The sequence below is a fragment of the Talpa europaea genome (assembly GCF_964194135.1).
Source record: "Talpa europaea genome assembly, chromosome: 2".
NCBI lineage: Eukaryota > Metazoa > Chordata > Mammalia > Eulipotyphla > Talpidae > Talpa > Talpa europaea.
This window is the reverse complement of record NC_140068.1, coordinates 42,971,298-43,115,476: the sequence shown is the minus strand read 5'-3', so window position 1 is coordinate 43,115,476 and position 144,179 is coordinate 42,971,298. Positions and strand designations below refer to the sequence as shown.

The window sequence follows — 144,179 nt, the reverse complement described above, 5'->3', positions numbered from 1 at the left end:
TGCTGAAGTAAACAACACTGATTAGTTTGCTTAGAAATCTGATTCCCAGTTTCCTGGATTAACTGTCGTCTTTGTCTTTGGCATCATTCTGCCTTGTTATGATGCTATTGAATGAGGCTAGACCTACAGAAGAGGAAAACCCAGGGACTTTGAAGGTCATCTTATTCAGCCTCCTTCCTTTGAGCCAGGATAGTGCCAGAAATAATAATCCTGTGTGGGGAGACTTCAGGAGGCAGCCACAGGCCCTTAGCTGCCTGTAACTCTGACGATTGAAAAGCATTTTATTAGAATCAATGTAAAGGTTTTCCTGCTGCAGAAAATTCTTAGAGAATGCATAATTAGTTCCCACTTGAATGGAACTGGTGGCGGGGCTCAGTCATCTCGGTACCCCTAGCACCCAGCTCTTTGCCAGCCCATAAGACTAGTGTGATAAACATATGTTGAACTGAAATGAACTGATGTAAGGGTGAGACATGAGTAAATATGAGTCATCATGAATGATGTCAAGTAAGTGAAAATGAGAAGAAATCCAGATGCTTCTTATAAGAGAGTGGACATTAACATGAGGAGACTTGCTGCCGGGTGGATCCCATTACCATCTTCCTAGCGGAGATACTGCTTTTAAAAAACATGTAATTTTTTTAAAAAAGATTTATTTATTTATGCAAGAGCTGGGGTACAGGCCAGAGGTACGGGAGGGTGAGAGGATTCACCAGAGACAGAGCGGAGAGCAGAACAGGCAGATGGACCAAAGGCACTGCTGAGGGGAGCAGCAGGGAAGACAGGAGAGGTCCGCTGCACCATGTGGGTCTCTCCCTGGCCTGCCAGGAATCAAACCCACGCTACAGAGGCTGTGGACAGCTTCATAGTACTGTGCTCTCAACCCACTGTGCCACCGGGGAGGCCCGCATGTAATGTTTTTATTATTTATTTTTTTAAAAGCCAGGTTTCCTGAGCTGTCTGGACCTTCCTCTTTCTTTCTTTCTTTTTTTTTTTAAGATTTATTTATTTATTTATACAAGCACTGGGTACAGTCAGAAGCGCGGGAGGGTGAGAGAATTCACCAGAGCCAGAGCAGGGAGCAGAGCAGGCAGAAGGGGCGAAGTACACTGCTGAGGGGAGCAGCGGGCGGCAGGAGAGGTCTGCGCACCATGTGGGACCCTCCTCCGGTGGCTGGGGAGCAGCCGGGGATCGAACCGGCGCCGCACAGGCTGCGGGGGAGGCCCTGTTTTTAAAACATTGAAAAAAATATACAGCTGACAGCCTCCCCGGTGGCACAGCGGTTGAGCGCTGGGTTGCGAAGCTGCCCGCAGCCTCTGCAGCGCCGGTTCGATCCCCGGCTGCTCCCCGGCCACCGGTGAGGGTCCCACATGACCCGCAGACCTCTCCTGCCGCCCGCTGCTCCCCTCAGCAGTGTACTTCGGTCCTTCTGCCTGCTCTGCTCCCTGCTCTGGCTCTGGTGAATTCTGTCACCCTCCTGTGCTTCTGACTGTACCCAGTGCTTGTATAAATAAATAAAAATAAATCTAAAAATATATATATACAGCTGAATATATTTGTCAAAGTTTATCATTTGTATACCTCAAAAGGGTGAAATTTACTATATATAAATGATACTTCACTAAGTCTGACTTTAAAAATAAAACACACACAGAAGAAAATAGCAATTACCCTTACCCTACAATGAAGAATTAAATACTGTTAACATTTTGACATATTTGCTTCCAGTCTTTTAATCAGTACCTACATCCTCACCATCCTTGCTAATTTCTTGGAAATTGTGACTTAAGCCAAACTACCATATAGTGAAATCAGTTTTACCAGAGGTTAATTGCTATAAACAAGAGCTAAGTTGCTATGACATATTTGTGGTCATAAAATTATCACCAAATTCATAATACAGACCCCAAATGCTAATCACCCAAACACTAACATTAAGTAATCATTTATATTCATTTCTTCTCCAACCCAATTATTCCTCAGGGTCTCTGGTGGCCAGAACATGTCTCAGCAGCTCAGGATGCAAAATGAGAACTCATCCAAGGCAGGGTGCCTTGGATGGCACCCTGCCACACCCCGCCAAGAGGAGGACACAGACACGCCCGTAAACCTCGGTGCTCACATCTGGGAGGTGGGAGGCACCCAGGAGCCTGGAGAAATCCCGTGAAGACGGGTAGAATGCACAAGCTCCACACAGACAGGCCCTGGACGGAATGATCATTTTTTTCCCTTTCTCTTCAACACTATAAAGAAACAATGTTGAACAGAAGGACTTTATTTGAGGACCTGCTGTACTGTTTTTAAAACCTACATTAGTACAAGTATGCGGTGGAAGCTGAGTGCACATGCGTGCACACTGGGTAGTCATGCTCAGCATTTCTGCCTTTTGCTTGCTCTTCCCCAGAGTCTGTTGGAAGGTGCTGTGGTACAGACTGCTGGGGCCATCAAGGAAGAGTGGAGCCCTGACTTTGCCTAATGTACAGAACACACACTACATTGTACAGCAGTGTACGGTTGTAAAGTTGAAAGCAATCCAGCAAACAGGAAAAAATTCTAACACAACACTTCTGGCCTTCAGTCCTTTGGGTTTTTATTTTTTTTCCCCCGCTAAATGCATCGGCATTGCCAATTCCCTGTGAATGTTTCCAGAAATATTATTTGCATATACAAACCTATATTTTGTTTTCTACACAGATGGCAGCATACTACGTATATGTTTTGTAATTAAGCATAGGGTTTTGAAAATTTTGGAAGTGCTTCTTAATCATAAGCTTCCTTCTTTTTTTAATTTCAGTTTTATAACTGACATAAAAACAGTAGTCATGCTGCAGGTTAGCAATCACATGTTCCTTCTTACTTGATCTGAAACCATGAACTTGGATGGTCAGAGGATATTCTCCACTCCTTAGACAGATACCTCCATATCACAAACTCCCACGTCAGTGCTACAGTTCGCTCTTCTATCAGGTTGGACTTACTTAAGAGCCAACAAGCCAACCTTCATGTATTTTGTAACTAACCCAAAATCCTGCAGCACACAATAAAACCAAACAGGGAAATTGGGGGCTCATCATAAAATACAGCTGGGCAAGCCTACACTTAGTTACTGGAATAACAACTAGCTGAGAGGGCTAAATTTAGCTTGGAACCTAAAATAGGGTCAGTACTAATATCGACAACCCCCACACAGAACTGGTCCCCATCTCTGAAGCCTGGGAGACAAAAAGGAACAATAGTGTCCAAAACGCTGACTTAGTGAAAAACAACCTTGTGCATTGGTGTGATTTCATAGGCCAAAAAAGGTTTGATTTCCAGCCGATCAATAGGCAAACAGTGTGATTTGCTGGGGGATTGCAGAGCACAGGGACTAGGTTGATGCCACATGGGGGTGGGGGTAGGGGAGGTTAATTAACATTGTAAAGTTTGTTTTAAATTTTAATAAAAATAACACCAAATTAGAGCTGTAAGTGGCTCCCACTCAGGGCTGGCCTCAAGGAAAATGAAAGTGGGCAGGGTTGGTTCCTGACACAGGCCTCCTGGAGGCTTCCACTCACACATTCACACCCTGTACCATGCCAGGGAGGGCTGTAAAAGGCAGGGGGCCTCCAACACAGGCGCAGGTCTCTACTTGATGATCTGGTTAGCATCAGTTTCCTGGTTTGCTCGGGGGTGGGGGAGGGGTGGGGGGTGGGGTGAGTCTTGCTCAGGTTGGACTGGGTGACCTCTGAGCCCCCAATTCTCAAGCCTGGTATTCTGGATGTTTTAGGTCTCCTACAGCTAGCTGTCGGCACCCTGGGGCTGCTGTATGCCCTCTACCCCAGCTCTCTAGAAACCCAAGTGGTGAGTAAACACCAGGCCCGAGTGCCTCAAGATGAGACCACATTTTGAAAATATAACTCGATCTGGGAGGAACATAAGGATCCTGAGAAAGCCTGGCATGCACCCCGATCCTGAAGATGGCTCCAAGGGAGGCCTGACAGCCACACGGCATCACAGATGTCAGCTGGGCCTCCTTTAGGAGAGGCATGTGATGTAGCTTATGGAAAATAAACAGGGTGAGGTTGCCAAGGGTAGCCTAGGTGGTGCCCAGGGAACAATTGCAATGAATAGCAGAACTTCTGATGTACTTGCTGCACTCAGATAGCAAAGAAAATGTCTGCTCCTCTTTTCAGAAGGCCCCTACACGCTGATGGTGACAAAGAGAAGCCAGATTGTGTCTGACCAGATTAAGACCTAGTCAGACACAAAGACTTAAATACTGTATCTTTGGTTGCTCAGTCTTCTAGGCTCCCCCCACCACCTCTGCACACCACCCCCCCCCCCCGGCGCCCTCTAGGGTGTCTAGTGTAGGGTGGCAGGAGTGGCTTTGCAGGGTAGCTTGGTGATTGTGGTTGGGAAGGTGTGACTGACCTCAGTCTGTCTGTCTGTCTGAACAATCTCTGTGACCCCAAGTTATGGTTGGATGGGTTTGGTGTTTTCTGGTCTCAATTGCCCATGAACTCCTGCGTGTTGCCACCCTTCCCTGTAGATCTAGTTTCCTCTGTCACCAGGCACCTCTCAGCCCCTGCTGTTCTCTTCCTCTGGTCCCTGGCCAGGTGCCACCCATAGCTGTGGCTGGCAGACCTTCTAGTTCATGGAGAAAAAGGATGCTCAAGATGAAGGTTAGACAATGAACATGACCCTAGATATCCTTGGGGAAGGGTGCAGGGGGCAGACTCTCCCAGACACTGTGAGACCAGGAGGCTGTGCTGCCTCCTCAGGCCTGCAGGGAGCAGGGGATACCCCGGGGTGTGCCCTGTGGTCAGTGGTGTGGGTTCCACAGTCTCACAGCCTGGCTGCATCCCCAGTGTTGTACCTAGCAGTGGCGTGGCTGCAGTCCAGGCCCTGACCACTGCCTGATGAGAACATACACCCCCTGGGGGTGTGGGGTGATAATCAATGAGATTTTCTATAAAGCTCACAGTTTCTGCTTGGAGGCGAGAAAGCTGGTATATGAAAGAAAGCGGTAACCTTTGCTAGCATGAAAGGGTAGTAGAATTGCCTCCTAAGATTTCTCATCTGGAAACTGCCCCTGCCCCCATATAGTACCCTAAATTGGGCATGTGTTCAGTTTCTGCTCTTTCTGAGTTTGTTACTGTTTCAATGAGTGAAACATTGCTCTTGGATGTGGTCAATATTTTATGTTGCTTAAACTAGAGTCTCCTGGGGAGGAAGTCAATACATATAGTGATTGATCAACATTGTCACCAAGAAGTTCACTTCTCCAGGCTGAGAGGCAACTTGTGGAGATGTGGCCCAGTCACCTCGGCCAGAATTGCCCACAAATACCCTATGGGTTATGGCTCCATTCTCGGGAAGATGGTGGAGGAAATTGAAATCAGTGCACTTTCTTTTTCTGTGGCAAAACCAAAGCGCAGAGACCAGCTGTGGGGCTCTGGCATGGGGTTCCTGCATAAAACAGCACACACGAGGCCTGGACCCAAACCTCAGCTCTTAGGGCCACATCAGCCAGCAGATGACTCTGAAGATGCAATTGAAAGACCTGAAGCAGCTCTGCCTTTGGCACATCACTAGCAAGAAAAGGGAATCATGTGACCTACCCCACCTTCCTGGTCCACTCCAGGGCTGAGCTTGTTCTTTCTTGGGTTCACCAAAGGTAACAGGGTGAACTCCCCAAAGTTGTGAGAGTCACAGACTCTCCTTTTCCCACCCACCCCCTTTCTTTCTGGATATGTAACAGGGTGGTCCCCAGGAAAGGGGGAGGTTCCAGGTGTCCTGCCCCACCCAAGCTGGAGCTGAGCAGGGAGGGAAGAAGCTGCAGAGGAGACTGAGGAAGGAAGGAGGCAGGATGGAGCCAGAAGGAGACCTGGAGGAGGCACATGGAGCAGAGAGACACGGGAAGAAACTGCGCTTGCCTTTTGGTCGTGGACTGGGTGACACAGATGTGGGTGAGACCCGTGGGGAGGTGACCATGGCAGTTTTTATCTTGATGTTGATTTTGCTCTTCCAGACTTGTCTGGTTGTTTCTTTTTTCTTTTTTTTTAAGTATTTAAATATTAATTTTTATTAATCACTATTAACTAGATGGCTAAAATGGTAAAGAAATTCAAATCAGTGGATGTCTTATTAACAAGGTACTATGCAAAACAGTTTTATTATTCATTTTTTAAAATTTTTTTAGAGGTTATTTTTTTTATTTAAGTATTTTATATAATTCTTACATCCTTTTTCATCTTTGCACAATGTATGCATTTTCATTTTGGTTATATTCCCCATACAATTGCACCCCCCCCTTATTTTGACTCTAGTCCTTCCTTTCCCCGCCACTCCCTCTCCCCCCACACCCGTAGTGTGTCTCTGGTTTATAGTTGCTTGTTGATTTTTACTTTGTATTGATTAGTCTTTTTCCTGGTCTCTTATTTAGGTTTTCTAAATTTCTGCTATGAGTGAGACTATCCAGTATTTTTCTTTTTCTTTCTGACTTATTTCGCTGAGCATGATCCTTTCTAGTTCCATCCATGTTGCTGCAAACTGCATGCGTTTATCTTTTTTGATTGCTGAGTAATATTCCATGGTATATATGTACCACATCTTCTTGATCAGTCATGTATTTTTGGGCATTTGGGTTGTTTCCAAAGCTTAGCTATTGTAAATAGTGCTGATATAAACATAGGGGTGCAGGTGCCCTTTGTAATTACTGTTTCTGTGTCCTTTGGATAAATACCTAGGAGTGGAATTGCTGGATCATATGGAAGCTCTATGTTTAGTAGGTCAAGAAATCTCCACACAGCTTTCCATAGTGGTTGGACCAGTTTGCACTCCCACCAACAGTGCGGGAGAGTTCCTTTTTCTCCACAACTTCACCAACATTTGTTGTTGCTAATTTTTTAATATGTGCCATTCTCACTGGTGTAAGATGGTATCTCATGGTAGTTTTGATTTGCATTTCCCTGATTACAAGTGATGTTGAACATTTTTTCATATGCCTGTTGGCCATTTGCATTTCCTCTTCAGAGAAGTTTCTTTTTAGCTCTTCTGCCCATTTTTTGACTGGATTATTTTCTTTGTTTTTGTTGAGTCTCATCAGCTCTTTGCAGATTTTTGTGATCAGTCCTTTATCATTAGTGTTGGGTGCAAAAATGTTCTCCCAGTCGGTGGGGTTTCTCTTTGTTTTTGTTATTGTCTCTTTTGCTGTGCAGAAGCTCTTTAATTTGATGTAGTCCCAGCTGTTTATCTTTGCCTTCACTATCACTGCTTTGGGTGATGTGTCTGTAAAGATGTCTTTGATGTGCATGCTATGTAGTGTTTCGCCTGTATTGTCTTCTATGTATTTCATGGTTTCAGGTCTTAGGTCTAGTACTTTAATCCATTGTCTGTTTGTTTCTGATCCTTTTTGTGGGTCCCCACTGGAAGATGCTTTAGACTTGTAGCAGGCTTTGGGGCCTTGTTCTGGGCCAATCGTGCTTGAGTGGACTTTTACCCATGAGGGGATGGGTAACTTTGGGTACTTGACTTAAACTAGATTCTTTGCCTTTCCTGTATTGTTTCCTAATTGTATTAAAGTTCCTTCCCATTAAAGTCTCACATGTTTTGTTTTGATGCAGCGGATGGCAGAACCCATTTAGAGCAGGCAGGTTTGCGGGGTCTGGGGTGCCCCTCTCCCAGCCCTGTAACAGATTTGGCACCCAACATGATTTAGGACCAAGCCATCCGTGGTTAGTCAGCCCCATGGGGAAATTGGGCTTCCCTATGGCACTGGGGGTACCCCTCTCCCTGCCCTGTAACAGATAGACCACAGGTGAGTCTCCAGTTTCCTGAGGCTGCCTTTGGCTGTAGAGAAGATAAAACTGCCAGCTTATTCATAAAAAAGTGTTATCCTCCAAGTCCCTCAGGGGTAGCATTTTATATCTTGAGCCTTCTATCATTAACTGGAATGAAAGGCTTTTTCTGTCCTTGAAGGGCTTTTAGGTGTCAGTATGTACGTAGGGGAGATGTTCCACTGCCAGGGCAATGGCCTGCATCAGTAAGCGCTCCTGGAATTTTCCTGAGCCTGGCCCTTTGGGAACCTTGGTGTCGGGAGCCAAAGGCTGACAGTCTTCTGCTTCTTCTAAAAGAGGAGACCCAGCAGGATGGGGTCTGGTCCCAAGAGAGCCCATGAGAGGAGGAAACCATGTCTCTTTTTTGCCAACCTCTCATTTTCCCTTCCCTTTCTTATGTCTCCTAACGAGGGCCCATCTTGCCTGGCTTTTACCCCGAGACTCCTAAATGTATTCATTATCAAACCAGGGGTAGCATTTCAGATCATATTTAATGATTTCTTTGCCCTAACTTCCTGCCCTTTTCCGCTATATCTTACCTCCCCTTTACCCTTATGCTATTTTTCTCTTTCCTAATCATGTCTGCCAAGGAACTGTCACTGAAATTATCCTTTTTGTTAATAGAGGTATTATTTGATAGGAAAGCCACACAGGCATTTTGGGGGCATAAAATGCCACATCAATAACATAACTAGGACAGAAGGTTTGACTCAAGGATAAGAGCCCAGAAGAAAAATGACAAACAAACTGTTGCCTTAACTTTAAAGGCTGGAGAAGGGAAGGAAGCAATGTGAAGGCTATTTCTGACAGGGAATTCAGTTGGTTGTGTCAGGAAAGCAGCAAGTTAGAAGAAAAATTCACTAAGATCAAAGCTTGTTGTGTAACAACACTGTTAAAATGTCAGTACTCTTCTCAGAGGTGGACCCTGGCAATTCAAATGAAAGCAGGAAGGTTAAAATGTCACATTGCTTAGCTAACGGGAACTGCCCTCCCAAACATGCTATTTGACTTCTGGTTACTTCTTTCCATGATTCAAGTTATTTATGTACTGTGTAGAATCAAAACAAGGCTATGATAGCTCAAAAATAGACTGGTTCATTATCAGTTTGCAGGAGTGTAAGTCGGGACTTAAACTTTTCATTCCACTTTTAAAAAAAAAGAAGTTTTATGATTTTGTGATAAGACACCATAAAACCTAATGGTGATATATAATGTCTAAATAAAATGAAACAAAATTTTCTTTGCAGTCAAAGGAAATAGTGCTCTCCAAGTCCCTCAGTGTCCATGTCCCCACACCACCCCTCACCCCCCCCACCTCTGAAAGACCCGCCCACACTGCAAAATAGAGAATTCACGTCTTTATCAAGGGGGGTGGGTCTCTATAGTGAATCAAGGGTCTCTATAGTGGGGTTTAATGGGCCTCACTGGTTTTTTCTTTTTTTTTGACTGTTCTCCACATGGAAATGACAACTTCCTTCCATGAAGCCAGCACTTGGTTTCATTTAGCCAAACCAGACCTTCTCCTCTTCTGAACTTACAAATACTTGTCCCTCTCTGTGGCATTTGTGATATTGTGATTTATAAGAAATATGTTTTAGTTCCTCAGATGGCCAAAATATGTTTCTTATACATAGGTGCTCTTCATCCATAATTCCTGGGTCATGTGTCCCAAATGCCTAGGAGTTCCCTAAGTATTGAGAGTATTGTCTCTAGTTATGTTAAGAAAGGCAAATTTTAGAAAATTCCCCAAAGAGAAAACTGGTTGCCAGGGAAACCAAATTGACTTGAAGGTGGGACTGATCTCCTGTAAGGGAGAGGGGCTAGAGGTTTAGTTCAGTTGCCAATAACCAATGATTTAATCAAGCATGCCTGTGTAGTGAAGTAGCTATAAAAAACCAAAAGGAGGGATGTCAGAGAACTTCCAGTTAGTGAACATGTGCACATGTGAGAAGAAAGGGTCACTGGAGGGAGGATGGAAACTCCACCTTTCCCATCCCTTGCCCTATGCATCTCTCCCATTTGTCTGTTCCTGAGTTCTAACCTTTGTAATCAATCGGTGATCTAGTGAGTAAAAGGGTTCCCTGAATTCTGTGAGCCTTGCTGACAAACTAATTGAACCTAGAAGGCTGTCCTGATTGAAAACTGGTTGGACATCAATCAGGGTATCTGATTGATAACCAGTTGGACAGAAGCAGCGTAATAATCTAGGCTTTGTGAGGGGCACTCAGAAGCCTGAGGAGGGGCTTGTGAGGATCTCCAAATTGTAGCCAATTGGCCAGAAGCGTGGTAATAGCCTGGGCTGGCAATTGGCTTCTAAAGTGAGGGGCAGTCTGAACAGACTGAGTCCTTTACCTATGAAATCTGATGCTATCTCTTGTTAGATATTGTCAGAATTGAGATACCTGCTGGTGTCCAAGAAATGCTTGCTGGTGTGGGGAAGCCTCCACATACTAACACAGGGATTGGGTCTGGGAACTTACACAGCATCTCCCTAAGGGTTCTTGCAATATAAGTATTTACTTACCCTTCTGTCTCCCTGTCTACACTCACACCTTCCAACTCCCACACTGCAGGCACTCAGAGGGTAAGAACTAGGGTTACTTATCTTTGTAATCCCTTGAGTGCTGAGAGTAATATCTTGGATAAAGCTGCTATTTGATAAATATTGGTTGATGGTGCTGGATCAGAATTTTTTCATAAGGGCATTGCCAAGGGAGTTGGGCCTATGAAAGTAGTCTGTGTTAATTGCTTAAGCCGTGTGGGAGATGAAGTCCATAACCTACCAGATAATTCTACTTTTAAACATAGTTATTTCTCAGAACAAAGCTTTCATTAATTTGGCAAACTTGAACATAATGTTTCTGCAATTTTTATTTCCCCTTATTTTGACCTCCATAGAGTTAGAGAGAAACTACTTGGTACTCTTCCTAAGCTTGGAAAGACTTTAAATTAGAATAATAAGACTAGTAGAACAATTTGTTCTGGATAGGAAGGAATAAAAACAAACAAACAAACAAAACACAATCCAAGGGAAACTCAGCTTTGAGAGGCATAGGAAAAAATTTGGCCTATCTAAAAATTGTTTTCCTATTCAAAAGCAAGGCTTATACCTCACTCCATCACTCACTCATAAAAGTACCAACCAACTCTAGTTCTTCATGCCATATAATGCTGCATAACCAAGACTCTTAAAAGACAGTCTAGACAGGCCTTATTTATTTACTCCACCTTATTCCCAAAAGGATTTAAATTGAATATATAAAAATATAATAAACTAAAAACAAATAGTCATGGGGCAAAAGGAAAACAAATGTAGAAAGATATCATAAAATAATAAGGATGAAGTTCAAAGGCAGAAAAGTATACCTGACATTCTTGAACTTCTGAGTTTGGATATAAGTTTCTTGGGGACCAAAGTAAAGAAAGAAACACAACTGACTACAAATTTCACAGTGTATCTAAAATCAGAACTAGTTCCACAGTGTTTGTGTGCCAGATACTGCACCCCACCTCTCATGGCTCTCTGGATTTAGGGGAAGTGACTCTTGTGCTTTTCTCAGTGAGCCACAATGTGTGAAACCATCATGTAGAGGGTGCTCTTTGCTTAGCCTGTGGTCCAGCTGTCTGTAAGCACAATGCCCATTCTTTCCACGAGTCAACCCAATGAGGCTAGGTTTGTGAGAAAGACAAATCAGGAGAAAAACTTTTCTCCAAAGTTGCATCACATGTGGAATTTTAAGCAATGCTCATAGCACAGTGGCCATAGTGTTCAGTTGCCACCACTAGGAAGTCCAAAGGAGGCAAAGAAAAGTCCAAAGAAGCAAAAGTCTTTAACAGAGTCTTGACAATTGACATCTTTACTCTTTCTGCCCTCTAGAAACTACCATACTCTCTGTTTCCTAAAATCACACTCTTCTTCCCCTAGAGCCTATATCAAGTGTCCCCAGATATGCAATTGTCTCTCTTCCCTTTCCAAAGGAACAAATAGATGACACATTTCTCCCTCAGATAGCCATTTGGAAGAAAGCCATGTAAGTAAAATGATTAATACAATGATGTGCATGATTAATATATGAGCCTTCTAGGAATAGATTTTGTTTTAAGAGTGGCTTTTTAACCCACTTAAAACTAATTAACTGGCTGGAGGATTGATTGATTAGTAGATTGAGCATGTGTATAGAGAAGAGTTAGAGATATTAAAACAATGGCACCTTCTCTGTGACTCTAGTTTTACTTTAGTAAACACATTATCATCCATCAAAGGCAAAGGCTTTAGACCTCTAACTTCCAACAATTTACAACTGTTCCCCAACAATTTACAACTGTTGCCCTAGTGATATGTAAAACATATTGGAATCACTTAAGCCAGTTACATCAATAAGCCTCAATCTTAATTTATAAAGGAGAATAATGAAACAACGATAGACATTCTTTATGAAAATTGGACATGAAAGAAATGGGATTGCTTTCTTTTCTCTCTTTTCCTATCACTCACACTCTCTGGGAATGGTCCATATGAAAAAGAACAGAAATAGCAAGTGTTGGAAAGGTATGGGGAAAAAATGAACCCTCACGTACGGGGGAATGTGGACTGGTCCAACCTCCATGGAACACAGTATGGGGGGTTCTCAAAATATTAAAAACAGATCTACGATATGATCCAAAAATCCCACTCCTAAGTATCTACCCAAAGAATACAAAAACACTGATTCAAAGGGATATATGCACTCCTATGTTCACTGCAGCACTATTGACAGTAACCAAGTTCTGGAAACAACCTGGGAGGCCAATAACAGATGAGTAGATTAAGAAGATGTGGTGTTTATATACAATAGAATGCTAAAAAAGTTATTAAAAGAATAAATAAATAAAATCAAAGGAAAGACAAACACAATGGCAAATACAGATGTTAACATATCAATATTAACTCTAAATGTAAATGGACTAAACTCTTCAATAAAAAGACACAGAGTTGCAGCCTGGATTAAGAAACAAAACCCAACCTTTTGCTGTCTCCAGGAAACACATTTAGCTACAAAAGATAAAAATAGGCTCAAAGTTAAAGGATGGAAAACAATCCTACAAGCAAATGGACCAAAAAAGAAAGCAGGAACAGCTATACTTATATCAGATAAAACAGATTTCAAACTCAAAAAGATAAAAAGAGACCCCAATGGTCACTACATTATGATCAAGGGGACAATACTTCAAGAAGACATAACACTCATTAACATATACTCACCAAACGAAGGAGCACCAAAATATATCAGACAACTGTTGTCCTCTCTGAAAACAGACATCAGAGAAAACACATACGTAGTGGGAGACTTCAACACACCACTATCAACAATGGATAGATCAACAAGACAAAAAATAAGTAAAGAAACCAAAGCTCTAAATAAAGACCTAGAGCAATTGGGCTTAACAGACATCTATAGAACACTAAACCCCAAAAAAACGGAGTACACATTTTTCTCAAGCGCACACGGATCATTCTCCAGGATCGATCACATACTGGGGCACAAGACAAACATCAACAGATACACCAAGATTGAAATCATATCAACCATCTTTTCTGACCATGAAGGCATCAAACTAGAAATAAACCATAAAAAGAAGGCAAGGAACTTTCCTACCTCATGGAGATTAAAAACCACACTACTGGAAGACCATTGGACTAATGAGGAGATCAAAGAAGAAATTAAAAAATTTTTTGAATTGAACGACAAGGAGGACACCAATATCCTAAATGTATGGGATGCAGCAAAAGCAGTAATAAGAGGAAAATATATAGCAATAGAAGCTCACATCAAGAAACAAGAAAGAACGCAAAGAAACAACCTAATCTCGAAGCTCAAAGATCTAGAAAAAGAACAACAAGAAAACCCCAAAACCAGTAGAAGAAAAGAAATAATAAAAACCAAAGCAGAAATAAATGAAATTGAAACTAAAAAAACAATCCAAAAGATCAATGAAACCAAGAGCTGGTTCTTTGAAAAAATCAATAAAATAGACAAACCCCTAGCCAGGCTCACAAAGGAAAAAAGGGAGAAAGCACAAATAAACAGGATCATCAATGAAAGAGGAGAAATCACAACGGACACAGCAGAAATCAAAAGAATAATCAGTAACTACTATGAACAGTTATATGGAAACAAGTTTAACAATCTAGAGGAGATGGACAAATTCCTACAACTCTACAATCACCCAAAGCTAGATAAAGAAGAAATAGAACACCTAAACAGACCAATTACAATTAGCGAAATTGAAATGGTAATCAAAAACCTCCCGAAAAACAAAAGCCCAGGACCTGATGGATTTACAAATGAATTCTACCAAACATTCAGAGACGAATTAGTGCCTATCCTTCACAAACTCTTCCAAAAAATTGAGAAGGAAGGGACAATACCAAACACGTTCTATGAAGCCAACATTACACTAATACCAAAACCGAACAAGGACAACACAAAAAAGGAAAACTACAGGCCAATCTCCCTAATGAACACTGATGCAAAAATCCTGAATAAAATTTTAGCTATCAGAATCCAACAATGTATCCATAAGATAATTCACCACGACCAAGTTGGATTCATTCCAGGGGCACAAGGATGGTTTAACATCCGAAAATCAATCAACGTTATCCAACACATCAACAAAAAGAAATATAAAAACCATATGATAATATCAATAGATGCTGAGAAAGCTTTCGACAAAGTGCAACACCCATTCATGATAAAAGCCCTTGAAATTCTTGGGATACAAGGAACATACCTCAACATCATAAAGGCCATCTATGACAAGCCAACAGCCAGTATCATTCTCAATGGTGAAAAGCTGAAAGCAATTCCATTAAGATCTGGAACAAGACAAGGATGTCCACTCTCACCATTGCTTTTCAATATAATACTGGAAGTCCTAGCCAGGGCAATAAGACAAGAGAAAGACATCCAAGGAATCCAAATAGGAAAAGAAGAAGTCAAACTATCACTATTTGCAGACGATATGATATTATACATAGAGAACCCCAAAAACTCCACAGAAAAGCTAATTCAACTCATCAATCAGTTCAGTAAAGTGGCAGGATACAAAATCAACACGCAAAAGTCAGTAGCCTTCCTATACACAAACAATAAATCTGAAGAAGAAGAAATCAAAAAGACCATCCCTTTTGTTATTGAAACAAAAAAAATCAAATATTTGGGAATAAATCTAACAAAAGAGGTAAAGGACCTATACAAAGAAAACTATAAAACACTGTTAAAAGAAATAGAAGAAGACACAAAGAAATGGAGAGACATCCCCTGCTCATGGATTGGAAGAATAAACATTATTAAAATGGCCATCCTTCCAAAAGCAATATACAGATTCAATGCTATTCCAATCAAAATTTCAATGTCATTCTTCAAAGAAATAGAACAATTATTGATGAAATTCATATGGAATCACAAAAAACCCCGAATAGCCAAAGCTCTCCTGAAAAAAAAAGAAGGGAATGGAGGCATCAGACTCCCAGACTTCAAACTATACTACAAAGCCATAATCATCAAAACTGCATGGTATTGGAACAAGAACAGACATACAGACCAATGGAATCGAATAGAAAATCCAGAAATAAACCCACAGATTTATGGTCAACTAATCTTTGACAAAGGAGCAAAGACTATGCATTGGAGCAAAGAAAGTTTGTTCAATAAATGGTGCTGGGAAAACTGGGTCGCTACATGCAAAAGAATGAAGCTTGACCACCACCTCACACCATACACAAAAATCAACTCAAAATGGATTAAAGAACTAGACATAAGACCTGAAACCATAAAATATATAGAAGGAAATATAGGTGAAACACTACGTGATTTGCACATCAAAGACATCTTTACAGACACATCACCCAAAGCAGTGATAGTGAAGGCAAAGATAAACAGCTGGGACTATATCAAATTAAAGAGCTTTTGCACAGCAAAAGAGACAATAACAAAAACAAAGAGAAACCCCACCAACTGGGAGAACATTTTTGCACCCAACACTAATGATAAAGGACTGATCACAAAAATCTGCAAAGAGCTGATGAGACTCAACAACAACAAAGAAAATAATCCAGTCAAAAAATGGGCAGAAGAGCTTAAAAGAAACTTCTCTGAAGAGGAAATGCAAATGGCCAACAGGCATATGAAAAAATGTTCAACATCACTTGTCATCAGGGAAATGCAAATCAAAACTACCATGAGATACCATCTTACACCAGTGAGAATGGCACATATTAAAAAAACTAGCAACAACAAATGTTGGCGAGGGTGTGGAGAAAAAGGAACTCTTCTGCACTGTTGGTGGGAGTGCAAACTGGTCCAACCACTGTGGAAAGCTGTGTGGAGATTTCTGGACCTACTAAACATAGAGCTTCCATATGACCCAGCAATTCCACTCCTAGGTATTTACCCAAAGGACACAGAAACATCAATTCCAAAGAACACCTGCACCCCTATGTTTATAGCAGCACTGTTTACAATAGCTAAGCTTTGGAAACAACCCAAATGCCCAAAAATAGATGACTGGATCAAGAAGATGTGGTACATATATACCATGGAATATTACTCAGCATTCAAAAAAGATAAACACATGCAATTTGCTGCAACATGGATGGCGCTGGAAGGGATCATGCTCAGCGAAATAAGCCAAAAAGAAAAAGAAAAATACCGGATGGTCTCACTCATAGCAGGAATCTAGAAAACTTAAATAAGGGACCAGGAAAATGAATAACTATAAGAAAGTGAAAATCAAAATCAACAAAAAACTATGAACCAGAGACACTTTTAGGGGGGCGGGGGCGGGAGGGGAGGGATTGGGGTCAGAATGGGGGGCTGCAATTGTATGGGGAATATAACAATAAAATTTATAAAAAAAAAAAAATATATACAATAGAATGCTATGCAGCTGTAAAAATGATGAAATTTTGATATTTGCAACAACATGAATGGGCCTGGAGATTATGTTGTGCAAAATAAGTTAGTTGGAGAAACACAAATACTGGGCTGCTTCATTCATATGTAGAGTACAGAGGAACAGAAAACTAAACCAAAACAAACGTTGAATTCTGACTCTAGAATTGAGGCTACCAGGGGGTGGAGCATGGGAAATGCAAAGTGGGGAGGGACCCAAAACTTTGGTAGAGGATTACTTTGGTAGATGCTTTGGGGGGTGGGCATGCTGTGTAGCATACAAGAGGTGTGAGCCTAAACCTTTAAATCATGTAAAGCGCTATAAACCAACATTATCTCAGTAAAAAATAATACAATTTAAGAAAAAGAAAATGAACAGAGAAAGTAAAAGCTGAAAAGTATTCACAAAACTTGTATCTGTCAAAGTTTTTATATCAGAACATGTGAAAATACTTTACAACTCCATAATAAAAAAATGAATGATTCAATTTTTTAAAAAGGGCAAATATTTGAACAACTCTTTTACCAGTGAAGATATACATCTAACCAATAATATGAAAAAGCACCCGGCCTCATTAGTCATTGGGAAATGCAAACTGAAACCACAACATTATACCACTGTTCCTCCAAATGGCTAAACTTTTAAAAATTATAAAACTAAATGTTCTCAAGGATGTGGAGTAACTGGAATTGTCATATTTTGATGGATAATGTTGTATTTATACGTCGGTCTATAAAATGGTACAACCACATTGGCAAATGACTTGACATTGGATTAAACATAGATCTATACTGTGATGTAATAACCCCATTCCTAGGTACTTATCTAAGAGATAATTATTTTATAATTAAAAAGAGATAATCATTTTATAATTAAAAAGCTCCAAAATTTGGGAAAATTACATACATAGCAAACACTTATACAAGGATGTTTATGACAGCTTTTCTCACAGTGACCAAAAGCTGGAAGTAACTCAATGTCTATCAACCAGATGGTAAGAACCATCTTCCATGTTTCTTGTACTGTCAGAACCAGCATCCTCACCATAGAATGCTACACAGCAATAATAAAGAACTTACTAAGTGATATCATGAACCCCACAAACATGCTGAGCAAAAGAAGGCAGATTCAAAGGAGTATGGCTTCACTTACATGATGTTCTAGAATAGGCAAAATAATCAAAAGTGAGAAATCAAGACAGTGGCTGTTTCTGAATGGGGAATGATGGTGAGAAGATAGAAGAGAACTTTGTGGGGAAAGGGAAATGTTCTATATTATGATGGTGGTTTAGGTTACAAGGGAGTATTCATTTGTCAAAATTGCAGTTTTGATTTGTGTGTTTTAATATGTAAAAGTTACCTGAAAGAGCTACCAGTAAAAATTACAATAATTGGCTCTGTGTGTGTCTGTGGGGGCGAGGGGAATAGGGGTTGAGGAGGAGATCAAACAATTATGGCAGAATACAAATTGTTGAGGTTGGGGCTTGGGTACATTGGGATTCATGATACTGTTCTTTTTACTGTGAATATATTGGAAAATTTCCACAAACTTTTTTTTAATTTAAATTTTATTTTTATATTCCCCATACAATTACAACTCCCTTATTTTGACCCCAATCCCTCCTTTCCCCACCCCCCACCCCCTATAGAGTGTCTCTGGTTCATAGTTGTTTGTTGATTTTGATATTTTCTTTCTTACAGTTATTCTTTTTCCTGGTCCCTTATTTGAGTTTTCTAGATTCCTGCTATGAGTGAGATCATCCAGTAATTTTCTTTTTCTTCTGGCTTTTTTGCTGAGCATGATCCCTTCCAGCGCCATCCTTGTTGCTGCAAATGGCATTATCTTTTTTGAATGCTGAGTAATATTCCTTGGTGTATATATACCACATCTTCTTGATCCAGTCGTCTATTTTTGGGCATTTGGGTTGTTTCCAAAGCTTAGCTATTGTAAACAGTGCTGCTATAAACATAGAGGTGCAGGTGCTCTTTGGAATTGATGTTTCTGTGTCCTTTGGGTAAATACCTAGGAGTGGAATTGCTGGATCATATGGAAGCTCTATGTTTAGTAGGTCAAGAAATCTCCACACAGCTCTCCACAGTGGTTGGACCAGTTTGCACTCCCACCAGCAGTGCAGGAGCGTTCCTTTTTCTCCACAACCTCGCCAACATTTGTTGTTGCTAGTTTTTTTAATATGTTCCATTCTCACTGGTGTGAGATGGTATCTCATGGTAGTTTTGATTTGCATTTCCCTGATTACAAGTGATGTTGAACATTTTTTCATATGCCTGTTGGCCATTTGCATTTGCTCTTCAGAGAAGTTCCTTTTTAGCTCTTCTGCCCATTTTTTGACTGGATTATTTTCTTGTTTTTGTTGAGTCTCATCAACTCTTTGTAGATTTTTGTGATCAGTCCTTTATCATTAGTGTTGGGTGCAAAAATGTTCTCCCAGGTGGTTGGGTTTTTCTTTGTTTTGATGATTGTCTCTCTTGCTGTGCAGAAGCTCTTTAATTTGATGTAGTCCCAGCTGTTTATCTTTGCCTTCACTATCACTGCTTTGGGTGATGTGTCTGTAAAGATGTCTTTGATGTGCATATCATGTAGTGTTTCATCTATATTTCCTTCTATGTATTTTATGGTTTCAGGTCTTATGTCTAGTTCTTTAATCCATTTTGAGTTGGTTTTTATGAATGGTGTTAGATAGTAGTCAAGCTTCATTCTTTTGCATGTAGTGACCCAGTTTTTCCAGCACCATTTATTGAACAAACTTTCTTTGCTCCAGTGCATATTCTTTGCTCCTTTGTCAAAGATTAGTTGACCATAAAGCTGTGGGTTTATTTCTGGACTTTCGATTCTATTGGTCTGTGTGCCTGTTCTTGTTCTAATACCATGCAGTTTTGATGAAAATTTCCACAAACATTTTAAGGATATAACAGTTGATCTATAATTTCTTGTGACTACAGTAAGATGTACTGAACATTATCTGTTATGCGTAATTACCTGAAGGTTTACAGTGAGAAGTTAAGTGATTTGCATCATGAATGTATTTCTCTTTATTTGTTGGATCATTTTTATTTGTTTCAATGTTCAAAATCAGAAGAGAGGTCAATGCTATAATGTGGTTTCAGTACAGAGCTTTAGAACATTTCCTGAGGACAGAACAAAGAATTTTGGTTTTACTTGAAAATTCACAAGTTCTTATGTTAGCAAATAGTATGCAAATATATTTAATAACCCCCCAAACATTAAATTGGCTAATGTTTCTTTAAAAATTCCACTGAACTATAACTTTAAAATAGTTAAGATGATTATTATTAATATTGTGCTTGACCACAATATTAAAAGTTTATGTAAGTTTTTAAAAGTTTCAGTGAAAAAAATGAAATGGTTTTATTTATCCTTTTTGCCTTTGGATGTCATATAATACTCATTATTACAGTTCCTAGAAATAAAATACTTTAAAAAATAGTTCATATAATTGTTCTCAAATTCCCAGCAAGCAGAGGTCTGGGACACCAATATTCCCTGAAATTTATAAACATAAATTATTTGTGAGCAGTTGATTCATCTGTAAATTTTTCTGGATGAGCTTGTTTGATTTTAGCAGTTTGATTTTTATCACTTATTTTGTAATTAAAAAGCTCCAAAATTTGGGAATAAGAGGCAAGAATAAGAACTAGGCTAGATTTCATGTATAAAGAGCACTTCAGTTTAAAAGGATTGCCCTGAAGCAATCCTTACAGAAAGAGGTGGAACTGTAGAACTGATTTTTCATAAGGTTCTAATTTGGATTTTCTTCAAGTGTGTAAGCTCTCATACTGGAATGTCTCTGGCTGGGCTATTGGAGGAAGTTTTGAAATCTCTGTTTCCTGGGAATTTGGTGGTTTTAGAAACAGAACAGATATTCCTCCAGGGCAGTTTTGGGCAACCAGACAGCAGGACAAAACAGCAGTCCCAGCCAGGTACCGGGGCTGGAGTGGGACTTTCTGGAATGAATCAACACCCACTGCTATTTTCTGTCCTTGAGTCACTTGGTTGGAGATATAAAGTTTTAAGGAAAAGAATCTGATAGAGCTTAGGTCTTGAGTTAGCCCCTGGAAGTTCCAGAGGGTAACAGGAAGCTCCTGCTAGTAAGAACCTCCAGGAATTGGGGCCTCCCTGGTGGTGCGGCACAGGGGTTAAACACAGCACTATCAAGCTATAGCCAGCCACTGCAACAAGAGTTTGATCCCTGGCCAGGGAGCAATCCACACATGGTGCAGCAGACGTCTCCTGACTCATCCCTTGCTCCCCTCAGCAGTGTATTTCAGTAGATCGGCCTATTCTGCTCCCCACTCTCTCTAGTGAGTCCTCTCATCCCTGCACCTCTGGCTTACACCCCAGCTCTGTATGCAAAATATATGTCTTTAAATTTTTTTTTTTAAGAACCTCTAGGAATTCCCTCATCCTTCTAGGTGATAGGGCAGGGGGTCTCCAATTACTAAACATAATAGGGGAGTGGAATTCAACAAAAGGAAATAGGGCACTGTTACAGAAGGGGTGTGCATGTGAGCATGTCAGTTCCACTGAAAGGAAAAACTGTTCAGACTGACTTTGGTAACTTGGACACACTTTACCCACTCGTTTTAATTTCTTCAGGCCAAGGAGATGACCAAGCCCTAAGTTTCTGTGATTGCAATCATCCTTACCACACTGAACACAGAGAGGGTAGATCGAAGTGCTTTGAGCTGCAGTAAAACCTCAACTCAAACTGGCTCCAACAATAGGAAGAATATTAATTCACAAAAACATTCTGAGATGAGATGGACACAGGCTAGTTGAGTCAAGAACTAAGTAATGTTACAAAGAATCAAGATTAATTCCATCTTTCTGCTCTGCTATTTTAAGTGTCAGTCCCTAGATGGACTGCAGCAGTTCTGGACTTTTAACCCCCATGCCCCACGATCCAGAGGCAGAACAGAGATTCCTGTGTCCTTGTATCTCTTTTTAAGACTGAAAAAACCCTCTCATAAAAGTCCCTCAGCAGGTGTCTCTTCGAGCTTGTTGGTCAGAATTTGATCACGTGTCTTTTTTGCCAGTTACCATCGCTGGAAAGGGAATGTCTACAACTGGTTTATTCAAGATAATGAGGGTTGGAGGCTTTCCCAAAGCTCATGGCCACAAAGAGTAATATGGGCAATTAGATAAAGCATGGTAAAGAGTTCTTATTTGTCATATTTATGGTTCCAGATATTTGAGAAATGTCCCCTTTATGAGACCTGCCAGCCTTCATTGGCAGGTATGTTTGGGTGCAGGTATTCTACCTGGAGGCCACTAATTGGGCATACCTTCATAACATTTGAATTCAGAGCCAGGCAAAGTGAAGGATTAGGTGCCAGGGAGAATTAATTTTCATTTTTTAAAAGAAATTTTTTTAATTAAAAAATTTTAATTTGGGGGCTACATTTTTGCTCTTTCATGTGTGCACAGAATTCATTTTCCAGTGAAGGCAGGATAGACTATTATTAGAGAGTCTAGTTTTCAGAGATAGCTGAGCATCGACAGCATCTGTATTATAGGCAGCAGTGGCCACATGTCTCCACTGGAGCAGTTTGGTGGTATAATTTAAGTATTATCCCAAGTTACATAGACTTTAAGCCTGATTTTCCAGCCCTTCTGGATTCTGTGAGCTCCCTATATCCCTAAATAAATTCTTTTCCAGCTTTAAATTAGCTCGAATGGGTTCTGTTACTCATTAGCAGGAACTCTGCAAGGAAGATGTGAAAAATGACTTGGGTAGGCACAACTGTGTCCTCAACAATAGGGGATCATTAGGCCTTGGCATTGCAAAACATCAGGCAGTGTGTTCTATGGGATGCACCCCATTTACAGAGAATAAAATGTGAGTGATGTCCTGGAAGTTGTGCTGCTGCTGAATCCATCTTCCCTGGGATAGCTCAAGGACATTTACCTTTCTCTGGAAATGCTCTTACTCTCTCCTTCAGCATGTCTACCTAATGGCTTCATACCCTGAGAATTTTCCTCCCTGGCCTAATGGGAGAAAATACTTAATACTATGTGGAAGAAATCACAGACTGGTCTAGTCTTGTCAAGCCAAGCATAAAAGCGTTTTAAAAAATGAGGTGCTGTTTAAGTTTGATTTTGCACTCTTACAAAAAACTAAAAGTTAATATACTCTCCCTGAAATTACTTACCTTTTTTATTAAACAACAATAAAAAACATTTTGACAACATTAATGATATTTTCACTACTCAATGGAAATCTGCACTTAAAGACCTGCCCCTCCCACTCCCTTGACAGACCTCCTTGTGCCCCTTGTCATTGTGTCACATGCATACCTCAATGCCTCTACAGTGTCCCTAGGTTCATTAAGCGGGCACAAGGCATTTTACCACCAACCCCATTAGATATTGAGAGACTTTCAGCTTACAAATGTTCTTACATTAATTTCATTTTAACAGGCATAAAACATTGCCTTTCCTTTGGATAATGCAAATCATGGAATCGTCTACAAATTTCGAATGGTGTTGCCTGGCATTACCAATGCTGCTTTGCATTGCCATTAGCAATGTACATGTGGACCAGTTTCACTGCACTGTAGCCAGCAGTGGGTATATTTCAAACATTTTATCAATTGAAGACAAACAAAATGGAACCCTATTGCCGTTTTGTGTTGTATATTTTAATCATTATAGATTTTTCCTGAGGATTCTGATTGTGAAGGTTCCCTCCTCTAGCTCTTTCATGTCATCACCAGCTCATAAATTGTAAATGTAATAAAGATGTGCACATTATCAAGAAGATTTCAGAAAGTGCCATGTGGTTTTCTTCAGGATCTGGTTTTAGGCAGAATTAATCCTTTTAGAGGTTATTATATTGGATTGTCCTAGTTCTGTCAAAGGATGGCCTGGGGGAGGGGATTTCTTCATTTGTCTGAATATTGTTGAACATTTAATTTCAAATTTTCTGCTTAGTGTATAATGAAAAATGTTCACTGAATTTGTGGCAGTTAATGTAAACTGAATTTTTGACATTTGAAAATATGAAATAAATTAATATTATAGAACTACATTGGTTCTCTGTGGCATGCCATCCCCAAAATAAAGCTGCTATTTTTCAGATAAATTAATCCTCCCTTTTCCTCTTATTTTCTGTGCTACAAACATAAGCAGTCACTTTTTAAAAAATTAGCCATTGAAAGACATTTACGTTTTGGCAAACATGGCTTAATTTTGAATGCTAGTATAGAATTTCTCACAGAAAGCCTGGATCCTGGAAAACAGAATGTTCCTTTTTGAATAGCATTTTGGAAAGGAAAATTAATTGTAACTCATGCCTTTCCAGGCCATGCCTTCATGGGGGAGACCAAGCAAAAAAGTAACAAAAATAATTTTTGGCTCCAAGTGCCCACCAATAGAAATGCTGAACCACATGCCCTTAAGGTCCTTTCTTCCCTCTGGAGAAAACCTGCGCCACAGTGGTCGTGGAATGTGCACCCACTCAGTACTCCTCAACTCAGGCGAGCATTGCTGCTACCTCCACATAATTTGACCTTTTCATTGCCCAAAAGCCACCTCTCCTGCATCCCTACCCTGCCCCCATCACGCCAGCCCCAGATGTCTGCTCAACTCTTCTGCTGAGGAGAGATGTTTCCTCTGTGCTTTATGGCAACAGTCGTTCATCTGCTGACAAGTTTACATGGTCAGGATCTTATAGCCCCCTTTGCTGAAAAGCTCTTCAGGTTCTTCTGCCCCTGGATCAAAAAACAACACAATGTATTGTTGCCTGAAAAACATCTCTCTCATCTTCAACAGCTGGGGCAGCTGGATAGCCACATGCAAAAGAATGAGATTTGACCATCACTTACGCCATATACAGCAATTAACTGAGAATGGATCAAAGACTTCTAAGTGTAAGACTAACACTATAAAACTCTTAGAAGAAAACAGGAGGAAATCGTGACATTGGATCTGGCAATGGATTCTTAGATATGACACCAAAAGCACAAACCACCAAAGAAATGTCTGGTCTAGGAATCTGACCAGCTTTCAGGTATAACAGGAAAGAACTGAATCTGCTCTTCCACCCATAAAAGCTCTTGGGACCTAAGAGGTGACCCCACCCTAAGAGGAATCTTTCCCTCTGTACTTGCCACATAGCTGTTTTCTTCCCCATGCCTACAGGAGAGCCCCTAGACACCTCCTGGATAACCCTTATTTCCCCATTCCATGCCTTTCTTGTGCTTCTTGTCTTCACTTTCTTCTCAAACACCTCATTGCCCCAGAGGCTGCTAGGACCCACTTTATGTCACAGATCCTGAGATGGAGGTCCAAGGAGCTCCCCTGGTATTTGAGGGAGCAATGTGAAGTTTGCCCTTAAACTCTAGGCCCTGAGCACAGGCTGTTTGTTTCTGGATTGTTCATACTAAGACCAGTTGACCTTATTTTTGTTTAAGATGTATTTATGCATACAAGAACTGGGGTACAGGCCAGAGGTGTGGGAGGTGAGATGATTCACCAGAGGCAGGATGGGGAACAGAACAAGCAGGCTGACTGTAATACACTGCTGAGGGGAGCAGCAGGTGAGTCAGGAGAGGTCTGCTGCGCCATGTGGGTTGCTCCCTGGCCGGGAATCAAACTTGTGCTGCAGAGGCTGTGGATAGGTTGCATCTTAACCCCTTGTGCCACCAGTGGGGCCCTAAGACCAGCTGACTTTAGATCTGGGAAGTTGGTGGTCCTGAAGATACCTGTTTGCGGGGTTGATTTGCAGAATTTTGGGCTTGCATGATGGAAAAGGAGGAGTTTGTTGGTGCCAGGAAATGGAGAGACAAAAAGTGAGAGGGATAGAGGAGGGTCTGACCTTTAGTTAGGTCTTTGGACTGGTCCAGCGCCCATGGGCCAGGTGAGAAGCCCAGGGCACAAAGCCAGGCAGCAGCAGAGTTGACTTAGGTGCAGAGACAAGAATCAGAACAGCTTGCCCCGTCATTCTCACCCTGGGGTGGCAGCAGAAGGGAGGATGGAAGAAATATGTTCTCCCTTAAAGGAAGGCCTCCCAAAGCTGGGGTAACAAGGACCTTTGAGATGGGAGTTGGGGTGAGCAGATTTGTTTTCTTAGCACAAGTGAGATGGCACAGCTGTGGGCACCACCAGAATTAACTAGCAGGAGACTAGGGGTGATTAATGGAAAGACATCTGGGGATGCATGAGGGTTACATATGATGACATCATGACCCTCAGTATCATGAAGCCTGCATTTGTCCACTTATTTAACAAATATGTAGTGAGCATCTATTTATGTTGGCATTACTGTTCTTGAATTGAGGATATCCAAGGGTGAGCAGGGGAGACAAGATCTGTGCTCTCTGTTGCTTACCATTCCACTTAGTTTAGCATTTCTAGTCTCTTCTGTAATCCAAATAAACAAGTATAACAATAATGGGGGAAAAAAGCGAAAAAGAGATGGTTTGGGGCATCTTTAAAAACTGTCCTTAAAAACATTTTTTCTTTCTTCTTGCTACATTCTTGAATGCAAGGACTGTATCTCAGTGCAGGACTCTTGTGCCAAGTGCTTGGGGAACATAAAATGATGCTGTTCCACTCAGGATGAGCTTTCCCCCCAGATAAGCACAACTTCGGGTGTGTTCTGGATAGAGAGCTGCAGTACCTCTGTCTGGAGCAGCCCAGCTGGTACAAGATGCAAGCACATGGCTTCTTAAGAACATAAGCCACTTAGCACAGACTCTGGCAAAGCTTTAATGTTGGGTGCAAGTCCTCAGTGGGAGGAGGTGCATCCAGTGAGCAGTAGTAGGCTCAGGGCTTGGCCCCTGCAGCTTAATTAGAGGGCGGGGGAGGTAGGACTAGTGGGGGCTTGGAGCAGCTGTAGCCAATGGGCAGAGCTCGCAGCTGTGGTCTGAAGTCAGGGGATCTCCACTCCTGAGAGAAAATGAGCTGCATGAACTCTACCACCTCTGCCAAGAATTCCTTGTCTTAATTTGAGTTTGAGCTCTCAAACTGAAATGATTTGACAATTGAATGGTGCTGTTTTATTTCTATACCCTAATAAGAAACATAACACTGAATTTAAAAAGACATAAAGAACCCTGATCGGCACATTGTTCATTTAACAATCTCTGAGTGTAAATTTAGAAATAGCCTAGGGCAAATAATTTCTCTGAGATTTTCGGGCAGAAATTCACTTTTCTTGTTCAGTTAAGACCACTTCATTGGTTTTCAAGTTTTAGGCAGAATTGTTTTATCCAGCCTACGTCAATGGATACCCATCCTATTTACTTCTGATTTTATATATCCTCAGTTTGCCTCATAACTTTTCATTTGTGATCTTAGTAAAGATGAAATAGAAAGTGAGAGTGAAGTGGTTTATTTTAAACATTTTACTTTGAAACCATTGTATATTCACATGTAGTTGTAAGAAACAATATTGAGAGGTCCTAAGAGGTCTCACAAACCCTTTGCTCAGTTTCCTCAATGGCAACATCTTCCAGAACAAAAGTAATGTCACAAACAGGATATTGACATTGATACAGTCCATCATCGTAGTCATCATATTTTCCTGTTTCACGGATACATGTGTCTGCATGCTCTCAGGAGTGTGTGTATTTAATTTGGTGAAATGTGAAGTGATTTGAGATCTGACCAAAAAAAGGTGCTTTGTAAGTGCACAAGTCATCATTACATGATTTTAAATTTTTATGGCTATTTTACTTTGTGGTAGACAGTATCAGATACCCTACATATGTAATAACCTTTTATCTGAATAGCATGAAGAATTGTATGACTAGTTTCATCTCAGTGATCGTGTGTTTAATATCTTTAGCTCTTAATGATGATTGTCTTTGGAAGTCCAGATATTTTTAGTTATTCGGGGGCTCCTAGGATTCCATCTGTCTGAATACTTAAACCTGTGACTAGACTCTACACTTCTTGATCACCCGAATTCCCTGTTAAAACAGAACTTTCTTTCCTCTATTTAAATTTTCCTTCTTGTCATATTATCAAAATAAATTGCTCTTGGGCTATACCTCAACAGTACTTAAGTACATTGTTAAAAAAAAAAAATACAACTGTAGAGGCAGGACAGGCCACTGAGCAGGTTTTCTGATCCAGCAGACCGGGTAAAGGAGGAGAGAGTCCTGGAGCCCTCAGTGGGTTTTGCAGGTCTTTTATTTAGATTTACCAGGCATATGGCAGGCAGGGGTGCTGGGAGTCCGGGAGGCTGGCAGTGCTCCCAGCCCCCAGCAAATCCTCACTCTGTCTGGGCTCTCTCTGGTGATCTCTCTGCTTCTCTTCTTCTCTCGGCTTCTGCTGGCGTCCCCGTGATGCCGCCCTTAAAAGCCCAGTCTTAGCCCAGGTGAATCCCATCTACATATGCCCACACCCTACTCCAGGTGCCCGCCATCAGGCATGCATTCGGGACCACAGGGTTCCATCATCCATCCTAATGGCGGGAGGGCAGAAAAGCCTGATACTTTTTACCTTACCCTACACCAGCTTCAGAGCCCCCAAGAAGTGGCAAAGTTTGTGTCCTGAGTGACTCCCGTTATGGTCACAGGTGTTCAGACTAGCTAGGGATTCCTGCTCAGGGCAACTCACTGCTCTTATCACCCATGAGAACTGGGAGGCCTATCTCACCTAGAGCCTCAGCTCTGGTGGTCACAGCCCTCTGGGGCTGCCAGCTTCTATGGAGTGGCACACGGCGGGCACCCATGCAGTTAGTGTAGCTGCAAGAGGCTGGAGGAGCAAACTACTGATACATTAGATTTGTTTCTCCCTCTGTCTCTTCTCTGTCATTGCCTCTTCTGACTTCCTTGGGCTTTTGAGGCCTGACCAGCCTGGCCAAACCTTGGACTTCATTATCTGGCCCTCACAACAGCCTCCTTCAAATCCTCTAGCCCTCAGCCCTCTCTGGCCATACCCTGAGATGGTCGCTGAAGAGCTCCAGGTGATTCTAATGGCAGCAGTAAGACCAGTGAACTAGGCATTGCCTCAGGAGTTAGAACCAGAGTAAATGACAAGGCAGGTGCTGCAAAGGCTGCGGACAGCTTCACGGCGCTGCGCTCAACAGCCTGTGCCACCAGGGGACTTTCAAGTGAAGTTTGAAGCATTTGCTTATATCTTGCACCCAACATTTAAATTTTGGAATAAAGTTGCAATTAAGACTTAGTTACCACAGGAATATCAGTGATCTACAAAAGAGCAGAAAATACAAGGTCTTTCCATCCAGGCACAGGGGAAGACAACCAACACTGAATATATTTTAAAATGGCAATGAGAGATTAAAAAAAAATGTTGCATTTTGATTGTAAATTGTGAATTCAAAATGCTACTTATTTTATATTAAGTGGGCAAAGATTCCATAATGGAGTCCAATACCCAATAAAAGGGACTTGGTGATAGGATAATTAATGTTGAGTCACAGGGAAAGATTTTGATGCTGAAAGAGGTACTTTTTTTTTTTTTATAGAGGCATGCTTTATTTATTTGTTTGCTGGTTTGTTTGCTTGTTTTGTTTATACATGCACTGGGTACAGTCAGAAGTGTGGGAGGGAGGGTGAGAGAATTCACCAGAGCGGGGAGCAGAGCAGGCAGAAGGACCGAAGTACACTGCTGAGGGGAGCAGCGGGCGGCAGGAGAGGACTGCGCGCCATGTGGGACCCTCCTCCGGTGGCCGGGGAGCAGCCGGGGATCGAACCGGTGCCGCAGAGGCTGCGCGCAGCTTCGCAACCCAGCGCTCAACCGCTGTGCCACCGGGGAGGCCCTGAAAGAGGTACTTTGTTTTAGTCCACAAAATTATCAAATCAACTTATAAGTATTTATTGCCAGTTTAGTGTACAGTCTTGTGGGGCACTCTGAAGAATACTTACATGCCCTTTGTTCTGGTTAGTATCATTTCCCATCTGACATGATACCCTCCACATTGTATGAACTCAAAAATATTTTAAATTTAATTATTCGTTTCAAGACACTTAGCACCAAGGAATGTGGCATTTTCCCAATGCTCACAACACTTCAGTTGAAAAATCCTCATATTTATAAATCATGGTGCAAACCTTGAAAGGAGAGTGATTATGGTCTCACTTGTATTTAACACTGTAAAGTGTTGCTGAATGGTTTAGTAGAACAGAATTTAAACCAGAAACATATAAGGGGGGTTGTTTTTAACCAAGTGACGACATATTAAAGCCAAAAAATGATTGAATCTAGTTCTGTCACTTACTAGACTGAGCCACTTTTTCCTTTGCTGTGAAGGAGAACGCCACTACCTCAGAGGTGCTGGAAAGTGCAAAACAATACTTCTACTAATACACATGAAAGAACCTTTGTAAACTCAAATATTGCTCAAACGCAAGGGCTTAATAACAGACAACTGTTTAACAATTATTTATTGGGACGTGTGCTTTATATCTATTTTCTCAATCTTCAGCACTACAAGACCTGGCTGGGTATTAGGTTGCCTTCCATTTTACAAATGAGTAAACAGAAAAATTAAGAACAAGTTCAAGGTTATGCACAGCTGCAACTTGACCCCGTATGTCCTGATTCACCCTGTGCTTTGAGCTACCTGCTTATGGATATTAAAAAGAGGCCCTGAAATCTCATTAGGGCTCAAGAGATGTGAGCTGGTAAACTGCTAATTTAAAAGTAAATCCACCCCCACACACCCCCACCCTCACCTCTTAACCCCCCAGTCCCCTCCGCGCTGTGTCTTCCATGCACATCCCTGGCCCCAGCCTTTTCTCCCCCAGACCCGCTCCCAGCAGGCCAGCTCCCGCCCAGGCTCCTGCCACCCGCGCCCGGGGCGGCGCCCAGCGCCCTGCTGTCCACGCCTGCGTCCCGGGGCCGCGCAGGCCCAGTGGCGGAGCGGCTCCCGGGGGCTCCTGACCCGGCCGCGCCTGGCCCCGCCCTCCTCGGCCCCGCCCCACCTGCTCCACCGCCGCAGCCGCTGCCTCGGGAAAGCTGCAAGATGAGCTGAAGCTCCGCCGCCGTTACTGTGTCCAGCGCTGCGCACAGGTGCTTTGGGTCTGGTCGGACGCCCCTTTTCTGCTCCCACTCCCAATTCATCACCTGGCCCTGTCCACCCGCCCGGCAGCGACCTGGCTCTGCAGGCGGGCATCTCGGGCGGCCGGGGTAGGTAGTTTGTGTACAGTTACCATGGAGACGCGGGCCGGCCTGGCGGGGCGGGCGGGCGGGCGGGCAGCCTGGGGGAAGATGCTGCTGCGCTCTGCCCTGGCCTGGACCCTTGGAGGAGCCGGCTCTCCCGGGAGTGGGGGAGCCGCAGTCCGCGCGGGAGGCGAGGTGTCCCCCACCGCTTCACCGGGGACTCCTCCTGTAGCTGCCCCTCTGTCCCCAGGCGGGGGAGAGGCCATGACAGCGCCCTGTGCATACTCTAGGGCTGGGCCCTGCTTGTCTTTATTTCTTATAGATTTAGCTAAGGGCGTGGGGTTAATAGAAAAATAATTGTTGAATGAGAGTGGTCGAGATGGAGCTTTGTCTAGGCAGTGACCTGGCTAAGGTCACGCACATTGTATCTTTGCTCTACTAGGCAACATCCAGAGCCTCACATAAATAAGCTTATGTGTAACAATATACATTAAAATATATTACATATAATACATTTTATCATCCATTCCACAGGAATCACAGCAGGTCTTCCATTTCAGCCTCTTTAGAATTATTCTAACTTAGTAGAAAAGCAGTTAGCAGTTGTGTCCTATTTTGTGAATCTATAAAATTTGCATTATTTGCTGATATGGATAACTGATATTCAATGGAATAGCTTAATAAAATTGTTTGTTTTCATAAAGGAACCCTCCCATTTAAACTTAAAATGCATGAAAACATCCCCTTTCTTCTTGCAATTTCTTTTTTTAAATGCAGCTTTTTCATTCATCGATGACATTTTTATTGTATGCTTTTATCAGTTTGAGCTTGAGCAGTAGTTAATACTTTTTAGGGCCAGGTAGCATGCTAAAGTACTTTATTTTTTTAATAATTAAATTTTTTAATATTTTACATCAGTGTTCATTTATTATTATTATTATTTATTTATTTATTTATACAAGCACTGGTAAGGGTCTTGAGTATTTGATCTGCAGGCCAAGAGTATAGAAATGCAGATATCCTGATAGTGCAGTGATGCATTTGGCAAGAAGGCTCTGGTTCAGGTGACTGTTACCAAAAATGAAGATACATCCTTATAATTAGGCATAAACTTTTATAAATGCAATTCCAGTTCATCCTCTAGAGGCCTGTGGACATCATAAACTCAGGACAGTCATATAAGACAGAACTCTTCTTCCCTTTCAAACTCTGCATCCCCTATTTTCTTTTAAAAGTCCCCTTCTCCTCCAGCCACTCTGCTTTTCACACCCAGTGTCACCCTTTCTGTCCTCAGATGCCAAATCTCCTTGGTTCTTCTGTTCCAAGTGAACCTCACTTGTTATCTCTCTTCTTTCCTCTATTTTTTTTCCCTTTTTCTTTCTTAACTGTAGGGCTGCAAAACCCTTTATTCTTTCTTTCTGTCTGTCTATCTATCTATCTATCTATCTATCTATCTATCTATCTATCTATCTATCTATCTATCTATCTTCTATCTGAGGTAACATTGGTTTACAGCATTGTCTGTGTTTTAGAGGGATAGGATCTCCCCCTTCAGGTGTTGCTACTACACCACACGCACCACCGAAGCATCCACAGCCCATCCCGAGTCCACTTATTTTATTTCTCCTTCACGCCTATATCTCAGACTCTCAGTGTCTTACTCACTGATTCCAACATTTATCAACTCTTAATCCTTGCCAGGCAACTCAGAGTAAAGGCAAGAAAGGTAAAGGGGGCTGATTAGATCAGGAATCATGCCATTTGAAGAAAAATCCAATATGTTTACCTGATCTACTGTGACAGATGCCTCCAATTAAAAAAACCATGCTGCCTTCATTTCATCAGGAGCTCAGTGCCTTTGCAGGTGTTGACCTTCAGTCACGCCTCACCTGAAGACCTGGGGCTCTGAGTCTGGGGCAGCACGCACTTCTAACTTGGTAGGAGAGTGTCATGACAGAGGCCGACTGGGAACCCTGTGGCTTCTGGAGGAGTGACATCTAACTGAGGCTAGACAGAGGGACAGGCATGTCCAGGAAAGTTCCTTGAGGCCTTTCAAGAGTTAGCTGCTTATTTTGTCCCTTGTAGTTTTTTCCTTTTCCAGCCTGCTCGCCCCTACCAGATCATAGCAGGCTTCAAAATCTTTCAGTTGCTCATCAGCTTTTATTTAATATCTTGACCTGCCATTCATTCTCTCTTTGATCCAATGCCTGTCTTCATGTCTAGCATTCCTGGTATCCAGCACACACACCTTATGTTTTTGACACTTTGCCTTGGCTCACTCATTGAACTAGCTGGGAAATCCTTCTCTATTCCAATTCCAGTACCAGCCATTGCCACGTGCTCAAATTTGGCTTATTTCCTAGAGTCCAACTCAAGTATCACCTCTTCCAGGAAGTCTACTTCATACCTCCCAATCCAAAATTCCTTCTTTTGTAATCATATGGAAGTTTCTCTCAATCCTCTCTTTCTTTCTCATCAGTTTCTATCTTGTATTAAATTCATTTGGATAAAAAAGGACTGATACTCAGCTAGCACTAAGAAAGCTGTTCCAGTTGTGAAATATTGACATGTCTCTATATTGATGGTGTAAATAGCTCTACCCCAAGATATCTGAATGCCCCACCTCCTATCACTCATGGAGTAAATAATAGTTTACTGTTATTTACTAATATCATCTCTGGGCAAACATAGCTGTTTTTGCTATTGCTTAAGACTATCCACCTCAGGGCCTCCCCGGTGGCGCAGCGGTTGAGTGCTGGGTTGCGAAGCTGCCCGCGGCCTCTGCAGCGCTGGTTCGATCCCCGGCTGCTCCCTGGCCACCGGAGGAGGATCCCACATGGCGCGCCGACCTCTCCTGCCGCCCGCTGCTCCCCTCAGCAGTGTACCTTGGTCCTTCTGCCTGCTCTGCTCCCCGCTCTGGCTCTGGTGAATTCTCTCACCCTCCCGCGCTTCTGACTGTACCCAGTGCTTGTATAAATAAATAAAAACAAATCTTTATTAAAAAAAAAAAGACTATCCACCTCATAAAATTGTAGGGACTAATTTAGATGAGGTACTCAAGTCTCCTTAGTTTACAGTAGTCAGAATACAGGTAAATGTTTAATTAATCTTAGTTAGTTTTCCTTCTTGCCTGAGAGTAGAGACAGTGCTTGTTCTTAGCTAAGTTTCTAAATATCAAGCAGAGGACTTACACTTAGGAAATAGTACTAGCTGAATGGAATCGATCCAGTTGTCAGGAGAATTTTGGTAAAGTGAAAATTTGTTATACTATTGTATTATCATTCAGGTATACTTTCCCTGATAAATAGATGAAATACCTTAATAGACAAACTTTATTATAAGTTCATTAATAAGAATTTGTAATTTAATAAATATAAAGAAAGCTTCACTTCTAATTCATTTAACTTGAATTGTCAAATCTTTCCATGTTTGATTTAGTTAGAAATAGTATTAATAACATTAATTGTGCAGATCTCACATTATTGAAATAGTTTCTCATGCTATGACTGTTAAGTAAGATGATGTGGGAGGAAGAAAAAGGAAGGGGAAAGTTGAGTTTGTGGTAAAAATTTATAGACAGATTTCAAAGCCCATTATGTACATTGTTCCATAAGTATTTGATCAGTCTAGTTCCTGGATGACCAAATAATTTACAGAATTTTTAGCATTTGACCTGAATAAATGTTCTTGCTTTGTTACTCTATGAAAGAGTACAATTTTCAGTGCAAACTAAGATATAGTCTGGGAGAACCTTAGCCAGGAATGATAGTCTATTATTGCTTGCCCAAAGCACTGTCTCTCATCTTTATTAGGTTTGCCAGATCACCTTCAGACTTTGCTAGACTTATTAGTGCCACATGAGGCCAAAGAAGTCACAAACCTGATTTTGTCTCCGAAAGAAGCCAGTTCTTTTTATAGAAACTTTTTCTCACTAAGTGGGATAATTTCTTAATTCGATGGGCATTTTTAAAAAAATAAGTGTAATTGGCATGGCCACTTAAGTAAGATGTTATTGGATTGAATTTATATTATAATGAATCCTAAAATAATTATGTACATATGTATAACGCTTTATCCATGTTTTCAATAGTTAGCTGGTAATCTCTTTTTAAGTAGTCAGTCATATCAGAAGCATTAGAAGTAAAGTGTGTTGTCTGCCAGTTTTTGTTAGTTGAATTAAATCAGTTCGTAATTCTGGACACTTTGCTTCAATTTAAAATCTTATATCAAAAATCCCTAGAACAGTATTGCTTATCTAGTAATATTTGTACTGTTATGTCTCAACACCTGGTCATTCCCTATGAAAGGAAGTGTCATATTGTTTGCAGTTTACATTCATACTCTTTTCCTCCGAAATTCTTGGGGGTGGGGCCTGGGTAAAAGGAAACAAATGTTCTTGTTGTCTGTTGTTATGTAACAACTTAATGTGTAGAATCATAATGTAGTAAATCCTCTTTATTTTTCTGAGCAATCATCTGTTGATTCTACTTATGGAAATGAAGTCTTTTTCCGTTCCTTGGGCTTATGTCAACCAAAAAATTTCTTTTTGTAGAAGTGATTCTGTCTCCCTATAGATATAGCGTTTTCAAGTAATTAGGGTTTTGTTTGTAAGTGAATACCTAATATCATATACTAATTAGAATTAGGTTTTTAAATCTCGACTTTTTTTTAAGGTTGAGAGCTGTCAGAGGTGTCTTTCCAAGTTAGCCAGGCCTCCATGGGACACACGAGCATTTAAGAAGGAGCTTCGATCTCATGGCCTGCACATGACTTAAATTACTAATCAAGGGAGGCAACTTGGGAAAGGACAGGTTGATGTTAATACTTGCTCTTTATTCCTCTAGGACAGTATCTCAAAATTGAAGGTGATTTGACTTGATATATTCCAGTGTATCATGGGCAAATGTATGGTTGAACGTTCCTGCGAGTTTACAAACTGCATTTATGAAAGCAAATGAAACTTGGAAATAGACTCAATCGCTCTAAATTTGGCCGTATACTAGCATTTTATATGGAGAGCAATGGGAAAGGAAATTTTGGTAAAATGTTTTAAGAAAAACTCCCCCACTCCAGTGTTTTCCTATAGATTGGACAATATGGGATAAATTTCCTAGCCTGTCACCTTTCATGAGATAGCCTCTTTCTCTCCAGGATTAGCTTTTACTCTAGGTCTCCTCCCGCACATCTTAGCTTTCCCTCCATCATGTATACTCCCATCAGCATAACTGGGGGTTTCTGAGAGCTGTTCTCCCATCTGTAACTGACTGGTAGGTTTTTTTTTTTTAAATAGAGGCATGTTTTATTTATTTATTTGTTTGTTTGGTTGGTTTTTTTTTGTTTGTTTGTTTATACATGCACTGGGTACAGTCAGAAGCGCGGGAGGGTGAGAGAATTCACCAGAGCCAGAGCGGGGAGCAGAGCAGGCAGAAGCACCGAAGTACACTGCTGAGGGGAGCAGCGGGCGGCAGGAGAGGTCTGCGCGCCATGTGAGACCCTCCTCCGGTGGCCGGGGAGCAGCCGGGGATCGAACCAGAGCTGCGGAGGCCTCTGGCAGCTTTGCAACCCAGCGCTCAACCGCTGTGCCACCGGGGAGGCCCTGACTGGTAGATTTTTTTAATGAAGATTTGTTTTTGTTTTGTTTTTCAAGTTTAGCATTAGAAGAATGTTTGAAGCGCATTATGGAGGGGTTTAAGCACTCCTCTGTAAACTACTGGATAAAAATCGTTTTTATTTTGTACCATATATTTGCAGGGTGTGGTGTCTACCTAAAGAACACTTACTTTAAAAGAAAAGATGCTGTCTCCAAGTGATAAAAAGTTAGAAAAGCTGGATCCGTTTTATCGACTTTCAGTGTCCAAACAGAAGACCAGTGCAGAAATCATAAGTGAAGCACGAAATTCTTTAAGAACAGTTAGGACTCAAAGACCATTTACCCCACAAGAAGACCAAAGAAAACTGTTTGGATCTTCATCTTCAAGAACACCAGAAAATAGACCTCCTTCTTCCTTCAGGTAAATGACATTGCTCTTTCCTGTACCTTCAGATATTTAAGCTACTAAGATGACATTTTTTCCTTAATTCTGGTTATGAATAGTTACATTTTAAGTTTCACTTATGCTAATTACATCACTTGTGTCTGTCCTAAAGATAATTCCAGAGCTTGAGCCCAAGAAGTTGCTTCAGCATGAAATGGTTAATAGTGATTGTCATACCAACTTACAAAGTGATATTAACAAAGCTTATTTTAAAAATCACCATGTGTACTTTTCATTATTCACTATGTTTTAATCCTCCTAGAAAGAAATGAAAGGATTTCTTAATATTTTAAGTACCGTATTTTTAAAATTGCTTCTTCCTCAAGGCTGAACTGAACACTTTTGTTTGTTTTTGGGGCTAGTGGTAATTCTTCACAAACTAATACCTCGGCTCCCTCTCCTGTTCTAGCCTCCATGCATCCAGTTTTGAGTCATCCGATTCCAGGCCCATCTCTGGCGCACGTCTCAGTCCACTAGAACTTGTGAGTACATAATATTTCCACCAGAGCCTGTGAAGTGGGATTCCAAATACTTGGAATCATCACTTAATATGATAAAGACGAGATCACATAGACCTGAATGTACTAATAATTGAAAGAAAGTTCTTTTATATTCTTCAAAGTATACTTTGAAGTATACTTCTATTACTTACCAATAGCTTGATAATAAGAATTTTAGAAATGTGTAGTAACCTAATAAATAGACTGTTTGACAATTTTTCTGTATTTTTAAACAGTTATACAGATACATTATTTTAGCAGCTATATATGTAAATTATATATACATGTACGTAGAGTCCAAGATTCGTTACCAATGAAAAAAAATTCCAGCAGTCTCTTGTCCTCTTGTTCTTCATTCTTTCCTCCCTAGTGGTATCACTTTAAATGTTTTTGGCACAATATTTTGGTATTTAGATCCAAATTCCTAAATAACACATTGTCTTGATAAATTACCTAACGACTAAGGAAAAGGAAGATTTAACTCTTGCCTGTTCTCCCAGGCCCTCTCATGTCCTTGTCATCTTCTCTGTTCTTGCTACTCCCAGTGCAGAGATACCATAATTTTAGTTAATCTCTTTTTTCTGATTATATATTGATTATAGCAACACAGCTGAACCTTAAATGATGAAAAATGCTGATTACTCCTTCTCTGCACCAGCTTTTATTTTCCCAACTATTAACAATTGCCTTGTTTTTAAAGTTTTTTTTTATTTATTATTGCTGTTTCCGTCTTGTATTCTCTCCATTAATCTCCTTGGAGAACCCACTCCTCTCCCTTCATCCTCGACTTGGTTTACAGCTTGCTCCTCCCTCTGCCACTGGCTTTCCTGTTCCTCTGTCTCAGGCCCTTCTCTTTCTTGATCTACTCTTGTTTTGGTGGAACACTCCCTCCAGTAGTTTCTTGGAAAAGGGTGTGTAGGAAGCAAATTATTTGACAACTTGACTCCTGCTTTTTCTCTCTGGAAGTCTATAGAATTTTTCTTTGTTCCCAGTGTTTTGAGATTTCACAATAGGCCTTTGTGTAAATGCATTTTTATCCATTATGCTGAGCGCTTTCTATGTAGGATTTCTTGTCTTTCAGCCTGAGAAATGTCCTTGACTTATCTTGATGTGTCTGTTTGCTCTTTCTGATATTTCTATTCAGATGTAGGATCCCCTGGTCCTTCAATTTTCTTATTTTCCCTACCTTTTTTTTTTGGAAGAAACTTTATTTTCTGATCTCTTTATTGAGTTCTCTTTATGTACGCTACTTATAATTTCCAAGAATTCTTTTTTTCCCCTCCAAATTATCTTTTCTTAATATATATGGTATTCTATTTTTTCTTAATGTTTGTAATATCTTATCTGAGTTTACTAATAATAGCTTTGATTTTTAAAGTTTTCTTTTCCCTTTGAAATCACTGTTAGCTTTGTGCATGTGCATAAACAATGGGAATTTATTTTCTCACACTTCTGGAGATAAGAGATCTGAGATCAAGGCAGGGTTGATTTTCTGCTGTGGCCTCTCTCCTTGACTTGTGGAGGGCTGACTGTTCTCTGTGATTTCCTATGGTCTTCCCTCTGTGTCTCTGTAGCATTTGGGTTTGTTTCAGTCTTTGTTTTTCATATTAGAGTCTCTCCTTCTGATAGTTCAAGCCATTTGTTCTGCTCTTATTTAAGAGTGGGAGCATGTGGATGGGGTTGGTCAACCCATTGGTGATGCCTACCGACACCTATATTTAAGGGGATCTGGCTGGGCCCTATTGTTGGTGAAAGTCCTACTTCCCCCACCCAGTGGCCATATCTTTATGGCTTTCCTTGTGTACTAGTTGATCCTCTATAGAAGTATCTTCCAAGCTCTTTTCTGAAGGATAAAGACTGGTTTCTGAAGGATAAACTTTCTGGAGCCAGGTGGAGGAAGAAGGTAGGCATGCCTAGCATTCAATATATAAATGTTCAGTTTGCATCTGTGTTTATAGTCCCTGACCCTCAACCGTGCCTACTTACTCATTCAGAGACCCTCTGTTTTATGCTTTCTAGAGAACAAATGTCCCATCTACTGCTGGGTTCAGTAGCCTGATTACGTGGAGTGGGGAAAGAGGGAGTTACACAGACTTTCAGCTAATCCTCCTTATTTAAGCACCTTTTCTCTTATGCCTTTACTCCCACAGGTATCTGATGATTTCAGATCCCCTGGTATCAATCACCTTTGGTGATTTCATGGAATTGGAGTGTCAATCAATCTGCTCCTCATTTTTTATTACTGTATAGGTGGTATGCGTGCTTTTGTTAAGTTTGTTTTTGGTGAACTATTTGAAACTAGCTGCAGATATAAAACTCTGTCATAAAAAATTAACTGCACATCTCACGTGAACAAAGATAGTCTCCCATATAACCATTACACTGTCATCGCAGGCCAGTATATCATTTAATGTATAGTCCTTGTGCAAATGGACAAGGTCTTAGGTGTGTTTCATTTTAAACAAAAATGTACCTTTTATGGGCCTCCTTGGTGGCACAGGGTTAAGCACAGCACTGTGAAGCTGTCCTCAGCCTCTGCAGCACGAGTTCAATTACCTGCCAGCCCGGGAGCTGCCCACATGGCATAGCAGACCTTTCCTGACTTGCTTGCTGCTCCCCTTAGCAGTGTATTTCAGTCTGCCTGCCTGTTCTGTTCTGGTTTCTGGTGAATCCTTTCACCCTCTGCACCTCTCCCCTGTACCCCAGTTCTTGCATGCATAAATAAATAAATCTTTAAACAGACAAAAAACAAAAATGTGCCTTTTATTCTTAAAGTGCTTATCAGAATGCCTTTGTGAGGAAGATTATACTTGTCCTTATATTGCAGATGATAAAAAATGAGATCCCGAAATAGCAATACTAAGCATGAACCAATATGAAAAAAAAATACCTTGCCAGCCATTGTTGACAGGTGGCTGTTGCATTTACAGCCTTGGAAGTCACAGTGTTTTTTTTTTTTAAGATTTATTTATTTGTACAAGCACTGGGTACAGTCAGAAGTGCGGGAGGGTGAGAGAATTCACCAGAGCCAGAGCAGGGAAGAGAACAGGCAGACTGAAGAAGTACACTGCTGAGGGGAACAGCAGGCGGCAGGAGAGGTCTGCGTGCCATGTGGGACCCTCGCCTGTGGCCAGGGATCCAACCAGCACTGCAGAGGCTGCGGGCAGCTTTGCAGCCCAGCGCTCAACCACTGCGCCACCAGGGGAGGCCCGGAAGTCACAGTGTTTTGCACCAGCCACAGCAAGAGGGGCCTGGATTTGTCAGCTCAGCAGGCCTACCTTGTTGGAGGGTGGCTGTTCACAAAGCTGTCGTGGGACTCCTGTGATGGTTTCTAGTATTGCTGTCATTTGGGGAGAACTCACTCAAATCAGGCTTACTCCTTCCTAAAAAATCTCTATTTCTAGAGTAAACCTGGTCTTTGTCAAATTGGTACAGTTTTGGGGCTGCAGGGTTAGGTGTTAGGCACAGATAATGTTGGCATTCACCCCTGTTTAGAGTCATTGAAATTGAATTTCTTTTCTGAAGAGTGGTTGTTTGCTATGTACAAGGTAAAAATAGGCTCAGAACTCCTCATATTAAGTAAAATATCTTTTTTTAGTTTGAATTTTCCTTTGTTATAGTGGATTATATAAAGGTCATAAGTATATTTCAGTTTTGCACAAGAGTTAAAGTTGGGGGTTCTCCTTAAAAATTTCTGCAAGTGGCCTCATACTATCTCATGTTACCTTCTACCTTCCACCTCCCTCCTTCCTTCCACTTCACCTTAAAGAACGCTTTGCCTCTGGTCATAGTTCAATTCCTACAAGGATGAGATCAGAGGAAATAGGCGTGAAGGGGGAAGGGAGCAGGGATAAAAAGAAAAGGAGGGTAGGTATTCATATTTAGGGGACACGCTTGCTGAGAGTCTGTGTTGTCCTAACTAATTAAATTTCAGCACTTTTTGGGTTTAAGACACTTTTCCAGATAAGTTTGCCTTTAAATAATTCTTCAACCAGCAATCAGTCAGGGAAGAGGAGCCCAGAAAGCAGCCCAATCCAGCTCCCACATTTAATAAATCAGTCCATCTCTGATGCCTATATGCTGCCCTTCTCCCTTCCCCATCAGGCTGCCTCCTTCCCTCTCCCCACAGCTGCCTACACTCAAGAATGCCCTGGGCTTCCCAGAATGATGGACAATGGTGGTAGGCCTGACAGGCTCACCAGATTCTAATTATCTGCTGCCTCCCATTGACATTCATATCTGCCTGCTCCATAGGCATGCCCATGCCTGGCCAGCCTTGTCTTCACAGCTCCCCTCCCCATGACAGGTCTGAGATGGGGGTGCTGTGGGGTGGTAGTTATTTCTATTTTCACTCTGCTGTTCTGGGTAACCAGTGTTTGGATTTATATACACAGGAACAGCTACTCTCATTGGATTAGAAAGTAGGAAAAGAGTTGTGAATAGGAAATTTTGCCTCCCATCATTATCGTTATCAAAACAGAAACCTTCCCATTTTTCCTAAACTTTCAAAGCCTCCTCATTTAAGCTCCAAGCATTTTTATTATTTTTTTGACAAATGGAACAGCCGCAGGTCATAAAAGTACAGCTTAATAAGTTTATTCTAACTCAAAGCATTTACTAATCAGCATTCAAAAAGAAAAAAACAGGCCCTTATCAGTACCCAGAAACCATCCCCCAGGGAGCTACTGTCCTGACTCGACCAGGAGCTGTTTTTTATCTTTTATTGGAACTGAGCTACAATTAAAACAAAATTTAATATATTTTTAAAAAGAAAGGGACTTAGACTCTCATAAAGACCTTTGGGACAGGGGAGGTCCAAGGTGAGAAAGCAGAGTAAGAATGTCAAAGCAGTGTTTTTTCTTTCCCTCTTTCCTAAAGGAATGGTGACATTAAGCTGTGAGTCACCTGCTGAGAATGACAGGGAGCCCAGGGTACCTGTGGAGAAAATCATAGCAATAGATGCATATACAATCACCACATCCAAGGATGTGGGCTTGGGGGAATTTTTAATATTTACTTTCTAACTTCAAAGAGGTTTTTGGTGCATGTGCAAACACAGTGTGTGCCCAGGGTGTCTATTGCATTGCTTTATCAATTAAATGGTGACTTCTTTCTGAGGTGGAATGTCATGGACTCCCGCTTCTAGCTCCATGTAGAATGGGGGAGACCCTGGCCTTCCCATCTGGTAACCACAGGAGGTTGTCAGAAACTGATCAAGGGCAGGCATGCTGGGATGAGAGTTGAGGCCAATCAGATCCCTTAATTGTTCTACAAATTTTGTCTTCCTTGATCAAATTGTTTTATTAAAATAATCTTTCTGTCTTCAACTGACTTTCCCAGTTTTATCAACCAGAAAAAAATTTAAACCTGACTTTCCCAGTGTCCTGGATTGCACTCAAGTTATTGCTCAATGTCGGTGACACAAAGCGTGAGAGAGGTAGGGTTCTCTGGTGAAGATTTGAACCTGCTTGCAACATTCTTTGAATTCTAAAATGAAGTAAATGTTATTGTTTTGCTTCATAAAAACCATGTTGTTCCACAAAGTGGAATAACATTTGTAGAAACTGGCAAGATAGAAACCAATGGCTTGGTTAGTAATTTTCCCTGGAAGAATTAAAAATCCTTCTTCCCTTATACCACTTTATATTTTAAATAGTCCAGTGAGATATGTCTTTAAGGGGGATAAATCATGTATGAAAGGTCAGTAGTAAAAGGGAACTAATTTTTCATTATGCAAACAATGACTAATTTAGTATTTGGAGGAAAATGCATTTTACCAAGGTGCCGTTAAGGGGCTTTTTTTTTTTTTTTTTAAATTCTATTTTTTTTTTTTTAAGATTTATTTATTTATTTATACAAGCACTGGATACAGTCAGAAGCACGGGAGGGTGAGAGAATTCACCAGAGCCAGAGCGGGGAGCAGAGCAGGCAGAAGCACCGAAGTACACTGCTGAGGGGAGCAGCGGGCGGCAGGAGAGGTCTGCGCGCCATGTGGGACCCTCCTCCGGTGGCCGGGGAGCAGCTGGGGATCGAACCGGTGCTACAGAGGCTGCGGGCAGCTTCGCAACCCAGCGCTCAACCGTTGCGCCACCAGGGAGGCCCCGTTAAGGGGCTTTTTCTTGCTGTCCAGAGAGAATTCAGTTATTCTCTTCTAGGTAGAAATTAGTTTTAGCAAAGTCATGTACTCTCTTTTTATAAGATCTTTTATATAGTATCTGAAACATTTGTAATAGTTAAGGCATCTGTAAAAGAGCCATTTGCCTTATCTGTATTATTATTATTTTATTTGGCAGACTTCTTTTGCTTTGTCCCAGATTCAAGGTACTGGCAGAATACGGGCATTTTGAGATAAGAAAATCTCTTATCTGCATTCAAGGTGGAGATTATCCTTATGAGTTCCCTCTTTTATAATTATTTCTAAAGCATTTATTTTCCTGTATTATAAAATTCTTAGCTTTTGGGGCTACTATTGGTTTCATGGCCTAATCACGATCTTATGCATATTATATTATGTAAGAAATTCAGGAAACTGAAAAGCATATTAAACAGATATAGCATAATTTTTATAGATAAATGAATGCTGTCTCCTTTAGAATAAACCCCTCTGAATCCAGCAAGTATGTGTTAGAGGCTAGGGTTTGCACTTTTAAGACATAAAAGTAACTTTGAGCCATATCTAGTAAATAAATAGTGAGCCTCTAACTTAGGGAAGGAAGCTTTCAGGCATTTCTTGAGCCTACCTAGTATATGTACGTATGTCAGTGTTCCTACAAGGAGGGAACTGCTATCCCCTATTTGATAGCTGGGCAAGTTCCAAGAAATGGCCTGCCCAAGCTCACAGAACTATAAAGTGGATTTCACTCAGATCACGTCAACCCCAAAGTCATTCATTCTTTCTCCATATTGTGCTAATTATTTTTGTTATTATTTTTCTAACTGTGTTTAGAAAAAAACGTTGTCTCTAAAATCATGAAGCTACTTTTTGGGTCTGGTTTATGAATTGATTTTAGATGCAAATGAACAAAGGAATATTTAAAATTTAAAAAAAAAACAGACACAAAAGAAATTAAAAAATATTTTGATTGGGGTCAAAATAAAGGGGTTGCAATTATATGGGGAATATAAAAATAAAATTAAAAAAAGAAAATCAAATTTTGAAAAATGTCATCATTGAAATAAGCAGTTTCTTGAAAGGAGAACTCTAATATAGATGTCTATGTTCTATCAGTGTGTAGAGAAAATGTGTTTGAAATTATACGTCCTATGTGATAGATGGCCTCACCCATTTTTCCAAATTATCTGACTTGAGTTTCACTCTGGGTTTTAAAAGATTTTGTTGATAAACCTGTTGGATAGTCACTCATTTCACATGTTATGAAAGTGACTTTAGACTTCAACTCGATTATTTTTGATTAGAGGGCTGTACCCACTTGCTGCCGTTAGCTTGTTCTAACATAGACAAGGCTGCTAAAGTAGGAGAGAAGAATGGACCCCCCCACCCCCGGGACCCTGAAAGCAAAAGTGGGAGCTTCAGCCTGGGTGAGATTCTGGCCCTGGGTCAGAAGCCACTGCCATCTGGAGTGCAGACTAGAGAGAGCTCTGGGTGGCATAATACTTGGTGCAGAAATTTTGTTGTTATTTTAAATTGAAATATAATTGACATATAACGTATTAGTTTCAGGTGTGCAGCACAATGATTCTACATATGTATACACTGTGAAATGATCACCACACAAAGTCACAAGATTTTTTTTTTTCTTGTCATGAGAACTTTTTAAGGTTTACTCTCTCAGCAGCTTTCAAATATGCAATACAATATTATTGCCCATACTCACCATGCTGTACATTACATCCCCATGACTTATTTATTTTATAACTACAACTTTTTACCTCTTGTCCCTTCACCCATTTCCTCCTCTGGCAAACACTAATCTGTTCTCTGTGTGCGTTTTGTTTTTTAGGTTCCATATAAATTGATGTTATATGGTCTTTGTCTCTTACCAGAATACTGTCAGGGCCCCTCCATGTTGTTCTAAATGGCAAGATTCCATTCTGGTTTATTTATTTATTTATTTATTTTTAAGTCAATTTGTTTCTTTTTTTTTTAAGATTTATTTATTTATTTATACAAGCACTGGGTACAGTCAGAAGTGCGGGAGGGTGAGAGAATTCACCAGAGCCAGAGCGGGGAACAGAACAGGCAGATTGACGAAGTACACTGCTGAGGGAAGCAGCGGGCATGCAGGAGAGGTCTGCGTGCCATGTGGGACCCTCGCCTGATGGCCGGGGATCGAACCAGCGCTGCAGAGGTGGGCAGCTTCGCAACCCAGCGCTCAACCGCTGCACCACTGGGGAGGCCCCTTTTCTGGTTTTTTTTTTTTGACTGAATATTCCATTTTATACACACATATTCACAAACACACATACACACACCATCTCTTTATCCACTTATTCATTAGTGTATACTTGGGTTGTTTCCATCCCTTCGCTGTTATAAATAATGCTATAATGAGCACAGGGGTGCATATATCTTTTTGAATTAGTATTTCTTGTTTTCTTTGAATAAATGTCCAGAAAAGGAATGGTAGTTTTATTGCTAGTAAGTGAATTCTTATAATAGTTCCTTTTTTAACTTTTTGAGGAACCTCCATATAGTTATTCTTAGAGGCTGCACCAATTTACATTCCCGCCAACAGTGTATGAGAATTCCCTGTTCTCCATAACCTTGCCAGCACTTGTTACGTGTTGTCTTGTTGATACTGGTGTGATGTGATATCTGATAGTGGTTTTGATTTGTATTTTCCCTGGTGATTAATGATGTTGGTACATCCTTTCATATGCCTATCGGTGATCTGTATGTCTTCGGGGGGGCGGGGGGAATGTCTCTTCAGAGCCTTTGTCCATTTTTAAATTGGATTGTTTGTTTTTTTGCTAGTGAGTTGTATGACTTCTTTAAATATATTGGACATTAGCCCCTTGGGAGGGATGTATGATTTGCAAATATTTTCTTCCATTCTGTAAGCTGCCTTTTCATTTTATTGATCGTTTCCTTTGCTGTGAAGAGACTATAATTTGATGTAACCTCACTTGCTTATTTTTTTCCTGTATTGCCTTTTCTTTTGAAGTTGGATCCAAAAAAATCATAACCAAGTCTGATGTCAGATGTATGTTTTCTTCTAGGAGTTTTATGGTTTCAAGTCCCTAATCCATTATAAGTTAATTTTTGTTTATGTTGTAAGATAATGTTTCATTCTTTCACTTGTGGATAACAATTTTTTCCAAAACAATTTATTGAAAAAGCTGTCCCTTTCCAATTGAATAGTCTTGCCTCCATTGTGATAATTTAATTGACAAATATATGTGTGCATTTTCTCTGGGCTCTGTTCTCTGTTCCATTGATATATGTTTGTTTTTATGCCAGTACCATTTTGTTTTGATTACAGTAACTTGATAATATAGTTTGAAATCAAGGAGTGTGATGCCTCCATTTTGTTCTTCTTTTTCATGATTTCTTTGCCTACTCAGGATCTTTGGTGGTTCGATACATATTTTAAGATTGCTTTATTTCTTTGAAAAATGTCATTGGAATTTTCTAGGAATTGCATTGAATCTGCAAATTGCTTTGGGTAATGTAGATATTGTAGCAGTATTAATTCTTTCAATCATCAGCATGGAATATCTCTACATTTACTTGTCTTCGATTTCTTTCATCAGTGTCTTAAAATTTTTAGTGTACAGGTCTTTCACATCCTTAAATTTATTTCTAGGTATTTATTATTTTTTGATAAATCTGTAAATGGGATGGTTTTCTTAATTTTTCTTTCTGATAATTCTTTGTTAGTGTTTTTTTTTCTTGGTGATCCTACCTGAAGTTCTGACAATTTGGTTTGTCTTTTCAAAGAACCAGCTTATTTTCATTGATCTTTTCTTTTTGTTTTTTTGTATTCTCTATTTGTTATCGCTTTCCTTCTGCTAGTTTTGGTTTTTGTTTTTGTTTTTTAATTTTTTCCAGATCATTAGCTGCAATGTCAAATTGTTTATTTGAAATTTTTCTTGTTCCTTGAGGTAGATCCATATTGTTATGAACTTTGCTGTTAGAACTGTTCTTGCTGTCTCCTTTGATTTTGTATGTTGTATTTCTTTTGTTTCAAGGTATTTTTTGATTTATCCTTTGCTCTCTTTGTTGACCTATGGGTTGCTAGGTAGCAGGCTATTTAATCTTTGCATATTCATATTTCACTTTTCTTCTTATAATTATTTCTAGTTTCTGAAAATATGTATGATATGATTTCACTTTTTTCAAATTTATTGAGACTTGTCTTGTGGCCTAAGATAGATCCATCCTGGAGAATGTTCCATATGCACTTGAGAAGAATATGTATTCTGCTGCTTTTGAATAGAATGTTCTGTATATATCTATTAAATCCATCTGGGCCAGGTGAATTATTTTTAAAACTCTTTAAAGAATTGGAATTTTGCCAGTGGTGTTCCTTTTCTAAAAGGTACCAGTATAGAATTCTTGAGACATATATAGCAAAACATTTTTATGTCATAAGTCCAGGACAAATATTTGCTCTTATGTTTTGTGACTTAATAATCTTAATTACTAATTTTCTCTATCATTAAAAAATGCTTTTGTGGAACCCAACATGTAAAGGTAGTATTTATATTCCACATAGCTCTAGATCCATGTGGGTGCCCAATGAATATTTTCTGAGCTGAGTTGAACACAAAAATTTTCAAAGTATGTTTAATCCATATGTGATCTTATAATCTTGTATGCAGATATCTGTCTGCAAGCATGGGTTAAACTTTTTTCAAGTACACTAGCAGGATATCAAAGTTTTTAATAGAATATAATTGACAAAAAGCCAATAGAGTATTATATTTATAACACATTAAGTAATATGGGCCAGCAAGAAATGGAATTGTGGTGTGAAACCAAGCAGAAAGACCTGTGCTCCCTGGAAGTGTCAGGGCCAGATCCAGGGTGCTGAGTCTTATGTGAGACATAGAAACTCATGCCAATCATTTGAAAAATCTCTTTCCAGAAACCGAAAGCTCCAGCATCTCCCACCACAGAGGAGGGGCCCTGCCCTTCCTTTCCTAAACCCCCGGTGGACCCTGTGAAGATTAGAAAAATAAGCAGTGCCCGGGCACGCTTATTCAGGGCGGCTTCCCAGGGGACTCTTCTGCCGGACAGGACCCTTCCTCCTCCTGAACGTAAGGCTGCATAACATCCTTTAAAACCTGGGACAGTCATATTTCTTGAATTTGCACACAAAAGCTATTTCTATATAAATTTTGCTAGCCCTACACGATTGTAACAGTGACTCAGACTAGTTAATATTATGGAAAAATCTGAGTATGAAACATTGTTTTGATATTTTTCTGGTTGTTTATAAAGAAACATAAATATTATAGTTTTTAAAAAAGCATTCCTTAGTAGGAAAGAGTATTTGCACAAGTATTTTCTAATGAATGGGTTCATATATGTTGGAAATAAATAATGTTTAAATTAGAACTCAAAAGTTATTAATTTCATTAGGTATATTTAAGATTCATATAATGTACACTAAGCTTAGGTGTTTGAAGATGTCTTTCTGATCCCATGTTAATTGGGGTCAAATAAACAAAAGTTAATTGGGGCTTTCCTACTGCCATAGAATTCTAGCAGGGATCTAAACCTAGGTACAGAGAGGTTAAAAATCTGAAATTCCAAGTCCAGTGCATGCTAAGGTTTTCAAACTGTAGAAAATAGCCCATCAGTGGGATGATACTCAAGTCAGTGGATCACATCAGCATTTAAAAAGAATGAAGTGGGGTAGAATGGGTAATATCAGAGTCCATTGTAGGCAGTAAGGGTTAAATATTGCTTCAGTCATGTAGTTGTGTGTTCAAGGTCACATTATAAGTTTCTTATTGTATGTAGCCCAAAAAGTTGAAAAACTACCTCACTGACAGAACTGACCTTTCTTTAACCAACAAGAATTGATGAAGAGGGGTAGGTTTATAGTGACAGAAAGGAGATCGTCTGAAGATGGATCCTAAGGTTACAAGCTGCCACCTGAGGATCCTACTTGTTTGGCATGCAAGCATTTTCTTTTAATTAGTTGCCAACATTTACATGTAGAAGTTCTCATGGAAGAATCCAGATTTATGACTTGAAAGATCTGGCTGCACCAGACCCCATTCTGTATAGTTGCTTATGGGATGAAAGGAGCCGAATAATCTGAGTAGAACTCACTCCCAATGGCCCTGGTGTGATCTACAGCTCCCTCTGCCTCCCCAGCCCATATCACTCATTTTCCTTTCTGATCCCTGTGGTCCCTCATAAAGATAAAGAGGTAGAATCAAGGAGAAAGGAAAAGGCACAGAGTCAGTACAGGGTATGCATGTCACATGTTAGGCCATGTATGTTTAATCAACTTACTTTACCTCCATGCCCCAATGTGTATCTTTTCAGTCATTTATTCATTCATTCATTCATTCAGTCAGTCAGTCAGTCACCACAAGGCTGTTCAGGGCTGAGGCTAAGGGGAACAGGCCTGAGCATGGTGTGCTTGTTCTTTCTCGCCCTGGTTTGTTCTCTGGGAGGTGCTGAGTGTCATTTCCTAGCACCAGGGCCCTGTTCACATGTCAAGTTGCGCTGAAGCATGTCTTTGTTACAGTTCTTTTATCCACCCTGTTTGCATTTTTCCCACATCACCGTTCTCATCATCCCTGAGGTCTGTGTCAGCACTCAGGTCATAATGGCAGTAAAAGTCATTGCCATTTTAAAAACACATCACCCAATTAAACAAATATAAATTTTAGCATGCCAGCTTTAAAATCATTGTCATCAGTACCAGCAACTCCCTGGTACATTTCATTGTCCCTATTGTTTAGAAAAGGTACCCTTTGTTAGGTAACTGAGGTGGTAAAGGCAGCTGTGCTTGGAGACAGAGGGCCCGTCCCTGCCTTTGGTGTGAAGTCATTTGTGACCAACACAGCCGCAGGCAGAACTAAGGATGTGGTGGCACTTTTGAAATTCCTGATGTAAGGAAATGGCAGGGAAGCACTGTAGTCACCCTCCTAGGGCTGGCAGTTTACTTGCTGTGTGATCAAATAGGGGTTTTGCTGGAGGTGACAGTGTTGCTAATATGTCCCCAGTTATTTAAGCCAGACAGAGACCAGTGCAGTCTCAACCTCCTCCCAGACCCTTGACATTCCTGCCATCGTGGAGGCCTCCAGGTGCTCTCTTGGGTCTGCATTCTCTTTTCCTGACACTGTCTCACAGTCATCACCTTTTGCCTTGTCCGGGTCTTCCAGCTCTCCTGTCCTGCTCTGTCCTCAGCCCCCTGGGGGTACACAAGGACCCTCAGTCCTCAAAGCAGTGAGCAGTGCTTGGGGAAGCCAAGCTCCCAGCTAGACATGGCTGTGAACAGCAGCCTCCTTCCCTTATTCCCGTACACCATGAAAAACAATCATTTTCTGTGTATGCCATAAGGGTCAGAGGTCAGGGCACACAAAAAAATCTTGCTTAAAAACCTCTCAGAGATCCCCCTGGGCCTAGAAGAGTATTTGCCAAACTGAGTTGCAGGGAACACTTTTGGCAAACTATTAATAGCTTTTCCTTGGAAAAAGAGTTCAGTGCTCAAATAAGTCTGTCCACTCCCTGTCCCTCTTCCACATTCACGGAGCACAAGGGCACAGAAAAGCCGTCTGTCTGGTAAAGAAACCTGCTTAATTTTAATTCCATCCAGTATTTCACAACCTACTTGACTGTGAAATCGGTTTGGGAAATACTGACCTAGCACAGAAGTCAGCAAACTTTTTCTATAAAGGGCCAGAGTGAATATCTTAGACTTGCTGGGCCATATAGTTTCTGTTCAACCTTCTCAATTCTGCTGTTGTAGTGGGAAAATAACTGGAGACTGATTTATGGCCAGTGAAATTTGAATTTCATGTCATTTTCACATGTTATGTTTTCCCCCCAACCATTTAAAAATATAAACTCTGGGCCTCCCTGGTGGCGCAGACGGTTGAGCGCAGCGCTGTGAAGCTGTCCACAGCCTCTACAGCACCGGTTTGATCCTGGCCGGCTGAGGGGATACCCACATGGTGCAGCAGACCTCTTCTGTCTAGCCCACTGCTCCCCCCAGCAGTGTATTTCAGTTGGTCTGCCTGTTCTGTTCCCCACTCTGCCTCTGGTGAATCTTCTCACCCTCCTGCACATCTGGCCTGTACCCCAATTCTTGTATGAATAAATAAATCTTTAAAAAATAAAAATATAAACTCCATTCTTAGCATGGGTCTGTGTGCACAAAGGCAGGAGGCAGATCCAATTGGGTGGAGCTGTGGTTTTCTGACCCCTGGCCCAGGGGATTCAGTCCCTACTTGGCATGCACAGCCCTCTGGCAACTGGCCCCCAGCCTGATATTCTAGGCCTTTCTCTCACCTCTCCTTTGCCCATTCTCTCCCTCCCTGTCACCCCTCCCACTCTGTCTAGGCCCCAGCAATATGGAACTCCTTCCAGTTCCCCACACACCCTGCTCTGTCAAGCCTCATGCAGGACCCACTTTATAACAATGTCTGAGTTTTGAGTGTGCATGCTAGCACCACGTAAGTCACTTCACTAGGCCTTATCACTTAATTCTCACCACACCTCTAAGAGGTGAGGGCCCCTGAGCAAGGTGAGCAAAGAGTGGCGTGGCCTTGCCAAATCACATGGCTGCTGCCCTGGGAGCCTGTGCTTGAGCCCAAGTCTGATGCAGTGCAAAGGCCATGCATGCTCTTTCCACCACACCGTCCTGGCTCTCCCTGAACTTGCTCTGTGACCTCAGACTGGTCACTTAATCTTTTGGGTTCTCCATTTCTCTAAAAAATGAAGGCCAAGAAAGTTATAAATAAACAAGGAAAAGAATTTAAAAATATCAAATATGAGTTAGACTCGCCAATCTCTAAGGTTTCTTTCAGCTTTAAAAGTCAGTGTTTGAAAAGCAAGGAGCTTGTTTAGAGGTATAGAGGGGGTGGTTTTGTTGTTGATTTTTTTCTTGCTATGTTGTTCAAGTGCAATCAGGGAACTCTGAGTTGGAAGAGCTTGCAAAGCAGTATTTTTCTGTATGAAGCTCATTCTCCTTTCCCCTTGGCAAAATATTTTATCTTAGATGAGAGTGTAGTAGCAGCTTTGTGGACATACTAATCTTGACACTGATAAAGCAATGGATTATAAGTCCAAGAATCTGCAGTCATAAATACAATAGACGTTTGAGTTCAGAGACTGCTTGCCTTTTTGCAATTCCATCTCATTCCTCTTTAGAAGACCTCATCAGTGTTCTAGTGCCCTCCTCTGTCTGCTAGTGAGGGGCTCTGCCCCCTGCCCCTCGCCTTCTACTTCCCTCCTCTCCTCCCCTCACCACTATACTTCTGCCATTTCTTGAGCACACCAGGCACATTCCTGCCTTAGGACCACCACACCAGCTGTTCCCGCTGCTGGAAATACTGTTCCTTGTCACCTGCTGGTTAGATGCCTCACCTCCATTAACCTATTCAACATTGTCACCTGCCCTCATTCCCATTTTCTTTTGTGCATCTCTGCTGTTCTGATTTTGTAATTTTTTCATTGCCTTTGTTATCCTATATACCTCTTTTTTATGATACATTACTTATTATCTGTTTATACCCATTAAAAAATAATTCCTATGAGGTCAGGGATATTTGTTTTGTCACTGATGCACCCCCAAGTGCCTAGGACAGTGCCTGACATTGGTGAGAGTCTCAATGAGTATTTTTGACTGAAAAATTACTGATGTAATCAAATTCAGGAAGAGTAGTCATTTATATGGACTAACCCTATGGGTTAGTTCACTGTTGGTAATGTCCCAGAAGTGTTCAGAAACCTAAATTTGAGTGTTTGCCTTCAGATAGAGAGCACAAAGATGATCAACTTACAGTCCTTTTCATTTTTACCTACTGAGTTGATGATGCTAAGCCCCAAATTATGGGAGGCCTTGTATATGTTCTGGGAGGTTTTGGCCATACACTCTCAGACTTGACAATCAGTAACAGTACTTTCAAATTGTACAAATTCCTAGGTTGAAAAGAGGACTGAAAGATTATGGTTCCTAACATAAATGCTTTGACCAAACATTTCCTTGGTTATTACAGCAAAGAAGACATTGGAATCCAAAGATACTGTCATGATGGGGGACTCTATGGTGAAAATAAGTGGGAGTTACTTAACAGAACCACATGCCACTGGCCGCTTAAAGAATCACCCACTTCAGCTAACTTATGATGGCAGCTTCAGTGAAATCAAGGAACAAGAAATGTTCAGAGGGGCAACATCCTTGCCATCTCATCTCAGAAGTGGAGGGTCAGTATTTTTAAATTTAACTTTCTGCTCAGGATACCATGTCATTTATGAGTTTGTTCTTATGTGGATCATTTCCCCCTTTTACAAACAAATTTTAAGTTCATGAAGTGTGGTAGGAGATAACTCTTCTCATAGCTGAATGGAGTTGATTTTACATTATTCCCTGTTTAGTTCTCAGGAAAATGTTTATTCCTACCTGCCAAACCACTGCTTTTCTAGGACTTTCAGCACCAAGCCTGTGCTTTTTTGATGGGTGACTGTGGCCGACCCTTGAGTGAGGGCTGGTCATTCTGTGAGTATGTGCTGTTTGGGATTCCTGTCGGCCTAGAATCTCCAGTTACCTCTCTATGGGTTAATTCATGTTTGTTAACTTCACAAAAGAGTGGACACTGAATTAACTTTATTCTCCTATCTGAATTAAAAACTCTGCTTTGCAAACTAATAGATAAAACAGGAGAGACCTATGATTTTTTTCTTATTTATGATATTCCTGCACTAAGGTGAATGATTGGGAATTACTTTAGTTTATGCCATGTTCCTAGATAGGGCTTCCTTGAGAAGCAGTTTTCCCACTACACTATGGATTTGTAGAGAAATGTTCGTTGCTGTGGACCATGTGAATTCTTCCCCTTGTGCTTTCCTCAATAAGCCTGAATAGCCAACCGCTGGGGGCCGGGGTGGAACAGCAAGAGTGGGCTCTGTTTTCCAGGCTCAGCCAGTGGTAATGCTAAGAAGGCAGAGGTCTTGGACTAGACAGGGTCACTCAGTCAAGGATATTTTTCTACAAGTTTCCATTTGATCATTATGGACAACTGCCCAGTATGAATTTGCTTAACGAGATTAAATTCCAAGGGCCATTTTAAGACCAAGTACTTGTTACCCTTACTTTAGATCTTGAGTCTGACTTTGGCTTGTACACATAAAGCATGCTGAAAACTTCTCTGAACTGACTACTTGGCAGCTCTGAGTTTAGCTGAACTGACCTTGTCTGTTAACACAGCCTGAAGAGTGTCGCACACGCAGAATTTATATTAGGCAACCTCCCGGTCCTTGTAATATTGCTTTGCATTCAGAACATTTTTCAAATTAAAGGAAAAATGAAATGTCTCCTTAAGTGGAAGAGAATGACTTCAGATTGGGACTTTGGGAGTTGAGCACAAAACATCAAACTGGCCACTGCGACAAATCTTTTCCAGTTGGTGAATAAGAATAGGCTGCAGACCTCAGAGCCTAAACATAAAAGGCAGCAGGAGAACTGGTGTTTCTCTCAGCACTGAAGTGAAAAGGAAACATTTATCTTGCTGTACCCATACTTACTGTAATTAAAGTTGACTAGGGAAAACCAGACACAAGAGCTGTCTTATTTTATTATTATTGTTATTTGTATTTATTTATTTTTTTGCAAACCTTCAGAGCTTGCAAAATAATCTGGCAAGCCAGGGTTCATTATGTCTTCCTTAGTCTGGGACAGCAAAGGTATTTCTAGTTATATGTTTTATCCCACAAACAGCAAAGGAGAAATCAATTAGGGACTGGAGGCACTTCTGACTGTCCAAAATTACGAGGCGTTGGCAGCAACACTAATTGTTTTCTCTTTGTTTTGTTAGGATGGCTTTTGTATTGTCTAATGATCGTGTCTGAGTTGGGTTTGCAATACACCCTGGCAAGTTTGACTCCCAATAACATTTTTGCAGTGTGAATCTTTACCTCCTTTAATCACTGGATGGGATTTTGTTGAAGTGGTGCCAGAAAATAGAAGTTTATACAGTAGAATTAAAACAAACCAGAAAATGGAAACTATTAGCAAGTCTTTCATTAATTATATTTGTGAATCAGTCTGGGACACTTGATAATTGTTTCTTGTAAACATTAAGTGAATAATTCCAAGAAATGATCTTTGCTATGCAGTGGAGTATTCCCAGTTTTGATGCTGAAGCCCTACCCTCAATTAACATTTTTTCATCTCTAGACAATAAAGTGGAAAGTGAGGACTTATCAGTGAGCTGGGAGGCAGGGTAATGAATGCAAGACTAGAAAAGAAGGCATGAGATGACAAAGGGTTGAGGAGGAGACTGTGTGAAGGGGGCAGAAGAAGTGGGGACACGTTCCCCACACATACTGTGTAGTGAGAGGGCAGCCAACTCACATTGAGGGCCTCTCTGCCTAGCTGCGGAAAGCCTAGTCCCGAGTCACTTAAAAACATTCTGAGAAAAGTGTCATTTGGCAATTTTTTGGCATTGTATAAACATCACGTGTAATTATGCAAACCTGGATGATGTAGCCTCTGTACATGTAGGCACGATGGTGCAGGCTATTGGGGCAACCCTCATATATGTTCCATCGTTAGCCAAACACTTGTTAAGTGACCCATCTCTGATAGTTGATTTCAGTGAAGCCAAACTCATTTGTATGCCATTCCTTTAGCATATGGGTAACTCAGACATGGGATGGACTGGAGTTTAACTCTGCTGGTTGTGGTGGGAAAATAATTTGCTGAGCAATATATCATTATCAATATGCTCTTGGGGGAGGGAGAAACTATGTAACTTTCCAAAAGGTAACACATTCTGAAGCACTTATCAGAGGAACATCTTCCAAATATGTGCCAGTTACAAATAGTCTCTGTGTATCCACTTAAGCATTTATTTAAGGTTTGGCAGGTCTTCCCCTTAGCAGCACTCCATTTTCTCTTACTTTGTGTTCCCATATGGATTGAAAACAGCTTCCATTAAAATATATATGTGTTTTTATCTCCATTCCTCTATCTAGTGGTTCAATATGATGAATCCCTTTATGTATCTGTTTAAAATCCTTCTAAGACTTTCTGGAAAAAAAGTTTAAATTAAAAAAAATAAGGCAAATATTGTTCAAACCATTGTGGTTTGGAAACGTGATCTTTAGGAAGAAAGCCCAAGAGTAGTCAATTGTAGAGCCAGAATCCCTAGGCTTAGGTTTGGGTTTTTTTTTTTTTTCCCCAGCCATTTGATTTAGAAATGATATTTGAGAAGTCTCAATATTTTCAGAGATTGAATTTTTTATTCTGTAAAATGAAAATAACCATACTCCTTCTTTCCTCTCTCCTCCCAGCCCATACTATAGGGTGTGGATGCAATAATAAGGTTTTAAAGCCTTATTTGTAAGCTTCATGTGCTATTAGTATTGTTGGAATGAAAAATAGCCAAGAGGGTTTCTGATTAAAGGTGGTAAAGTAAAGGCATTCTGCAGCAACCATGATAGAAATGTAAAATAGTGTAGCCATTTTTGAAAGCTGTCTGGATCTTTCTTAAAAAAATCTAAAACTTGGGAAGACTGTACAATTTAGCAATCCCACTTCTGGGTATTTGTCCAAAGAACACAAGATCATCCATTTGAAAAATTATATGTTCCATAGTATAAATTATATGTTCCATAGTGTTTATTATTATTATTTACAATAGCTAAGACATGGAAGCAACTTGAATGCCCACTGATAGAGGAATGAATTAAGAAGGATATATAGTATATCCACATAATGGAATACCTTTCTACTATAAGGAAAGATGAAATTTTGCCATTTGCAGCAAGATAGAAGGACCTTGAAGGGATTATGCAAAGCAAAATCAGCCAGAAATATTGGATGACTTTACATATATGGGGAATATAAGAAAGCTGAGTGGATGAACTGAGAAAGCAAAATAAGCTAGAAGACATTGATGACTGAATTGAGGTTATAAAGGTGCAAAGGAGGGGTATGGGAAAAAGAGTGAAGGGGGCATAAGGGGTGGTAGTGGGTAATTTGATGTTGCCATTCTAATTGCTTTTTTAAAAATGTTTCCTTCAAAAATTAAAAAGCAACACAAAGCAGCAAAGAAGGAAAAATAGACAAATGTCATCAGTAAAACAGAAAAATGGCTTCAACCCCAAACTACAAAACATGAAACAAACTTTACACTGTAGTATGAGCTTGGCCTTTGCTTTTTGGGTTTTTCTTTTCTTCCTTATCTAGCATACGAGTGTGTGGAGTATAAGTCCTCTCCAACTGTATAATGAGCCATGATCAGTCCATGTTTGGAGGAGGGCTAACTCTCTCCCCTAGTCCTCTCCCTAGGGGGTTGTTTGACCCAGGGATGGCTGGTCAGAGTTTTCCAGTCCACCTGCCACAGCAGTTGGTTCAGTAGCAGGCACATGATCCAAGCCAGGCCTCTTGAGTTCCTCCCTGGGATTTTTGCCAGAGTCTTTGGGGATAGTGTTCTTCCTCCAAGTTCATAAGATGTGGAGGAGCTGACAGTAGCTATATCATTGCCTTGTGGAGAGTTACCCTGCCAGAGAAGTTTATAAACCAACAGGACAAATGACTGAAGTTAGTAACCAAGCTCAAGAATGATATATAACCCCCTGGATCCAGCTGTGCCTGAGGCCACTGCATCCATGCTATGCATTGCTCTGTTTCATGAACTAATATATGTTCCTTTTTCTTTTGCTCTTCCTTCCTTTCCCTTTCTCTTCTTACCTCTCTTTTTTTTTTTTGAATTTTTTTTTTTATAAATTTTATTGTTATATTCCCCATACAATTGCAGCCCCCCATTCTGACCCCAATCCCTCCCCTCCTGCCCCCGCCCCCCTAAAAGTGTCTCTGGTTCATAGTTTTTTGTTGATTTTGATTTTCACTTTCTTATAGTTATTCATTTTCCTGGTCCCTTATTTAAGTTTTCTAGATTCCTGCTATGAGTGAGACCATCCGGTATTTTTCTTTTTCTTTTTGGCTTATTTCGCTGAGCATGATCCCTTCCAGCGCCATCCATGTTGCTGCAAATTGCATGTGTTTATCTTTTTTGAATGCTGAGTAATATTCCATGGTGTATATGTACCACATCTTCTTGATCCAGTCATCTATTTTTGGGCATTTGGGTTGTTTCCAAAGCTTAGCTATTGTAAACAGTGCTGCTATAAACATAGGGGTGCAGGTGTTCTTTGGAATTGATGTTTCTGTGTCCTTTGGGTAAATACCTAGGAGTGGAATTGCTGGATCATATGGAAGCTCTATGTTTAGTAGGTCCAGAAATCTCCACACACTCTTCTTACCTCTCTTACCTTTTCTTTCTTTCTTTCTTCTTTCCTACATATGTATATACATATATTTGATAAGGACAGCTCATAGTATACTGGATTAGACTTTTGTCACTTGGAATATTATAACTAAAAGAATCTAGTTTACTGTCCCAGACTCCGAAAACAAGGGCTAATTTGAAAACAGACTTATCTCCTCAGACCTTGAGCAAGAAACACATTTCATGAAAAGCAAGCCCATTAGCTCTGAAAGGTAGATCAAATCACCTTTTCAAAGAGACAAGACCTAAGGATGTGGAAAGGCCACAGGGGAAATGAAAACCCTATTCAGGATTCATACGGTGAAGTGCTTGGGGAATGACGCCCAGGCTGACACTCTCCTCCTCTCCTGGGAGCCAGCTGGTTTCTGTGTACCTGTGGGGCAAGCAGTTTGCAGGATTAGAAGCCCAGGAGCCTGAGAAGTAGACACCACACGCTGTCCACAGCAAGGGCACACGCTCCATGTGGAAAGAAAGAACAGACTTCGTGAGCAGATGTTTGAGAAAACTAAAGTTGAAACTACAGCATCCCCTGGACCTCTCCTTCTAAGGATTCTTTTCATTCTTCAACAAATAATTGTCTCTGCCTCAAGATAAAATGCATTGGAACAAGCGTGCTAACATGGGATGGAGCATAGATATGTAAAGAAAATAACACAGGTGAAGACAATGAAGCACAAAAGGAATTACCCTCCAAAAACAAGCAAAGAGTTAAAACAGTTTTTTATGGTGTCAAAGAAATTATAATGTGATGGTTCTTTATAAAATGGAAAAAAAGATTATGCTAAATAAAATAAGTCAGAAGGAGAAAGACAAATGCCAGATGATTTCACTCATGTGGTATATAGAGAAACAAAGGAACAGTCAAATCTATACCCAAACAAACCCTAGAAATCTCAGTGCAGGATTGAGAGGAGAAGCACAGAGGGTGTGTGTGTGGGGTGGGGGGGGGGCGCATCTAAGGGTCTATGGTAGAGGACTGTAGGTGCTTTCAGGGTGGCATGGTGTGCTGACATACATCTGAAAAGGTGTGAAACTTTACTTTTTTTAAGATTTATTTTTTATACAAGAGCTGGGGTACAGGGCAGAGGCGCTGGAGGGTGAGAGGATTCACCAGAGACAGAGCGGGGAGCAGAACAGGCAGATGACCGAAATACAGGAGAGGTCTACCACCCCATGTGGGAATCTCCCTGGCTGGCCAGGAATCGAACCTGTGCTGCAGAGGCTGCGGACAGCTTTACAGAGCTGCGTTCAACCCGCTACACTGCCAGGGAGGCCCTGGGTGTGAAACTTTTGCCTTAAATCATGTACAGTGTTGTAAACCAACAAAAATAAGGAAATCACCTCTTCTTTGGTTTATAAGAATTCAAATTATAGGGGCCTCCTTGGTGGCTCAAGGGGTAAGTCTCAGCGCTATGATGGTATCAGCAGCCACTCTAGCAAGAGTTTGATCCCTGGCCGAGGACCTTACCCAGGGAGCTGTATGGTGCAGCAGACCTTTCCTGTCTCACCCACTGCTCCCCTCAGCATTGTATTTCAGTCAGTCTGCCTGTACTGCTCCCCACTCTGTCTCTGGTGAATCCTCTCACCCCCCCCCCCACACCTCTGGCCTGTACCTCAGTTCTTGTATGCATCAACAAATAGATCTTTAAAAAAATTAGGACAGAATAGAAAACAACTTTCAAATAAATATTTGAATCTGAAGCCAAAATGGATGCATCATGTCCCAACAAAATATGTGGAATAATCCATGCTGAAACACTTTCATTCACGCAGCACTAGAACACTACCATTATATGGTCCACACCCAAGTAGTAATTGTTGATTGGGTGGATAAATGAAAGAAAGTATCCTAAGGTCCACCAGGCTGAAAAAAGAAGTCTGTGAAGTCTGAAGCATAAAGGGATAATAAAAAGGCAACAGGCAGACATTTTCAAATGTGAATGAATTTGGAGAATATGCACTTTCTAGAAAACTCTTAGACAACAAAATAATGAGTCAGAATTCAAAATGCAGAAATGAAGAAGCTATGGTAAAAAACTGGTGGTGAGTATTTGTTTTCATACTGAGTTAAAACTAAACAACTCTGAAAATGATGGTTATGGAACAGAAACCTTGACAATGTAATAGTGATATAAATAACCCAAACTGGTACTTGAGGGGGTGTGTGAGTACTAATTACTTTGCTTCATAGTAGCGAATGGATTTGTCAGTAGCTACAGTCTGAAACTGAAATATATAGTTTAAAAAAGGATAATTTCAGCATCCTAATGTTTTGTTATTATTTTTTCCTTAACTTTAGAGAGATCTTTTAGAAACTAATATCTCTTGTGAAGACCCATTCATCTGAAGTTCTACAATTCCTTCAATTTCACCTCCATTTATTTCTCTGTTAAATTCAAGTAAAATTTATACTTAATACTTTTTGATTACAGTAACATGTATGGTATGATCCCATGTACATGTATCCATTTATCTGCCATTCTTCCAAGTCTTTTATTCTTTTATCTTTTAATCTGTACATTTGCAAACTATGTCTGGAATGATGTTTACCACATACTACAATATTTCCTGGTGGTGGGATCTTGGATGATTTTTTTAAAATGTTGTACTTATATTGCCTGGCCATCAATGATAACAATAAATATATCATTTTTTCAAAATTAGTGAAGTCATTATTCTTTCAAGAAATTAAGGATAATGTAGCTCAGAAACTTTCTATTTGGAAAATACAGACATTGGCCAGACTGATTCTGTAGAGTCCCACCTTATCAGACAGTTTTGATTTGATACGCATTTCGTGGTAAACAAAACCCTGGTTTGGGAGGTCAGGAGGTAGAGGAATGGACTCATCTACCACTGCTTATAAACGTGTCAGGCTTTGCTGCTCCCCTGTGGTCCCTGAAATAGCAGCATCAGCGTCACATGGGAGCTGTCAGGAATGCAACCTCAGGACCCTCCCTAGAACTGTTAGAATCTGCATTTTTATAAGATACCCAGGTAATTTGAATGCACACACAAGTCTTAGAAGCACTGTTGAGTGATAACTCTGTTGCTGGAGGGATGAATGGAGCCCTAAAAGAAAGCATCCTGCAAAGTTAGAGATGAGTACACCTATTCTGACCGGAAGGTCAGGGAAGGTTTCCTGGAATATATGGGGTATGGGGTGCCTCTCAAAGTTTCATTTTCAATAGGGTGGAGGCCTACTGTGTTCTTTGCTAAAGGAGTAGTGTAAATAGCTGAGACTTAATGTGGCAAGTTCAAACCAAGGCAGGTGGCCTGGTGTAGTGGAAACGTAGTTCCTGAGGCTTTAGACTATCAGGAGTCACTGAAGGGTTTTCAGCAGAGGACGTTAACCCTGGCAGCAGTGTGAGAGGTGATTGGAGAAGGGAGAGTTGGGCAGAGGAGACAGAGGAAAGCAGCTACCGCAATTGTGGTGGAGAATGATGGCATGTGAGCTGGGGCACCCTGTTAGGACATTAGAGCTGGAAAGCAGAGACTGGAAATCTGCATGGCATCAGTTTTCACAGTGACATGCTCTGGCAGGGGCAGCAACACCCCTTTTGTTGAAGCAGTGAAAAGCTGAAGCAGTGAAAAGTTCCTAGGGCTTTGCACATGAAGTGCCTTGAAACTGGGGCCTTGAAGGTTAAAGGAAACATGAAACTATGGGCCTTTACTTAGCAGAAGCCATGTCTGACCAAGTTTGCACATATGGAAATGGAATAATAACCAGTGTACAATTATTGAAAAAGGTCCTAAAATTATTTGTATAATCTTTATATATTTGTATATATGCATAGAGATATAGACTTATAAATACATATGTATTGTTTAATTTTGGACAACAATCCAATGCTATAGCTACCTTGGAGGACTTTCTTAGATTTTTGATCTTATGAATGTTCCTTGAAAATCATTCTTTCAGTTTCATCATGTTTGTATGTAAGTGTTTAAGCAGAATTTCATTTTTAATAGTTATTAAGAAAGAGTGTTAACCTGTCTGGAAACTATGTATCTGGAGCTTCAGGCTACAAAGACATGATGCAGGACACACCCTTTGCAGCCCCATTCTCAGACTGCAGTTAAAGAATCAGAGACTAATGCAGTCAGCCAACTAGCGCCCACCAGTCAGGTTCAGCCTACTGCCTGTTTTTGCAAATAATGTTTTACTGGATCGCAGTCACACCCATCATTTACCTATTGTCTGTGGCTGCTATGGTCGCACTATAGCAACACAAGGGAGTAGCTGTGACAGAGACTGTGTGGTGCCAAAGCCTAAATTATTTGCTACCTGCCTTAAATCTGTACAACTTGAGTCTAATTCTACAACTAAAGTGTCATTTTCTTAGTGAAAGGAAAAATTTAGCTCAAAATCCGCTCGATTTTCTTTTTATCATAAGCATCTGTTAAGAAAACCTTTCTTTTTTCTTACCTGTAATTTTTTCCCAAATGGAAATAAATGCATTTTTTTTCTAACTCCAAACCCTCCCATTTAGTCTACTTCCCTATATCTTTTTAGTTGTTTAGTTGAGCTTAGCTAACCACAATTTGAGAGCTGAAGCTGGTCTTTACAGCCTTGAGCTAAGAATGGTTTATGCATTTTTAAATCATTGCATTTTAAATGGTTACAAAAGTACCCACATAATAGCCTCAGATTTGCCATTTGGCCCACAAAGTGTGAAATATATACTGTCTGACTCTTTAAAAGAAGGTTTGCTGATCCCCGAATAAAGCACATGAGTCATAGTAATTGGAAGAATTATCAGAATTATAGCAAAGTGTGAAGAATGTTAGAAGAAATACACTTTTATTTCTTCGGTATATATCTGGCTATATATGTTGCATCTACTTCTTCCATGTGACCGATGCCCTGGATGGAAAGCAGCAACTCTGTGTGTGGCACTGTCTTGGCTACAGAAGGAGATGTGGCTACTACTGTCTTGGTTCTTGGTGGTCCACAGTCCAATATAGGACTCTTGTCAATGATTGTGAAGAGAAGACCTTGCTTTTGCTCTGAAACATGTGGGCTGCAGATGAAAGACCTGGGAATGCTGCACTATCTTGCTTTTCTCAGTTCTCCAACCTAATTGCTGATGGACCTGAAGGAAGGCCAGAGCTGAGAGAAGTGCCGAAGGATGGAGCGAAAGCCCTGATCACATCATATCTAAAACCCACCAAGTATTGACTTTCAAAGAGCCAATAAATTCCATTTGTTTAAGTCTGTTAGAATTAGGCTTTTGTTATTTGTAGATGAAGATATCTTACTAATAAGATGGAGTGTTATTCGGCCTCTAAGAAGAATTTCACAGAAGTGCTTTAAGGATTAATTTCTGGAATTGTTTTATATTGGGTACATCAAAAATCATTGTAAAAAATTTAATTATAGTCTTTAATAACATGGAACAGGAAGCTAGGACAAAGAACAATTATACTGGATGACTGAATCAAGATATAAAAACATATGATAGGCAGGAATCCTCTGCCAAATATAACACTGTGAAATTTAATAAGAATGAATGCAACATGGATGGAGCAATCTGCCTTATCTGCTGGTATGAGAAGAGGCAAGAGTTAACAAGACTATTATGAACCAAAACCACCCATGCAGTTTCAGGCTGTGTTATTTAGAACATCTCCTCTTTGTTCTTTAGGGCATACTTTTAGCTCATTTCAAGGTTTCAGACTTTAAAAGGGATCCAGACAAACAGAAACTCAGTAGCAAAACAGGCTTAGGAAGACATCTGAAACTGTATCACATGAGGAACAGTTAAAGGGAAGGGAGACATTTGTGATTGACATTAATGCTGCCAGCCAGCATAATGGTAAGCACTAATGGAGAACCATGACTAAGCAATTACACATCACTCCATGTAATCCTCACAACCACTTACATGGAGAGATACTATTACCAGCCTCTCACATGCAGATAAGGAAACCAAAGCTCTAGCAAATAACTTACCTGAGGTCACAAGTTATTATGTGGTAAAACCATGGAGTTTCAAACACAGGAGATGATTTTAAGTGATGAGCAAGACATCTTTAAGATTTCAAGGATCATCAGGAGGAATAAAGAGAAAGATTTGTGTCGGTAGCTCTGGTTAGTAGAAACAAGACCTCTGAGAGAAGTTACCAGGACACAGATTTCCGATGAGCTACAAGGCCGTCTGTTCTCTCTTTAGCATTTTGTTGATGTTTCTACCCTCACTCATGCTGCAGGACTTCAGCTGAATTGCCCCCATAGAAATCCTGTTAAACTTACCCTGGCAGGACAAGCAGTTCTTGCTCAGTCCTTGCCTTCTTTGACCTGCTTATTGTGCCTGCTTGTTTAACAAGCCCAACACGCTTGGGCTGCACGGGAGCACATTCTGTTTCTCCTCCTCCTCTGGGCTGCTTTCTCCCATCTGTCCTGGACCCTGAGTGTCTGACAAGGTCCTGAGGTCCTGATCTTTGACCCACTCTTCTGGTGATTCCAGCCCCTGAGTCCAGCTTTGGTCTTTTTTTTTTTTTTTTTATCACTTTTTTTTTTTAATAGAGGCATTTTTTTTTTATTTATTTATTTGTTTGTTTTGTTTACACATGCACTGGGTACAGTCAGAAGCGGGAGGGTGAGAGAATTCACCAGAGCCAGAGCGGGGAGCAGAGCAGACAGAAGGACCGAGGTACACTGCTGAGGGGAGCAGCGGGCGGCAGGAGAGGTCTGCGCGCCATGTGGGACCCTCGTCCGGTGGCCGGGGAGCAGCCGGGGATCGAACCGGCGCCGCAGAGGCCGCGGGCAGCTTCGCAACCCAGCGCTCAACCACTGCGCCACTGGAGAGGCCCCAGCTTTGGTCTTTAACAGAGCTTTCATCCTCATTTCCATCTCCTTTGCCAATGATCCATTTCTCATCAGAAACTCATCATGGCCACCAAAACCAGATTTGATTTGTTAAGGCCTATTCCCTAACCTCCCTCATTTCTTTTGATGTCAACCCTGCTGTCCTGGTTCTCCAGGTCTACCTTCTTTCTTCCTCCTGCCCGAAAGCCACTTGCTGATCCTATCAATTTTTCATTTATAGGCTCTCTTGAATTTGTACTGACTTCTCCGGTTTCACTGCCACCTTCATAGGATTAGTCCTTGTTATTTGTCTCCAAGTTTCTAAAAACTCTTGTTCCTGTGTAAATCGAATCTCATCATTTCTTGTATAAGAATCTATGACAGTTCCTTATTACCCATCAAACTGCATCCATTGAATCAACCCAGAGTTTCTGGCAACTCTTGCCAATAACACTTAGGAGGAGCCTAGTCCCATCTTGTGGCAATTTTGTGGGCAATTTTCCCCTGCCCAGAGTTCCAGCCTTCTCATGCTTCTCTTCAGCCCTTTACTCCCCTCCTAAGAACAGTGTTACTTGCTGATTCAACTTTTATTCTTCTAGGGCCTGCTTTGTGGCTCACTTCTCCCTTTCAGTAATCACTTCCTCTGCAGCATCCCTTTACTTCTAGTGCCCTGCTGAATTTCACATTCTAGTACTGATTAGAGACTCTGTTCTAATTTCCCATTTAAAAAAGCTTCCTTAGTTCCTTAAAGTAGATTTTAGATTCAGGGCAACACTTTATATGTACCTTGTCATAATAATATCCAGTGCCGCACTGGTCAGAGAGGTGCCTGTTGACTTAGAATGAAAGAGAAAAAATAATGTTGACAATTTATTAAATTATTCAAATGTACCAATCTCGGTACTAAATAGAATCATGGGCCTTATTTTGAGATAAAGAAACCAAGGTCAAGAGGGTAAACCATTTTCCCAAGGTCACATGGCTGATAAGGCTTGGACCCAGGGTTTGAACCTAGGTAACTTGGTCTGCATGCTCACCACTGTACCATGTGGGTCATAGAGGACATTAGTCAGTCCCAGTCCTGTGCTCTTCTTGAGAACTGGTAGAATCCAGCATTGTCATACGTGATCAGAAGTACCCTGTGTTCCCTTCTCCCCCACAAGTGGGGATGCATGGATGTGATATTTAAGGAGGCAACCTCATCATTGGCCATAACCTCAGGGAAGGTGGACCAGTGACTTTGAAAGGTCATTAATTGAAAGTATCTTGCTTGATATCAATAGTTTTAAGATAATAATGAAAAGAAGGCCTTGCCTCTTCGGTTCTCTGACTTTATTGGAATTTATAAGAGTGATTCAGATGGGGTTTTACAACCCGCTGAACATTTGGTATTTTATGCTTTCATAGACAGATTTTCTTTATTTCTGTTTTCTCTGAGACCTGCTCCATTTGAAGCTCAACTATGGAGAATGTTGACAAAGCGCATCTATCTCACTCTTCTTTGGCCAAGGAAATCTGGCTAACTGATCTATGATTTTACTATGTATAAAAAATAAAGTCATTGTTTCAGAGTATTAAATAATTAGATAATTTTTGGAAGATTAGCTTGATCTTTATTGCACGGCAAAAAGGAGTGTTAAATCAAGTGGTTTTTTTTTTTTTTTTTAAGACATGTTTGTAGAAAAATGACACTTGGAGAAGTTAATCCTTAGGGCAGTAGCAAAAGCTAAAGGCCAAGAATCTTAACTGACCAGTCACTGGGGTCTTACTGCCCAGGAAGCAGAAGCAATAGACATACATATGGATGTGCAGAGGTGACCCTGGCTGAGTGTGTCTATACATCCTTAGTGGGTTTTGGAGCAAATATTTGATGACAAAAATGAAAATTTGTTGTAGAAGTTGCACTATTATTTTCTCAGTGTCTTTGTAATTTTATACAGATATTTACTGTAAATTTATACAGATATTTACCTTTAAGTCCTTTTAAGTATCAGCTCTAATTAAAGAGAAGTTGTATCTTTCGTAAATTGCCTCTACATTAAAGATAACCTGTGTTTTAAAAAATGGCATATAATTCTCCTATTGGTCATCCGAAAGAGAGTGAGAGAGAGAGAGAGAGAGAGAGAGAGAGAGAGAGAGAGAGAGAGAGTCTCTCCGAGCTGTTAAAACACTAGTCTTTTGTGATTCCCGCAAGCTGGAGTTTTTTCTTATTGAAATAGTGACCTCTTGTGGTGGATATCCTTAATCAGTGTTCTCATTTGCAAAGTAAACTGGCTTTTTTTCTTGTTTCTAGCAACTATATTTCATACTGTAAAGCAAATCTTACTTGTTTAAAACAGAATTCTTAGTTGGAAATCAGATATTGATTAAAATGGGAGGTGGAGCACCAGACCCCATTCTATACATGATTCTCTGTGGCTTCTTCAGAAATGGTATATAGAGAAAGAGAAATGCTTTGGTGTTTGTGCTGAGTGCTGTGTCTTTCTCTTCCTCCTAGGGACCAGGGAGGCAGGCGCACAAGGGCCTCCTCCTGCCCGGGCAGCTCTGACCTGAGCAGGCAGAAACCCAAAGAAGGTGAGACATTGCGTTCTTCAGACACCCTCCCCCCAAACAGCCTCTCCATTCAGTGGAAAAACATTCGCACTGAAGATATCTAATGTTGGCACAGTGAAAATTTCAGGAACTTTGTCCACCTTGCTCACACATTAACATTTATTTTTATAAGTTTTCATTGTTTTCACAGCAGTCTTACCATTATCCAGCTCTAGTGCCTCTCCAGGGCACTGTCTCAAAGACCACTCAGCTCATTTTGTGATAGGCATCTGGAAAGGTGCAGGACTTAACATCAACCTAGTTCTTGACTTTAGAACTTGAGTTCAAAATCTTCCCTCACTTAAATGAAACTAGATGAACTATATGAAGACAGCCCTTTGGGGCTTTAAACTGTTGTCCTGAGAAATGTGTATCAATATCAGTCCCAGGCTAGAAATGATACAAGTTGTTTCTTATAAAGGAATGTAACATAATGCTGAATGACGTGAATACAAACATGACTTACAGGGAAAAAATTTAGTTGCGAAGGCAATGATGTATGTTTTTTATGGCTATAGGTCTATGTGGCAAACATGTAAAATCAAGCTTGCTACAAATGCCCACCCAATTTTGAATGGTGGCTACCCTTGGAAGGGGAGGGAGTGGGGAGCTGAATAGAAGGAGGCACACAGAGGGCATCAGCTGCATCTATAATATTTAGAATAAGGAGGATGGTGAAAATACGGTTAATATTTGACCATACTACTTGTGGGTATACACAGGTGCTTGTTCTAGTCTTCCAACTTTCTTTGTACACATAAAATTTTATGGAACCAAATTAATATTAGGCTCAAAGATATTATCTTCAAAACTATTTTCTTATCAATAAGGGAACTTTTGTAGCCAATGGGAATTTCTATAGCACTGAGGAAAACCTTCAGATACACAGATTTCCAAGTCAGCGTTGTTGCTAAGGGCTGTACATTTACATGCTAAAAACATCAGCCAATAAACATTGTGTGAAGGTTTTGTGTCCAGAACTCAGAGCTGTGGTTAAGAACTATAACCACTGAGACAGCAAAATGTTCAAAAACATGCTGAAATTTCTGCTCGACTTACCCAGCTTCCTGTTGAATCATAATTTTTATATTTAGCAAACTGAACCTAGATGAAAGTGCTCACTAAAATATCAGGTGGCTACCCCAGACTGAGACAAACTTTATTCACTTATTTTCTCTGCATCTTAAAAAGAAATCATATGATCCTCTGCTTCCGTTTCCAAAGCTGCTTGGGATTAGCGTAAAATGGGATTTTTGTGGGGAGCAGAAATGGGGAAGTTTGTGGGGTATACAGATGTGAAAGAGTCCTAGCCAGACACAGCCAGACACAGCTGCTCCCCAGGGGTTCCTGGGAGGGCACTGAGAGCACTGAGTCAGTCAGTGTCTGACTGACTTCTGTTCAGAGAAGAAACACACCTTAGAAACAGGCAAAAGTATTCTATGATTTCTATCTCTAAGTCAGTTCTTCTGGGGTGGACACACAATCAGTTTCATCTGTCCTGAGAAGTAAGTTAATAAGCATAGTTTCTCAGAGAGCTGATCTATGAGAAAGCACATTTCATAGAAGGGCCACATGCTGACTCTAACTTTTTGCACTTGACGTCTGTGTTTCTAGTAAAGTGAAGTGTCATGAACATATGTGATTAAGTTGTCAAGTTTATTCTGACTTTTCACTTGATGTATGTTAATTTTATTTGCATACTTTGGACTTTGGATAGGTCAGATACCTAGGAATATGAGCAGCTATGTTTTTTATTTTGCTGCTTGACCATTTGTGCTTACTCTTAGAATCCATATCCCTAATTCATCAAAATTAGAACAGACTCATAAAAGTAGTAATTCAAAAGATAGACTTGGTGGTCCACAATCCTGCAGTTCTAAATCCCAAAACTCTGGCTCACGTAGTGACATGGCCTGACTGGAAGATGGGTACCAGTGATAGTCTCTGCTTCCTTGGTGTGAATATTCCCATATTTCCCTACAGGGTGCTGTCTAGAGGACGCTACTGGGGTGGTCTGTAATCCAGTGTATGTTCCATATCACCTCAATAGAATTCAAACCTTTCTGAATCCCAAACTACATTTGGCCTCACAGTCTGTGGATAAGGGCTGTGAGCTATACTGATACAGACTGACTTGGTCCTAAAGACAATTCAGCTGTGTGTTTCATGGTGCATTCTTACTGATGGGGTAGAAACCTTGAAAAAAAATAAAACTACTGACAGCACCCACAGTGTATATTGGTCATCTGTTGGCAACACCTATTTATGCACAATATATTTCTATTTCTAAATAGAAAGTGGTCTTGATGCTCACTATGCATCAGCCCCTCCCAGTACTAGGATTTGGATAAAAGACAAGTCTAAACTCTCTGCCCAGCTTGGAGCACTTTAGGGGAAGGCCTAGTATTAGGAGGGTAGGTGGATTGTATTGCTTTCCCTCTTCTCACTTCATCACTGCCTTCTGGGAAAATTTACTAGGTGTTGTGTATTTTTTTCCCGCTCCAAGAGTAACATAAGTATATTAGTGGTTTCAGAGAATACAGAAGAGCACATAAAAGAAACAAACAACCCATAATCCCAATACTTAAAGATGGCCACCATTACCCCATTAACAGAGGAAAAGCAAAGCAGCCCACTAGTAGGGGCCAGAGCTGGAGTTCAAAGTCAGACAGTCTCTCCAGAACCTGTGCTCTTAATAGGCCTCCCCAGCCAGCTTGTCCCTTTTTTTAAGTTAAAATAATCTATTGATAAAAATGTATGGGGCACACACCTGTACACTGTTCTCTTCTGTGTCTTTGTCCCCCTCCACCCCCTGTATCTTCTCATTGCCCCGACGATTTCTAACTCTTCATGTGACACTTTTTGGGTCCCGGCACCCCATGTGTGGACACCTAATGGGTACTGTTCCACTCTGAGGGGACATGGGCTCCCTTCATCAATGTGGAGTAGGTGCCTCAAGGAGTGGACTTGAGAGAAGAGAGGCGGAGGGGTATTTGTCTAGCACAGCTAGTGAGTGCCCTCTCCAGGTATACCATCAGTGTTCTAGATCATGAGGTTTGCCTGTAAAATGTTACTATGATTTGTAGTTTCTAATATAATTTATACATCCTCCCAAAATTATCTATTTCAGTCTGTCAGTTTTCTGGGGGGTAGAAGAGCACAGAAGTCAATTGTAAGGGGTGAAGAGCTAAAGGAACTTGGATAGCAAACAATGCCCTTGAGCCCCACTTTCTTCATCTGAAATAAAGGGAATGATTTGGGGGCCTCCTCAATGGCTCATTACAAACATTCAACTCAGCTGGCTGCATCTGAAGTCTACAGTCACACAGCAGTGACTCCACAGCTTGCCTTCCTGGCAGCAGCTTCTCTGGCGACTTGTGGTTGTCTGTGGCTCCCTACACTTCAGACCATGATGGCCTGCTTGTTTTTTAACCAGGGATGTAAGGTTCATATTTTTGGACTAGGCACTGGGCTTCAGAGCTTTATTTATACATTTCTTCTAATCCTCATAACCCCCTAATCTCTGTTTTGCTGATGAGGCTCAGAAAGGATTAAAAAACCAGACCCTGTTCACCCAGCATAGCCATTTTCCATCGTGAAGGTGGGATCTGACTGCATCTCTATCAGCACTGCGTGCCTCAGCTGTCCCCACCACCCCACACACGTCACCTGGTGTGGTGGCACTGGCTGCACAATCCTGGGGACATTTTATTTTCCAATGGAAAGAAAGTTTCTGCAGGCTTCCCTTTTAAAAAAAAAATTTCACTAAATATTTTCAAGATCCTTATTCTTTACATAGTTACAGTTTTCTATTTATTCTACATTAGAGGGATGTGTGTTTAAGTTAAAAATAACTATTTGCCTTTCAACATTCATGAAACTTAAGACTTTATGAAGTACCCCCATCATTGCTTAAAGTGCTGATTTCTTTATCTGAGTTTAATTTGGGGTGAGTTGATTAGAAGACATGTTGTTTTGATTAGAATTAGTTGGACTTGGCGGGGTGGGGGCAAAGAATAATTTAATTCTAAGATGTATTTTAGTGCTGAATAGTACAGACTTGTGATGGGGCTTCAGTTACAATTTCTTTCTCACAGCTCCTTCTCCTGCCCCGGGTTTCTTTTTGCAGGGTCAAAAGCCAACTTGCAAGACAAGGACACAGAAATAGAAGTAGACGAAGTCTTTTGGAATACAAGGATCGTACCAATTTTGCATGAATTAGAAAAGGGTAAAAAAACTTTCTGTTTTTAAATAAAACATATCTGTAGTTATTTATATGTTCTCCACTGCCCTGATATTTTTAGTACTTTTAATATCATTTCTATGAACATGTTCAAAAACAAATGAAACCATCTATTTACTTACCCAGTAATGTATGTATAAATAGTGCATGTAAACCTGAATTTTTAGTGAGTAAAATTATGCTTTAAATGCAGCAAGAGAGTCTACTTCTAAAACTCCCCCTGGAATATAAATTAATTATCACCTCCTCTGCCCAAGGAAATGCTTGTTTGAACTCCCTAGGGTGCCAGTTCAATCAAGAAAGTGAAAAAAATTACAACAGATTTGAAGTCTCTGAAACATCAACTGAGTGTCATAGACTAGCACTTTGTCAGTTGCGCACCTGGTTTTCCAGACCCAAATGGATCTATCCTCCTCTTCCACAGTGGAGCATACCTGTGGGGATGCTGCTCAGGAAAGGAAGTGACCTGGGATGTGCCCAACCTTTGCCCAGCTGTGACAAGTCCACAATAGACAAGTCTCTGCACAGGGGGCTGTGGAATGCTGGCATTCTGTGTGTGTAGGGGGAATGGCCCCGACCTTCTCTCTTTGGAATTCCATTCTAAAGCTGGACAGGCTCCCCTGGAGCTGCAGCTGTGGACCCAGGGCTGGTCCCGCCGCCAGCATGCAATGCACAATAGGTCCTCTCTAGAAATTATGGAATGAGTGCTCCTTGGATGAGCCAGCCAGTATGGCAGCCCCAGAAAGAAACCATAGATGAAGAGGATAAATGAGTCCTCCCCAGCAACCAAGCAGGGAAGTGATGCAGAAGACCTACTTCTTGTAAGGTTCAAATGATCTCTCCCCTCTTCAAGTCCCTACTGGTGCTTGACAGTGTTCTGGATAAATGAGAGCAGTGGGCAGGATTTCTGGGCCTGGTACTGCTGCTAATAATGTGACCACAGGGAATCAGCTAATAGCACACATAGTAGGTGCTCTCACCTGCCAGGTGAGGCGTAGACAAAACTAGATCAGCACCAAAGTTCACTGCATTGCGAAACCCTAAAAATAGGACTGTGATGCCTTTCTCTCTCTCGAGTAACTAATATTCACCCTCATATTAATGAGCCAGGTTAAACTTGGGCCTTTTATTTTAGGCGATGTATGTAGAATCTAGTGAGAAGAGCAATCAGTCTGGGTAAGAGTTAAAGGAAAATCATTCCAGGAAGAGGAAGAACACCATGGGCTGGGAGTGCAGAGGCCTATCTCAGAGGAAGTCTTCAAGCTGAAAGATTTTAAGAGAGTTTCTGAGGGCTCTGCCACCATGGACACCAACAGGGAAAAGCTAAGAGGAGTTTGGGATTTGAAATGTGGGTGAAATGCCCTTCTCAGAGGATCATTAAACACTCAAGTAAGGCATCTCCACTGACTACTTTAAGGACAGCAGGTGGTGGCCATGCTGGGTTCCTTGACCTTTTGAGATGCTTTTTCTTTCTTTTTTCTTTTTTCTTTTGACATATTTTCAGATTTATAGAAAAGGTGCAAGAATCGTACAAAGAAATCCTGCATGCTTTTTGCCCAATCCAAACATTAATCCTCGCCATATTTGCTTTATCATTCTCTGTCTTCCCCCTCTGTCCCTCTGCTCTCTTTTTCTCCACATCCCCAGCCCCTCCACACACGTTTACAATGTGTTTCCTTTTTCTAAGCCATTTGAGACCAAATTACAGACATGATATAGACATGATGGTCTATGCTGCTAAGTATGCTAGCATTTTTTTTTTTTTAGAAACAAGACATTCTGCTACATATCTGGCAATACCATACAAACCTTTTTCAGATGTTGCCAATTATCCTCATAATTTCTTTTATAGAAAAAGAAAATCCTGGATCACAGGTTCCAAGTATTTGTGATGTCTTTTTCACAAGCTTGACATTTGAAGAGTAGAGGCCAATTATTTTATAGACTGGGTTTGTCATAGTTAGACGCAGGTTAGGCATTCGGGGCAGGCTTAGAGCTTGAGTGATGCTGTGTCCTTCCCAGTGCCTCATATCAGGAGGTACATGATGCTGATATGAACTTTGATCCCTTGGGGAAGGTGCTTCTGCCAGATTTTTCTTCTGTGAAGTTACTATTTTCCCCTTTGCAATTAATAAGACAGGGAGATGAGATTTTGGGACTATATATGCTTTTTATTACTCATCAAGCTTTCACCCACTAGCTTTAGCCATTTGAGACTCCATAGCTCTTAAATTCAGCTCATCCTTTGAAGCTATGAGGCATTTATAACAAGCAACTGGTATAGAGAGTTAGTATGATCAGTAGTCTTTAACATTTGACCCTCGAGCCTTCCTCTTTAATTTCTTTTAAGCTTAAGCAGCTACTCTTGACTAGAATCAACCAGACTTAAGAGTTTGTAGAGAGAAGTACTAGAAAAATGCCAGCGAAGACTATCCTCTGCCAGAAAGTGGCCCCGACCCAGACTTCAGGTTTGTGAAGAAACTGCCAGTCATAGAAGAATAAAACAGCAAAACAAAAGTATTTCTTACAATAGAGCTTAGGTTTTTCCCTTTATTTAAAGTTAGTCTAAGTCATTTCCCATCAATTCATTTATTTAAGTGCATAACTGTAAAGCACTGAAGGTTACTTAGCTATTGAGGTTAAAAATTTTTTCTTAGATGTTATTGTTGAAAAGAGCTAAAAATGGCCTGACTCATTTCCTTCTGCAGGCGCACACTTCCTCCATGCGGGCTTTCAAGAGCACATTATGGTATTTATTTAAGATTGGTTTCCTACTTTTAAATTTTGCGCTGGAATCTATCAGAGATAATATTTTTCAACTGAATGCCTTCTCCCTTCAATTCTCACATTTCTCCTCACGCTCCACTCTAGGCACTTTTCTTTTTCATAAGCCTGTTAGTATGGTGGCCACTTTAAAAAAAAAACACTGCTTCCCTCAGATTGTTGATATGAGTAAAATGTTCTAGGTCTTCCTGTTTCCTAACTAAAGTCTTCTTTTTCATCCTCTTTTCTAATAACCATCTCCCAATAATGGTGCATGTGCTGGCATCTGGAGATTTTCCTCCAGTTGAGCCCTCTTTTTTTCAGACATGTTTCTCACAGGAAAATATTGAGCATTGTTCATAGAAAAACGAATGTATATTAAACTCCATTACAGGTGGTCAGTACAGTATTACTGCAGCATGAGCCACTGATACAAAGAAATGAGACATGGTTCCTACTCACTGAGCATGACATCTGTGTGAGGGCCCTGGGCCCAGAATACAACATGCCATAGATGCAAAAATAGCAACACAAGGTAGTGTTTTTGGAACATGGCTCAGGGCATCTTTTCTGGAGGAACCAGAACAGAAACAGAATCTTGAAGGAGCAAAATCTGTAGGGATGAGGGTAAGTAGAAGGTCGGAGGTCAGTAGAACTCTGCCACCAGAGGATCGACGGGGCAAACACAAGCAGTGTCCTCCCTGATGTGAACCGAGTGCCGGTGGAGGGGGAGGCACTGGAACAAAGGAGACCATCCGACATAGATGCAGTTCCATTCCAACCATTTGAAAGACTGTATGTTCTAGATAAGCTAACTGACTGACTAGTAAATAACTCATGATAAGAGGTGGATCAGTGGATCAACAAAATGAAAAACAAAAAAATCAGGTAGCTGGAAATAAAGAAAAGGAAAAAACATAGCTCAGGAATTTGGAGATGTCCGAGGTGATACTTCAGGGTATTTACTTACACTGTCTGTGTTTGACACACTTGAACACTTGACCATAATTAGTAAGTGCCGCTTTGCTCTCTTTGCTCTGACAGAAGAAAACATTGAAACGGTCTGTGCTGTTTGCACACAGCTCCATCACGCTTTAGAGGAAGGAAACATGCTTGGAAATAAATTTAAGAGAAGAACTCTTCTCCTGAAGACCCTCTATAAACTAGTTGATGTTGGTTCAGACATGCTCAGCCTTAAACTTGCAAAAATTATCCTAGCAGTAAGTTTTTCTTTCCTCTGGTCTGGTAGATTTTGTAGCACATACAAGCCATTGTTTAATGCTTTATTTGTAAATATTACAAAGATGATTAGAAATGCAGTGTGTTCAATAGGATCTTGAAAAAAATTAAGGTATTAAGCCAGCACCCCAGTATTTCACTAAGTACTAGCTAAGGAGCTAAGGCTGAGTAGACAGAAAACATTCTGGTGAACTCTCATATCTGGACTGCTGATAGGGTCTTTAAAAATATGGGCAATAGGCAAACACATTCAAAACAGTTGCTCAAGTAACTTGCCTGGAGTCAGTATCAGGGAGCTGTGGTTTTTGCCAGGCATTTGATTCTGTCTCACGATTTAATAAATAACTTACAATAACTTTGGTCATGGGCACAATGGCCAGGTGCTTTATGAACCAGCATGAAACAGAGAAACAGCTGCATGTAGTCCTGGGAAGGTGGTCAAGGAAGGTTCCTGGGAGGTATTAGAAAAAAAGGCCACACACCAAATAAAAGTTCACAGAAACCTTCTTTAAACAAAATGATATCATTGTTTGAAGGGAGCAGTTTGTTGTCACAGCCATAAACAGTTGGAACCAAAAGATAAGGCACAATTAGTATAAAACCTTCTGAGAGCACCGCTAAAACAAATGAATGAAGCTTTGTTTACCTGGTTTTCATGCAAGTAAAAGCTATTATGTTAACACCCATAATTCAAATAATTTAAAAGCTGAAGGGGAACAGCTAAGGTGTTGGCATCCTGGCAGTTTAGTAAGAGTGCCCACTGTTTCTTATTTGATGTCTTTCCTAAAGCAGAATATTCTGGCTACATAGTCTAAGTGATTTTTTGGGAGAGGCTGCGTTCTTATTTAGTTGACTGCTGTCCAAACATTCACCCTTTTTAAAAAAATAATGATGTGACTTGGAAAGCAGGGTTTCTTTGAAATAGTGGTTTGAGTAGTATTTTAATCACCTCTAGCTGATGATAATTGATCCATCAGCTTTAACTAAATTTAAAAAGGCACAAACCACAGAGAGGATTTAAAGTGAAAAATTGTAAGCAGAGATGAAACGATCTGGGCATGCTTACCAAGTTCCTTTTCCAGCCCGGATTGGCCCGGGAGAGCCCAGGGGTGAGACAGAGGCTCTGCCTGATAGTTGCCGGAGCAGGACCCCAGCTGCTAGCTACTCAGGGATTGCCTGTGGCTCTTCATCTGGTTCCTATACAATTTGCTCCATACCAAGCCCCCCTGTCCCTCCCACAACTCCCCTCCAAAAAAGAAAAAAAGAAAAGAGGAGAAAAAGAAAGAAGGAAAAAAAATCTATGAATTCATTGATGCTTTGCAGGAAAAGTGTTATCTTGTTTATTATAGGTGCCTGCCGTTCAAGTTAATTGTATACATGGCACAATTTAACTATTTTAAGGGAAAAGGCTAAGTGATCTGTCAAGTAGAGAGCATGCCCTGACCTAAACTTATGATTAAATAAAATCCTCTCTGTGACATTGCTGCTGTGTCCTTGCCAAAGCAGGGACAAGACTCGCCAGGCCACGCTGGGGAGGGCAGAGATGGGTGGGCTGTCCTTTCTGATTAGCTACAGAACTGCTAGGTCCATAGGGACCTTCCAGGCCATCAAGTCCAACTTCCCTTCTCCTCTAAGTTTCCAGAAAAGACATTGTTTATCTTTGGCCTTGGTGATGGGGCACTATGTAAATCTTTAAAAGATTGCATTATAAAAGATGTTGAAGAAAAAAAAAATATTAAGCCAAAACCTAAGTATGTGTGAGACCAAGAAAATTTTAATAATTTCTCTTTCTGTCCATATCTACCTTATCTACCAGCTTAACATTGTAATTCAGACATTGTAAATTAATAGTTAAAAAAATTCAGCAAGCATGTTAGCTGTTTTGATTTCTTGCATTCTTTGGTTAAGTGGGGGTTTGCTAGACAGCTATTTTAATTTTATTCTCTGTATAGAAATGTTACAAAACTCTGTCTGTGATAGAGCTTTTTTTCTTTATTGAGGTAACATTGGCTTATAACTATATTAAGTTTTTTTTATTACAAACATATATACAGTATGCATGCAACTATATTCAGAAGGAGAAAAAAAGTCTAGCACCCTAAAAAATCATCTAGGGGATGAAAACAAAACAGAAATAGCAATAAGTTAACAGTGATTATACATTAGTGAGAGAAGTGTTTTTAAACTTGTCTTTAATGTTCCAAATTTGCTTTAAACAGAAAAGACTACTATTTTTAACATAAGAAGTAACTACCCCAGTACAACAACCTACTTTGTACCAGGAATTCTTAACACTGGGAATACAAGTGCATAAAATAGCCCCTGCCTTCCATGACTGATACTGTAGCTGGAAGGCAGAAGTTAAACACACCAGGTGCCACTGGGGCAAGATGCAAATCCTGAAGGAAAAATAAAGCAGTGAAAGGATCAAAAGTGATGGATGACAGTACTGTTTCATAGAAAGGAGTCTATATTCCTTGCATATGATTTGATATTTTATTATCTCTTCATGTTTGCAAGTCATAACTTTACAGTTAACAAAAGAAAATTGTAGGAATTTACTTTTGAATGCAAATTGACTTTATAGCAGGTCTGAAAATTGTGTTTTTATAAACTCTCCGATAGCAGTTTTTTTTTTCCTTTGCCAATTTTTACTAAAAATATAAGAGTTGGTGGGGAGTGAGGTTAGTTGTATTCATTCATTTAGTAAGTTTCATTATGTAACTCTTGCTATATATATATATATATATATATCACATAGAGCAATAAGTCATGGTTTTGATCTCAAAAGTGCACAATATAGTGGAAAATAGTCAACTGATTAAAATATATTTCTCACTATTAAGGACAAAATATATTCCTGCTGATACATAATTTATTTTCTATTTTCTTTAGTCAGCTTTTTTTCCCAGATTTTTCAGTTCTCATTTCCCTTTTTTCTCTTGAGAACAAAAGCAATCTCATTCTGCCATGTGTGACACTTTCTGAGGCTTCCACAGATTTGCCTGTTACACCCATACCCTGGGAGCTTGTTAAAATGCAGATTCCAGTTCAGTGTGGCTGGGTGGGGCCTGAGAGTCTGCAATTCCAATGTAGGTCCAGGGGATGCCAGGAAGATTAGGTTAAGTGACCTGTCTGAGCAGTAGACTCCTCAGTTGCAAAATGGGGATGACAACACCTAATTTGCAGGGTTGCTCTGGGAAAACATGTGAAGGCACCAGGAGTAGGGGTGAGGGCAGTAGAGGATGTTCCATGGAAAACCCTCCATTCCCTCCCCCTCCCCCAACCCCCAGCAGAGGGTAGATAGCCTTCATCTTGGGATCTCCTATAGTGAAGGGCACAGTGCCTGGTACACAAGGAGAGTCCAGTAAATATTTGTGGATCAAACACATATGTCTGACAAATTCCATTATCTTTTATTGAAATTAACTAAAACGCATTCATAAGCAATATTAAAATATTTTTAATGAGTCATATGCCATCCTTTTCAAACAGTTGTATTTGTTCAGAGGTTCTCATTCCTATATTTCCTTGTATTGTATACTCTTGCAATGAGGGCATGTAATAGTCCAATCTAATGGTAGACTTTAAGGGTCTTTCTTTTTTTTTTAAAGATTTATTTTATTTATTTATGCATACTAGAGCTGGGGTGTAGGCCAGAGTTACGGGAGGGTGAGAGGATTCACCAGAGACAGAGTGGGGAGCAGAACAGGCAGACTGACTGACTGAAATATACTGCTGAGGGGAGCAGTGGGTGGGGCTGCTGACAGCTTCATAGTGCTAAGAATTAACCCCTTGTGCCACAAGGGAGGCCTCCAAGGGTTTTTCTTTTTTAATATAGTGTTCTTGGGCCTCCCCGGTGGCGCAGCAGTTGAGTGCTGGGTTGCGAAGCTGCCCGCAGCCTCTGCAGTGCTGGTTCTATCCCCTGCTGCTCCCCAGCCACTGGAGGAGGGTCCCACATGGCACGCAGACCTCTCCTGCATGCCCGCTGCTTCCCTCAGCAGTGTACTTCGTCAATCTGCCTGTTCTGTTCCCCGCTCTGGCTTTGGTGAATTCTCTCACCCTCCCGCGCTTCTGACTGTACCCAGTGCCTGTATAAATAAACAAAATAAAAAAATATATATATAGTGTTCTCAGTTATACTTTTTGTGACTGTTTAATATGATGTTTCACAATTTCTTAAACTATCCTTAATATTGGACATTTAAGATATTTTAGATTTTACAACTTTAAGGTAAGTATATAGCTAATTTGGACCTCTTGATTCAGTCAGCCCTCCTATATTGTGTGGGCTTTTAAAAGTATACTTTATTGTACCTATGCTTAATTTACTTAAATATTTTTGAATGATTTAGAAGGTAATTTTAAACTTTGAGCATCACTTGTAATTATTGCAAAACATTCCAGAAATAGTCTTTAAAAAAGATTCCTAATCAAAGAATATTACTTTTTTTTTAAAAGATTTATTTATTTATGCATACAAGAGCTGGGGTACTGGCCAGAGATGCAGGGGGTGAGAGGACTCACCAGAGACAGAGCAGGGAATAGAACAGGCAGACTGACTGAAATACACTGCTGAGGGGAGCAGCCGGCGAGACAGGAGAGGTCTGCTTCGTCATGTGGGTTTCTTCCTGGCTGGCCAGGGGTCGAACTCGTGCTGCAGAGGCTGCAGATTGTTTCATAGTGTGGTGCACCACCAGGGAGGCCCCAAAGAATATCACTTTTAAAATTTTCTTTTATATAAATGATGAAGAGAAAGATATTTTCCCTCTTTCTTACTTTCACCTCTGCTATATATTATTTTCTAAGTTACTTAGATATATTTTGGTATCCAACTTCCTTTGTGTTTTAAAAGTAATTGCTCTACTAAAATTTATTAACATCATTCTCATTTTATCCCTCATATACTCTTTTAAAAGTAATCAATAATATTACATAAAGTATGAGATTTTATGAAGCAAGAAATAAATGCCTATCTTTAAATGTGCTTTCTCTAAAGACCATTTATATTGTATTTATTCTAAATGAGTTAATTAAATACCATAAGTGGCAGATCAGGAGCCTAAACTTTTTGAAGTTGATTTTTTTAGGCCTATTCTTTGTTTTAAACATATTTTTGCCTCACGTTTGAAATAGACACGTGTTAAGAAAGTATGGCATGTGACAAACGATATTGACATAAATAAAACTAAATGTGACATAGGCATTATTAACATTATAAAATTGCCAAGATTATCCCCAAACTTAGTAGTTGCATGTTATTCAAATGGATGTTTTTAAGTTGTCTTGAGAAAGGGTAACTGTTATATTTAAATTATGTCTCTCTCTGCAGTGGAAATGTATTTTCTTTTTCTGCAGCTTAAAGTGAGCAGGAAGAATCTTCTTAATGTCTGCAAACTTATATTTAAAATTAGCAGGAATGAAAAGAATGATTCTCTGATTCAAAATGACAGCGTTCTGGGTGAGTATCATTCAGTGCTACCATTGAACAAATGTCACACTTGAGTATAAATGAGAAGTCTGAAGAGCTAAAGTTATAATGAATGACAGCTGGACAGTTTAATTTCCAGCTATATGCTCAAGTTCTGTGATTCTGACTTTTACTCTAAACTTCTCTGTGTTTTCCACACTCCATTTTTTGTATCTTTTGGAGCCTGAAAGGATCATCAGCTATTGTTTTTTAAATATTTGTGGTAACATTATGTTACCATGTTATCACATGTGTACCTTATTCAAAAATTTGTCTCCTACTCTTGGGTTTAGTATTAGAAAGAAACACATTTGACATAATTGAAAGTTTTGGTCTTTCAATATGATAGGTATGACTAAAACTTAGAAAACATCTGTAACTATTGTAAAAATTTTGACATCAAAATGTCTCAAATGTGTTTAAAATATATAGGTGGAGAAATTTTATTACTTTCTAGTTCTTGATATACTTTTTTTTTTTAAGATTTATTTATTTATTTATTTATACAAGCACTGGGTACAGCGAGAAGTGTGGGAGGGCACGAGAATTCACCAGAGCCAGAGCGGGAGCAGAGCAGGCAGAAGGACCAAAGTACACTGCTGAGGGGAGCAGCTGGCGGCAGGAGAGGTCTGCGCACCATGTGGGACCCTCCTCTGGTGGCCAGGGAGCAGCCGGGGATTGAACCGGTGCTGCAGAGGCTGTGGGCAGCTTCGCAACCCAGCGCTCAACTACTACACCACCGGGGAGGTCCGTTCTTGATATACTTTTAAATAATTCGGATGCTTAAATAGTTACATAAGTAGAAATCTTCTGTGAATTAATATTGCTGACCCAAGGGAAGACCAAAATGTGGTAAATACTTTGAGTCCTCTTTTTGTGTCAGAGGATAAAGATGTTTTGTTTTTTCTTACCTCAGCAAGTACTGGAGGGGACAGTCAGTACTGAAGGAAATGTATTAATTAGCAATTAGCTAACAGAATTGTGGACTAAAGACAAAAATTCTGATAAATTATCACATTGACACTAATAAAGTTAATGTGAGATAAACTTAATTAACCTTATCAGAATGTCCTAGATTACTCCTTAAACCTAGTAGTCATGTATTATTTGGATGGATGTTTTTAAATCTTGGGAAAGGGTGGGTATTATATTTGAATTATCCTGTGGTGATAGAATAAATGCCCTTATTTCTGTGGTGATAGAAATATTGTTCACAGTTCAAAATTTCCCATTCTTACAGCAGCAAATATATTCTTAAAGGTTTGTTTAAACATATTGCCTTAAGATTATTACTTATCCTATAATAACTAAAAAATTTTTTAAATAAAAATAAAGGTTGGTATATTAATAAGGGAAGGAATGACATATAATTAAAGAACACTTTTCTCAGTTACATGTTAATAATCCCATCCTTTTGCTGTCATTACTTTCATAAAGATATGTCTTAGCTAAAAGTAAGCTTTTCAAAAAGTAAAATAAAATAATAAAAGTTTTTCTGTTTATACCATGTGTTCTGTTTATACCAAGCATTTGAATGTTGGTTCTCACCAACGTATTTTACAAATTGTATTGAATGTTCACATAAAAATGCTTTAATGTTGGGGCCTCCCCGGTGGCGCAGCGGTTGAGCGCTGGGTTGCGAAGCTGCCCGCAGCCTCTGCAGCGCCGGTTCGATTCCCGGCTGCTCCCCGGCCACCAGAGGAGGGTCCCACATGGCGCGCAGATCTCTCCTGCGGCCCGCTGCTCCCCTCAGCAGTGTACTTCGGTCCTTCTGCCTGCTCTGCTCCCCGCTCTGGCTCTGGTGAATTCTCTCACCCTCCCGCGCTTCTGACTGTACCCAGTGCATGTGTAAACAGAACAAACAAACAAACAAATAAATAAATAAACATGCCTCTTTAAAAAAAAAAAAATGCTTTAATGTTTTTCTCCCCCACTCTTACACATTTGTAATAATTCATTTTTTGACAGAATCATTATTGGAGGTTCTGAGAAATGAAGATCTGCAAACTAACACTGAAGCGTTTTTATACTGTATGGGAGCCATCAAATTCCTCTCTGGAAATCCAACATTTCTTAATGAAATGATCAGCAAAGGTGCTGTGGAAATATTAATGGATTTGATTAAGCAAATAACTGAGAGCACCAAGAAATGTGGTACATATTTGCCAAATACAGGACACTTATTAGTTCAAGTAAGTATTTTGCTTGAAAATGTTAGATGTGTAAAGTTGCATTTCATGTTCCCTGGCACTAGGTAACCAGCCAGGTGAGGGTAGTAAATACCAGGTAGACTGTTACTACAACCAGGTGTGGGGCCTGGCCCCAGGGATGGAGGGAGGCAGCCACTGCCCCCACTCTACCCTGAGTGTGCTTCATGCCAGTTTCCCCTGGAACGATTGTTTCCTGGCTCTTCGCAGGGCAGCTCTCCACCCAGCCTGCAGACGTCCATCTCCACTACCCCGCAGAGAAGGCAGGCTAGGTTTTGAAGACAGACCTAACCTGGAGTTTGTTCATGAGGATAGTAACTGAAGCCATGAACCCTGAGTCTATAATAAAACACAGAAGCTAGTGGTGTGGAGTGGACAGTCATCGAGGGAGTATAGAGAGGATGTGCAGGCCCAAAACTACAACAATAAAGGCAGCAAAACTGGGCACATTCAGTAAGACCAGGGCAGGATGGGGAGGCATATTATATGTGTGAGCCTTATCACTTCTTTTGTGGCAGATTAGATTTCATAGCTAAATTATTTTCATTGGAGCTGCTTCAGCCCTCATGTTCTTCTTTAGATGAGATTTTATTCTTTAATGGCATTTATATATTAGATAATAGCATCTTAGATATAATAATTCATGAGATTTGAAATGTGCTTGTCAATTAATGAGGGTTGATCGAGTATTCAGAGTGCTTGAAGCCTTTGGGAAAGTGTGTTAAAAATTAGATTTAAACTCTGCTTTAAAGATGCTTAGAGAGTTCATCGTGATTATTAATTTTGTACTTTGTCATCTATGTCCATTTTGGGAAAAAACCAGAAAACCTCTTATTCATGAAAGATTCAAAATTCTAGATGTGCCATTTTTTGACTAGGAAGATTTGAAAAACAGTATTTTCATGCTGCCAATGTTACTAAGTTTTTCAAATTGTTCCTTTAATGAAAATAAGAATTTTGGTTATATAATTACAGTTGATCCTCAAACAACATCAGTTTGAAATGCATGGATCCACTTATGTGTGGATTTTTTAATAAAAAGATGATGCAAACTTATAGTATTGATAAATTCACTATAATATTGCAAAATGTATTTTCTCTTCCTTATGATTTTCTTAATTTCTTTTTAAAAAAAAGATTTATTTTATTTATTTATGCATATAAGAGCTGGGGTATAGGCCAGAGGTGTAGGGCAGGGTGGGGGGAGGGGGGTGTGTGTGTGTGAGAGGATTCACCAGAGACAGAGTGGGGGAACAGAACAGGAGGATCTACTGAAATACACTACTGAGGGGAACAACAGGCAAGCCAGGAGAGGTTTGCTGCACCATGTGGGTTGCTCCCTGGCCGCAGGGGCTCGAACTCATGCTGCAGTGGCTGCCCATGGCTTCATAATGCTGAGATTTAACCCCTTGCACCACCAGGGAGGCCCAATTTTCTTAATTTCTTTCCTATAGTTCACTTTATTGTAAGAATACAGTATATAATACATACAACATACAAAATATGTTAGTCAGCCAAACGATCAGCAAAGCTTCAGATTTATAACAAGCTATTTATAGTTTTGGGGAAGTCAAAAGCTACATTTGGAATTTGGGCTGTGGGGCATGGTTGGCAATTATATTAATGGTCCTAGCAACTATATTTCCACTCCTAGTCTGGCAAAACCAGAGATAAGAGTTTTTCTGAAAAAAAAAATTATAAAAATAAAGATAATTCACCTATTCATGTTCCTTAAATTATAGAATACTAGAATTTAGAGAGAGCTCCCTGAAACTTGAAAAAAGAGAAATACAAGCCAACTAAAAGGCAAGAAGAACCCCTAAACACCAGGAGTAAATTGCAGAACCTGAAGAGGTGACACAGATGGAAATAGGGATTTGGCAATGTTGATCTAGAATGGATTATCAGGTGCTGGAGTTCACCTTTGACATATAAAGGCCAGAAATCAGGAAGACCTAATAGAAGAGCTGAGGAAAGTGTCTGGATTCATTTCCATCAGTGGGTCTTTTGTCTCCATCCTGGCCCTTTCTGGACAATGGAGAAATGTCTTCTGCATACATCATAATCACAGCCAAGTACAAATTCCCTGGTCTTGTTTGTCCTCTTGTGTCTGGAGAACGTCATGTACAAATCTCAAGGTGCTCACAGTTAGGTCATTAGTAAGTATGTAGCGAAACTCTTAAAGCCCAGATGAACTTGATCTAACATTCCTACTTTTTTGATTCCATTGTATTTCCAACCTTTCTTTTTTTCAGCTTGACCCATTTGATTTTTGAGTTCAAGCCTTAGAGAAATGTATTCTTTGCCTGCTTTGGACATACCATCTTTGAAGTTAGAACTGCTCTGCAGCTCCCCATGCAGCCTGCTCTGCTTTGCCAGTCCCTTCACAGCGGCTGCCCCTCTCGGCCTCTGAGCTTGCGAACATCACCCCAGAGGGTCCCTCATCTCCTGATGTTTCCCCCTCGGTGCTCAATGCCTCGCCAGAGTCCCATCCTGCCTTTTCCTAAATGGAAGTTTCTCAGCCTTTGTCAGTCCCTACTCCCTCCTCTCACTTTTACTTCAGAGTTTGAGGATTAAAAAAGGGAATTAAGCAAAGAGACATGACTTGGACATTTTCAGCCTGGATGGTTAAAACGATGAAAATATTATTAGAAATTAAAGAGTATACATGGGAGCTCATTTGGTAAAAAGAAGGCACGGAAATTATGTAACTAGCCTTAACCTACAACATTAAGATGCCAGCAGAGTAGCCAAGTGGCGCTGTCTGGTAGGCAAGTGGAGTGAGAAGTAATGTGGAATAGAGAAGGTAAAGGTGAAAAAGCAGATTCAGGGTCTTCCTCATGGAACAGATTATTGAAAGCAAGAAAGACAGTGAAATACTCATGGAGAGAGTGTAGCATGTCCTCACTTAACAGAGTCAATAGTTCTTGGAAACCTAAACATTAAGTGAAATGACAGTGATGTAAACAAAAGCAGGTCCTCCAATGTTGCATTCCTCATCAGTATTGTAATATGTTGTTAGTCAATGACCTGCTGTATAGAAGGAAGACAGAGGAAAACTGAGAACTTAAAATCTCATTTGTGGAATAGGGAGAGAAAAAAGAAGTGACCAGAAAATGAGGAAAAGACAGTGTGTGAAACAGAGTAGGAATTTTAACTTCACAGATTGGTCCAGTCTCTCCAAATGCTGCAGAGGGCACACAGAGAACCCCCTGCTTTCTGTAGAGTGTGTGAGTAGACATGTGAGGTATGGTCGTGTTGCAAGCCCTCCCCCCCCCCCACACACCCTTAAAATATTACATGATTTATCTATTTTTTTAATTAAAAGACATTTTGATAAAATTGGCCTTTTTTCTTTTTCTTTTTTTTAAATATATTTTTCATCATTGTTTATCTTTAAACAATGTTTGCTTCCCCCACCCCCATCCCTCAGGTGTAGACCTGTCTAAGCCCGAGAATAAATTCTCCCCTTTGACTTATCAGGGTTCACTCCTGTGTCTGTATTGCAATCTCTTCCCAGAACCCTGGGGGTCTGTCTGGGGTGTACCCTATGTTGGGGCAGCATTGGGTGCCGCCATGTGGACAAGCAAAGTTGCGCAGGATGTGGAGCCACAGCCCTTAGCTGGCCTGGCAGGCCTGTCTCCTCTCTGACCCTCTCCAGCCTCTAAGGGCAGGTGGCTCCTACCATAAAGAGCACTTGGAAAAATTAAGAAGAGGACATGGTCCATAGTGAGCACTCCCCTGAAACTTAGCAAAGAAATTAAGATCAGAACTTCCAAAACAGGAAGCTCCAAAGAACAATTTCTTCAGATGAGAAAAAAATGAATGACAAGAAATTGAGATGACAGAAGTAGAGGTGGATTTCAAATCTTGGATCGTTTTGTTTTTCTGTCTTTTAAAACTTCTATGGAGAAGAGTGCTAAAGAGAAACTAAAATTGAAAGAGGGGCTATTACATGTGGATACTGGGTTCATAATGAACCCCAAGTTCTCAAGAATCAGTTATTCTCTGCTTTGAGAACTTGGGGGATTTAAGTGCAGCCTTTTACTGAAGTTTGGGGATCCAGTTAAGCAGCGATTTCAATTGTATTAGTAACTAAGGATTACACAAAAGTGGTTGATAAATCTTTAAATCTTGCTTTAGTTACATTTAAGTTTTAAAATGTAGAGTTTATTAGATTTGTATTTAGGTCACTAATCATTATGAGTATGCATACTTAAGAAGTATGTTAACTCTCTTTCTCTGGCTTAATCCTGCCTTTGGGAAGCCTACCTCTTGAGACCATGATGTGGTTATCGGAAATAAATTATACACCCATAAAGTGGGGGCAAGTATCCCCGTGATTATATTTCTAAAATTCTTACAGATAATTTTATTGGAGATTTAATGATTAAACAAAAAAATTTATGTCCCTTTTGAAGATTTTGCTTGAATATGAAGTGGCAGGGCAAATGTGGTTGTTTTCTTACTCACTTGAATGATATAATTTACAATATGTGAGATGCTCGGATCTTACATGTTTGATAAGTTTTGATAAAAATATACAACCTCAAAACCCACACCCCTACGAAGATACAGATTTCTTATACCTCAGAAATTTCCTCCCACCTCTTCCCAGTTAATTCTCATCCTCCTACTCCTCCCCCCGACCTCCTGCCCAGAGGGAGCCATTTTTCTGATCTTGTTCACTGCAGAAAAGCTTTGCCTGTTCTAGAACTTAATATAAATGGAATATACACTGTGTACTTTTTTTGTGTCTGGCCTTTTTTTTTTTTTAATACTTGTATTTTGAACTAAGTATAGATTCACAAGATGTTGCAAAAATAGTACCGAGAGGTCCTGTGTACCCTTCACCCGGCTTCTCTCCATGGTGGCATCTTATATAACAAGGGTATATTATTAAAACTAAGAGACTACTTTGGGTACAGTTAACTGCAGTAGCTTGTCTGACTTATTTTGCTTATTAGCATGTGGTTTTTGAGATTAGGTGAAACTTTCTTATCATTTGCTCCCTAATCATTCCCTATCATTAGTATTGGTTATTAGGCTTACTAATTTTTTTCATAATGTATTTGTTAATGGAAAGGGGACAGCTATTTTCTGCCTGTGAGGTTTCCTTCATTCCCTATCATTAGTATTGGTTATTAGGCTTACTGATTTTTTTCATAATGTATTTGTTAATGGAAAGGGGACAGCTATTTTCTACCTGTGAGGTTTCCTTCCTATAAAGGAGCACGCCAGTGTATAATGAGCCACTCACTCACCCAGTTGGCACAAGATAGGAGATACTCAGAGCTCAGGCCCATCCTCTTTGCTTCACTTCCCTTTCTTGAGAAGGAATTAATGTGTAGGCAACTTGTGCTCACCTTGCAATGCCAGGGACTGCAGAGACAGTCAGAGACCTCAAACATGTGATGCCTTGGGTTTTGAATTTGAGAATGAGAGAATAAGGCAGATGGTGCAGGAGAAAAGGTTGGAAGTTGTTGTTTATAGCTGAAACAGACATGCTAGTTCTTATCCTGAACCCAGTATTAGACTCACCCACCCAGTCCGAGGTCAGGTTGGCCCCTCAGGAGCTGAAAACAATTGGGAAGTTGCTAGTGGAGAGGGGCTGGGAGGCCTATGCTGAAGGATGTGTGCTCACATGGAAGGTATATCAAGTGTGCCTACTGTGTGCAGGGGAGAGCCACTGGCTTTTCAATTGCTGTCATATCTGCTCAGCCTCAACCCTTCATTGTAGATGTATTAGTTGCATCAATAAAGGGATGCTATTAACTTTAACATATAATTGTGAACATCAGCGTATTTCTTGGTAGTTCTTAATGCATTATGTTTTTCAGACTCATTTTCCTTGTTTTATTATGTGGGCAATCTATATGACTTATATCCATTCGAAAGTTCAACTATATTGATCCATACACTGACTACTCCTTTTACCAAGATAACTGACATAGGGCAGAAAATGGAGAAACAATAATAAATGGTGGAAAATGTTAAATAGTCTCAAAGTAGGGTGCTGGGGGTTTGAGGGGGACAGAATCACTTTCTGCTGAAGTAGGACACTCAAATTGGCTCCATAGCTAGGGTCCAAGTATTTTCAAGGATTATGAGTTAGTATTACTTTCATATGCATGTATCTAAACTTTAATAAAATGCCTGGGAATTTTTAGTTCTAGTGGTTTCGTGTATATAGTGGCATCTTGTCATTGGTTTCTTTTGCCTAAGCCAGATTTATACTCATCATATATAAGACAATGTGAAACTTCTTGGGTTACCACATAGGTTCTGGTTTTGGCATATATGTGGTCTCAATTGGGCACAGATCCAAAAAATGAATGTGCTCTTATTAATAGAGGGAGATGGTTTTGCTGAGGTTGGAAAATGGTGTGGCTTTAGTCTTAAATCATTTGACACTGTTTGTGGTCTCTTGTGGCTTTTTCACATCATCAGTGGGAAGTAAACCATTTGCAGTTGGCAGTTAAGTTGAGATAAAGCCCAAGGGATCTGGGCTATGGATATTCCAGATGACTGGGAGTAAAACAAATGCTTTTAGGAACAGCCAAATGGAGTAGGGGAGGCAACAGACAGTGAATTGGAATCCAGGACCCCATCTACCTGGTAGCCAGTGAACATTCTGAGCTTCAGTTACTTCATCTGAAAAGCAGGACTCAGAATATCTTTGCGTCACAGACTCGGTGGGTTTAGGGAGTAAATGAGAGCAAGCTCATGAACTAACTTTATCAACCGTGAAGCAGTGCTCGAATCCTTTGCCTAATAGCCTTCCATGTACACAAATAAGTAAAAACTGAACCTTGATACTAATTTTGGTGGAGGAAGCATAATTAACTTCAAACTGTTAGTGGTACCATTTTCAATTGAATTATGTCCAAAAGTTTCTTTGAAAGCGGCTTTTTGAAATTAGGAAAACGTTTCTCTAAGGAACAATGTCACGCTTGATGGTGCGGTTCCCACGCTAGCCAAAAAGCCTGTTTAACTTCTAATTCTGCTAAACTGGAGTCAGATGGTGGACTGTGAGCTACAGGCCCCCCCTTAGGGCTCAGGGGAACACACCCCACCCCTCTGGGTTCTTCTGAGATTGGACAAATTAACAAGAAAAAAGGCCAAATTTAATAAGATATGTATGGAGAATTTACATGGCTATAAAATCTAAAGTAAAAGAGGGCAAAGCAGGAGGGGCCAACCTGGCTTATTAAGGGACTTGGGGCATCAGTAAGAGAGGAGGGGGGGTCTTATGTGATGAGAAGGGAGTGACTTCATACTACAAGACCTTGCCTCTGGATTTTGCCCTGCCTGAAGACAGATTTTTTTAAACCTGAAAAAATGTTGATTCTGGAGCTATCCTTAAATCTAGGTGATCTGCATTCTTTTAGTAATGGCAAACATTTCTCCTGAGGCCCACAGGACCTTGATTGACCTTAGTTCCACACACCAATGTGACCTATGTTAGAAAAGGCCTCCTCTAGATGTCCTGGAAAAAGTCCATCTGAATCCTTTCTTTGGGAGACAGATCCCACAGTCCTGTGATCTGGGCAGCTTTGCTGAATGCCTTCTAGGGTGGAATCTGGTGGGTTCCCTGGGCACTGAGAACTCTGATGGAGAAAGAGTTCAGAGGGAGAGAGAAAGTCATCCATTCAGGGAATGGATACTTTGTCTGGAGGTGCAGGTGGAGCAGCCAGCCCTCCCCACCTTGTACCTGCAGGAGGGAATGCTGAGAATGGGATCACAGCTGTGGGGCCTGTGTTGTCAACCCTTAAGTCCAGTGGTCTAAATCAGGAGGGATTTTTTTAAAGATTTATTTATTTATGCATACAAGAACTGGGGTACAGGCCAGAGGTATGGGGGTGAGAGTATTCATCAGAGACAGAGTGGGGAGCAGAACAGGCAGATCTACTGAAATACACTGCTGAGGGGAGCAGCCGGGGAGATAAGAGAAGTCTGTTGCACCATGTGGGTAGCTCCCTGGCCAGGGATCGAACTCATGCTTCAGAGGCTGCAGATAGCTTCACAGTGCTGTGTTTAACCCCTGGTGCCACCAGGGAGGCCATAAATCAGGAGAGATTTTAAGACAAAAGTTTCTTCTGTTTGCTAAGGTTTCTCAATTAATAGTTGAAAACATAATTTGAAATTGACAATGAAGTATCTATCATTGATTTAAATTCAGATTCAAAACCTTGTGAATCCTAAATTTGCTATGCTAAATTTCTGCTTGAGCCTGTGTAAATTATATAATCACTTCTTAATATAATTCTTCCCTTTAAAATGGGTCTCCCAGTGATCACTACACAATGAGAACTTTGAGGCCCAGTGTGAGATAGGGCCAGGTGTTTTACCTAGGATGGGCTCAGTACTTCTAAGGCTCAAGACTAAGTTTAAAATTGTAAAATGTAACTCAGGCATTTTCAGCAGTAGATCAGTAACCAAAAATATACCAGAATATTTCTTCCTTGAAAAATGTAGGCACCCTTTTGTCCCAGACATCATCAAAAAACTGCTGATAAGCAAAGACACTTAAATTTTTATTAATTCTTGGGCCTCCCCTGGTGGCACAGTGGTTGAGCGCTGGGCTGTGAAACTGCCCGCAGCCTCTGCAGCTCCGGTTCTATCCCTGGCCACAGGCGAGGGTCACACATGGCGCGCAACCCTGACGCCCAGGGCTCCCCTCAGCAGTGTACTTCTTCGTCAGTCTGCCTGTTCTGCTCCCTGTTCTGGCTCTGGTGAATTCTCTCACCCTCCCGCACTTCTGACTGTATCCAGGGCTTGTATAAATAAATAAATAAATCTAAAAAAATTTTTTTTTATTAATTCTCTTTATGGATGATCAGTTCCATGTTCTTCCGCATTTTCCTTCTTCCCGCTGGTTACCCTCTGTCCCGTGGGGTTGTACATTAGGAGATGGGAAAATAAGAATTGAAACTCATGTTTTTCAATTTGCTGTTTCTTGGTGAAATGACACTTAAGAGGCTGGGAATTGTTCCAGTAAGTCCTCTGGAAGCTGAACAAAGCGTCAATGTGTGCATCTAACTTGTACTTCCTTTTTTAAATTTTTTTTCCGTGAAGGATTTGAGATGATTTAAAAGATTGTATACAATAAAATAGACAAGTACATAAATAAATAGAGTTAGGAACACTATAAATTAGAATGTTAAGAAAGAAAGGAATACATTCCCCAAGCATAAAGCTTGGCCCTGGTGGCTCTGCTTGGGGGCCGGCCCCATGGGTGGGCTTTCCTGGGGACTGAAAACAGACTCTGCGGCAGAGCCCCAGGGCTCATTAAGTGATTTCTGCAACTATCTCTCTGTTTAACTAAGGGTTTTTTCTTTTTTATTAATTTTGTGATTTTCAGTTTTTACTTAGATGCCACTGAGCATTAAGGTTGAGAGTTAAGTAATTAGGCTTGGAATTTGCCTTTACTGTTACCACAGTATTTAGAGTCTCCCCCCTATCTTTTTACATTTTTCCCAGAAAAGGTCAGTTTGTGCTCAGCGTTTAGCCTCACCCCCACCCCCTCTGCAGTAAGCTTGGTGGCTCACAGCCAGTCTTTCAAAATGGTGGGGCCTTCATTACTGCTTCATACTGGTGACCTCCTCCTGATCTCCTCCCTCAGGGGGTTAAATTGGGGGTGAAGGAGGGGTCACCAGGCCCTCAGCTAATCCCCTGTACTTTCTTTCCAGAGCCTTCTTAAAGGGGAGAAGTCTCATCTGTCTCCCTTGTCCCTTCATCTATTTCCCTCCTCCTCTCTTTCTCGTTCCTTCTTATTCCTCTTCTCCTTCTGTGTCTCATTCAGCCAGGTTTTTAATTGGCATATTTATTGTCCTGCCAGTACTGGAAGAGCTTATAATAAGAAAGAAGGTGTGTGAAACAAGTATTTATGATTCTGTGATGGGGGCTATACAGGAAAGAACAGGATGGTTTGTTCACCTGGGAGAGGCCTGATCTACTGCTGAAAAGTCTTCACAGAGAAGTGAGGAGGAGAAAGGGCAGAGGGGTGTGATGGACACGGGCATTCTGGGCAGAGGCGTGGGTCTATTCAAAAGCTTGGACTTGTGCAAGGACAGGATGGTGTGTGTGGTGCAGAATTTGAAAGTAGGGTGAGGAAGGAAGGCAGACAGAGAAGAGTTTGGAGGGGTGCAGAATCTTGAGGCAACCAGAAGCCAGAGGACGTCTCTGAACAGGGAAGGATGAGTTTTGGAGCCTTTGTCACATGAAGCCAGTGTGGGCAGATGAGGGGACATGGAGAGGCCTGGATGGAGCGCAGTCCGGGGGTTCCAGAGTTTGGGAAAGAGAGAAACTGAACTGAAACATCAACCTTGGTGTGAGAAGAGGTGATCAATCAGGTGTGAAGTGTGAAGGGAAAGGGGAGGGGAGTTAGGAACCTAGGAAGGAATTGCTGTCCCAAACAAGATCGAAAAGGAACTCCACAGGTCCGTTTTCACAAAGTCTGTTTTTCTATCATCCAATTTTTTTTATTCCTCTCTTTTAAAATCATTTTTAAATCCATCTCCTCAGAGATATTGTCTGATTAATCCATGGATTTCCAATACCTTAGCCTTTCTCTGTATACCCAGTCTTTCCTTTGTAGACAGCCATCCATTTACTCATGCCATGTACAAATATTTATTGAGACCCACTGTGTGCCAGGCACAGGATTTGCACAATGATAAAAAGACAAACAAGCTATATGTCCTTGCTAAAGTTTCTAGTATAGAGGAGTAGACACACAATAAAACATAATATTAAATAAGCTAACATTAGTTAACTGAATGAGACAAGATATGAGGGGTTGGTAAGAATCAGATCACACAGACCCTTGTAGAGCTTGATCCGGAAATTGAATCTTATCCTACAAAAAGCCAGTAGGCTTGTGGTGACAGGAAGTGGAAAGACAAGCTTTTAGAATGAGATTTGGGACTGGAGCAACTAAGCTGTTGGTAGTGTCACATACTGAAGTATCACTGTGTACTTTTCAAGTGTGTGGCCTCTGTTTCACGTATGTTATTCTGCCAGCATCACAACTGACGTATTTGAGAATGTTCAAGGTATCATATCTCACGCAGCTGTGTGCATGTCACACAATGTGGAGTGTGCGGTAAGCGGGTAGGGGTTGCATTAGATGGCATATCACATGTGAATGTGTGCCTCCACTCTTGATTTGGGCCATTTATAAAAGTTGTTCGTTGGGGGTACAACATACATGTACTATTTTAACTTTTTCTAATGAGATGAGAATAAAAGTTGAGAGAGAAAACAACCGAGGTCGAAACAAGAAAATTGAAACTCCCAGGAAAACAAGCTTCAGCTGACAACATCCCTTGCCAGAGGTTAGATGTCGGAGCAAGACTACAGATCTAGGGGCCCAATCTTGGGCACTTGGGGGACAAGGGGAAAGGAACTGTCTCTGGGCACAATGGCTGGAGTGGGTGTTCCCCAGCTTCTCATGGTCTCTAGTTGCCTGGGTGCAAGTCAGGATTCATGTGGTGGGTCATTTGTGCTCTTTGGTGTCTGAATGGGATAACTTGTGAGTCATTGCTTGGATTGACATAAAGCTGCAGCTCCAGCGCCTGGGCTGTCTCTAAAGAAGGAGAACAGGTGGAGCCAGGTCAGATGGTGAGAATTTTCCACTTGATGGTAGTGATAGCCTGGAATGTCTAGGATGGTTTATTTGCTTCACAGACGACCCACTCACCCACTCGTCAGCATAGGAAACAATGGTGTAGGTCCAGGCTAAGCGGGATGCCCCACCGTCTGCTTCCCCTTCAATGTTTCAGATACTGATGCTTTTATGGGAGCATTCACTGAATTGCTGGGTAATTGACTACAAAAGACTTGCACATGTTTATTTGAAGCATTCTTATTTCTCTGTTTTTAAGGTAGTTATATTTTGACATCTTTTTTTTTTTAAAGATTTATTTATTTATTTTATTTATACAAGCATTGGGTACAGTCAGAAGCACGGGAGGGTGAGAGAATTCACCAGAGCCAGAGTGGGGAGCAGAGCAGGCAGAAGGAGCGAATTACACTGCTGAGGGGAGCAGCGGGCGGCAGGAGAGGTCTGCGCGCCATGCGGGACCCTCCTCCGGTGGCCGGGGAGCAGCCAGGGATTGAACCGGCACTGCAGAGGCTGCGGGCAGCTTCGCAACCCAGCGCTCAACCGCTGCGCCACCGGGGAGGCCCTTGACATCTTTTTGATTGCTGTCGTTACATAGGAAGACTGATCCAAGATACCTCTCATCTTAGCAATTGTTTTTAAAGTCTGCTATGGCTATATCATGATGCCCCATATTTACACAAAACTTTATGTACAAAAAACATCATCACATGTTTTCTATTGGATATACACAGCCATCGTGAGGGGTGAGCAGGGATTATAACCCTCTTTTTACAGATGAGGACGGGGGGAGGTTGAGGAGTGGATGAATGCCTGTGTCACCAGCTGACTCTAAGGCCATGTTCTCTCATCTGCATTTTGGGCATGAAGTCCAAGGGGACCCATGATTTTGGAGCTGCTGCTAGGAAACTGTACTGACTGCGCCGCTCACATCGTGCCATTCACATTGCATCTTATCACGCTGCACCTCACAACTCCAGGGCGGTGATCACTGCCTCCGCTCTACTCACGAGAGACGTGAGCTCGCGGCTAAGCAGCTAACCTGAGTGAGGGAGCGGTGGGCCTGGAGTTCGACCTGGCTGCCCACCTCCCCAGCTGATGCTCTTAGCCAGTAGCTCGCTTGTTCTCTCCCACAAGGAAAGGTGAAATGATTAGATCACAGCAACATCCGTTTTAATGCATTTACAAACAGTTCTCGTCTCCACTTTTGGACAAAGGCCAAACTAGAGAACTTTCCTGAACATACTTGTTTTTTATTTTTTTTTACAAAATCAGACACATGTGAGAAGTCAGTCAGTACTTGCCTCCTGGACGAGAATGAGACTAGAAGTCTTAATTATCATTTGACCTGCACATTAATTGAGCTACCTTTAAGAATCTGTGGAATTGATGTGGCATGTCATAGGGTTAATTTAAGGTCTTATGATGTTAACAAAGCCACATGATGACTTATGGAATGCTAGGACTTTGGTATAATAGCTGTTTGTTAACAAGAATAGTCCATTCTTTACCTGTGGACCTAAGCAGACTTTCCTTGTTTTCATCTCATGCTGCCGTGTGCAGAACCAGGTTCTCTGGTGGGAGATGAGGCCTAACAGGGATTAGATGAGCTACTGATATAATGAAACTTACAAGACAAATGGTGCCACACTGGTTAGTGTTGCTTTATGTTCTGGTTTAAAAGAAAAAACTTGGGCCTCCCTGGTGGCCCAGGGGTTAAAGTCTCAGTGCTATCAAGCTATCGCCAGGCACTGTGGCATGAGTTCGATCCCCCACCAGGAAGCTGACCCACATGGCACAGCAGACCTCTCCCGTCTCTTCTGCTGCTCCCCTCAGGAGTGTATTTCAGTCAGTCTGCCTGTTCTGTTCCCCGCTCTGTCTCTGGTGGATCCTCTCATCCCCCACACCTCTGGCCTGCACCCCAGTTCTTGTATGCATAAATAAAATAAACCTTAAAAAAAAAGAAAAAATCTTACAAATATGCTTCTATCCTAGCTGACTGCTACATTGAGAAACTTGGTTGATTTGCCACTAACGAGAAGTAAGTTCCTGAACATCGGTGCCCTTCCCCTCTTCTGCACAGTGATGGAACAGCACATGGGGGACAAGGACGTCTGCACCAACATCGCCAGGATATTCAGGTAGGCAGAGCAGGAAGACAAAGTTGTCTTAGGAAATAATGACTAAGTGCCCGGTTGTCTTTAACGTGTGTATGTGTGGGTGGCAAGGGATCCTGGTTTTGTGATTTTACTTCTAGAAAAAAAGGGGAATTTGGTGGCCCACATTTAAAATAAATGATTTAAACTAATGATCCCATTTCCTGTGTTTCTGCTATGATTCTAACCTCTTCGATGGTAAGTTATTTTAGTTCTTTGGTGAGTTTTTACAAAACAAATAAGCAAACAAAACTTCCTCTCAGCTTACTGGAGGTAGAGAACTAAATCACAAAGCAAGCTTTGTGATACACTTGGAAACAAGAATTAAGAGTTTTGACTAAGGGGCCATTGCTGAGAATGTCTGGTCTGGCTTAAGTTGTTGCAGAAGGTGTTTAATTTCAGCTATTTGGCTGAAGTTGGCTGGTGTATTCCTTAGTCATGTTCACACTTACTTTACTCCAGAAGTGATGATCATCTGAATGCAGGTTGCCTCAGAGCAAGATGCTGTTAAATTTTCAGAACTGTCTTTAAATTTTGCATTTCTGTTTTTCCCCCTGCTGCTACATTACCAGTGTTTTTACATAATGATCCTTCTCAAGAGACCGGGGTCTTTCTTGAACTGTGATGTTATAGTTGTTTAAAGAAATACAAATTTTCCTGAAGAATGAACTAGTCATTGACCCCAGTACAAGGGTGTGAGTCTAGATTTGATCTCTTAGCACCAAGATTTCCTGAGCTATGGTCTGGGTCCATTGTGAAGCACTGAAAATCAATGAGTTTCTTTTTTGTCTATGATGGCATGTGGGGATCTAATTTTCCGCATGGACTGTCAATTGTCGCAGCATCTTGTACTAAACACGAACCATAAGTTTTTACACTGATTTTAATGGGCCAAGTCAGTCACACACAAGGCTCAACATACTTATAAGTCTCTTTCTAGGTGTTCTGTTGGCCATTCTCACACCAGTACCACACTGTTTTTCTTTTAAGTCTTGCTATAAGATAAAATGAATCCCTCACTTCTTATCTACTCTAAGATTCAAATTCTTTTTTTCCATTTGAATTGGAGAATCATCAGAGATTAGTATAGGAACTTTGGGGTTTTATTGGAAATATAATGAATGTGTAGATTAATTGGAGTGGGATAGGGGCAATTGGCATCTTTGTGACATGGAGTCATTCATTCATTCATAAACATTTATGGTGTCTTTTATGTCTTTCAATTAAAATTTTGTAATTTTCTCCCAGAAAGATTTTACTTGTCTTTTGTTCAGATTTACTTCTTCATGTTTGTTTTCTATTTTATTCCTTCTCTTTGGTCCTTATTAGTCCCTTTCTTCTACCGTGTTTAGATATACTTTCTTCTGTTTTAGTTAGAAACTCATTTCCTACCTCTTCAGATTTCTTAAGGCTACATATTTTCCTCTAAATACTGTCTTAACTATAGCCCACATATTTCAATTAGTTATATTTTTGTTATTCAAATCTAAGTGGTTTTTTATTTTCATATTTTTGTGATGTATATACGGTGTTTTGAGTTTTCTAAAAATGTTTTTTAAATGTTGTTTTGCATTGATTTCTAATCTAATTGTACTTTGACCATAGAATATGATCTGTGAGATACCAGTTCTCTGAAAATTTACTGAGACTTATTAAGGGCTTAGTACATGGTCAAGTTTTTAAAATATTAATAACATTTTATTTATCAATGAGAGATTCATAGATATCTCTCATTAATATGAATAATTTAATGCAGGTTTGCTAATGTTACCTTGTGGATTTTGCTTTAGAAGTTTTGAAGCTCTTTTGAATACTTTGCCTTAAAATCCATTTTGCCTGATACTAGTATATCACTACTAACCTACAGTATGTTTAAGGAGTTAAACATTTGCTTCTGATGGGGCCCCAGGATATCCCCTGGATGGTATACAACCAGATTTTGTCTAAATTTATTTGTGTTTTCTGGACAGTAAACACAAGGACAGTATAAAATCATACCATATACATATGTTAGAATGGTCCAGTTTCTATTTTTCAAAGGACTTTTTAATTCCCTGCTGCATGGCCTCAGAGTCTAGAAGAGACAGCAAACCTCCTAGAGGTTTCTCTGGAATGGTGGGTGGGATATTTCTAGACTCATTATTATGAACTGGGCAACATTTTGAAAGTCTGTTTTTAAAGTAACATTGTGTATATTGAAATTTTATACACATACAGAGCTTATTCTATTTTCCCATTTGATATTTCTGCAGCAAACTTACATCTTACCATGACTGCTGTGTAGCCTTGGCCAACTATTCCAGTTGTTATGCCTTATTTTTGAATCTGATAAACAAATACCAGAAGAAACAGGTCAGTTCTTCATGCATTTGATTCTTCAATGTGCCTTTGCACTGGTGGGTTTGTGTAAACTCATAATGAATGATTTTACATTGTAAATGCGCAGGTTTCTGTTGGAAACTGCCTCAGGAGGCAAAGGGCTACCTGCAGGAGTTATATGTGTATGGGGCATGTGTGAGTATGTGTGGAGGGAGTAGTCTGAGGCAGAAACAGTCTCAATAGGATGTCAGTGTGGTAGGAAGATTCCTAATGTAGGGAGGACTGGTGACTGCCCCAGTGTCATTATTCCCAGTGATCTGTAGACCCTACATGAGGTTCACCATGGGGTTGGGTGAGGGTCCACAAGTTATTTCCAAGCTTCACCCCAGGTCTTTTGTGTGAGATGAATAGGGATGGGCCTGCCCTCTGCACTTTAAGAAAAACCATAGAGTCTCGAATCTCCCCATACAAATGAAAATTTGGGGTTCTCCCTACACTGGACACACTGAAAATTCTTCTAGTCCTGTATTGCTCTGCTTCTTTGACCTTGCTGTTGTATTTAGAAGAAGTAACTTCTGGATAAGTATCCTAATGGATTGGGGAAAAAAAATCTATAGAGTGATTTAAAAAAAGGAAGAACTCATAGGTGAGTTTCCCCTTAACAAAATTATAACAGCACAAAAATAAATTTTTATTATACATTTTAAAATATTCATTAAGTGCAAATGTACTTTTATTCACCTTCATAAATGATTAAAGTGACATCAACTTTTTAGTGAGACATTACACACAAATACAATGTATTTATTTAAAATACAGTAAAATTCAGTTCCCCACTCTGTCTCTGGTGGATCCTCTCACCCACCGTATCTCTGGCCTGTACCCCAGCTCTTGTATGCATAAATAAATAAATCTTTAAAAAAATAAAAATAAAATACAGTCAAATTTCAAAATCACATACTTTCACCAGTTTAAAACAATAATTTATGTGTATACTAAGGATATTTTAATTAAGAGATTTGTGTTGGTTTATATTAGTCATATCAAAATCATCTAAAAAGATAATCCTGTTTGCTACAAATGGTTTTGAACTTACTCTGTTCAGCCAACTATTTCTGCTAAAAGTGACTAAATTTGTCAAATATTACACTGTTAGTAGCTATTTATTAAAAGGATACTGGTCTCTTTTTAGGTTATATAAATGATAGAGAAATTTCAGTGCTTTTATTATACCATTCCTACATTTTAAAGATTATAAAATCTTGCCTAAAGTGTTAGTAAAGTTTTAGTTTTTAAAAATGAATTTATGAATATGTACTTGAATTTCTGATTGCATATTTTGAACTACAGGTGCATTCCCCTGTGCTTTTTGTATTTTCTCTAAATTATATACTTTGAAAGATTTAAAAGTACAAAAAGTTGCCATGTCAGGTAAAAAATAAATTTAATTAATCTACTTTAGAGTATTCACAAGCTGCTATTAATTTGTCAGCTAAGCATTTATTAATTTAGATTTTGGTGGAATGTATTATCCAAACTATAAATTTTTGGACACATGAATTAACCCAATGAAAAGTATAGGCACTCCTCTTCCTGATTGAATTTTTTTTTTTTCAGGAAAAATTTTGAAGGTAGAAAAGATAGTTTACTATAGCATTATAAGAATTCTTTTATATCTTATACCTAAAAAGAGATTTAGTTATGGATTTTAGTTTGTAATATTATTTAATGGGTTTACATTATGGGTTTTCATTGTAATTTTATTTGACCATGATTAATTTTTGCTTTGGTGTTTTTGGTCTTGGACAAGACCTCTATCTGGAGAAGACCTCTTTTCCTTGCACTAGAATTTGCAAATGTAGGTGAAAGAGAACACTTCTGTTTAACAGTTTGATTTCAAGTTATATAATAAACTGTACTTTATGAAAAGGGGAGTAAAACCCATTAGTTGAATACTGACAAAATAACCTTCTTGTTCTGTGGCATTACTAGTAAATACTATTTGTTTCTCTGATTATGGTTTAGATAGATAAGCCATATTGAACAGATAAAAATCCTGGTATTTTGTCACTATGAGACCCTTGCGATATCAGTATAGTTAAGGGTAGGCTTTTTCTAGCTCAAGAAACTAAATGTCTTAAAGTTTAAGTGGCATAAACTTTTACCATACTTCTCACTTCTCACTTTTCGATTTAAAACAGCAAATTGGCACATACAAGCCACATTTTTCTCTGTTGATTTACATTATAATTTTATGTTCTTATTAAAATTATTTTGGCCTAAATAAAAATGAAGAGCATCTTGCAAAACTATGTACAGTAACATATTGTTTATTTAGAGCCATCGAGAAAATGCATAACTTACCACCTTAATCACCAAATTTAATCATTGTGGTAAATTCATATTCAATATATTATTTATTTCCTTGCCTTCTTAAAAGATATTAAAAATAATTTAACCTCTTTTGGGGCCTCCCTGGTTGAGCAAGGGTTTATTAAAGACAGCATAATGAAGCTATCTGCAGCCACTGCAGCACAAGTTCGATCTCCGGCCAGAGAGGTGACACACATGGCACAGCAGACCTCTCCTGTCTTGGCTGCTGCTCCCCTCAGCAGTGTATTTCATTAGATTTTCCTGTTCTGCTCCCCACTCTGTCTCTGGTGAATCTTCTCACCCCCCACACCTGTGGCCTGCACTCCAGTTCTTGTATGTATAAATAAATAAATCTTTTTAAAAAATAATAATTTAACCTCTTTTTGATGCCAGAGATCACTATTCTAAGCATTAATTACCCCTACAGTGGATATTTCTCCCACATTGGGAGCTTGAGTCTTTTGATGAGGTCCTTCAAATAACAATCTGGTGTCCTCTTTTTTACAGATTTCTCTCTTCCCTTTCTTTTGCCTTTTAACTCTGCCCTTGGTAATCTTTACCTGCCTTTTGCAATTACTTGTTTGCAATTGCTTCCCTGCAATTAGCAGGGAAACCAAACTTATTAACAGTTACACCTAAAAAGTGTTGAATTGAATGTGAATAGGCTCTTAGTGAGAAGGGCCAAAGGGGACACTTTCATGAAATGTCTCTTGTCACTTCTCAGCTTCAAAAGCCAATTCATATTTCAAGATGTGACTCATGTTCCCCTTCTCTGTGAAGCCTTCCAGAACCAGTCAGTTCCTCCCTCATCAGTGCATCATTTTAACGTTAACATAGCTAGCACACCCAGAGCTGAAGGTACGCAGTCTGTCTGTTAGGGGGAAAAAGGCCGTTCAAAATCGGGGCTGCTCTATAACATGTCCAGGATCTTAACCACTTCACTATTATTAAGAAAAATTATCCAAAACTTAGAAATGAGGTGTGGGGTGAGAGGCTGCATGTCGTGACCAAGTCAAGCAGGTGCATTGTTTAACGGGGAGGGCTTAATTCTGGAAAAGAATGTATCTGTGTTTAAACTTGCTATTTACTATTTGATTAGAACCCAGACACTATAAAGTTACACATTAATTTGTAGATTTCTGTCTGGTAGAGAATATAACCTCAAAAGTTATGTTTTTATTACCCTGTAAGGCATTAGCCAGGTGTGTATCTAACCTAGTCATGGTATTCTAACATTTAATTTAATGCCTATAAATGCTTAGTTCTTCGATTATCCTTGGAGCCAATGTGACCATTGTATTGGCTCCCTCGTTAACAAAATAAAAAATTGTTGAAAATTGTGATAACTTTATTTACATATGAGAGTCATGTATTAACTTTTTAAAAATTATACTTTGATTCTGTTCTGGCTTTTACTTACAAAGTAATGAATATTACAGTTTTGAACCATCTTTGATTTTTTTTTCTAGTAAGAAAGATAGATGCATGATTTAGATTTTCCACAAACACAAAATATTTTAGAATAGCAGGGAAATTGGTAAGGCTACAAGGAAGTAGTTATGTGTCCCAACTACTTCCTAAAATTATTAACCAAGAACTCCCATAGGTTGTAAAAAGACATTTCCTCTGCAATTCTCTAAATGGTAATCATTAGTGGAGCCGTGTCCCTGCTGCTAAGGGCCCCTAGCGGATGCAGGCCTTCTTTTGATAAACCTGAGATGATGGCATCGTGGGCTGATGATAAGCGCTGAAAGAATAAGTTTTGAGTATATGAGATGTTTTGGAATCTGTGAAGTATTATGAAATATTTTTTCTAGTGCTCTATTACTTTTTCCTTAAATAATTTACTTTTTTCTTCCTAGTTTGGAAGAGGAAATAGTAAGAATTTCCTCCAGCCTTTGTTTTTCACACTGGTGGGCTGCCATACTCAACACAGAAAGGATGGGTTTTACATCACTTCAGCCCAGCACAGCATCTTAGGTTCATGTTCCTGTGGGTCCAGATGGCCAGATGAATATGATTTGTTTTTCCTCTTTTCCTAGTTATGGGGTGGGGGTCAGTCTCCCCAGAGGGTCAGTAGGCTTTTCTCAGTAGATCCAGAGGAGCCTCTTGTCACCTTGGTGTGGGAACCAGAGGTCAATAAGATCCTATGAAACTTGGAAAGTCTACTACCATTATGTAAAGAATGCAGACTGTGAGCCTCCCTGGTGGCCTAGCAGTTAAGTCTCAGCACTACCACCGTGATGGCCTATGTTCGATCCCTGACCAGGGAGCTACTCACATGGTGCGCAGACCTCTCCTGCCGCCCGCTGCTCCCCTCAGCAGTGTATTTCAGTACCTCTGCCTGTTCTGCTCCCCGCTCTGTCTGTGGTGAATTCTCTCACCTCCCGCATCTCTGGCCTGCACACCCCAGTTCTATGAAAAATAAAATAATATCTAAAAAAAAAAAAATGCAGATTTGGGGTCAAGAGCAGTGAGGGCCCTGAAGTCTAGGAGGAGCTTCTTTTGCCTAAGTCCTACCATCATGTCCTAAGCTTCTGTCCTTTTCCTAATTGAAGAAGCAATCACTGCTCTCCCTTTTATGATCTAAAGGAATGTACTCGGGGGTCTCATTAAGTTCTGGGTTTATCAGCAAACCTGTTCTCTCAATCTAAGGATCTCATCTTTACTTTCAGAGTAAGGATGAGGTTCCCCAATTTGTCTTCCATGTGACGTCTCCCCCTCTTTGTTCTCATACCAAAACACAGGATAAATACGCCTTGTCTGCTCTGTTATTCTTCAGAATTTACAACCATATGGATTCTCCAGATGTATATTGTTATATTGTTTTTCCTCTGCTAACCCATCCAATGCTGGCTTTGATTACTTGTCCAGCCCAGAAAGAACCCAGAAGGATAGGGGATGAGTTCCTTTGTGCCCCAACACTAGAAATAAAAGTAATTTCCAGAATTCTCACACTATGTTCATCTATAGTGATTAAAAAACTGCTGGACCTGGGATTTACTTGGACTTTCAGGCTTAAAACTGATCTTGGAAACATCTGTCAGCCCTCTAGTAACTTTTAAAACCTTATTACCTCCTACCAATATTTTGTTTCCATTTCTATGAAAAACATTTCTCCAGTACTAACTGGGGTTGTGGATATAAGACTGAAAATTTTGTAGCCTCTTAACCTTAGCTACTACCTGTTGTGACAGGAACTTTGTTGCTGCTTTGCGACGGGAACCGATGAGGGACACAGTAGTCGTGGAGCAGGTTTACAAGGCAAGACTCTGCTACTTGAGCAGAAGTTCTTGTGCCATTTAATGAAAGCATACAGACTAGTAAAAGCTGATCATGTGACAATGGTATGAGGAATAAAGTCTGGAGGGTAGAATAGGAATTGGGGATAAAGTTTTATGAGGCATAGGGAAGGGGACATCATGGTCATACGTCAAGAGCCATTTGCCATTTGCGTCAGCAAAGTATTTGATGTTATCACAGGCAGAGTTATCCCGAGACCACCATGGAGATAGTCACGTAATCAGACCAACAGCGGCCTAGGCGTTCCGAGGACTGCCTCATAATATGAGCTATACTCTATAGGTAGTCAAGGAATTCTCTGCTGCGATTTGTAGATAGCAAATAGGTCACAGTTGCCCATGAGTGCCCAGCTAGTAGCCAGCTCATAGGAACCTACAATCACCAAGTGATGAAACAATCAGAAAAAATCTGTACACCTGATCATAATTCTTAGCAATTAGTGTTGCCTCCATCTTCAAAGTTCAAATCCTATGCTTGGAAACAGGACTTTCAGTTTTTTGAGTTACTTTTAAATTAAAGCATGTTTAAGCTAACAGTATTTTAAGAGACATAGAAACAAAAATCTCAGAGGACAGATAAAAGAAAAGCCCTTTCTAGTAATAAGTGAGCTTCAGACACTGGTCCGAGTGTGTCCTCAGGAGAGGTGAGCACGGGGCTTTCTCCTGATGGGCCCTCAGAACTGCCTGCCAGTGGAGGGCTCCTTCACCTCAGTCGGCTGGACAATCCACCAAAATTGAAACCACCACCAATTTTATTGCAATAATGTTGAAATGTTCCTGCAGATGTCCTACTTTGAGTAAGCAAATACTCATACCTAAAAGTTGTCATTTTGCAAGAGATGTATTTTGAGGGAAATGAGTCCACTGAGCACAAGCCACAGTCTGGCCCATACCACCTCTCCTTGCCCTTGGCCCTTCCGTGACATGGGCCTGTATATGACGTTTGTGTAAGGGCAGGGGGTTCTGGTTCTGGTTCATCAACAGTCTCAGAGAAAAGGAATCCAGCTCTTACACAGGTTTCTTCAGGGAGAACAAGGGGGAACTTTTTTGGCTTATATCTATGAGGTTAATTTGTCCAAGATCCTAGTACAACTAATAATTCCAGTTCCCATCCACACAAAAGCTGAGACTGTAACACAATGTTTCAGTCTGCTTGATGCCATTTGAAAGCTAAACTATAGCATTAGGTAAAGTCTCCATTTAAAAAGCTGACCAAAATGCAATTAACTGACAAATCTCATTTAAGAAATGTTCACATATTGTATGTATTTGGTGCAAACTGCATTTGGTACAACCCAAATGTGCAAACAGATGGACTTAATAATGAAGGATTAAGCGGGGTGGATATCAGCCTTGCAAAGCAGAGCTTGCCTTAGGAGGTGCCTCTGACGTCAGAGCTGCTGCATTTAGCATCTCAGCAAAATTTTTCTGGGTTTGTTTATTGGAAGGACATGAAGGGATTTCCCCCATTTCTTCTGTAAACATCTATGGGGCAAGGGCACTGGTAAAATGTCTCCAATAAGACCTACAAAACTGGAAATATTTTGCAAAGGTCACGGTTCCCAGAGAATAATAATAACCTTTATCTACATAACCATCACTTGTGTGCATTGAACAACTGTCTCTCTAACCCTTTCCACTTGTAAATATGGCCAATTTGGGCATTTTAGAAATGGAACTTCTAAAAGTGCAAGACCATCATCAGAGCGTTGGTACAGTCTGGGAATCACCTGACATGTCCTGGCTTGTGTTGCTTTGAAAGTCACACCTCCCTCGTTCCATTTAGACTTCTGTCAGGGTAAGCAGCCGGCTGTATGCAGCCTTGTCCTAACTGGGAACACTGTCAGCTTCGGAGTGCTTAGGCCCTGTGGTATGGAAAACGAGACCTGGATTCTCTGGAGAATGTGGGCTGAAAACGAAAACATCTGCCATTTTCCTGGATGTTCATCTCTCAGGCCCCCACAGCCCTTCAGCAGTCCAGAGCTACTGTGACCTCCTCTCCTTTCCTTCTTCTGAGGCAGGCGAGGATTGGCCCGGAGGTGCCACCCACCCTTTCCCTAGTGCCTTTATATGGCGACTTGGCTGCCAGCTCGCCCTGTGCCTCCTGCCTGGCAGGAGCGTGCCCTGTGGCTCTCTTCCCAGCGCCCCCGCAGGCACATTCTCAGCGGGCGCCACAGCATTTGGCTGAGCTCACTCCTTTTCTCAGCCTTGGCCTCAGTCTGCACCCCTGACCGGGCCGGCAGCACAATGAGCCCTTAGCTTGTTCATTCTTTCCAGCTCCTGCTGCTTTGCCCTTGTGGAACTAACTCTCCCCCAACTCAGCACGCAACCCAAATGCCTGATTTATGTCTGCTGACTTAAAAAAAGAGTGGTGCACAGTGAAACCCTAGCATCTGCCTGGGGCTTTTGAGTGATAGCCGTGTTCAGAGGCTTCTAGTGGGTGCCCAGAGGATGAGGGCTGATGGAAGCATCAACTATGATCTCTCCTAGTTTCTATGTGATTTTTTTCCTACTTAGATTCTGGGGTTTGAGTCCCAGAACATCAGATTCTTCTGTTTTGTCTGGTTCGGCATTTATGGAAACTGTTGACCCATGCTCAGTATCCTAGGGTTAATCAGCATTTCTGCAGCCCTGTAGCCTGTCCTCCAGAGTGGTGGAAGTCATCTGTTCTTCATCCCACCTGTAAACTCAATTCATACTGAAGTTTTGTTTGATGGTGGGAAACTGGGAAAACATTGCAAATTGCAAGTCCTGCTTCAGCTCTCAGATGCAGGTTCTAAGAGGTTTTTACCAATTTTTAAACAGGGCATCTTGATTCATTTTAATTTTCTGGTTAAGAGAGTGTTCTGATATGAAGCCCAGTTCCAACTCCTTCCATGTTAACCCACTGGAAAAAAATCTTTCTAAAACCATTCTTTTTTTACTTAGTAAAAGTAATCTTCTCTTAAGAGGAATCTGCTGAATGTAGTTTATTATTTTTCTGACAGTTTGATACGGTTCCTTCCCTGTAGTCAACATTTATGCACATCCGTTATTTTAAGGTACATTAGGAAGGTGTGGGATTACTACTGCTTCCTCTGGCTGCCTGTGTGCAGGGAGTAATGTGGGCCATTCAGAAGTGGTCGCACGGGACCAGACGATGCATTATTAGATGCTGGCTTTGACATTTAATAAGTTTTGGATGACTTTGAGCTAGGGATGGATGGTGAGAATGGTGCTTCTCGAAGTGGTGTTAACACTAATTTGGGGGGAAGAGCCCACAAAGGTCTCTGAGTCCACAAAGAGGTTAGACGGGCGTGGGCGACTTTGAGATGACAGAGTGGATATTTCTTGGTGACTAGCTGAGAAAGGGAGTGAGATAGGGAACACTCATAGATGCCTTCAGGGCTGGGTCTGGGGGTTGGGGAGATAAGGGTGGTGGGGAATGAGGAGATGGGCAGAAAGTGGTTTTGGAATCCACCTGTATGCACAGAAGTGGTTGTCCAAGTCTTGCCTCTTGTCTTCTCCATTATTGGACTTTGGAGCCAGTGAGTGTCCTGAAGCCTCAGTTTCCATATCTCTGAGTAGGAGAGCAATCTCCTTAATTGAATGTAGGCCAAGCTTTCACATGTGAAAAATAACTCTCAACCACTGTCACCACTGTCTCCTTTGGAGCTTGACATAGCCATTGTATTCAGCAGTGTCCTGCTTCTTATATTGTTCCAGCTAAAGCCATTTTATTTGCAGTCATATGGAGCCCATTCAGAGCTCATTAGGGCACAATGTATGCTAAACTAAAGAGACTCTCCTACAGGCAGGTGACTGGAATGCACAGGTCAGTCCTCTTACAATAGGTGTACTTGTTTGTCTGACTTCTGGTTGGTCATAGCTGTTGCTAGGCCGATACCATTTTAAGTAAAATTAGAAAGTCAATATGAACTGGTTTTACTAGACTGCCTTCTTTATAAAAAAAGAAAGTAAAGGAAAAAGATTATCTCTACTGATTCATCTTCATTTTGCTGTTTCAAAGCTACATGGCTGTGGTATGAATGTGCAATTCTGTTAGATTTAATTTTGAAATGCTGTAAAGGGCAGTGTTGATGTATCAGCAGTTTTCAGATTGCCTAAGAACAAAGGAAAGACTCTACCTCAGTGGAGAATTATATAGTAATGCTCTATGTAAGTTTTCTGCTGTGGAACTGGTGGTCTCTACACATTGATAGTTTGAACTTTTGTCTAATTTTTAAAAATTTTTGTAGGATTTTGATTAAGTGATACTTTGTAGACAGGATGCGTTGGACTGTGAAACAGTAAATAACCTCTCTACCACACTGTGTAGAGCCGTCCTCTGTGGGTGCAGAGGCCACCTGCTCTGAGCAACAAGGGCGCCTTGCAAAACCCTCTCACCCAGCCTCCTCTCTCAGGATCCCAGATGAGTCAAAACAAGGGCTGGCAGGGGAATAAGGAAACACCACCTCTGCCAATCTCTGTGAGACTGCTTCTATTTTGGCCTATTCCGTGCTCCCTAAATTCATGGAGGATATATTTTGAGAAAGGTGGGGGGAAGGGGAGAAAGAAAGAGAAGAAAAGATGCCTTAGCCAACCGCTGAGAAAAAGGACAGAAACAGTGGGCCTGGAGGTTGCAGGGAGTTGCTGCAGCAGACAGCACAATCTGCGTCTCCCGTTTGTGGTCCCGCATGCCATCCTTCAGTTGGCACGGCTGGATCCACCCCCTCCTTTTCCCATCTGAAGGCAAGGGAAAGTGGTGTCAGGGCAGTGTTAACTCTTCCTGCCCTGGAGCCCAGCTTTCCTTCTTCCCACCTGAGGTTTAATCATCTTGGCTGTGCTAAGGACCCACAGAAATTAGAATCGCAGCATTTTAGAAGTGGAAGGGGCCCAAGGAAAGTTTTCAGAAAAGGAAAACAGCCCTTAGTTTTTGCAGGTTCAGACCACATGTAACTGTGGGTAGAGGTCATTTGAATTTTAAATAATGATGATCTCGAGGGAAACCTGCTTTTACCTACAAGCAGGGATTCTGGTCTCCACATTTCTGGCAGAGCAGCTGGGATAGACTGAGGTGGTACAGGGCAGGGAGGCCCTCAGGGTTGCACTAAAGAGACAAGCAAACAGGGGGAGATGAAGATGAAGCCGCAAGGTCTGGGAAGCAAGAAAGGGAGAGAAAAGAACTGTCTAGCAGGCAGCAGTGATATTTTCAGAGGTACATTGATTAGTGTACAGAATACAATTTTTTATTAAAATTCTTTAAGAAGTCATTTAACAGCGCTTATGTCTCTCTCTTGCTTAATGTGCTTTTGTGGAAATGGGAGAAGAGCACAATCCAGGAAACTCTGTGAAGTCTAGAAATGTTTGACATAACTGCTGTCAAGTGGATAAGGGAGATTGCTCTCCAGATTGCAGAGATGGGAACAGCTTTGTTCAGATTAAAAAACTGGAAGTTATCACCCTTTGTGAATTAACGTGTATATCTAAACATTTGGATGGGTGCCTGGAATAGCATAAGCTCTGTGTTAGTTGCTGCTACTGCTAACTACTGTTGTTATTAATTATTACAATTTTTCAGGGGTAGAACTCATGTAGGGCCTCCCCGGTGGCGCAGTGGTTGAGCGCTGGGTTGCGAAGCTGCCCGCGGCCTCTGCGGCGCCGGTTCGATCCCCGGCTGCTCCCTGGCCACCAGAGGAGGGTCCCACATGGCGCACAGACCTCTCCTGCCGCCCGCTGCTCCCCTCAGCAGTGTACTTCGGTCCTTCTGCCTGCTCTGCTCCCTGCTCTGGCTCTGGTGAATTCTCTCACCCTCCCGCACTTCTGACTGTACCCAGTGCATGTATAAACAAAAAAACAAACAAACAAATAAATAAAACAAACATGCCTCTATTAAAAAAAAAAAAGAACTCATGTAAAGTATCTTTCATCAGAAATCATATATCAAAGCTTATGTGAGAAGTTCCTTATCTAGAGAAGTAGAGACTAATTATCAGAAATACCCTGTGTCCTGGCTGGAAATCCTCTGCTGTTCTGTTGGGTATGGTCAGGGTAGAGAGGTAATTTCCTTCCAGATCCCAGGAAGGAAACTTTGCCTTCAGGAATTATGTGAAGTGGGATTTAAGTAACCACACGTGAAGTGGGATTTAAAATTATGTGTGCCTGTTTTTGATTGAAGACCCACAGGCTTTGACTTCTTTAGGGAGCTGTCTAGTGATCAGAGACAGATAAATGACCCCAGCTCCCAAAGGGGATGGTCCAAGACCCTCTCCTTTTCTCCTTGCCAACCCTACCCATCCTCTGTCCTCCCTTCCACATATCCACATTTCACACATTCATCAAGGTTGCACTCAAGTTCATTGGCAATAACCTTGCTGACTACCCCCTACTGTCACTCAGCATCCTGGTATTCAAACTCTGTTAAAAAATAAAACCCACAAATTTAGAGATCTGTTTGGCTTTATTAAAAGATTCATGAATTTGACAGCATTCACCTAGATACTGCAAGGGGTCACATAAAATGTAGAGTGTTTATAGCCAGGAAGAGGGTGGGGCCAGATGGAAAAGATTGTTTCCAATAAAACCACCTTTCCTCAGGGGAAGGCAGGGGGTCGTCTTGTGCAGATGACCTCACTAGTGCTGATTAAGAACCTCCTGGCTGATTGGTTTAAGGTTACACTTTGGGAGAGGCTGAAACTGCAGTGAGATTAGGTATCAAGTCTGGGTAGGGACCAGGCATGAAGAACTGCATTTTGGACCTGATCTTAAGACCATTGGTCTGCCCACCAGTGGTGCTAATATTTTATTGGTAGTATGTGAAGAGTCCAGAACAATGCCAGAATCATTACCTACTACAATTTGTGGTTTTTCGGTTTTGTCTCATTTAATATCACCACACATTTCCCCTATTTTACAAATGAGTTTGTGGCTAAGCTAAGTCACATGTATGAACCCAGATGGCCTGTATCTCCCGCCGGGTATGGTATTCCCTTTCCATGTCTACCATTTGCTCGGCCCTTTTAGCTTGCTATTTTCCCACATGTTAACCTTGGCTTTCTTCTCAAATAGACTGAAAACTCTTATGTCTATGTTACCACCCAGGCCCCTCTCATTCACAGATTAGCTAAGGACCAGCTTTCTGCCTCCAAGGGGACAGACCAGGAGCAGGTGGGTTCTCCTCACTGGCTGCATTGATTGCACACAAAGCTGTGGTTATATGAATATGAGCTTTCTCCTGGACTGGTTCCACTTCTAGCCATCGTGTTAGACTCGATCCTTTCTCAATATTGGTAGGTGGTTCCCAGCCACACATGCAGCAGCCTAGCTGCTTCTCCACCTGGGCCAAGCACAACTTTGTTTTATTTTTTTTTCCCAAGAGCAAGCTGGAACAAGTTGGTACTGGGGTGGCCCTAGGCAAATCCAAGTCCTGTCCTTTGTCCTTGATGCTCGGCTCTCTTTGCTACCTCCTCCTCCTCCCCCCAGGTCCCACCTGGACCTGCTCCCTGATAAAACCAAGCCCAGCCCTATGCTCTTTGTCCCCTTCATTTAAGACTGCTGATAAATACTAATCTGGTAAATAAAGTCAGGTTTATTGGCATCTCTCTTGGTGACATATTTGCATTTTAAGAGGAGATAATTCCTTAACTGCTCTAAAAGAAAACAAGTGACAGGAGGAGCTTATGAAGTGACAGGCATGTGGGAGGCAGGGCATACAAGGACTCCAGTCTGGGAAAACCTGGGTTCAGTCCTGCCTCCCACCCCTCACTGGCTTTGTTCCTGGGGAGCCTCTCAAGTAGGTTTCTGTCCATAACATAGTACAGTGTCTGGCTGTAGGGTGAGGAAAAATGTCAGGCTTTTCTGCCCTCCCGCCATCAGGATAGATGATGGATCCTTGCGGTCCTGAATGCATGCCTGATGGCGGGCACCTGGAGTAGGGTGTGGGCATAGGTAGATGGGATTCACCTGGGCTGAGACTGGGCTTTTAAGGGTGGCGTCGCGGAGATGCCAGTAGAAGCCGAAAGAGAAGCCGAGGAGAAGCCGAGAGAGAAGCAGAGAAGGCCAGAGAGCCCAGACAGAGTGAAGACTTGCTGGGGGCCGGGAGGCTGGCCTCCCGGCCCCCCCCAGCACCCCTACCTGCTGTGTACCGGGTAAACCCCAATAAAAGCCTGCAAAAAGCCACTGAGGACTCTGACTCCTCCTTTACTGGGTCTGCTGGATCATAGAAAACCTGCCCTGTGGCCTTTCCTGTCCTTGCAATTGGCATAAGTCGGCAAGATGATCCATGCAGACAGGTATTGGAGCCCTCCGAAGACCTGGAGGGAATAAGGAGTAACAGACTGTGTGAGCCTGTGACAGCATTGGAGATGCCATGGCAGCACAGAGGGTGGACAAGGTCCGGGAGCTATGGAATAAGACCACGCCTGGAGGAGGAGACGCCCGAGAGGACCAGCCAACGACCCCATGAGGCAGCAGAATTGTCGGGGAGGAGAGGACTATGATTTGGAGCTCGCTGGTGCTGATGCAGGGAGAGGCCAATGGACTTGGACTAATAAACTTAGACTGATGAACTTGGACAGACAGTCCCGCCAGAAGGCGGAGGACCTTGGCAGGTTATGTTTTTTTTAAGAATCTGGAGGTGGCCAGTGGGCCTTGATGGCCAAAAGCAGCCTATGTATGCCCAGCAGCCAGGCGGAGGAGAAAAGCCAACTGAGAAGGCAAAAGCTGGTGCTGATGCTAAGTTTGGGAAGCCCTGAGCGGCTGTTAAGCAGCCTAAGTATGCTGAAGACCAGTGAGTCTCGTAAAATCACCTGTGGGTGATGCCCTGCTCGTTTTCAAGTGAGGGTGAGGAGCTGAGGACCCCGTCCTTGGGGGACGGGTGGGGAACGTGGCTTGGGGTGGAGCCCAAGCTAAAGAGGGGACCCAAGAGAGGCCGCATGTAGAGTTTGGATCCCCGACCCATGTGCTTGTGCAGTGGGTTGGCCTGAGTGCAGGGGTCTGCGAGTCACATTGGTGGCTATGAAGGCCGAGTGTTGGAGCGACCGCAGACAATCCCTGAGTGTTGGCGATTTGCGAGTGCATCCTGGGGGTGGATGCGGTGTGTGGCTTGTAGCCGAGACTACAGCTAGAGAAGGTCAGGAAGCCTGACGGCTCCTGGCATGTGACAGAGATGTCTGAGTGATTTCCCTTCCCTCGTATGAGCAGTGCCTTCGGCAGCAGATTTGGTGGCTCATCTGCTGGTACCAATAATTGTCTTTTGCCACTAGGTTTATGCCCTGCCTGGACTTATTTCTGTTCTGTTGTATTTTGTTGTTATATTATGATGTATTTGCTTTTGTGGGCCATGGCTGCATTGTTTGTTTGCTAAGAAAATTGTATATATGAAGACTATATGGCAGAAAACCCTGAGGGGGTGGACTGTAGGGTAACGAAAAATGTCAGGCTTTTTTGCCCTCCCGCCATCAGGATAGAGGATGGATCCTTGTGGTCCTGAATGCATGCCTGATGGAGGCACCTGGAGTAGGGTGTGGGCATAGGTAGGTGGGATTCACCTGGGCTGAGACTGGGCTTTTAGGGGCGGCGTCGTGGAGATGCCAGTAGAAGCCGAGAGAGAAGCAGAGAAGGCCGGAAAGCCCAGACAGAGTGAAGACTTGCTTGAGTGAAGGCCTGCCAGCCTCCCGGCCCCCCCAGCAACCCCTGCCTGCCGTGTACCTGGTAATCCCAATAAAAACCTGCAAAAAGCCACTGAGGACTCTGACTCCTCCTTTACCTGGTCTGCTGGATCATAGAAAACCTGCACTGTGTCCTTTCCTGTCCTTACACTGGTGCAGTGAGCAACAGCCCCCGGAGCAGGGGTGCCCCTCTCTAAGTATTCCGTGAAGGTCTGTCTCCCAGGAGACCTCCCTCACCACCTGTGGGTTAGGGTGTTTGCTGTTGTTATATTAAAAATATAATCGTGGGCCTCCATGGTGGTGTAAGGGGTTAAGTCAGCACTATGAAGCTATCCGCAGCCAGGGAGCTAACCCACATGGCGCAGCAGACCTCTTCTGTCTTGCCTGCTGCTCCCCTCAGCAGTATGTTTGGTCCATTCACCTGTTCTGCTCCCCACTGTCTCTGGTGAATCCTCTCATCCCCTCCCCCCACATCTTTGGTCTGCACCCCAGCTCTTATATGCATAAATAAAGTTTTTTTAAAAAGAATATAATTGGGGCCTCCCCTGGTAGCACAGGGGGTTGAGCGCAGTGCTGTGAAGCTGTCTGCAGCCTCTGCAGCGCTGGTTCAATCCCGGCCAGCTGGCAAGGGTCCCACATGGCGTGGCAGACCTCTCCTGTCTCGCCCGCTGCTCTCCTCAGCAGTGTACTTCAGTCACTCTGCCTGTTCTGTTCCCCACTCTGTCTCTGGTGAATCACCCTCCTGTGAATCTGGCCTGTACCCCGGTTCTTGTGTAAATAAATAAAAATCTTAAAAAAAAAATTAAAAGAATATAATTGTTACAAGTCACCCAGCTAGCTCAGTCGATGAGCGTATGAGACTTTTAAGAATATAATTGTTACACCATGGAATATTACTCAGCATTCAAAAAAGATAAACACATGCAATTTGCAGCAACATGGATGGCGCTGGAAGGGATCATGCTCAGCGAAATAAGCCAGAAAGAAAAAGAAAAATACCGGATGGTCTCACTCATAGCAGGAATCTAGAAAACTGAAATAAGGGACTAGGAAAATGAATAACTATAAGAAAGTGAAAATCAGAATCAACAAAAAACTATGAACCAGAGACACTCTATGGGGGGTGGGGAGTGGGGAGGGGAGGATTGGGGTCAAAATAAGGGGGTTGCAATTGTATGGGGAATATAAAAATAAAATTTATTAAAAAATTTGAAAAAAAAATATAATTGTTTCTGTATCTTGTTGAGTTATAAAATGTTCTCAGACTGGGATTTTTAGGGCCTCCCTCGTGGTGCAGCGGGTTAAGCACGGCACTATGAAGCTGTCCGCAGCCTCTGCAGCATGAGTTCTATCACTGGCCTGCCAGGGAACTACCCACATGGTGCAGCAGACCTCTCCTGACTCGCCTGCTGCTCCCCTCAGCAGTGTATTTTAGTCAGTCTGCCTGTTCTTTTCCCCGCTCTGTCTCTGGTGGGTCCTTTCACCCTCCACACCTCTGGCCTGTACCCCAATTCTTATATGCATAAATAAATCTTTTTAAAAAAAGACTGGGATTTTTAGAGACACTTATTGTGTCTGCATATAAGCAGACTTTTCTGCTTATATGCAGAAAAGGGTCTGTAACACACATCTACAATTTAGCATATAATTATGAAGATGTCACTCCTATAACTGTTGGGGTTTGGTGAATGGAGTCCTTGGGTCCCTCTGAGAACTATTTGAGCAGTTTCCCCTGCAGTGGCACATGGCAAGTTTGTGAAGGAAAAAGACGTTTACATAGACACAAATAGGCAAAGGCTGCATTTTATAGGTTTATTAGGAAAAAGAGACTCCTGCATAGACACAGGTGCGCAGAGAGCTATATTTTGAAAGAGGCAGGTTTAAGAAAGAGACACCTGCACAAACACAGGCGGGCAGTCTTGGAGCAAGAGCTGCTTTTTGCAAGGTGTATCTTTATATAGTGTTGGGGGGGCATGCAGTGCAATTCATTCCTTTGTGTAATTTTATTCCTTTATGGTCAGGTTGGGTTGGTTTTCTTTAACACATAATCCTCTCAGTCCCCACCTCAGATTCCTGGAAACTTCCATAGCTAGCGTAATGACTTGTTAATCAACCCTACCCCCTCCTCTGTTTTTTGACTCCATGAAAACTTCCACCCATAATTTTTCTGTGCTAAAGAAAGATCATAACCATGACCCTGATCAAGAAAGACAAGTCCTACATTGGAAGTGGCAGGTAACACTGTGGTTCACAGCCTGGGAGGATTTTGCCCCCTGCAGACATTAAACCTGGCACCCGGAAAGAGAGGCCAGAAATGCTGCTAAACACAGGACATTCCCCACAGCAGAGAATCAGCATCACCTGATAGTGTCCGGGTTTAGAGAGCCTTCTAGAACACAAGCTGATATGCCATCAACACCTGATTTTTAGAGACAATGCTGCCGCAGGAGGTAAAGTTTCAGGAAATGATTTGGATGCTCATGATGTCTGATAGTGTCAAAACTATTATTAATAGTAAAGCTGTATCCCACTCCACTGGTTGTTCTGGAGAAGGTGGGGGCGGGAAGGCCACCCAGAATTTCAGATGAAGGATCTGAAGTTAATAGGCCTTGCTAATGGCATCAATCAGTTTGCGTTCTTTCATTGCTGCTAAATGCTTTTAATCTTCTGTCAATTTGCACCAACCTTGGGAATCAAACACTGTACAAGTTAGTAGAAGCCAGACATGTTCTGTTTTACTATTAATTAAATCGTGAATTAATTATCATACTCTTTCCATCAGCTTGTCCTGGCCTCTTTTGCATTTGTAACTCTTTGTCTTTAATTTATTGCAGGATTTAGTCGTTCGTATTGTTTTTATTCTTGGCAACCTGACAGCGAAAAATAACCAGGCTCGCGAACAGTTTTCCAGAGAGAAAGAGAGCATCCCAACTCTGTTGTCATTATTCCATACATTCTGTGAGCTGGATCTGCATTCAGAGAAGTGTCGGGGTGAAGGTGATGTACCTCCCAGGGCACCCCTGCTGCGGGCCCAGGCCGAGGATGTGCTCATCAAACTGACCCGAGTCCTCGCCAACCTAGCAATCCACCCAGGCATCGGCCCCGCCCTGGCCGCCAACACGCACGTAGTGGGCCTGCTCCTCGCCATGCTGGGTAAGAGGGCAGCCGCCTGGCTGCCACATGGGCAGGACACGGCTCCCTGTCGTGGGAGTGGTGAAGGTTTGGTTAGTGCAGCTGGCTCATTTAACCATCCTTCTCAGCTGTGGGAAGGAAAGTATCTCTTCACAAGTGACTAGAAAGTATCCTAGATTACAAAAAGAGAAAAAAGAGGAATACAGAACATTGCTAAAGCCCACTGAATTTAATATGGGTTAACTGTATGGCATGTGAATTATATTGCTGTTTTTAAAAAATATACCAATCAAGTGATCAAAAATTGGCTAAACTCACCCCAAAATTTAAAATCCAAAATTTTCCCTGGAGCTCACCCACACAATACAGGTTTATTTATCTTTTTATTTCTCACTTTTACATTATCTACAGTGATGGCCTCCAGCCACTCAGGTCCCACTTTTCCCTTATGTATTTGTTAGCTGGGGCTACCATAACATAAGACCACAGATGCGTAGTTTAAACCACAGAAATTTATTTCTCACATTCTGGAGGCTGGGAAGTCCAAGAGGAGGGTGCTGACTGATTTGATTCTTGGTGAACATGCTCTGCTGGCCTTTCCAAAGGTTGCTCCTCACTAGTCTACATATGGCCTTTCCCCAGGGAGTGCACAGGGGAGAGAGATTGCTCTCTTCCCCTTCAATTAGGGCACCAATCCTATTGGATTAGAACTCCACCCTTATAACCTCATTTAACAAATTACCTCCTAAAAATCCTACCTCCAAATTCAATCACATTGGGAGTTAGGGCTTCAACATACGGATTTGGGGGTGGGGGTGGAGGGATAGGGTGGAGGCAGGGAGAACACAATTCAGTCCTGCCCCTTATCCACCCCCCCAAATTCATGCCCTTCTCACATGCAGAATGCATTCACTCCATCTTAACATCCCCCACCAGCCTTGACTCATTCTGTGATCTAAGATCCAAAGTCTCATTTAAGTAGCACCTAAATGAGATAAAAGGGGGACAAGAGATAAGATGTATACTGAGGCAGAATTCCTTTCCTGCTGTGAACATGTGAAACCAGACAAGTTATGTGCTTCCAAAAATGTCACAGTGGGACAGGACATTCTCATTCCAAAAGAGAAATAGGAAAAAAGGAAAGGGTAATGGATAGCAAGTAAGTCCAAGATCCAGGAAGGCAAACTCCACTAGAGCTTCAGAACCAAGAATAAACACTCCTCCTTTGGTCCATGCTTTGCTTTCTGACCCCACTGGGGCAGGGTTCTGCCTCCCCAGGCCTACCCTTCCCAGGGTCAACTGCATGGCTCCACAGGCAGCCTTGCTCCCAAGGCTTCAGAGTGGAGGCTGTCTGGCCTGTTGAAACTGAGGCAGTGGTTCTGGTGATCTTTGAATCATCTTTAGAGTCATTTTTCCCTCTTCTTGAAGAATAGTGCATGCTGTTGCCAAGTAGCCTAACACCCCATGTCCTCAATCCCAGAAGGCCAGCAGCATTACTTTCTCTTGTCCTAGCTCTGTTCCCTTAAGTTCCAATCCCAAAGCCCTTTATGGAGTGATAGCCCCACCACAGCCCTGGTGTTTTCTCCATGCCTGCACTTTCTCATTGTTTGTGGTATGGATGGACTAAGAATTTTCCAAATCTTTAAGTTCTGGTTCCTTTTTGCTTAATGTTTCCTTCTTTAGTTCATCTCCTCTCACATTTTACTATAAACTGGATGAGCCAGGCTGCTTCCTAAACACTTTGTTTAGAAATCACACCTACCCATCTAGTGTCATCCCTTGCAAGCTCTACCTTCTACAAAATAGTAGAATACAAACAAAATTCAGCCAAGTTCTTTGTCACTTTATTACAAGGATGGTCTTTCCTGCAATTTCCAATAACTTGTTCCACGTTAGCGTCCTCACCAGAATGGCCTACATGTCTATATTTCTGCCATGTTCTGCTCATGATTATTTATTATTCCCTGAAGAGATGGAGGCACTCACTCCTGCTCTCCTCTTTTCTGAGCCTTCACCAGAATCCTCCTTAATATCCATATTTCTACTATGTACCCCGAAACCACTCCAGCTCTACTCCTCACCCAGTTATAAAGCTGTGTCTACACTTTTAGCTATTTTTATAGCAGCATCCACTTCTAGAAACCAAAAATCTGTCTTAGTTTGCTTGGGCTGCCATGACAAAATAACAGATTGTGTGACTTAACACACATTTGTGGGAAACTATCACACCTGAAACCTAGATATATTGTAAAGTAATATTACCTCAATAAAATGAAAAGCCCTAGAAATTAATTTTCTTAACAATGCTGGAGGCTGTAAGCATGCGTCAGTGACTGTCATGTCAGGTCCTGGGAGGACCCTCTTCCTGGCTTGAGGCACCGCCCTCACCCCTCTACAATGTGAAAAGTCCTTCCCTTCCCGGTATGGGCTTCACCCTGATGACTTTACCTTAGTTACCTCCTAAATGCCCGATTTCCAAATGTAGCGTTAAAGATGAAGGCTTCAACATACGTGGTTTGGGGTCACAAAATTCAGCCCAAAGTCCTACCCCAGTTTCTTAACCTCATGAGCACTTCTGCCTCCCCACGTGCAAAGAAATTAACTGCCATCCTGGGCGACCTACAAAGCCACTACTTACCAGACTATGTAAAAAGAAGCCTTTGTTGTTACAGAAACAACTCTAATGGCTGAGCAAAATGATGTTTTTGGTAATCTCTGAACCATCCCCTCTTGCTATTCAATTTAAGAGCCATGTATTGATTCCTTACTGCATAACTTGAGCTGCCCTAACAAAATACCCAAACAGCATGACTTAAGCAACAGAAATCTATTTTCTCACAGTTCTATATGCTGGAAATCCAAGGCCAGGGTGCCAGCAGGGTCAGTGTCTGGAGAAGGCTCTCTTTATGGCTTGTAAATGGACTCCTTTTTATTGTCTCTTCACATGGAAGAAAGAAAAAGCACTCTCTTTTAATAAGGGAACCAGCCCTATGGGATTACAGCCCCACCCTTAGAACCTCATTTAACTTTCATCACCCCATCACAGGCCCTTGCTCCAAATTCAGTCATCTTGGGGATTAGGGCATTTGAAGGGGAACAACATTCAGTCCATGTAGGTTGGTATCTGCTTTCAAGAAACTCAGGGTTTATGATGGAGTTGTGTGAGATTTGCAGATAAGTTCATGAGTAGCTCCAGCAGCGAGGTATGTGGTGGGGAGTGGGGGTGGGGATGCATGAGGGCTAAAGGGAGGGAGCCACTTTTTTTTGGGGGGGGAGCCAGGTTTTGGTGTGTGGGCTTGTAAGTGACTTTGCCTTACCTTATTATGGAGCTTTACAGTCTGAAAAGCGCATTTGCATCTCTTGCCTCACAGCAACCACGTGAGGGTAGCTTGTTATTTTAGCCATTTTACAGTCCAGGAACCGGCTCAGTGACTTTTACAGCTTTTGGACTGTAACATCTTCCTGTTTTCTAACTATCCTTCCTTGTCTGTGGAAGATCAGTCCTTCTCTGCTCCAGGCCAGGGTTCCAAGTCTTGGCCTCAGAATCAGTCCTGGGACTCATTAAGACACTGACTCGGGGGCCTCCCCGGTGGCGCAGCGGTTGAGCGCTGGGTTGCGAAGCTGCCCGCGGCCTCTGCAGCGCGGGTTCGATACCCGGTTGCTCCCCGGCCACTGGAGGAGGGTCCCACATGGCGCGCAGACCTCTCCTGCCGCCCGCTGCTTCCCTCAGCAGTGTACTTCGGTCCTTCTGCCTGCTCTGCTCCCCGCTCTGGCTCTGGTGAATTCTCTCACCCTCCCGCGCTTCTGACTGTACCCAGTGCATGTATAAACAAAACAAACAAATAAATAAATAAAAAAAAAATGCCTCTATAAAAAAAAAATCATCTTTAAAAAAAAAAAAAAAAAAAAAGACACTGACTCGGTAGGACGGGTTTAGGGTCTTGAAATCTGCATTTCAACTCATCCCTTGCCCCAGGTGATTCTTCTCCCCCTTAAATGTTGAGATCCAGTGCTTTAGAGAACCATCTTTAGCCTCCTCTGCAGTGAGAGGCTAACAGAAACCTGAAAGCCCAGGGCCAGCTCTCATCCTGTCCTCTTGCAGACCCAATCTTTTACTGCAGCTCCCTGGGAGAGCCTGACCTCGGGCACCTGGACGGGGCACATATCATTGTGAATAGTCAAGTTGGTCAGAAAGAGAGCTATGCATGATTCATTTTCCTGCGGTTGTTAATATTCATGTATAAAGTGAAAAAAGCCCTGGTCTTATAGCTATTTTATGAGCTTAGAAATTATATTTCTACCTGGGAACTGAAGGTATAATGAATAATGTGTGTTTGACTTCCAAGAAAGTGATGCTTTGAGACAGGCGGGAGAGGCTGGGAAGCAGATTTGCCCAGACATCAGAGAGTTTGGCCCTAAGGGAGACACTGGGGCCCCGTCTGGCCCTCCCCAGGTCTTCTGGGTGGATAGGTGCTCTGCTTTGGTGATATAGGGCATTCCCACGTGAGGCCTCTAGCATACCCCCTTGAGCTTCTGGGCACTTGGGAATTGCCTATTTTTCTTCTATTCTTCGTTAACCAATGAAACTCTAATCTGGTGCTTCTCCATCTTCTTCTCACAGAAGAATCACACAGAGCTCATTAAAAAACACAAATTCTCCACTCATCCCTCAGAGGTTGTGATTGATCAACTAAGGTGGGGGGAAGAGGCCAAGAATCTGCATTTTAAAAGCTCTCTGTCTAATGCTGATGCAGGTGGTGGGAGGCCTCACTGAGAATGTGTCCTCTCTGCAGCAGTGGAGCACAGCACCATGCGAGGTTAACCCATGTCCTGGACAATCAGGAGAGCCTTTGTCTCTTCTAGCTCCTAAAAGATTTGATCTCCCACAAAAAGCTCCTAGGGGGTTAAAAGCCACCCCTGAGAGAGGATCCTCCCTCTGTCTTCCCCTCAGGTGACTCAGCTGGCCTCCAAAGCCCTCCTCAGCTCTCTGCTGGTCTCCCACCACCTAGTCTGAGGAGTGGGGGTAGATTCCACCCCGGAGGAGGAAGCCCTTTTTCCATGTTCTTGCCTCATTCTAACAGGCCCTGTAGCAGAAGCCAAGCCAAGAGCAAGGCCAGCACCGGGACTCTGATTAGAAAGGAGCAGCTGGCTGGTCTGGTTGTGCTCATTAACCTGAGGGCAAAGCAACTGCTACCCTGTTTCTGCTCAGCACTGAGCACCACTCCCCGCCCTCCCCCAAGTGCCAATGACTTCCCTGGGACTTTGTCCATCCGTCCACACTAGTCCTGCTCCCCTCACAGAGGAGTTGCTTGTACCCCAGGACTCATTTTTAAAGGCCATTCATTGCGTAGGGTCTTTTAAAATTTAAAAAAAAAAAAATGTTTCTAATAAGGACCAGCCCTCTTGGCAAATCCCCACATTCAGAGATTTGCTCAGTGGCAAGCTCCAAATTCTAGATTCTCTTTCATCCATGAGTCAGCAGCAGAGGGCTGTGTGCTTCTCTCATGCCTTGCAGGCAAATGGATGCCCCAGGCAGGTCTAATGGGCACGCAGGAGTGCTAAGTCCATGGCCTCTGCAAGATGTATTGGAAAGAGCAGGATTACAGAGTAAGACAGACCTTTATTCAGAAATCTGCTCAGTGATGTTAGACCAGGTATTTAACTTCTCTAAGCCCTGGCATTCTCACCTACAAAGTGGGATACTAGAGGCTGTGAGGGACTGAATTGTGTCCCCTCCAAATTTATACTGAAGCCCTAATCCTCAGTGTGGTGGGATCTGGATGTGGGGGCTTTGGAAAGTAATCAGGTTTAGAGGAGTTCATGAGAGTTGCCCGCCACCACAGGATCAGTGTTCTTATAAGAGACGCTGGGAGCTTGCTCTTTCTCTCTAGGATGTGAGAAACAAGAAGGCAGCCATGAAGAGTCCCCAGCCATGCTGACATTCTGAGCTTCGACTTCAAGCCTAGAAGTCCTTCAGGCCATGAGGAAGCTAATTCCTGTTGTCTAAGCCACCCAGTGTTTTGTGTGGCTAGCTGAGCTGAGATAGATGCAGCTCTACACTATTAATTAGTGTAGTGTGGGTCTAAATGCTTGTACATGCACTTACAGCATTATTAGTAGCTAATTTTTATAAGGTAAATGCATGGGAAGTGCTTGGTGTTGCATGATAGAGGCCTGATACCTGTGAGTCCACCCTCCTGCCCCAGATACCAGGCACCAAGCCTGCTGCCCAGACATGAGCTCCCACAGGAGGTGGTGACAGAAACACATAAGAGCGGCTTCTGGGCAAACTAGACTCTGCTAAAACAAGAAAAAAAAGAGATCCCCAAGTCTCATATCAGTGTGGGGACTGACACCCCCAAAGCTGTCGTCTTCCCCCTTGTCTAGTGCCAGACAGTCACAGGAGCCAGCCCCTGGGAGCTGTTATTCTGGGCGGGCCCTCTGTTCATTCAACATATATCTGCTGCTTAGCACCTATAATGGGCCATGCGCTCTTTTAAGCCCTTTACAAGTAGTTGTACATTTAAACCTCTTAACAATTCTGAAATGTAGGTGTCCTTCTCATCCCACTTTACAGTGATGGAAACTGAGGGCCAAGAAGATTATATGACTTGATCAAGGTCACCGCCAGCAGGGAGAAGATCAAGGTTCCAAATCTAGGGATGTTCTTTGGAAGGGTTCTTTTAACCTCACCTCCCTTGAAAACAGTTGAGATTATTCTACAGGGTCCCTGAGAGCCTGAGGCCACTAAGCCATTTCTGGGCTGTAGAATCCATAGCAAAGCCTAGGCTGGCTCAGTTCTTTACTCCCTCCCCATCATTTAAACTAAAAATCAGGCAATTAGGGCCTCATTTATTCTTTCTCCCTGCAAGTAGTCATTGAGTGTCTACCAGGTACTGGTCTCAAGCTGTTTGCTGTGGGTGGAGGGACTCAAGGAGAGAGAATTATGCTAGAGAATTTTAGAAACAACACAGTCCTTGCACTCAGCTCACAGCCCCCCTTCTCATTCCCCGGGGAGCTTTCGTTTCAAGGTAAAAGACCTATCCTTATCCAGTAAAGCACAGCGGGCAAGTCACCGCCAAAATGCCCCCTCCCAGGCCAAGATGCCCCCTCCTAGTCTGAGGCAGGCTTTCCCTGAGCAGGCAATGGCTGGGTGGGGAGGGGAGTGAGGGGGACAAGGGTAGTGAGGGGCAGAGGCCCCTTCACGTTGCTCCAGCTACTTCACTCTACCCAGAGTCATGGTTTTTCCTCCAATTGCCAGATCCATAGATCCAACTGCTTACCCTACATCAACCATGGATGCTCAGAACCCCTCGAGATATGGGAACCTGATTCATGACCTTTTTCCCAACTGGGCCCTCTCCTCATACCCCTCATTCAGAGGATATGATTAAGGACCATGCCATTATGCAATCCAGAGACTTAGGGACCATCCTGGGTGACTCCTTTCCCTCACCCCCCAAATCCCATGTTTACCATGTCCTATCCATTTTCTTCCCTGAATAGTTTTCCACTCTGTTCCATCTCAATGATCACCATTTGGATATTGCAGAAAATTAAAGCAGTAAAGGAGAAAATGAGGCATGGGTACTGTTTTATCTAGAGTGGTTAAGGAAAGTGCGTCCAATAATGCAGCTCCGTAACCTGAGCACCAACCTGCAGGGTGAGAGGAGTAAGTCAGGTGGCCAAGTGGAAGAGTCTAGTCTAGACAGAGGGAATAGCAGTGCAGGGGTCCTTGGGTAGGAGGTGCTGGTACCTTCACAACCAGCAAAAAACTGGTGTGGGTGGCATTGAGGGCTTAAGGATTGGAGCAGCAAATAAAGTCATGGAGGTAAAGAGGGGGCAGCCCAGGTAGGACCTGTGGGCCCAAGAGAGACCAGTGGCATTTCTTGAGTGACTTTTGTCACTTTTGTGTTGAGGACACTGAGGGAGTCAAAGACACAAGAGAGCCAGATAGGAGGGTGTGAGAGGGACAAGGTGGTAGTAGAGGATGTGAGAGGTGAGAGGTAATAAGGTTTGCATGTTTGGAAGGCAGCACTGATAGGAGCAATGGATGGATCATGACATAGGGGTCATTCTCTTGGAAGATGTGGGCCATGGAGCCACTGGGTGGATCAGGGACAGGGCTAACTAGCGGGGAAGTAGGGATGGCTCAGTTCAGTGGTGTGTGGGCATCATTGCTTCACTATAGACACAGGCCCTAGGTGAACCTGATTTTTCCAGGCCTCTTGGTTGGAGAGATTGAGTATCAAGTGTTCAAAGCCTGGCCAGCTTCCCAGCAGGAAGCATCCTGGGAAACACAGCAGCAAATGAAAAAGGCAAATGGTGCTACTGCACAGAGCTTGCTCTGGACAGTGGCTTGTCTGCTGTTTCTAAAGTTAGGATGTTGTGGGGCCTCCCTGGTGGCGCAAGGGGTTAAGACACAGCATTATGAAGCTATCCCCAACCACTGCAGCATAAGTTTGATCCCCAGCCAGGGGGGTGACCCATAGGGCACAACAGACCTCTCCTGTCTCACCTGCTGCTCCTCTCAGCAGTGTATTTCAGTTAATCTGCCTGTTCTATTCCCTACTCTGTCTCTGGTGAATCCTCTCACCATCACTTCCCACACCTCTGGTCTACACCCCAGTTCTTGTATGCATAAATAAATAAATCTTTGAAAAAAATAAATAAAGGTAGGATGTCATTATTTCTACGCCTGTGAAGGATTTTTGACATCCTTGTCCTTGCTTTATTTCAGAAAACAAGTCAATTGATGATTGTGAGGAGCTGGTGATCAACACTACAGCAACAATCAACAATTTATCTTATTACCAAGTGAAGAATTCCATGATTCAGGACAAAAAGCTGTATATTGCTGAATGTAAGATTCAGAACTCAGTGTGATAGATGCAGGTTCATTTAAGGCTTTGATTTTATTAACTAAACACAGAAATGGAGGTATGCGTATTTTCTGATTTCTGGTACAAACATCTAAATGCCTCATTGGAATATAAGAAGTTAGAAAGTGTGGAAAAGTCGCTTACAGTTTGTATGTTATTATCACTTTGAGATTTTAAGTTATCAGTATCAGTAATGTGAGGTCGTTTTCTAGTAGCCTTTAAATGAAAACTTACATTCACTGATTTCTCCGGTCACCAAACCCAGTGCTCTTAAAACTGCTCGTGAGTAACAACATGGATGGAATCCTGGAGGCTGTGCGTGTCTTTGGAAATCTCTCCCAGGACCATGACATCTGTGATTTCATTGTCCAGAAAAATGGTGAGTTAATGACACTTAGATTCATAAACACACTCTCCTTGCCAATAAACAGCTGAGCAGTTTCGGAACGTGGGTCATTACAACGTGTTACTAGTTTCTGCTTTGGGATGAGTAGTGCTTTACATTCTGTTCCGTTCACAAGTAAGGCTCTCAGCTCAGGATGCCAAGGCGGGTCACAGCAGTGTTTTTGGTGTTCTCGCCCTCGTGAGTGGCCTGCTCAGTTCCAAGGTGGCGTGTGTGTATGTGTTGAAGGGAAACAAGTAATCTGTACTTGTCATTTCTGCCCATGGGAATAGACTCAAGACATTCCCCTCCATGTGCTAGAATATCTATTACAGTACTGCTTGTAATAGAAAAAAAAAAAGTCACTAAATGTTCACCAATAGGCAAGAAGATAAATATAGAGAGTATACAAATACAAATATCTGTGGTATACTTATGAACAAAATGTTCCATAGCAATTAAAATAAATGAACTTAAGTTTCATGTGTTAACATGGGTCATCCTCCAAGGTATAAAGCAGGAGCAAAAAAGCCAGGGAGAGGATACAGAATGATGCCATTAATGTAAGCTTTAAAATATACAAAAACAATCTTAGGTGTTGTTTATGTATATGTACACAGTCAGTCATGATATAAGGTATAAATGGTATTGGGAAGAAGTTCAACATTTAACACAAAGGGAAGGGATGCCTACAGATATAAAATTGGGTAGGTAATGTTCATTTCTTAAACTGGGTGGGAGGGCAGGCACACAGTGTTTATACCAACCATACTCATTATATGTCTCAAATATTTCATGGAAGAGTAATAACTAAAAATACCTGTTTATCCAGGTTCATAATAGAAAATTTAGAATATATATATATATATATATATATATATATATATATTTAAGTGGCAGCAATACACTATCACCCATCATCTCACTACCCCAGAGATGACTTAACTTTTTGGTGTTTATTCCTGAGACTCTTAAAAACACACATATGTGTTGGCAAAAAGTGAGGCAACCTTTGTCAAACTCACTCACCCATCAGTGGGACCAAGACCAGAAGGGTTTGTCTGCCTCTCAGGTTTAGTAGAAGGAGTATATCTTATTCCCTGGCCCTCAACCCTCTGCCCAGCCCAGGTGATGGTGGGAGGAGGGGGAGACTTGAGAAAATAGGACCAACAGGGGCCTCCCTGTGGCAGAAGGGGTTGAGCACAGCACTATGAGGCTATCCGCAGCCTCTGCAGCACGAGTTCTATCCCCGGCCAGGGAGCTATCCACATGGTACAGCAGACCTCTCCTGTCTCACCCGCTGCTCCCCTCAGCAGTGTATTTCAGTCAATCCATCTGTTCCCCACTCTGTCTCTGGTGAATCCTCTCACCTCCCCCACCTCTGGCCTGTACCCTAGTTCTTGTATGCACAAATAAATACATTTAAAAAAAAAAAAAGAAAATAGGACCTACAGCTCATTTCCTAGGAGGGAGGACCACATGTTCCAGTGGTCTGAGCAAATCTTCTTTTACAAACTGAGGCCAAACTGGGAGTCTTCTGGGGAGATAGCCATAGGAGTCTACCCTCCTTCCCCTCCCCCAGGCTGTATAGTTAAAGAAAATTGCCATCAGAGATTCAGCAGAGCTCTTAAGAGAACACATGCCAAAGAGGAACATCACGCATGTGGCTGGAAGTGCAAGTCTCCTCCATGATTGCCCTGGAGAGGTGGCTGCTGCCAGGGCCAGATATTAACAGTATTTGGGCGTAGAGGGGGGCCCAGGGCAGGGAGCAGGTTCTGAAAGGAATAGACAATGGAGAACACCTGCTGGGCAGTGGTAACAGCCTTAGGAAGATGGGAAATTTGAATTTGCAAGCCCCTCCCCACATCCCCTAGGCCATTTGTCAAATAAGAGGCAGCTGGGACCCCTGAGCCTCACTCTGCACTGGTTTCTTGTTCTTCCAGTACACAAGTTCATGATTGCTTTGCTGGATGCCAAGCATCAGGATGTTTGTTTTTCGGCCTGTGGTGTTCTCCTAAATCTCACTGTGGATAAAGAAAGGCGTGTCATCCTAAAAGAAGGAGGTGGCATTAAAAAGTAAGTTATAAGGCCCGGAGTCATGAAACTCTCAGAATTCAGAGGACAGTTTTCCAGGGAGCTCGAGCCCCTCTCATCACTCCTCCAGGAGCAGAGACCTTTCAGCTTTTGGAAGCACCAAGCTAGGACACAAGAGGGCCTTAGATTCCACTGGACACTTAGAATAATTCAAGAGTAGATTATTGGCACTCTGTAGCTACTTCAGTTTCTAGCTCTGAAATTATTTAAATCACTGAATTATGTATAGTACAGATCAAATGTTACAGGAGCATAATCATCTTGCTAGAAATATAAAAATTCAAGACAGAATCTGACCTAAAACATCTCATTTTTACTTTTATTAATGCAGGTTAGTGGATTGTTTAAGAGATTTTGGTCCTACTGATTGGCAACTGGCCTGTTTGGTTTGCAAAACGTTATGGAACTTCAGTGAAAATATCACTAATGCTTCATCATGTTTTGGAGATGAAGATACAGACATGCTCCTAATTCTGCTGTCCTCATTTTTAGGTAAGTTTCCTCATTTTTAGGTAAGTTTCCTTACTGTGAGTTTTATCAGAGTGAGAAAAAAATGGATGAAATGTTGCATAAAAAGTAGCATGCATTTGGGTGGCTGTGCTTTCTATTAGCAACAAGAGCATGTTAAAGGTGATTATGATTTGGGAATATTGAATGAGACTGAATGCTGTTTACAATGGGGAGTTTCAACTTGTTGGATACTATCATGGTTTCGTCTGTGGCTTTGGGTTTTTTTTTTTGCACAGACTGCATAAATACAAGGTGTCAGCATAAATGTATTGCTGTTTACAAATATATAAATAGATATTGTTGGATGGATGGCGCTGGAAGGGATCATGCTCAGCGAAATAAGCCAGAAAGAAAAAGAAAAATACCGGATGGTCTCACTCATAGCAGGAATCTAGAAAACTTAAATAAGGGACCAGGAAAATGAATAACTACAAGAAAGTGAAAATCAAAATCAACAAAAAACTATGAACAAGAGACACTTTTTGGGGGGTGGGGGGCGGGAGGGGAGGGATTGGGGTCAGAATGGGGGGGTTGCAAATGTAAGGGGAATATAAAAATAAAATTTATTATTTAAAAAAAAATAATAAAATAAAATAAACTGCTGAGGGGAGCAGCAGATGTGACCAGAGAGGTCTATTGAGCCATGTGGGAATCTCCCTGGCTGGCTGGGAATCGAACCCACGCTGCAGAGACTGTGGGCAGCTTCACTACACTGCGCTCAACCCACTGCACCACCAGGGAGGCCTAAACTATGTTTATTGTTTTGGAGGACTTTTAATTTAGAAAATAGCTTTAAAAGTTGCTGCAAAAGGTACAATAAATCTTTTAAAAGATTTGGGAAATATTAGGGTGTCGCCCAGTCTTGCTGCGTCTCCCCAGGCACCAGAGTTTGTTTTTCATGGAACAGCGGTCAGTTTGTAAGTTCTCTTCGGAGATGAGGATTTTGAAAGACTGGGCGCCTCAGAGCTCATGGGTGCTCCTTGCGGGATTTTCACTAAGGACTAAAGCTGTGATGTGTCCAGATCCCAGGATGATGCCTGCTGTATCCTCAGCAGAATCTACAGGACATGCAGTTGGTGAGCACTGGCGCAGCAGCCTCTGAGAGGCTCATGTTTTGCATCCTGAGCCTCAGCTGCCTGGTCCACGTGCATGCTGCTTCTGTGATTCATCTTTCACCCCTTATCGCTCGGGAGCCACGCACCCACCCACACACGCGGCTCCCTGACTGGGGCTCGAACTCAGGCTGTTAAAATTGACAGCACTGAGCCTTAAACCCCTAGGCCACTGGGGATGCCTCTAGCCTGCACTGTTTCAAACCACCTATTCAGGAGCTTGAAAACTGACGCAAGAGGCGTAAGACCTGTAAAACAAGCTCCTTAAGACCACCTGTCCCGAATCAGCTATAAGGGCCCATCAACGCACTTCACTAACCCTTCATTCCTATTTCAGGATGGAAATCACAAAAACTGTGCATAACACTTTTTAGAATACTTACTGTTAGGCCTAGTTTGGGAAAGACGATCACTATGCCCCATGAAGTATTTTCAGTGAGTCTGAGACATCTCTTTAAAATACCATAACTTGAAATTTGCAAACATGAACTTTCTTTGTATACAACAATGAGTAGGGGGTATAGTCGACCAAAGGGAGGGAGCCCCGTGAACTATACTGAACCTATAACCCTAAAATATACACTGTTGTAAGCCAAGGATACTGCAATAAAAATGTAATATTAAAAAATTTTTTAAAAATTGGGAAATAATAAAAATCCTGAAAAATTCTAAAAAAAATAGATATTGTTGGTTTGAGGAAATATGGCTAAAAGCTATTCTGAATTGTTACGCTTTTAAGTAAATCTATACATTTAAGTTAGCAGCTTTGTTAATTATTGCTTGGGGAGTGTTATTGGGTCGATATCCTTGAGAGGCAGGAGATCACTGATACAAACCAAAGGAAAAAAGATAATTTCTTACATTAAAAAATCTACTTTTTGCATTTTTTTTCACCCTGAGTTAGGTTTAACAACAATGGTTTGATATTAAGTGCGTCAGCAGGTGGGTTGTGTTTTCAATAATCCTTTTCTCAAAATGGAGATGTCCTAATCATTGCCCAGCCAACTGTTGATGTTGAGTCACCAAGACCTTGTGAAAAGGCTCCATGTGATTCACTTCTGACGCTCTCTGCGGGTGGTAGTGTTAGACAAGACAATGTCTCTGAACCTGTCTTTTCATCTCTGCAATGGGAACATGATAATCCTTGTCCAGCTCCAGGATCAAACAAGCATTGGAGAGTATAATGGAAAGACCAGAGGCTTCTAACTTCCATCAGAAGTCAGACAGTTCTGAATTTAGGTCCTCATTTTATCACTTGCAAGGTTTTAACCTTGAGTTTAACCTTGTTGAATTAGTGTTTTCTCATATCTAATCTGGGAACAATTGATGATAGCATGATAGACATATAAGAGGGAGCTGATTCAGTCCTGACTCATAATAGCAAGTCCTAAAACATGGTTGTAAAAGTGCTTTGTAAATTCCAAGTTCTAATTCTAATGCTATTAAACAGCAATTCAGAGTCAGATGGTATCTGAAAGAATCAGATTTTCGAGGTTGATGTGAAATTTGCTTTTCCCAGGTAAACATAATTCTGTGTATGTAAGAATTAGGAAAAATGAGCAAAATTTGAAATCATTGAGGTTCACAGTCTGTTCTGTGAATGTTAAACTTTCTCAGGTTGCAGGGAGCAGAAATGGGTGCTCAATTTGCCTTAAATCAGTTCTCAACTACGGCAGAATAGTAGAGTCAGCTGCGGAATTAAAAACCTAGCCTGTCCTGACCCTACTTTCGGGACTCTGATCAGGAGCTCAGGAGAGGGTGAGGTTTTTCGAGAATCTGTTTAAAGGTTTCACAGGAGTCTGCTCTGCAGCCAGGACTGAGAACCTGTGCCTGCTTAATGAAGGAGCTTATGGGGAAGATGCACAGGAAGGGAGATATCAAGAAACAAATTTCTTGCCCAAAGCCTGCTGGAGAGGCACTCAGTACCTGAAAGTTCATTCCATGCACAACCAGAGTCCCTAGTAAGTCCCTCAGAGCAGGGCATTGTAGGCTCCCCCCTGCAGGACCCAGCTCTGCTCTGGTGCTGCACTTAGGGGAAAAAGTCCTGTTTCTCCTTCCCTTCTAGGCTCCTGCCTAGGTCATGGCTTCAACCACCTCAAGGCTTCTTGGTGTGTGTCTCCTCTTGGTTGGCATGCCTTTGTCCCGTTAGGGGAGATATGACTGGTTCTGTGAGTGACTCTGCTGGGGTGTGAGACTTCTGGACTTAGGCAGCAGCTGCCTTAGCCACAGGCTCTCTCTAGCTACCTTTAGCTCCTAAGTCTGGAACAATCAACCAGAAGTAGCAAAATGGTGAGGGGCCACCTGGTGTAGGCTTAGAAGGGGTGTGGGTCTGGCTGGCATCCCAGCAGGACACCAGGCAGACAATACTCCCTCCGTCAGCCTTCCCTTAGAGCCAGGAAGGGCTTATCCTTGGCTTGTCCAACCACTGTGCCTGTGCAGGTGCCGTGGCCTGACCTGCATAACCAAATGCCACCTGTTCAGGCAGGCCCTTTTCATATGTGTTTTCAAGCCTAGAGTGTAGTTATAGGAAATCTGTTCTAGAACAATCAGTCATAAACCATGTAACTTGTTCCTGCATCGCTCCAGCTGAGTCACTTTAGGGGAAGGATGTTGCCTCACATGGAACAAGATCTTGATAGACATATGAATTGACTAACAATACTGGCACCTTTAATAGTATATACTCTTAGAAGCTGTCCTCCTAAGAGCCCTTTGAGGTCATTAGTTAGGGGACAGATGAGAAAAGTAGGTGTAGGAGGGTTGAGTGACATATGATGTAGCAGAGCCAGGACTTTTCATCAGAAAATAAATGCCCGGTCCCATGTCTCTTGGCTGTCCCATAGCAGATGCAGCCTCACCCACCCAGCCAGTGGAAGGGGAGTATGGTAAGGAAAACACTGTCCATCAGGGAGCCAGGTCCCAGCATGGCACGGCCCTGATTTCCCTCGTGTCCTTGAGCTGCCCTCCTGAGCCGGGGGCACCCGGCCTCGTGGGCTGTGTGCCCTGTGCTGCTGCTTGGCTTTTCTCGCCGCTGGCAGGGTGGGAATGTCTGGACAGTTGGGCAGCATCAAGCAAAACAGCCATGTGGGTGAGAAGGTACCTGAATTGTACTTCTTTTACAAAGACAACTGAAGGACAGGCTGAGCTGTTACCTAGCAAAGCCCACGCTGAAGTGCGAGCACTGGTTTTAGAAATAATGGTGAGGCACGTGGCAAAGTAACATAAGTTTTCTAACTTTTTCTTGATGGTGACTGAAAAAAAAGAAAGTCGTGGCCCTTGACATGTTCGGGATGTTGACGATCCTTTTGGAAAGTGGCTTAAGAAGAGCGTTGTCTAAAATTTCCCGATGCGCTCCCGTCTCGTCTTACAAGCTCACTAGTGTTAAGTGGTGGCGCCTGCACACGAGTCTGCCGTGACCCTGTCTCAGGGAGGCTGCCCCTGGTGCTCCGTGGATGTGCTTTTCTACTGTGAACATGAAATCCATCTGATTATTTTATGTTCATCTCGAGGTCTGTGGACTTGAGCCAGTAGGTTGTGTAACAGGGGGAGAATGGGATTCAGGGTTCAGTTTAGAGGATTATACCCTCAAACCCACGTTAAGAGTCCTCAGGAGCTTCTGGAACATGTGAGGACTCTGCTTTATAAGAAAATTTGGCAACTATAGCCACCTGGAGCTGAGCAGCATGCTAGAAAACAGTGCAGTGAGGAGGGGAAGCTTTTATTGATGCTGCAGGATAATTATGCTATAATGGTAATTGTGTTCAAATGATCACACATGCTATTGTATTTGTTCTTTAGTCCTTTCAAATGCCTCACCTAGAACTCTGGTATTTGGAAGTGTGCTGTGCACAAAGAAACCTTAAGAATGGTTGGTTATGGGCCTCCCCTGGTGGCACAGCGGTTCAGCGCTGGGTTGTGAGGCTGCCCGGCCACCGGCGAGGGTCCCACAAAAAAAAAATGGAAGTCACAAAGAATAAAAATATCAAAATGTTACATGTAGTAAGGATAACAATTGTATTGTTATATAAATTTGTAGGTATATGTATAGGAGTCATATAATTTGCATTTCTCACTGTCAAAAAACTTGAAAGCATAGATCTAAATTTTTCTTGCATTAGCCTTTGCCACTCTTTGCAGTAAAACTTCCAAAATTTAATACTCAATGCAGCATGGCACTTTTAATGTATTTGCTGTATTTACTTTGAAAAGTCAGATTACTTTTCTCTGACTTTTCTCTAGCAATTTGACCACTCTTATTGTCTTGTCTAACCCAATATAGAATTAATAATGTCTGAGTATGGGTTAAATAAAGGCAAAGCTCAAGAAAAGTAACAGTCTTGGCAATAAGTTAAAAGACTGAAAATGTCAAAATAGATATTTGCTAACACCACCAAATAAAACCAAAGTCCTAGGCACAGGCAGAGACTGCAAAGTGCTCCAGGCAGCCGCAGCCCTAAGCAGTTTTGGGAAGAAGGGCATAAAAGAGAATTTTTTTTTAAAGAAAGTTTAATGCTCAGAAATATGAGAAAGGGTAGGCAGGAAGAAGATCTAGAAGTTTGAAGCCACTGAGTCTCACAGACTCCTCTTGTCTAGAAGTAGTTCACCAGGAAGGCTTTGAAGGCATCAAGTGCCATCTGCATTCTCCTCTCAAGTCCTGCTTATCTTGTGGGTGGGGACACCAGCTTTGCTTATTGGGGTCTCCATGGAACACCTTGCTGAAGTGTTTGTGTCTGCCCAGAACTTAGAGCTGCTTGTGAGGGAGGAGGGGAAGGTACAAACTGGGATTCCAGACGCCCTTATCTCACTCTGGGTGGTGACAAAAACACCCACAGTGCCAAAGCACACAGAGTGGACAGAAATACCCCGTGTTGAAAACATCATGTAAACAGTAAAGAAGCGTTTTATAATAGGATTTGAAGTGGCCCCATGAAAAATGTTTACAAATTATGTAAGTAGCAATATTTGTGGTCATTTTAGGACTTAGTGGTTCCCACATAAAAAGTCTGCCTTGGCCACAGACCTAGGAAGTGGTAGAGCCAATCTTCTGCTTGGCAGCCCTGTGCATTTTCCTGAAGTCCACAGGAGGGGTGAGGCCCAGTGTGAACAAAGGAAAATGTGGTAGCCATTTTTCTTCCTACTTGGGTTGTATATACTTGCATGTTCACATAACTCAGGGTACCCTTGGATTAAGAAGCAGCTTCAAGTTGTGCTTTTGGACCTTTTTTGAAAAACAAAACAAAACTTTTTCTGCATTATCAATGGATTCACTCGGGGTCCTAATACTCTTTGTAATTCTCAAGTCTCCCACTTTGCATTGTTGTTGGAGAGAGTTTGGATTAGGGGTTGTCTTTTCAAAGATGCTTGTCCAGTCTGCACTGAAGCCAGCAGTGCTGATTTTCAGCAAAGTTTACAATTCAGTTCAGTTCTTGTTACTTTTTCAGAAGGTTTCCGACTCCTTTTGTATCTGCCAACCACTGCAACAATTAACTTTTCTAATGTGCAGATAAGGAAGTAGCCTGTTACTATTTTGTTCATTCTGAGCGGCTTTGATCTGACTTGTAGATATGAATTTACATACAACCATAGGGGAATTAATTGAAATAAGAGTTCAATCTAAGATTCTTTAAAAAAAGATTATTGTTCTATATTAAAACACATAAATGTACTTATTTTAAAATATTTGTAAAGAACATTAAACAGAGCCTTTTAACCCTCAAACTTATCTGTATCATGTTGGTATTAGAGATGACCCAGAATGAGATTACCTCATGCCATCAAAAATTAGACTTTATCCAATAGGATTACATTTCCAAATAATTGCTGTATTTTAATTTTTCTAATATACAGATGAAGAGCTAGCATTGGATGGCGGTTTTGACCAAGATCTAAAAAACTATCACAAACTCCACTGGGAAACAGAATTCAAACCTGTGGCACAGCAGCTTCTAAACCGAATTCAAAGTCATCACACCTTCCTGGAACCTCTGCCTATTCCTTCTTTCTAACACCATGCAGGTTAACAACAGAAACAGGAAGTTAGGTCTCCTTCTTTCTTAAGACATGGTAATAAACATGAACTCTTTTTCAGTGTTACCAAATACTGAAAGTTTTTCAGGTACTGATTTAGTAAATAGTCTAATCATTTTAAAAGAAACAAGCATTTCTTCTTGCTAGGTATTATAGAGAAAATGAATATACATGTACTTTCTGCTATGAGAAATGTAAGATAAAATGAAAATATATGCATGGTTTTTCTAAGTCAATGACTTTTTCTTCTGTTCTCTATGAGTCATTTAGTTATAGTCTTCAGATCCTGATTTAACAATTGTGAAATTTAAGTGCTTGTCTGTTCAGCAGTTAAATGAGCTGTGCAATGAAGATAATTGGATTTGCATATAGAAAGAAGGGTGGTCAATACTATTAGGAATGTGGTACCTCGTAAGCATCCTACTGCTTCTCTACTACAGCTAATAATAATCTTCTGATGCAGTATCAGTACTTTCCTGCTTCTGCTATCAAGGGGAGGAGTAAACAGAAGACTGTTTCAGACCATCTAATCTTTATTCAGTAAATAAAACAGGTGAGTCAGTCATTTGAAATGACTGACTAGGCTAGATGTCCTTCTGATGGTGACTTTGACCATCAGGGAGGTTCTAGGAAGCTCTAAAAAGGTGTAGGCAGAGGTCCAGATCTCTGTTTGAATCCCAGCCCCCCTGTTTGAGCCTTAAACAAGTAACTTAATTTCTTTTGCTTAAACTAAAAATGGGCATAATACCTGTTAGTGTTTAGTTTAGGGGAGAAAACCTTGAGCTATGCAATGGGCAAATTGCTCAGTACAATGTCTGATATGCAGTAGGTACTCAATAAATTATGTCACATTGTGGATGGTAATTTGTTAGTTTGCTATCTTTGTGGGCTAAGTTTGGCCTATGAGTAAATGGTGAGAACCAAAGAAATTGCCATTACTTTTGTTATTCTAGTCTAGCCAAATAAAGATTTGGATATAAAGATAATTTTTCTGCTCTGCTTGGAAAAAATATGTTTTTTATATTATATTATTTTATATTATCTCTCACCTTACAAAATATCAAGACTAATGGGATGAGGGCAGGCATTCCAGACTGGATTGCCCCTGCCCAAACCTATTAGAAAAAATGTAACTCTCTGGAATAAATAAATTTTTAGGGATGGTTAGGGCTCAGGAAAATTCTCTAGGGCACTAGCCTTGTTAGAGTCCATCATCCACAACAATATGCTAGTAGAGTCCACTTTAAGTCAGAGGGATTAATCACTTAAACATGTAAGGATATAAATCTTTATCCGTAGTAGGCTACATTGTTCTACTGTCAATGAAAAAATGAAGTCATCACATCCCCCCCCAAAATAGCATCCTCAGTATTTATAACTAATAAAGCATGATGGAATACCATTATACCTGTTCTCCATACTAAACTCCTCCTCAGACTGATGTGCAAGTGGGACCATTTGCAACCATCTACCTGCCTTAAAAAAAAAAAAATGACAAATGTCATATGGCAAAAAAACAAACATAAAATTCATCATCTTTTTAATCATATAGTTCAGTAGTGCTGCCTATATTCACATTGTTTGGCAACTGATCTCTAAAACTTTTCATCTTGCAAAGCTGAAGCTCTTTATCTACTAAACAATTCTCCATTTTCCTCTCCCTAGCAACTACCATCCTACTTTCTGTTTCTATGAATTTAACTAGTTTAGATCCCTCATGTAAGTGGAATCATTCTGTACATGTCTTTTTGCAATTGGCTTATTTCATGGAGTATAATGTCCTCAACATTGTAGCTTGTGACTGGATTTCCTTCCTTTTTAAGACTGAATAATATCTATATGTAAATACCACATTTTAATTTATCAGTGCATATTTGTTTCTTCTACCTCATGGCTTTCTAAATAATGCTGCTATCAAAATGGGTGTGTAAATATCTTGAGATCTGCTTTAAATTCTTTTGGATGTGTAACAAATGAAATAACTAGATCATATAGGGAAAAAACAGAGTTTATATAGGATATGTTGCTCTGAGGTCTCAGACATCCAGGGGGGATCTTGGAACATACCCCCTGAGGTTAAAAGGGGACTATTATTCTGGATAGTAACCCCTTATTCCATAAATTATTTACAGATGTTGTCTCCTATTTCATAGATTGTCTTTCCACTCTGTTGATTGCTTCCTTTGCACAGGAGTTTTTAAGTTTGATGTAGTTCCATATGTCTTTTCCTTTTGCCTTTACTTTTGGTATTACTTCCAAGAAATCACCAAACCGAACGTCCTGAACCTTTCCTCTGATGCTTTCTTCTAATTTTATCCTTTTAATTTTTTTTTAAGATTTATTCATTTATACAAGCACTGGGTACAGTCAGAAGCGCGGGAGGGTGAGAGACTTCACCAGAGCCAGAGTGGGGAGCAGAGCAGGCAGAAGGACCGAAGTACACTGCTGAGGGGAGCAGCGGGCGGCAGGAGAGGTCTGCACACCTTGTGGGACCCCCGCTGGTGGCCGGGGATCGAACCAGCGATGCAGAGGCTGTGGGCAGCTTCGCAGCCCAGCGCTCAACTGCTGCACCACCAGGGGAGGCTCTTTATCCTTTTAACTATTAACACTTGATTTTTTTTTTTTTTTTAAATCCATTTTAGTTAATTTGTGTATGGTATAAGATAAAGTTCTAACTTCATTCTTTTGAATATGGTTATCCTGCTTTCCCAGTATCACTGTTGAACTAACTGTCCTTTCCTCATTGCAAGGTCCTGGCACCCCTGTCAAAGATGATTTGACCATATGTGGGAAGATTCATTTCTGGACTTTCTGTTATAGTCCATTGGCTGCCCATGCCAGTACCATGCCATCACAGAATGTTGATTATTTCTTCATAATATGTCTTGAAATTAGGACACGTGAGACCTCCAGCTTTGTTCTTTTTTCAAGATTATTTTGATTGTTTGATTCACAAGGCCTTTGAGAGGCCTTGTGAATTTTAGAATCAAATTTTCTATTTCTGCAAAAAATGAAATTAGGGGGCCTCCCTAGTGGCGCAAGGGGTTAAGACGCAACCTATGAAACTGTCTGCAGCCACTGCAGCACGAGTTCAATCCCCCAGCCTGTCAGGGAGCAACCCATATGGCGCAGCAGACCTCTGCTGACTCTCCCTCGCCCGCTGCTCCCCTCAGCAGTGTACTTCAGTCAATCTGCCTGTTCTGTTCCCCACTCTGTCTCTGGTGAATCCTCTGACCCCTCGCACCTCTGGCCTGTACCCCAGCTCTTGTATGCATAAATAAATAAATCTCTTAAAAAAATGAAATTAGGATTTTGACAGATAGGTTGCTTTAGGGTGTATTGACATTAACAACATGAAGTCTTCTAATTCACGAGCACAGGAGGTCTTTCCATTTATTTATGCCGTCTTTATAATTTCTTACAACAAAATTTCATAGTTTTCAGTGTATAAGGTTTTCATCTTTTTGGTTAAATTTATACCTAAGTGCTTTAATATATGGTTTGTTGTTGTTTTCGGTGTGATTGGAAATGGAATTGTTAAATTTCTTTTAAGATTAATAATTTTTAATGTGTAGAAATTAACTGATTTGTTTGAAGTAATATTGCAATATGTTTTGGGTATGCATCATTGAAAATCAGCATGTGTACTAGATTAAGTTCACCACGAAAATTACAATTATATTCTTCACCCCTTTTATCCCTCCTGATTTACTCATTCTTCCCCTTTCCCTTCTGATACATACTAATTGGCCTTAAAGTTTAAAAGTTTGTTTTATTCATCTGTTTGTTTTCTTGATATGGCATGCAATTTCATTTCCAATCACACCAAAAACAGCAACAACAAACCATACATTAAAGCACTTAGGGAGGGCCTCCCCAGTGGCGCAGCGGTTGAGCGCTGGGTTGCGAAGCTGCCCGCAGCCTCCGCGGCGCCGGTTCGATCCCCGGCTGCTCCCCGGCCACTGGAGGAGGGTCCTGCACGGCACGCAGACCTCTCCTGCCGCCCGCTGCTCCCCTCAGCAGTGTACTTCGGTCCTTCTGCCTGCTCTGCTCCCCGCTCTGGCTCTGGTGAATTCTCTCACCCTCCTGCGCTTCTGACTGTACCCAGTGCTTGTACAAATAAATAAATAAATCTTTAAAAAAATAAAATAAAATAAAATAAAATAAAGCACTTAGGGAAATCATACCATGTTGTTGTTCCCCATCTGGTTGTTTCACTAAACATAATACTCTTTAGGTCCAGCCATGTTATTAAGAATTTCATCTTAATTTTTTATAGCTAAATGGTATTTATATATATCATATCTTCTTTAGCCTTTCATCAATCAGTAGGCATTTTGGTTATTTCCAGTTCTTGGGTATTATAAGTAATGCTGCCAATAAACATGAAGTAGATATGTTTTTTCAAATTAGTGGGAATTTTTGTTGTTGTTGTTAAGTTCCAGAAGTGGATTGTATGGAATTTCTGGTTTTATTTATTTTTAAAGATTTATTTATTTATGCATACAAGAGCTGGGGTACAGGCCAGAGGTGTGGGGGGTCAGAGGATTCACCAGAGACAGAGCATGGAGTAGAACAGGCAGACTGACTGAAATACACCGCTGAGGGGAGCAACGAGCAAGTCAGGAGAGGTCTGCTGTGCCAGTGGGCAGCTCCCTAGTCAGGGATCAAACTCTTGATGCAGTAGTTGCTGATAGTTTGAGAGTGCTGACGCTTAACCCCCTGCGCCACTGGGGAGGCCCCATTCTAAGGTATTTCTTTTGGTGTGATTGTGAATGAGATGGTTTTCTGATTTTTCTTTCAGCTAATTTGTTACTTGCATTTAAAAATGCAACAGATTTTTATACAAATTTTGTAACCTGCCACTTGACTCTATTTGTTCTAATATATTTTTCCTGGAGTCTTTGTATTTTACTGGATTTTCTCTGTAGTATGATGTCATCTGAAAATAGTGATAGTTTTACTTTATTCCTTCCCAATTTTGGATGCCTTTGTTTCCTTTTCTTGTCTAATAACCTTTGCAAAGACTTAAAGGATAGGTATTTTACTTTGAAAGTTAAGTAGAACTCACTAGTGAAGCTATCTGGTCTTCGGCTTTTGTTTTGACTAATCTTTCCATTTGTTGCTTGTGATGAATCTGTTCATGTTTTCTATTCCTGATTTGGTCTTAAAGAATATTGTATGCTTCTAAGAATTTGTTTATTTCTTCTAGGTTGTCCAAGTTGTTGCCATGTAATTCTTTATGACTGACTTACTATCTTTTGTATTTCTGTAATCTCCAGTGTAACTTCTCTTTTGGTTTTGATTTTATTAATTTGTGTTTTCTCTGTTGAGTCTGGCTCAAGGTTTCTCTACTTTGTTAATCTTTTCAAAGAACCAGCTCTTGGCTTTGCGGATCTTCTGGATAGTCTTTATGATCTCTAGTTCATTAATTTCTACTCTAACTTTTATCATTTCCTTTTGTCTACTGACTCTTGCTTTTGCTTTATTTTGTAATTCTTTTAGGCATAAACTTTGATTTGTAAATTTGTGAGTTTTTGTTTTCTGACGTAAGTCTATATTCCTATTAAATATAATACTGTTTTTCATTAATTCAAAAGGACACCTGCACCCCTGTGTTTATAGCAGCACTATTTACCATAGTAAAGGTATGGAAACAACCCAAATGAACAAAAATAGATGACTGGATCTAGATGATATGGTGTATATACAAAATGGAATACTATTGAGCAATCAAAAAAGATAAACTCATGTCATTTGCAGCAACATGAATAGAGCTGGAAGGGATCATGCTCAGTGAGATAAACCAGAAAGAAAAAGAAAAATATCGCATGGTTTCACCTATTTATAGGAGGAATGTAAAGGATCCAAACAAGGGATCAGGGGAAAAAAATTACTATAGTAACGTGAAAATCAAAATCAACAAGCAACTATAACCCAGAGACATTCTGCAGGGGAGGGAGAAGGGAGTAGGATTAAACAGGGGAGGGAAGAGCACAAGGGACTATGGTGATGGTGCACAGGTGAATGGGTGGTGGGAATTTCACAGAGACTATAACAAAGATGAGAAAGCATACATTGTAAAATCTGAAGAATAATGTAAAAAAAATCAAATAAAATAAACATAATACTGTTTTTGCTGCATCCCATAAGTTCTGCAAGTCCTGCCTTTATTTTCATTTCTCTCCAGGTAACCTGATTTCACCTATGATTTTCTCAGTTCAGTAGCATGTTTCTTATTCTTCACAAATTTGTGGTTTTCCCCTTTTTCTTTTTTGGATGGTTTTCTAGTTCATACAATTTTGATCCAAAAAAGATGCTTGATGAGATTTTAATCTTCCTAAGAAGGCTGATGCTTGTTTTGTGTCATAATATATGGTCTATACTTGATAATATTCCATGAACACTTGAAATATGTATTCTGGTATTTGGGGGTGGAATATTCTG

General features: G+C 41.4%; 1 protein-coding gene across 2 annotated transcripts; it reads left to right on the top strand.

Moving 5' to 3' along the window:
• Nucleotides 1-36,152: 36,152 nt before the first annotated feature.
• Nucleotides 36,153-137,710, top strand: ARMC2 (armadillo repeat containing 2; the record flags this gene model as incomplete). Of its 2 annotated transcripts, XM_084228585.1 has the most annotated exons (17): nt 36,153-36,877; nt 37,311-37,383; nt 48,453-48,624; nt 53,551-53,758; nt 68,154-68,230; nt 72,378-72,476; nt 76,299-76,474; nt 81,852-81,954; nt 83,932-84,155; nt 97,792-97,937; nt 100,205-100,304; nt 118,428-118,746; nt 127,466-127,588; nt 127,873-127,986; nt 129,933-130,065; nt 130,415-130,575; nt 137,553-137,710. In XM_084228585.1, the coding sequence occupies exons 1-17, from the start codon at nt 36,660-36,662 to the stop codon at nt 137,708-137,710; spliced, it is 2,604 nt and encodes an 867-aa protein (XP_084084711.1). In that variant the 5' UTR covers nt 36,153-36,659. The 2 variants fall into 2 exon arrangements, with proteins under 2 accessions (XP_084084711.1, XP_084084710.1); XM_084228584.1 differs by lacking the exon at nt 68,154-68,230 and having other exon boundaries at nt 53,551-53,762; nt 72,302-72,476.
• Nucleotides 137,711-144,179: the final 6,469 nt, after the last annotated feature.